At 37.8% G+C, this 142,262-nt stretch overlaps 13 protein-coding genes across 22 annotated transcripts in view; 8 read left to right on the forward strand and 5 right to left on the reverse strand.

The window, feature by feature from the left end:
- The first annotated feature begins 14,188 nt into the window (after window positions 1-14,188).
- Window positions 14,189-18,498, forward strand: LOC131785966 (methyltransferase-like protein 27). The gene is made up of 4 exons (XM_066173235.1): window positions 14,189-14,305; window positions 16,224-16,378; window positions 17,182-17,563; window positions 17,865-18,498. Exons 2-4 carry the CDS (start codon window positions 16,247-16,249, stop codon window positions 18,062-18,064), a joined length of 714 nt encoding a protein of 237 aa, XP_066029332.1. The 5' UTR covers window positions 14,189-14,305; window positions 16,224-16,246; the 3' UTR covers window positions 18,065-18,498.
- Window positions 18,493-27,991, reverse strand: LOC131785965 (tRNA-queuosine alpha-mannosyltransferase). 3 transcript variants are annotated; one of them, XM_066173233.1, is made up of 10 exons: window positions 27,965-27,987; window positions 27,529-27,886; window positions 26,374-26,541; window positions 25,067-25,254; window positions 23,762-23,840; window positions 22,469-22,578; window positions 21,602-21,746; window positions 20,577-20,647; window positions 19,912-20,003; window positions 18,493-18,824 (listed from the first exon to the last, which is right to left on the reverse strand). In XM_066173233.1, the coding sequence occupies exons 2-10, from the start codon at window positions 27,789-27,791 to the stop codon at window positions 18,735-18,737; spliced, it is 1,206 nt and encodes a 401-aa protein (XP_066029330.1). In that variant the 5' UTR covers window positions 27,792-27,886; window positions 27,965-27,987; the 3' UTR covers window positions 18,493-18,734. The 3 variants fall into 3 exon arrangements, 2 of the variants coding, with proteins under 2 accessions (XP_066029330.1, XP_066029331.1); XR_010718947.1 differs by having other exon boundaries at window positions 18,777-18,824; window positions 19,912-20,000; window positions 27,529-27,991; XM_066173234.1 differs by lacking the exon at window positions 23,762-23,840 and having other exon boundaries at window positions 21,676-21,746; window positions 27,529-27,991.
- Window positions 27,992-28,073: 82 nt separating this feature from the next.
- On the forward strand, window positions 28,074-30,195 carry LOC131785962 (ell-associated factor Eaf). The gene is made up of 5 exons (XM_066173706.1): window positions 28,074-28,200; window positions 28,623-28,717; window positions 29,240-29,320; window positions 29,731-29,783; window positions 30,063-30,195. The coding sequence occupies exons 1-5, from the start codon at window positions 28,074-28,076 to the stop codon at window positions 30,142-30,144; spliced, it is 438 nt and encodes a 145-aa protein (XP_066029803.1). The 3' UTR covers window positions 30,145-30,195.
- Window positions 30,196-30,218: 23 nt separating this feature from the next.
- Window positions 30,219-45,665, forward strand: LOC131785979 (XK-related protein 8). 8 transcript variants are annotated; one of them, XM_066173700.1, is made up of 9 exons: window positions 30,219-30,318; window positions 30,379-31,076; window positions 31,303-31,438; window positions 31,893-31,989; window positions 32,368-32,441; window positions 32,747-32,842; window positions 41,238-41,516; window positions 42,134-42,772; window positions 43,211-45,665. In XM_066173700.1, the coding sequence occupies exon 9, from the start codon at window positions 43,324-43,326 to the stop codon at window positions 44,443-44,445; it is 1,122 nt and encodes a 373-aa protein (XP_066029797.1). In that variant the 5' UTR covers window positions 30,219-30,318; window positions 30,379-31,076; window positions 31,303-31,438; window positions 31,893-31,989; window positions 32,368-32,441; window positions 32,747-32,842; window positions 41,238-41,516; window positions 42,134-42,772; window positions 43,211-43,323; the 3' UTR covers window positions 44,446-45,665. The 8 variants fall into 8 exon arrangements, with proteins under 8 accessions (XP_066029797.1, XP_066029798.1, XP_066029794.1 ...); XM_066173701.1 differs by having other exon boundaries at window positions 42,134-42,302; XM_066173697.1 differs by having other exon boundaries at window positions 42,134-45,665.
- Window positions 45,666-47,033: 1,368 nt separating this feature from the next.
- On the forward strand, window positions 47,034-51,954 carry LOC131774829 (XK-related protein 6-like). Its single transcript, XM_066173705.1, has 2 exons — window positions 47,034-49,987; window positions 51,187-51,954. The coding sequence occupies exon 1, from the start codon at window positions 47,526-47,528 to the stop codon at window positions 48,642-48,644; it is 1,119 nt and encodes a 372-aa protein (XP_066029802.1). The 5' UTR covers window positions 47,034-47,525; the 3' UTR covers window positions 48,645-49,987; window positions 51,187-51,954.
- Window positions 50,928-62,207, reverse strand: LOC131785978 (GTP-binding protein 4-like). Its single transcript, XM_059102946.2, has 18 exons — window positions 62,097-62,207; window positions 61,845-61,948; window positions 61,466-61,549; window positions 60,908-60,960; window positions 59,920-59,983; window positions 59,645-59,681; window positions 58,598-58,690; window positions 57,804-57,866; window positions 57,009-57,231; window positions 55,881-56,077; window positions 55,086-55,298; window positions 54,523-54,588; window positions 54,249-54,295; window positions 53,518-53,611; window positions 52,836-52,910; window positions 52,438-52,566; window positions 51,556-51,622; window positions 50,928-51,103 (listed from the first exon to the last, which is right to left on the reverse strand). Exons 2-18 carry the CDS (start codon window positions 61,919-61,921, stop codon window positions 51,018-51,020), a joined length of 1,668 nt encoding a protein of 555 aa, XP_058958929.2. The 5' UTR covers window positions 61,922-61,948; window positions 62,097-62,207; the 3' UTR covers window positions 50,928-51,017.
- Window positions 62,208-64,316: 2,109 nt separating this feature from the next.
- LOC131785975 (uncharacterized) lies at window positions 64,317-68,904 on the reverse strand. Its single transcript, XM_059102938.2, has 6 exons — window positions 68,831-68,904; window positions 68,546-68,737; window positions 67,267-67,620; window positions 66,429-66,623; window positions 65,509-65,763; window positions 64,317-65,060 (listed from the first exon to the last, which is right to left on the reverse strand). The coding sequence occupies exons 1-6, from the start codon at window positions 68,871-68,873 to the stop codon at window positions 65,032-65,034; spliced, it is 1,068 nt and encodes a 355-aa protein (XP_058958921.2). The 5' UTR covers window positions 68,874-68,904; the 3' UTR covers window positions 64,317-65,031.
- Window positions 68,905-75,624: 6,720 nt separating this feature from the next.
- On the forward strand, window positions 75,625-77,651 carry LOC136283777 (uncharacterized). The gene is made up of 3 exons (XM_066172972.1): window positions 75,625-75,937; window positions 76,120-76,275; window positions 77,169-77,651. The coding sequence occupies exons 1-3, from the start codon at window positions 75,625-75,627 to the stop codon at window positions 77,522-77,524; spliced, it is 825 nt and encodes a 274-aa protein (XP_066029069.1). The 3' UTR covers window positions 77,525-77,651.
- Window positions 77,652-89,466: 11,815 nt separating this feature from the next.
- Window positions 89,467-96,920, forward strand: LOC131785974 (lactadherin). Its single transcript, XM_059102937.2, has 8 exons — window positions 89,467-89,625; window positions 90,355-90,384; window positions 91,643-92,269; window positions 92,922-93,247; window positions 93,835-93,973; window positions 95,141-95,460; window positions 96,438-96,576; window positions 96,791-96,920. Exons 1-7 carry the CDS (start codon window positions 89,571-89,573, stop codon window positions 96,573-96,575), a joined length of 1,635 nt encoding a protein of 544 aa, XP_058958920.2. The 5' UTR covers window positions 89,467-89,570; the 3' UTR covers window position 96,576; window positions 96,791-96,920.
- Window positions 96,921-100,725: 3,805 nt separating this feature from the next.
- Window positions 100,726-115,890, reverse strand: LOC131785973 (ELL-associated factor 1-like). Its single transcript, XM_059102936.2, has 8 exons — window positions 115,758-115,890; window positions 115,241-115,335; window positions 114,629-114,709; window positions 114,147-114,199; window positions 113,276-113,453; window positions 112,312-112,470; window positions 111,859-111,907; window positions 100,726-102,396 (listed from the first exon to the last, which is right to left on the reverse strand). Exons 1-8 carry the CDS (start codon window positions 115,882-115,884, stop codon window positions 102,353-102,355), a joined length of 786 nt encoding a protein of 261 aa, XP_058958919.1. The 5' UTR covers window positions 115,885-115,890; the 3' UTR covers window positions 100,726-102,352.
- LOC131785972 (uncharacterized) lies at window positions 105,902-111,825 on the forward strand. The gene is made up of 2 exons (XM_066173468.1): window positions 105,902-107,679; window positions 109,945-111,825. Exons 1-2 carry the CDS (start codon window positions 106,624-106,626, stop codon window positions 110,803-110,805), a joined length of 1,917 nt encoding a protein of 638 aa, XP_066029565.1. The 5' UTR covers window positions 105,902-106,623; the 3' UTR covers window positions 110,806-111,825.
- A 72-nt stretch (window positions 115,891-115,962) lies between the features above and the next one.
- On the forward strand, window positions 115,963-134,704 carry LOC131785976 (tRNA-queuosine alpha-mannosyltransferase). The gene is given in 10 exon segments (XM_066173726.1): window positions 115,963-116,429; window positions 117,760-117,863; window positions 117,866-117,926; window positions 127,958-128,145; window positions 129,363-129,441; window positions 130,584-130,693; window positions 131,427-131,571; window positions 132,520-132,590; window positions 132,782-132,873; window positions 133,982-134,704. Coding segments are annotated over 10 exon segments (1,203 nt in total). The 5' UTR covers window positions 115,963-116,166; the 3' UTR covers window positions 134,072-134,704.
- The window catches only part of LOC136284018 (methyltransferase-like protein 27), a 13,862-nt gene continuing 5,909 nt past the window's right edge, over window positions 134,310-142,262 (reverse strand). Inside the window, exons 2-4 of the mRNA XM_066173727.1 lie at window positions 136,996-137,150; window positions 135,797-136,178; window positions 134,310-134,927 (exon numbers count right to left, since the gene is read on the reverse strand). Of these exons, the coding sequence (XP_066029824.1) occupies window positions 134,746-134,927; window positions 135,797-136,178; window positions 136,996-137,127 (696 nt within the window). The 5' untranslated portion in view covers window positions 137,128-137,150 and the 3' untranslated portion in view covers window positions 134,310-134,745. The remainder of the gene's footprint in view (window positions 134,928-135,796; window positions 136,179-136,995; window positions 137,151-142,262) is intronic.

The raw sequence follows: 142,262 nt of genomic DNA on the forward strand, positions 1-142,262 counted from the left end.
CAGTCATGCATAACAATTCCCACAGCGCGGTAGCGCTGCTAAACGGACAGACACCACAGTGGGAGTGATTTAATACTTCCTATATATTACATTACACTGGGCTGAAGTTCTCGTTTTGATAACATTCAGCACTCGCTCAGTCTTTTTTCATTCCACTTCTTTTTCACCGTCCATATTTCCTTTTCGATGTTTTAAAAACTTTCAGTTATGCACAAATAGAATATTGTCAGGGTCAGAGTATCCTCGGGATCCGGGATTTGACCAAAATACGGTGCGGGATTCGAGAAAATGCAAAATATCTTGACAGGACTCGGGATTTGATTACTCCCCGGGAAGCGCGACTCGCCAAAATTTGGTTACGGGATGCAGGGATTTTTTGCCTGTATGTCGGGAATTCGGGAAAGCGCCATGACCCAAATAAACGTTCCAGCGGCGAAAGCGAATCAACCAGGCGAGTAGCCTACGTGTAGCCGCACCCTCCCCCGTTTCGCCTTTGGGGGCGAGTGTGCGGCTACACGTAGGCTACCAGGCGAGCGCTGAGTGTGTATGTGGTGTCTCCTTTCAAATCAAACAATAGTGTGTGCCTGGTCAATAGTTATCTAATTGAAATTGTCAAGAAAATTCCTGGACCCTGGACCCTGAGACAACAAAGGGTGTTTTGTTTTAACCGGATACCAGGAAAGCGCACGTGGTGTAAAAACATATCAGTTATATTGACTCAATGCTCTCAAGCTCTTCACATGACTTCACATCTGTTATCTTGAGCCGCTGAGGGGATTATTTTTAACAATTTGACCGCGAGATATGGCAAATACTGATACCAGTCTTACTTCCTTGAGCAACACTCAACTCAACGCGGTCAGAGTTATGTTGTTATTTTTTGCGGCCACAGAAAAGTGGGACAAGTCTTCTAGCGCTATAAATACCATGGCGATCCACAAAGAAAAGTTTATATTCCGTTAAGTGAAGAACATAGAGAACTGCACAGACTTGAGAACCATTTAAAAACCTTTACTGACCTGGAGAATATCGCACGGAGTAAAGGTCTCGGAGAAAACCCCGATTTCGCCATTGCTGGAGTGCAAAAGGAAGGCACTGGCCTACCTTGAGACTTTTTCTCTGAGGACGCAAGACGCGTGGGAGTACGAGTTTGACACTCTTATCCAGGGAAACGGGATGCTTCAAGGTAACTGTGTGATGTTGCAGGTTCTTGCGTATTTCTCATATTGAATGAATATTTTTATCTTGAAAGGCGCGGCATGCAACCTAAATTAATCAAATTCGTTTCACAGCCTGTTCGATCACTCTCCACAAGCTAGTACGTGACAACGTTCTTCGACGCGCTCGCCATCTATCCATGGAACGATTAACTGATGTACTAAATTTCAGATTCCTCATTTAGGTCCACCCTCCGACTTTCGAATTTGGATTTCGTAAAGCGTCGCTCAAGGAGACTTTTGCCGGATGGAAGCTCTACCAGAGAAAAAAGACGTCATGTGCCTGTCTTTTCACTCGGGCTTTCCGAAGGAAACACCCGAGGTATAAATTCGGCTTCGTTTTTTTTTTTTTTTTGCGTTCAGTCACAAAACGCAGCTCCACTATGCGTGAAGTGTAGGCGCATGCGTAGAATGAACCTTAGGGCGCATGGTTTAAAGCAATGGCTGCCTTCGTGGACAATTTCTTGCTTGATGTACGAGAAAGAAATTCGATGGCTATTACGCCCAATATACATACAAAGTCACACACCGTTTGCGATAGACCCACACTAAAACTTGTGGAGCGTTTTGGGAACGGGTCGGTCCGCGAACTTTACGAGAGATCAATTTACGAGCGATCCTTTACGAGTGAACCTTTTATTGAGAAATATCAAGCGAAACCTGCTATATCAAACGAGTTATCTCATATTATGTTTACGTGTAAACACAACCGTGTATTTAGACGTGATCGAGAACCTAGTAGAATACCAGAAGCTACTCTGAAACGTCTCAGAAGAAAGGGCAGAAAACTGAAGGAATTTGTTTATGAGCGTATTCTTCCAAGCATACCGAAGTCCTCTTGGCTACGTCGTTATTTGAAGGTTAGAAGAGTTACAAAGAATGATTATAAGCTTAATACGAAGAGGGTAAGATTAAATAAAGTTACAAAACGTGATAAGAAGTATTTGTTGAATTGTTCCGTAAGGGTATATCAAAGGATAATTAAATTGTATGGAGCAAGGAGGTACTTATCAATGTTTTCTTGTAATAGACCGATGTGTCTTTATAAGAGTCAGACACATGCATCAAACTATTGTAAATTTCAACTGATTTCAGTTATAGGGAAAAACCCTGGTCCTGCTCCAATGTACATTGACCCTAGCAAAACAATAATGGCACCATATAGCAAAGCTAATGAATTGGTATTTGGACAGAATTCAGGACAACAATGTGTTACAATGAGTTTATGCTCTTTGGTTTACAATAACAAACAAGGAATCAATTCTACTAACGATCTCGTTTCAATAATGAATATTGGAAATCAGTTGTATTCAAGTTTGTCTCGGTTAACCAAACAATCATTTTAATGCAGACAGAATTACCCACACTTTTTAATATGTTAGAGACTGACTATGAACTTCAATACAGTGAAAGCTACACTGGTACTATTCATCAAGAAGCTACAGTAGAAGGATATCAGTACTGTACCTCCTTAGATAGAGCCTTTCAATCACCTATATCTGAAAATTTCAACAATTTTGTATTGACAGTAGGATGTACTGCAGTCGCTATCTATTGTAAAGATAATGTGGGCATTAAAAAGTCCTTGAATTTCAACCTTTGACATCTGTAGGAGCCTACTCCTATATGGTAATATATTATTTTGATTGTTTTCTAGTACCATAATTAACATTCATTACACTCCAGCAGACAAAAATAAACACAAGTAGACTTATTCATGACCGGCAATGACGAAATTGCGTGACGACAGTAACAATGGCAATATGGCAGTCCCCTAGAGATAACTCCAGATGAGCGATATTGAAAGCCCGAGTTCACGTAGCTATGCATCTAGTTAAACTAGAAACGCAAACATCACCAATTCCCGTTTTCGATCCTCCACTGTTGACTTATGCGTAAGTATTTTAAGTCTACTTGCTCCAGTACTAAATATTGGTCCAAAAACTGCTTCAAAAAGGGGCCAAAATTGGTCAAAAAAATAGTCCAAAAAATAGTCCAAAAAATAGTCCAAAAATAGTCCAAGGGTCCAAGGGTCCAGTGGTCCAGTCCATTTCTTACCTATGCCAACATCGTGTTAATAAAGTAAAAAGAAAGGCTCTAAAATATATTAATTAAGGCCAAGATCAGTTTAATCATTTTCAAAGAGTTAAAATATCACGCGAAAGCCAACAGAAATTAAAAACTTTACAAAAATAAATCCTTTGTTTGACTAAATATTAAGGTTTTGTCAAGCAGCCATTAATTCTCTAACAGTCTCGTGACAGTCTCGTGACAGTCTCGTGACAGTCTCGTGACAGTCTCGTGACAGTCTCGTGACAGTCTCGTGACAGTCTCGTGACAGTCTTGTGACAGTCTCGTGACGTAGCTGCAAATGTTGTTATGGTAGCTTCTGTAATAGTAATTTCTGAAAATTTAGAGAATGCTGACAGGCGGTAACAATTTTCATATCTGCGGTGACCCCGGCTAACAATGAAGTAGTTTTTGCTCTTACTTGGTATAGAAGTCACAGTTGAGGTAAAACAATATAGAGAAAAAGAAAAAAGGACGAGAAAAGCGATAAATTAGTGACGTCTCCTGTGTCTTCTACGCTAAGAAGAAGCCGTAATTTTAACAGATATATATTCTTTCACGCCATGACGTTTTCCTAATAAGTTTATTTGATCGATCAACACCTTTTGTTTTCATCGGAACGTGGTCTGCGCATATTCAACTAAAAGGTGTCATTCATCTTGAACGACGCACCAAGGAAGCGAAATTGGAAGCTCCAGAATGAGTCTGAAATCGATACAGTAGTTCTATGGATAGATGGTGTGAGTGACGAAGAAAGCGCTCACGAATTGGTACGTGGAAGAGTGACACTAAACAGAACTGTGAAACTAAATTTAGGTCGCAAGTCGCGCCATGAAAATGAGGTGTCACGCTTTCAAGTCGCACGTTTTCAAAGGATTTAGTGGGTACTATTTCTACCGTCAGAATTTCAGTATGGAGCATTTTCCATTTTAAACCTTTATTGAAAGACTTCTCACAAGACCACACCTCATCTTTATAGGACTCTGACAACCCACATGCGAATTAACTTTTGTTTTCTAATTTTGTTCCGCGCGAGAACTTGTTTAGATTACAATCGAAAATCTGTAGCAAAAGGTCATCTCTATTGGACGTTCATGGTCACCCTTGACTGAGTCCTAAAGGCCTGTTTGTATAAAAGAATAAACAGGCGTCATGAAAGAAAATTCACGTCAACAAACAGAGCTAAACTCGTGAATGGAGTGAAAATTGACGCTCACAAATAAATTAATTAAGGTCTAGATATTTAATCCTTTTATTGATTAAAGGGAAGTAAAATAACACGCAAATGTTTATAAGAATTAAAAAAACCCTTACAGAAATAATCCCCCTGTTTGACTGAAATATCAGTTTTTGTCAAACAACCGTTGCAAGCTCGCTCTCTCGAGAAGTCTGGTAAGCATGCGGTTTTGAGCAAGTGTCATTATCTTTTTTTTACGTATTTTAACAAGCTCTAGGCAGCCTCGTGACGTAAATGCGAGGTGACGGCCAGTAGGGAAGGAGTTTTCCACAGCGTGTTAGTCTCACAAGTTCACTTGGAGCGTGCACTAAAGGGGACTTTCTGCGGAAAGATATTTGCGGAGATATTTTTGCAGAAGCCTTATTGTCCTTCAGACGGTGAGTAACCCTGGTTAAGCTTATTTTTTAAAGTTTCTTGAAGTCATCGTGAGTTGTGCGATCCTTTATCTAAAGCATGGGCGATATGGCTAATGACGTGGCAGCCGAACTATCTTCTTTTTGCTGACCCAGTTCCTTTTTATCTCAGATTCCAAGCACCAGCGTTTCTAACATTAGCTTTTCTTCTTATTTTGTATTGTTTTAAATTGTGAGTGACCACACACGGTACTAAAGTTTCATGTCAAACGACGAAATATATAACCCATATTGCAACTTCGCGATACATTGCGATTCGCTGGTTGATTGTTGCTAATGAGGAGGTATACCTATAGCCGTACGTGGTCTGTGTTCAATATGAAACATTGCTTTCCCCTCATGTACTTAATGGAACGAAGAAGAACATTTTTACATGTGTTTCACCAGTAGCATTTTTCGAGCTTACACTTCCGCTTTCATATTTGGACCGAGAGCAAGTTTGCAATTTTCAGTCGGTATCGGATTAACACGCCTGACCGCGCCAAGAGCTTTCTGATTTGTCAATAATTTCGCTAGGAAGTATAAGTGAATGTTCGTCGTTACTGAAGGAAAAAAATTACTGAATTTAAGCATTTCCATTGCAGCGAAAGTTCTTCGGATAACATGCTACTTCGAAGAACCCCGATCATATAGATAATTTTAAATTTTACTCAACATTATTGATGTTACATTTGAAAAAAAGCGTATATTGCAACTTAAACGATATCAGAAGCCCATGATTGTTGCAAAGAAGGAAGGTTGCCATGAAAACTCTCTCGTAGGACGCCATCAATTTGCAAATATTTGTCAGCTTGACTTGGGCATGTGGAAAGTTCACCTGTGAACAGTTCGGTTCTAACGCCTTTATGAATTTCCTTACTTTGCATTGGTACTGTAGAAGCAAAAACGACTCTTTGTTTTTAGTCTATGAATTTTTGTCTCCTTTTAATTTCTGAAAACAAGAGCCCAGCGAAAGTCTGGTGAACACGAAACCGACCCTTGAACTTGAATTTTTTTTTTTTATGTTGAGAATAACTGATCAATCATGCGTCACTTGCGTGGTGTTACAAAGACGGCTGAAGGAAAGTTGAGGAACACTTTGAAATTGCTTATTGGAACAAACAAATCCAAACTAGTTCAAAAAATCCAAACTTTAAATTTTTCTACGGATAATTTGCAAGTAGTATTTTTGTGCAGATAATATCTGTTGCTTCGTAGTAATTCATTTCAATCACACTCTACATCTTCGAATTTGATTAATTTTAATGAAAACCCTTTTTTATCTGTAACGGTTTAGGTAACGGAAGGTTATTGGAATTAACTAGAAAATCTAACAAACCATTTTAGGGCTGTTTTCAATACTTAGTTTACGTAGCTTTGTTCTACACGTGGTTATATACCAATGCTGTTAAACTAAAGCTAACTGAATTATAAAAGCCCAGTTATCATTTAATTACAGTTCCATCCATTTGTATAATATCTAAATGGAATGTTTGTTGCTTTTGTCAACACGCAGTTTTTCTCAATTTCGCACTGTTCCGAAAATTTCAGTCCTTAGTTAGAGCGATTACAAAAGCGAATGATGAAACATGCAGAAAATCATACTAAAATGTTCAACTAAAACTTAAAATCTCTATTAACCAGATAACAGAAATGGTAACGGAAGTTACTGACTGAGGGGTCGAATTCTATTTTAGTTAGCCTCTTTTTTTGGCACGATGTTGAGTAAAAAGTTCCTCGATCATGGCAACAGTGTCATCTTGCACCTTGAATTACCTTTTTGTTTTACTGGAAGGGACAGGGGGCTCTGTTATTGCCAGGATAGACTCCAGATCTATCCAAACCTCATCTTCTGGACTTGGCCACTTTAAGAGTCCAGCTTATTTCCTCAGTGACTCCATGAAGTTTATAAGTGCTCCAGAACTTTGCCCAAATACCACTTCCTCTCAACCCAGTCTCTGGCAACAGGTGTTACTGCTGTATCAGTACACTCCTTTAGGAGGTGCACTCTCCAACCACATGGAGACTCTTGGTTGTATTTCCCATCTGTGACACACTGCTCGCAGGGGCATGAGGTGCTTCTTGCGATGATCTTAATCGGGGAAGGCTGCCACTGCATGGACGGTCATTGTCCCTGTAAAAGTTGTGATTTCCCTAAAGCGATCAATTCACGATTGCGCCTTGAGGCAGGCTCCCTTTGACGCAAGGTAAAGGAGACCGAGCTTGCTGACTGATGGTGCTGCGTCCAGGAAAGGAAGTCAACTGTATCTTTAATTGTGAGCTTTTGCTACCTGACAGCTTCATCAGCCATGTGCTTTACGGAACCTCCAACCCCCTCACAAGAACCTTTTGCTATGGCCGCTTTAAAGTAATTCTAGGATACACTGACATCGAACAGATTTTTGTCGTGACTTAGCAGGTAGAAAATGGTTTTGTTCCTATAATGTGAAGTGGGGCTATCAGTGTAGAAGTTGACATGCTTGATGTTGGGCAGGATGGTTTTTAATTGTGGCATGAGCTCTTTCAGGAAAGCAAAGACCGTGGAAGAATTATGCCCCATTTTGTCAGACACAAATACCATAATCTTGTTGCTGATCTACTTGTCTTCTGACCGGTACTAAGCCACAGCCGGATAGAGGGTTACCATTGAGGCATTCCACTATGCTAACTGTACCTCCTATACGGATTGGCAGGTGTAATTTTTGGCGAAGTCCATTTGAACGATTACCTTATTCGCTGTCTGATTTTCCTTGAGTTACTTCAGCTGCTCGTACTGCGCATGCTCTCTCACCTCGCTAGCATGCCCTCTGAACTTACTTATTTCCTCTTGGAATGTACCTCGAAATTGATTTTTCTCCATATGGAAAGTCAAGATCTTCATCTTCTTCTTTCCATCTACCTATACCCTCTTCCATTGTCTGAACTGAACAGCAATGGGTAGTTGGTCGATCAATTCTTTGACTGCTGCCTCGTCTTTACAATCTTCGATGAACTTGTCCGGGTTCACGCTCACCTTGACCCCAAGTGATTTTATAGCTCGAAGCTTGAGGGACAAGTTCTGGTGGTGTTGACAGAGGCATATGCAGTGGGAGCTGAATGACGTTAAGATAATGTATTTTGGCCTCCCCTCACAAAATGCGGTTTTGCCGAATTTTGCCGATTTTAATGTCGGGGTATTCTGCTGAACTTTGCATGTAAACTATACACGTAGTCGTTCAGATACCTCCTCTGAACCTTTGTGCCATTGAACGTCACAAAGTCAGTCTTCTCTGGCATCATGCGAGAGTTGTCGCTTCTTTCCAAGAAGGCAGTGATTTTTCTGTGATCTCTTGTGACTTTTCAGGAGGTCGTTTCTTTTTCGGATGGGAAAACTTCGTATTAGCTCTTGCTAACAATTTCTCTGCCGATTCCCATCATTCTGTTAAGGGTTCGCAAGCACTGGTATCTTTTGATGATATTCCCAGATATTACGCTGTCTGTAAGACCGCGTCGGGTGTTGCTTCTCTGCAAATCCCCGTCTTGGACTGCTTGTCCCACTTCTGCTGATATCGCATGAAATAACACCAGTTGCTTTCGGATTTGACGTAGCACATTGCGCGGACTAAATCCAGCCTTCCTCAAATATGAGTTGCATTTGCTTCGAGGAGACTTCTCTGGTTCAGTAGCTATTTCCAATTGCTTCTGTTGTCCCTTCGATTTCCTGTACAACTTCTTCTGCAATGACCATATTTTTCGCTGTAATTTCATGTTTGTCTCCTGTAGTTTTCTGTCTCAAAAGACACCCCGATTAGCTTTGTGCATGGAGCACCTTACTTCCGCTTCAGGAGATTACAATAACATCCGTCACTTATACTCTTTATGAAACCTCCGTTACTAATTTCGTTACTTAGAAGATTCATGCGACTTTAATTCAAAACAAAGGCTCTATGTATATTTAAAGTTTCAAAAGTGCTCTTTCTCTCAAATCTTCGTTCCTGCGAAGGTAACTTAATCCGTGTAAAGTGGTTATTTCGCCTTTTTAAGTTCGCCTTATTAAGTTGAAAATCGTGAGCACACATGCTTCGTGTATCAGATATCACAGCAAGAGACATTTCGCAATGCTTAGAAGTATCAAATAACCTACGCATAGTTGCGTGACTAAGAAACTATACATCTCTGTATTCCCAGTTAGTTTTTAACTAAAAATTGCAGTACTTGGTAAACACATGGTAAAGGAAGTTACGGTAACACTCAGTAACGGAGGTTACTACCCGGATAATTTATGTTCAATATTTCCTCGTAAATGAGTTGAAATGTAATGATTTTTTCTGTTAGACCGTGTTTCGAGGACATCTTTAAAATATTAACACCTGATAGTGCTGCTGCATTTTTATTACTGAGAAATTGAGGTAACGGAGGTCAAGCTCTTATCCATAACCTACCACTTCCTCCATATCTAGAGTACGGCACAAATTTCCATAACCACCAATCCACGATTCATATGGGTTAATCGATTCCCTTAAGAAGTAAGATAAAATAGCTGTAGTAATAGACACCAGTGCCTTAGTTAAATTAGATTATTTAGACTAAGTCGGTTCCTCAGGTAACGGAGGTTACAAAAATTTTGAGGACATTCTTGTCAAAATCCCTAAATCGAGACGATTTTTCAGAAATTAAAGGACGAATCCTCATTGTGAAATTTGTTGAGTGTGCTATATTTTAAAAGGCTAAGGAGGAGAGGAACATTTGGTTCTTAGGAGATATGGTTTTGGTTTTATAGCTTTATAGAGTGTGGACAACACTATTTTTGACAATCAAGGCAACTTAAGGGTGTAAAAGTCAGAAATCAAGTAAGCTCTTATTAACTTTATATCGAGATTTTGAAGTAAGCATTGTATACTAAAAAAAACGATGCAAAAATAGTCCCAGTTTCATAGTTTTAAGTGTAACTAATACCTCAAAGACACGGTTAAATAGTTTTAGCTTGCTTTAAGGGGGATTGGGTGTATATCTATATTAAAGAACAAGGCTGTGCAGGAATATTGCAATAATATTTTGTTTGCTTGTTTTGAAAATGAAATTAGGTTTTATGGTGAGAATTTTCAAAGTGTTCTTGGTACATAATTCGCAGAAGGCCGTTTCACCGGCCAAAATGATCTTTTTAGCTCTCGATTGTTTCGTTTTGTTTCAGTTGGTGATATCATTATCATTTGATAAGTTTGCTGCGCTATGTAAGAGCAGGGGTGAAAAAGGGTCTATACATGAGACGTGATTGAGGCCAAAAATTTATATGGGACGACTGAATTTTCTAGCGTGATGAGTAAATTTCTGAGCCTGAGTGAAGAGTAATTTACCTCCTGAAATATGCGTGACCCGAAAGAAAAAAGGCTTTTTTCTTTCATTTCATGAAAGCCTCAAAATTTTGCGATTTGAATGTTCCCATCCTAAATTAGTGGTGCCTTAAATGCTGCTGCGCGTGAATTTTTCGAAAATGAAACGGAATCAGGACCCCGCTTCTCTGCTACACTCATATAAACGATATATGAGTGTTGTCGTTCTTACGTCCGTATGAGTTACTCAAGTTAGGAAACTTCACCTCGATCAATAATTCATGTTGCATAAAGAGATGTTTGCCCAAAAACCAAAAATCCACATTACCAGCCTTGCTGAGTCGTGTTTGATAACCTGGGGTGAAAAGAAAAGAATTAGCCAATAAGACTTTGACTTTTTCCTAATGAAGAACTCTTTTTGTATGCACAAGTTAACAGTATTGACACAGCTTTGACGTCTGTCGGTTAAGTACCAAAAATTTGCCAAACTTGAATGAAAATCGTTTGCTCAGTTCGGTAAATAAATTCCTTTTTGCTAGTTCGTGAATTCAATTCTCAATGTTGTTAAAACAGAATTTTCGGTGGGAAGATCGATGAAATTCTTTGTTACCTTTCCAGACTCCCATTTCCTTCGCCCCGACAAAGTATTTCTTGCTGGCTAAGAGTGAAGAGGTATTCTTTCCTCCTGACTACGAGAAAAGAAGTATCGAAATGCAATCTTAGGTCTGTGGGTAATTGTCATAAATTATAAATTTTCGCCTGCTTTATTTGTTCGCCATATATGGCTACTAAAGTCTACTAAACAAAAAGACATGACTTGCATAATTCATAACTATTCTTATGAAAGGCTTACCCAACAGCTTTGCTCAATCTTATATTCACTGATCCTCAGGAGGTGCGGACCAGAAAATCCTTGAGTGTATATTGAGGTAAAAGTCAAATTTAATAGAAATTTTTATCTGACCTATATTAAGTTGTTCTAATTGCTCTAATCTATAGCCAGTAAATTGCATTTGGATAAAGATATATTTTTTAGTTCCTAGGTGATAAAAACAATTTTAAGGTAACTACCTCACTTTTCTTGATTTACCCATCTGGAAAAAAAATTTGCTTTGTCCCGGCAAATTCTTGTATGAAAAACCTTGCTAATGTTCGTTAACTTTTACCATGGTCGTTCCTATTTATTTAATCTTTAATCAGTTTTTAAAACTTTTCTCAAGAATTCAATTTATCAAATGATGGTTCTCTACTACAGTTGATGAGATGAGTCTACTACCACAGAATGGGCTCTTTGTGATCTCTCAATCCGATTGCATCGCCATGTACAGGGCCTTAACATTTTGTTTGCAGGACGCGTTGTCCTTTGCTTGCATTACGCGAGGGGGGGGGGGGGGTACTGATCCTATTTACTGATCCCGTTACGTTTATGAAAGGGAAAACTTCAAATCTCAACGTTCCGGGGAAATATTGAAGTTTTCACATTAGGAAAGAAAAACTCACAGGTCGCATTTATTCCAGGAGGCAAAGGAAGTCTCACACCTGTTCATAATTTTACGGAATCTTGTTATCGCTAGGAAAACAAAAAAAGTGTTTAATTTTGCGACGTAAAAGGTTGTCAGGATAACATTGAACAGCTCCATTAGTTCCACGCTAATTTCATTTGTTCGAGGTTTTAGCTAATATCCTTCAAGGGTTCTCCAATGAAAACTGGTCTGGTTGCTCTAATGTTGTGTTAATTTATGTTGACAATGAAAACTCTAGTTAATTGTACTGAGCTGGTTGAAGAGGGGAACAAAGCAGAGATCCTTATCCTGTTTCACGCATAAATTTTCGAAAACTTCAAGCGTCACGAATATGAAAGGGAAATCATAAAATCTCTCTTCTTGTTTGAAAGGTTGAAAGGGAAATATTGAGGTTTTCCTAAAGTGAGAGAAAAATTATGGGTCAAATTTATTTCAAGAGGCAAATTACGCTTCACGCTGGTTCATCTACTCGATCATGGAATCACGCTCGCTTTTCTTTAAAATTCACACGTCACATATCAATTAATTCTGGCCTTCACACGTCTCGTAGATACCTTTTTCTACCCTTTTGTAAAGCTTCTGGATGAATTCTAAGGCCTTCTTTCTCAAATAATACTAATTAGTCTCTTTTCGGCTGTCAGAGGTGCCGAGAAAAATACCTGAGTTGACCTTTGCTCGCCTTGAACAACATAGTATTAATTTTCGACTCTAATAATTTTACAGCCCGTCTTTATCTTTCCTCTAAGTGTTGGCCCCAAAATTATGTTTTTACATAAAACTATAATTAAAAAATCCGTATTCAATTTTGCAATAGAAGAGGTTGCCGTGGCAATCTTTGTGATAGTTTTCTTAGTTTTCCCTCAGCCTGTTGTTTCCTTTCTCTCAATGTGTTGGCCTCTAATATAAATTATTGCTTTCTTCTATGCGTTGGCCCCTAATATTACTGAAATCATACTTTTCAATAAACTTATCGCTAAAAAACCCGCATTTAATTTGCAAAAGGAAAAAGGTTGAAAAAAGAAAAGATTGTCATGGTAAGCTCTATGATAATTTTCTTTGTTCTAGATTTATATTCTTCAAGAAAAATACAAAATAGCTTCTTCTTGGCCCGGGTTTTCTTGCTCTTCTAAGACTTTTTTGCTTATAGTTTGATTTCTGATAGTCTCCTCATGAAATTTTTTCTTTAATTAATAGTTGCAGTGATTTCTTTGGTTTTGGTTCTTTAACAGTAAATCAAAAAGCACCTTCATTTTGAGTTTTACGTTACATCCTTTGGCTGTGTATTTATATATCTTCATCCTGTACTGCATGAACACAATTCGTGTGAATCCTTTCAAAATAGTCTGTTAAGCCGTTCTGATCATAACTCTCCTCAGCATCGTTAAATAAAGTAAATGAAAAAGATTAATTTAAATTACATTTGTTACAGGCGTATCTAATTTTTAGGATATAAACTAAAACCTAGAACATAGAAAACTATCATATAGATTGTCATGGCAACCTTTTCTATTGCAAAATTAACTACGGCTTTTTTTATTAGCAATATAGAAAATCAATTAGATTATAGAACATGACTGATGGGTTCCAACTGAGTTCAATCAGTGCCTAGGCTCAAGTCACCAAATACGAGCGACGGTTTTATTGAAATTCTTTGTCGTCTTTGGTGGCTTTGAGCCTAAGCGCTTATTGAACTCAGTTGGAGCTTATCAGTCATTTTATGTAAACTGATTGATTCACGGTCTTACGTGGCTCTGGTTAATGTAGTCGCAAATTAGTACAGTATTATTGAGGTAAACACACATTGTCCAAACCATTTTACTGCGTTATATTCAAAATATAGTGTGAAAACAAGAGATTACAAACTAGTTTCTGAACTTTTGCTTACAACAAATCCTTCGGAGTTTGCTCGAAACAGGTTTTGAAAGGAAACGAATTCTTATCTCATGTTTATGTCAGACTGAATGCATGCCCAGAATAGTTCCTTGCGGAGTATAATTAAAATAAAGGGCAATTCATAGACTTTCAAGTATTAACTTCCCGTAGTCGCTGTTATTGATCTCAATGCAACACCAAGCCAAGATAACTGTGAAACGTATCCTAGGGAGTTCATTAAAACAACGTGTGATACAAAAGAATTTTGTGCGGGCGAAATTCCGAAAGAGCTCAGTCGCTACATTTCGTTTCTAAGAAAAGAAGAAAATTCAGTGCTCTGTGAGGGCAGGCCCCTGGCTCTGTCAAATAGGTTTTTTGCGAGTGCGGATCATAGCTCTAGACCCTAGGCCTTAGGCCCTTTTAGATCATCTGATCACCTGAACTAGCAAAGCCATGTCCGTCGCCAGCGTTATTGTCATTCTGTCATTTTCCTAGCCGGCGATTGGCTTGATCTTCGGTTTCAAAGAACTGAGTTGGGTTCCTTATGTATCTATATGAATCAAACATAACGATCACACACTTGCAGATTCCCGGCCCAGCTTCTCCAGATTCAGTATACTCCACTTTTTTCGGAGAAGTGCTATACTTTTTGAAGCTGTTGCTCGTGTCCACGGGAGTCTTGTGGGTAGGTAATTGCTTGGATTTGCGAATAATTGAGTTTGCAATGACTTCTTAACGTAAGTAGGTGCTCGCTGGCAAAATAACCAGGGTTTGGCGAGCGCCTCGAGAGAAAAGGTAGCTTATTTCAGTCGAATTGTGTTGATTTATGGTCACTGAAGTAGAATTCAAATATGTTAAGCGAATAAGCTTAGATTTATCCTTGGGAAAGAGCCGAAGTGTGGTAACTTTTCAATTTCAGTGCTTACTGAAAGAAACCCCGAGATCAATAAAGATTTAGGCTCCGGATACATATGAAACTTTTAATGAGATTCACATTATTTGAAAGAACTTCTATTTGCTGGAAGTTCGTGTTGTGAAATCGGTATATTCTGAAAATTGAGTCACTTTTTCTTTCAGCTTAATATAATTTTATAGATAGATTTTGAGCCACCTGGCGATAAGCAAAAACAACGGAAAAGTTTAGCTTTAGTTCCACCGGCTTTTTGTTTTTGCTGTTCTTATCTTCGACAAGTAAACGTAAAAACATCTCTAAAGCTCAAAAAGGCAATTATTTTCACTCTAAAGCTGTAGTTGAAAGCCTTTTGCAGAAGTTGAAATTCTTTCTGTGCTGTTCGCGCACACGTGGCGCCAAGAAATTTCTTACCACTCTATCTTGGCTCAACGGAATTCTTCAAAGAAAATTTTTCATGTTTTCTTTAAAACCCTAAAATTTCACCGGCGCAGCTGTCCTTATTCAACAAAGTTACAGTAATTCTTTTAAACTAGTCCGTTCAGTCTGTGCTTGTCGCGTATGATATTTACATTCAGCTGAAGTCACCTGTCAAACTCATGTCATTATATTTTCAATGCTTCGACGGGGTTATATTCCCTTTTACCAGAACAGCTTTGACATTTACCGTTTATGAAATTTGAGGAAACAGAAATTTTAGGAAACACAAAGTGGATTTTAAAGGAGGTATCAAAACAGCTCCAAGGCAGCAACTTGGGTAATCCTATGTTTTAATTGCGAGTTTTCCAAGCTTTCCGAGTTGCCAGGGTAACTAAAAGCCCTAAAGTTGCCGGAGCTGATTTTCGTGATTGTCTTATTTTGCCTATATTTATGGTATGGGGTTTAAACTTCAAGTGTTATATCACTGATAAAAGCCAGAAAAAGCGCACTGAGCGCTCTCTATTATCAACTTAGAATTCGTACAAAGGTGAGTCCAATTTTTCCAAGCATCGGAATTTGGGAAGAAAGATGAAACTATTCATAAAAATTGATAAAGATACTATAAATGAAGGCAGGTATCTGAACAATGCACTTCCTTATTATATCCATATCTTTATAAAAACAAAAGAGCGAGCATGGTGAAGCGGTCTGACCTGCGAGCCAGTAACACTCTTTCAGCGGTCATTTCTCCGAGGTTTTTTTCGCAGTGATGACTTTTATGGATACGGTTAAAATTTTGGCCATTTTATGAATAACAATTAATTTCTTTCCGTTACGGTTGCCTCAAAAAAATTTTTAAGCCTAACTTTTTAACGACTAACGAATAATGGTAAACCCCGTTGAGACCCTCAGGGAACAACATTTCGCCGGGGAGCGCTTTCCTTGTTTCCATTAGCTCTCTAGTTTGAAATGCTGTGGTGTGGGTGTGTTTGTAAGTGTGTAGAATATGGGCGGATAAAGGAAAAAATTGTTCAAAACATTCTTTGGGAAGGCTAGTTGAAGTGTGTGTCCCAGTTAAAACTATGACTCGGTACAATCTCCTTCTAAACAAACAAATTGCAGTCCACTTGCGAGGATAATTTCTCTGCTTAATTTTTATCTCATCGGAGTCCTCACCCTTGTCTATATTTTAAAGTAAAGTTAAATTCTTTACGTACGGTCTTCGTTTCTTTTTATGGCCCATGCTTACACCTAATTTACATGGTAATTGCAGATCACCTGTCCTTAGCTATAAACATGACAACTCCAGGAGAAGCAAGAGGGGGATACGAGAAGTACTTCACTGGCGGACTACACACTTTACATGCATCATCAACGAAGGAAGAAATTGAAGAATGTTATGATAAGTGGGCTGACGCTTATGACAGGGTAGGTATCTAGATGCGGTCGCAAGAGATTGCTGTGAGCGGTAGATTCTTTTACTTCATCAGCGTGGAAGCGGGCTCTCAGTAGCAAACAACGCCACGAACAGGTCTATGAGAAGTCTCATTATCTTTTCAGAAACCTCGCGCACTCACATTGCTCGTAGGGTCGCAGGCTCCAAACGCATGGCTTTTGCCGCTAGTGTCGTGGCGCCAGTGAAAGCCTAAGCTGCTTTGGCACAAGCGCTTTTTCAACCGTGGGAAATAATGAAGCCTTGAGCACACGAGCCAGCGAGAGAGTAAGGTCTGCTAGGGGTCTATAGGGCCGGTATTATTAGTACCAGACCGCCCCGGAAACCTCTCCTGGACTCGTCTCAACTCTTCCCGCGAGGGAAAAACGCGCGACCTGCTGCGTTGATAATGAGGACCTCCTCTCGGGCTCAGTTCGTAGGAAAGAAATTCTACCCCTTCCGCACCTCTACCGCGGAATATAAATTGCCTCTGGCAAGAGAGGACGCCGTGGGGGAAAACGTCGGTTTTTTTCTATTTTCTTATTGGTTTGTTTATTTGTTCGTTTGTTTGTTTCTTTTTTTGAAGATCTTACATTTAATAACGTACGAGTAACGCACTTACAGTTTATAGGTGATAAAATAGTAGATTGAAGTATTAATTCCAAAAGGAAAATAAAACTAAAGCTAAAACAACAACAGCCTTATGCGCCGCACTCCGAAGTTGCTTGCGGCTCTTCGAGGGTTCTGATTCTTCTCTAGTGCCACCAAGACTTTATACTTGTTATGTTTTCCATTTCAGGATCTTATGTCCGCGGGTTGCGTCAAACATGAACCAATGGTTAGAGTTTTCGACGAAGCAATTAAGATAGCCATGCCAAGCAAACCAAAATGCCAAGTCAGAATAATGGACATGGGATCCGGGACTGGACTTCTGGGAGTGGAGCTGAACAAAAGGGGCTACACAAACGTAGACGCCCTAGATGTCACTCAGAAAATGTTGGATGTATCTAGGGAGAAGGGCGTCTACACGAAATTTATATGTGCCCATCTAACGGAGGCGCGGACCCCTGGCATTGAGGATGGTGATTACAATGCCATAATTTCATCTGGAGTGGTTACAGCGGCTTACGGACATATTAGACCACCGGCCTTTTATGAGATGATGAGAGTAATTAGCGATGGTAAGTGTGGTGCTTTCCTTTCCTTTTAGTTCCTTTCTAAGCCATGCTGACTGTGCAAATCAAGTTTTTCTACCAAGAGAGTCTCAATGGAGGTCAACCGAGAACTGTCAGGACCTCCAGCCCTTAGGATTGGCTGTTTTTTTCGATACCTCTTAATAAACCGAGTTTGAGTTTTGCACTGTAACTTGCGGACCGAGTTATTCCTGCTTGGATTTATACAACAAAAACAACAACAACAAAAAAACGATGTTTACTGCCTGTGTCTTTATTTTTCCAATTAAATTTTATTTGTTTTATAAAGGAGGCGTTATCTATTTCAACGTTCGCACCAAGGAAATTCCTGACTTCCGACCGAGCATGAAAGGGCTAGAAGATAAGGGCCTGTGGACGCTTATCAAGGAAGAACAAGTACCACATTATAATATTGAAGATCCTGCTCTACCAAAAAGTACCACTGTATTTGCGTTTCAAGTTCACCACAAGGAGCGCCACGCTATTTAATGTTGTTGCAATTGGATACTAGATTTTTCGCAAGGAGGTAGTATACTCGGTACAATAAGACTGTATCGAATAATGAAAACGCGAATGTAAGGGATTTAAGGTCATCGGTTTAAAGTCTGTCAGTGAGTATACAGAGAAATTCTCAATTCACTGTCGAAACATTGCTTTGGTTTTGCTTTACTAAGTTTGTGAGATTTAATTGGCTCTTTGAGGTGTTTTCCTTTCTTCTGATAGGACGTACTTTTGGTTTAGCATAATCGATCGAAAAGCGCTTAAGATCAAGCATGAACTGTCATTCTTGGTTTTCTCGCCGTTAGATCGTATTTAAAACTCATAGATGCACTGTAATAAATCGATCCTTGCTATTTATTTTATTCATTTATTTCATCATAGAAAGTAGAAGCTAAGACAAAATAAAGTATGCTTGCTTCAGAGTTGTATTAGATCTGTCCTGGTTCGATTGTGCTTCAAAATCTAATTCGGTTCCCAGAAATCAGTTTGCGTTTATGAGAGCATTCATTCGGTAAAGCTATTGCCTTCAACAAGACTTCAGCCACCGGTCGCTATGACGACACAATATAAGTGTATTGACATGCCACCATCTCATTGGACAAGAAGGATCGCCAAATGTTTGGGCTCAACGATTTAAGACTGTATCCCAAGATTAGCATCAGTTTTCATTTACATGTTGATCCACTGGTGACAAGAGATCGCAAAAAGAATCCTTTAATTTTCCCCACGTAAATCGTTCACAATCAACCTGCAACATAAATTCCGAGTTAGATATTTCGTTTTTTTACTCCTCTATCACTGTAGGAACACTCGACAATTTTAAGCAAAGTATGATCCGGATAATTCACAGGAAGCAGATAAATCGTGTTTGACAGCATCCCCTACGAAAATCCCCAAACAATTGCATTCGCTCCTGTTGAAATCCAATGCAATACTCCATTCATATGCCACCACAGTGGTCGATAAGTGAACTTTTCCACCTGCTGAGGCGCGGTGGAAAGTAAAGTTCCACCAACGTTAAGCCCACAATAACTACTCAATGCGGTTTCGTCTTGTGGAAAGGATCCTACCTAGCCTGCGAACTGGCCCTCATTAATGGCGCTGTAAGACGCGCGTATCTCGGTCCGCGTGAAGACTTAAGACGAGTCACCGAGAGGTTTTTCCGGGATCTGGTACTCATTACCAGTGCAGTACCCCTTGCAGACCTTCCGCTGGCTAACGTTGCTCAAGGGCTTATATTTTACCGCGGGCGCAGAGTCGCTCGTGCCGAAGTACCAAATAAGTGCCTACTCCCTAGCTAGGTTTCAACCAACGCATGACGTGATCGTTTGCATAAACGGTCAGTCTTCCAAGATCAAGTTGCGCAATAGTAAACCAGGGTAATTTACTGTTATCAACTAAGTTGATAACGTAAATTGGCCACCGTAAAGAGTTAAAAACTGACGTTTCGAGCGTTAGCCCTTCGTCAGATTCCTCTTAACACTTAAACCCCTTACGGTGATCAATTTACATCATCAACTCAGTTGATAATATAAAGTTACCCTATTATACTCTCCCACCGAGGCACCACCACAGTTTACTTAGCAACATAGCCTCTATTTTGCGCAATAGTAGTCGAATTTCGTATTTTCGGAAATTCTGGGCGAATTCTAGTAGAATTACAGTGGCGGCTCATGGTCAGTGGAGACGAGCGAAAAAGTGGACAAATTCAAAACGACACGTTTTCCTGAAAACCCCAACCACCGCGTTCACTTGACTTGTCATTTTTCTCGCATTTAACCTCGTCTACACTTTCAGCTTGGCATAGGCTGAGATGCCGTGTCTTAATGACTTACTGCGACTTTGTGAGATCTCACGTGTCTTGGATTTCTACAGAAGTATCGTAGCTTCTTGGATAACTGTTGAGGTGTTGAGTACAAATACTCTGCTGGCAAGGAAAAGAAGACAAATGATAAAAGTCACATAAAATTCGTATTTTGTCCCTCGGCTTTTCACGTAAAACTGGCCACCGTAAAGAGTTAAAAACTGACGTTTCGAGCGTTAGCCCTTCGTCAGATTCCTCTTAACACTTAAACCCCTTACGGTGATCAATTTACATCATCAACTCAGTTGATAATATAAAGTTACCCTATTATACTCTCCCACCGAGGCACCACCACAGTTTACTTAGCAACATAGCCTCTATTTTGCGCAGTAGTAGTCGAATTTCGTATTTTCGGAAATTCTGGGCGAATTCTAGTAGAATTACAGTGGCGGCTCATGGTCAGTGGAGACGAGCGAAAAAGTGGGCGCGTGAGAAATAGCAGGATTGCGATGACAAATTCAAAACGACACGTTTTCCTGAAAACCCCAACCACCGCGTTCACTTGACTTGTCATTTTTGATGATGATGAATAATAGCTTTAAAATTCTAACATATAATATTATTCTAGTTAAATGTGGATATACTTTCCAACAACGAGGTGCACGGAATAGATTAATAAACGGCGTATCTACTAACATGGAAATATTTCAGGATAAACCAACTTGTTTGGACAAAGTGGATAACAACCATATTGCACAGCCTCTAACCTAAAAAGAAAAATTATGATTTTAAAATAATCACCACTACATTTAACTTTGGTTAAAAAAAATATCTGTATGTAACAGTATTCATCTATCCTGTTCACGAATTACACTCAAAAACTTTTATTTCCCGTCCAGTTCAACAAAGGTTACCATTGTCTCGAACGGTAAGAAGGTCAACTAATGCCACGAAACCCAATTTCATACAGATTCTATCCGTTATAAATTTGCCCGCCTCTACTCCACCCATCTCTGACCATTCGGTATGGAAAACTTGAAACCTTGGAACGCAGATAGAGAGGAGTTTGGAAACAATAGTGTTCAGTATCAGCACGAACCATAACACTGAATGGTGGGCACAATGAAACCTAGAAAAAGCGGAGTCCAGATTACGTGGATACTGGCTCTAATCCCGAATTTTTCCTCGCATTTTTACGGTAAAATGGAACTGTATTCAGCGAACACAAATGCTAAAACGACACGGCAGCCACAATTGACTGCTTTAGTCGCATGAAACCCTATTTAAATTTTTTTCCCTAAGAGTGATGGGCATCTTATTTCTCCCAACAATATCACCCCTGAATCAAACGTTAAGGCCATGAGAATAAAGGTAATCATCGTGAACTCAAGAGGCTCTTGATTGTTGGACAACTTCTCCTCGTAAGTATCATAGGAAATCTGTAGAGATCAGTAAGGAGAACTTGCACACTGATAATAGGGAGTAAAGAGTTGTTTTACCTCTATAAAGGGGAGGGGAGGGACATAGAGCAAGCAAAGTAACACAGCAACTTGGAAAAAAGCACATGGTACTCCCTTTTCAAACTTCCCTGGAGCTTCTCCACATCACGTCAGTGAAAGCCCTGAATTGATTTGGGTTTAACCTTGCTTAAATTACGGTTAGTCTCAAGAAAACAACTACAACTACAACAACAACAACATATTCAATTCATAGAAACTTACATTGATACACCGAAAAATTCATGCTCTGCAGTGGACACTGCTACATCAGCAGCCTTCAGTATGGAGATATATACCTTGCGAGATTCCTGATAACCCCAGTGAAGGATATGATCATGGATTCGTCTACAAGCTTCCTCAAAAATACCTAGTGTGTTATGATAGGGATGGCATATAAATTACAAGTTCCAACAAAATGTTTATCCCTTTCTCAAGACAATTCTGAGTGTTTTACGAGTACCCATATAAGCTTTTAAATTTTTCAGATTTTGATCTCCTGTTCTGAGCCAGCATATTCATCAATAGCTCAAGCTAGGTGGGGCCTAGAATAAATAAAATCTCAAAGACAAGCTGTAGCACACAGCCTCAAGCCTGAAGTTTCTCAGTCTATGGAAAACACTGTTCAACCAATGACACACAGATGAATGGTTCCTCTTACCTTACCTTCTCACCCTCAAATTGTAGAGGTAATCAACTCACTAACAAGTCATGTCCACTTACAGGGTTTTCATTAGAAAATGTAATAGATGCATGATCTGAACTGATTAGTTGGCTGACTTGAATTACTCTAACGTAGCAACAGGCCCTTTCTGGTCCTGGAGGCCCAAGGACAAATTCAAACTTTGAGTTGTGATTTCTAGCATTCCGGGACACAGAGCATTCTGGGGGACCAGCATTCTGGGTAACTTTTTTTTGCAAAACATTGTTGTTAGAAAATGTTGAAAAATACTTATTTTCTGCTTTGAGTAGGTCTGGTCTGATAATGGGAAGGTTTTTGCCATCTACCACCTTCTCACAACGACTGAGTCATACATGTATGTTCACCCACTGATATGGATTGGGTGCAGTGTACTATAGTGACACAAATACCTGGAGCTTCAGAGAATGTTTCTCCCAATACAGAAACCTTGAAATCCAATCCTTGCTCAGCCAACTGATACAGGGCGTGAAAGAACAACTCAGGACCTTTGTCATGTTCCCTAATAACACCAATAAAAACAATAACAAAAACAAAGTAAATAAATCCAACTTGTACACTGGCCTTTATAGCTAGTGTTAAGTAGTGTGCTTAGTATAGCATTTTTTCAGTACAAGAAGGCAAAATAAATGTACAGTTATACTGGATTACAAGATTTGCTTTTTGACCTCTAGGCTCCTCTGTATATTATGATTTTGCTATGGCTACCCATTTCTTTGACAAAGCAGCCAAAAATAACACTGGCTAAAACTTTTTGGAACACCAAAAAAGAATCTGGTATGAACTGGTTTGTACAAATTTAACCAATCAGCTACCTTTTAACTAGTTAATATAGTTATCTAATTCAGATGTAAACTAAGATCCATAGAGACTCTAATACTTTAAGTAGTTTTGTTAATTAAATCTAGCTACCCAAAGTTTGGTATAGTAATACATGTAGGAACACCTAGAAAAAAACATCAATGCATACAGCCTATTTGTAGTTTCACTTGCAATGAGAACAAACCCATGACTTGGCAATTTTGGATCAGTGGTTTAGAATATAGCCACCACAGATATGTAGAGGACACAGTACCTCATGTTTGACTTTTTTTTCATGTTTTACTACGTACACATTGGTACTTCAAAAGTATTTCTGAGTACTGAACCACTGATTCAACATATTATCTGTCTATATCCCCACAAAATTTTGTAATTTGAAAATTCAGAGTACATGCAGATGAACACTCAATATTTCAGTAATTTTCTTCTATAAGCAATTACATGTACCAATGGCGCAATAGGTCACTGTGATGTAAGGCAAAACCCAAACATGAGAGCCTAAACAGAGGCAGTGAGAGGTCCTATAGGCAGCACTAAACTGCTACTAATGGGCTCTTGTTTAACCCTTCAAACCCAAAAGAGTGACTAAAATCTAATTTCTCCTACAATATCACCCCTGAATTACACATTAAGGTCATGAGAATGAAGGAAATAGTACCCAAAAAAAGAAGCTTTTGATCAGTAAACAAATTCTCCTTGTCAGCACCTTAGGAAATGTGTAAAGAACAGTATGGAGAATATGCATTATGATTTTAGGGTCTAAAAGGTTAAAACCTGAGTTTTAACATGCAGTAAAATTAATGTTATGACATTCTCTACCTTTAAGGAAAGACCAGGTAAAAATCAATTGACACAAACCATACCATCTATGAGCCCAAACAACATGCAAAGGTCTTGACACTGTTGAGTCCACTGGCTGATCAAGTTCTTCATCTTCTGCATCTAAAGTTTGTTCCAAAGGAATGCTGGTATGTCATCAAGTATCCATTTGTAGATTCAAGTAAGAGATACAGAGTATTTACATGGTGTGAATTAAATCTTTCATGCCAAGGCACAACTAAGAAGTAATTTGTCCCTATAATATCCAACACTGTCCAACAAAAGGTGATGATGTTGAAGACAAAATATCTCCTTGCTTAAAAGTACCTTGTCTAAATAGGGATTGGTAAAGAGAGCTGAAATGACAAGTAAGGTATTGTAGATATCAAGGACAATTAACCTTAACATAATGGAAGTAAAGGGGTTTAGAGTTAGTCATGTATATTGTAGTGGGAAAATATGACCTACATGTAATCCTTATGTTATTCACTACAACACAAATTTTCAGTTTTATGGGACAGTACATAGGAGGAGTTATTTCAAAGCTAAATGTACACTGAAGAATACACCATGATGTGTAGAATGCAAAAAAACTAAGAACTGTAAACAGCCACTTACAAGGTACCTCATTATCTATCCAAATCTCATGTTATTTCTCCAAGCAATATTTTTTATTTAACCCTTTACACCCTAACATCAGTATGCATATTCTCCATACTGTTCTCTACACATTTCCTAAGGTGCTGACAAGGAGAATTTGTTTAACAATCAAGAGCTACCTTAAGACCTTGATGTTTGATGTAAGGGTGATACTGTTGGGAGACATCGGATGTTTAAATCACTTATAGGGGTAAATAGCGGTAATAGGACTGAGTGGGGTCCAATATGGTCAGTAATCATACAAGTAATAAACAAAATCTAACTTCTGTGAAGCCTGAGTCTGATTCATCTGAATTGGACAAACCAAAGTCCTATTGGCAATAAATCATGACCCTCACAATTTCCAAAACAACAAAATACATTAAGGACAAACATCTCCAGTAGAGAGAGAATGTCTAGAGTAAAAAGTTCCACAGTTTTTTTAAGATAAGTGGCTGCTGCTGTGATTATTGTGATCAATTCTGTGATTGGTACATTGGACTGAAAGAACTTGATGTATGTAGTATGATTGGCTGCTTCAGCTGTCCTATTACAAGTGTCTGATTACAGCCAAATGTCTAATTACATTGTCCAATTACAACCTTACAGAATGATTAGTGAAAAAAAATTAAGTAGCTGATGCACCAATCACATTTTAGGAAATTGCAATGGTTAAGATTAATAGGTTAAAAGCTTCTCATATTGCTCACCTTTGTATTCTGCTGTACCCATTTCAGGTTCCATCAAAGGAAAGTGCACAACCCTGCATTTTGGTCTGATAATTTGGTCTAATTCCTTGGGTCGATTATCTGGCATTAGTTTCAGAAAGCTTTTGATAGATGATAAAAATGATTCCATGTTGAACTGTGAGTTAAATACCACTACATCAGCAACAAGACTGTCGGAGAAAAATCAAGAAATTAATTTAAACCTTAACATCCTACAACAGCATGCATGTTCTCCATACTATTATCCACTCAGTGGATAAGCAGACGTAAATTGGCCGCCACCAAGAGTTTTAAAGCTGACATTTTGAATGTTATAGCCTTTCATCCTTCACTCCGATGAAGGGTGAATCCTCAAAACGTCAGCTTTCATACTCTTTACAGTGGCCAATTTATGCTATCAACTTAGTTGATAATACTAAATTGTCCTGTTATAGTCTCTCACCAACACAGCACCACAGTTTCTTTAGAAACTTATCCTCTTTATACTCCATACTGTTCTCCATATATTTCTTAAAAGGTGAGATGAGAAGAATTTGTGTTACAATCAAGATCATGTTTATTTGGTGATAATTTCCTTTACTCTTATGACATTATTGTTTGATTCAGGAGTGATTTGTATTGGAAAATTAGATAGTAGTCACTCTTAGGAGTCAAACAGTCAACAGAATAAGTAAAAAACAAACAAACACAATTATGCAAACAGAAATAAAGATACATGTACAAGTAACAAAAAAAGTTAAAAAATTGATGACTTGCTAGAGAGAGCAAGTTAAAATAAGTAATAGCAATAATTATTATAATAGTAAAGCTAAAAATAATGACAACAACAACAAGAAGATGGAAAAAAACAAACACACAATGAATGTACACGTCTTGATGATAATAGACACCTTCATGCATTTCTACATATTGATTACCTCATTTGAAACAGTCCCAAAGGGGATGAAACAAACACTAATACAAACATTGAAAATTTACTACATTAAAATAATTATGGTTGCTTATGTACAGCAGTATCAAGATTACAACTTTCAGACAACATAACATTCTATTTTTCACATTACACACACATACTATACTCAATCCCCTTAAGTCCAGCCACAGTAAAACTGCCTTGATGTACATGCCCTAGAGTCTATTGGGAGTTCTTATCTTAGGCCAGAATCTAGAAGATGTACATCGCAGCACATAGGCTTCTACTGCTCATGTCTTCTGCTGTTACTGCATAAATAATATGAAATTTTAAATTCATTTAAGTTTCTATTAGTAATTGTTTTCATTGTTCTCACCATGACAAAATCTGATTATATCCATACTGAAAGTCTCTTTCCTGTTGCTTCCTGACTGGGTAAATCAGCTGATTCTCATGGAAGTAAAGAACTTTCTTTAACTGAGTAAGATCTGGTCTCAGTGCCATTAATTCTGCTAAATTCAAGACAGAGCTGGCAAACAACACCCTCAAGAAAAAACAAAATACAACAAAAATAAGAATAAAAAAGAAACAACTCAAAACTCTTTGGGCAATTTAAGGACAACGTACAGTATGCATTGTCAACTGTGGGAGTAATCCGGGGGGTTTTGGTAATTTTTTCCATAAGCAGCTGTGGATGGTATAATGGGCATCTGTGCTTGAGCATACTTGTCCATTACATCCAATCTGAATTGATTCATCTACAGTAGTTGACAAATCAACTCACTGGAAGTGCAATCATTGGTTTACATGCCGGAAGTCAAGGGGCATGAGCAATATGAGAAAATGAGTAGCATGAGAAAATGATAACATGAACCTTCCTCATTCTTAAACTGTGATAGAGCTGGAAGTCCATTGGCTGAAGGTTACAGACAAGACAGATGAATCTTCCTTGTTCTTAAGGCGTTAGAAGGGGGCAAGATATTTTGAGGAATGGACATTATTCACACAAGTGGATTTGAATTGCCTGCATTTAGGTCCATCCGTCTCACTGGATGTTGATTTGCAGAGGAACACATTTCACTCTAATGCATTAAATGAGGGTATTAAATTTTGACCAATCAATGCAATTTGCATGGGTTGACCCAACTCATCATTAGCTATGTTGATTCACAGAAGAACACAATAAACACTCATTCGTTAAATAGGGGTATGCAATGTTAACAAATCAACATGATACATACATAAATATATATATAGATATATATGTAGCAGCATGTCCCCATACATCAGTTAGTGACAGATTGGTTGTCTGTGCATGCAAGTTCAATTTTATGTGCTGAACAGTTGTAGAAGGCCTTATAGACGGTTTGTCCTGCATACGTTATTCAGCTCTGTCTCTACGCAAGTATAATTTTCGACATTCTTGACCAGCTGACGCTTCTTAAAAAAACACTAATATGGATCCCTGGAATTGTGTGGGTTTGTGCAGAAATCTCTCCAAATTCTTTAGTAAGACTTAAAACTTACTCACTTGTACGTGCTGTTGCAAGCAGCCGGTATATTCTGGTAAAAATAAAGTGCACTAGTTCTCATTCTCCAATGCCATTTCTTCGCAGGTAAAGAGTACAACTTGCAGCCTGGTACTTCTTTAATGAGCAAATCAACTAATTGTTTGTGTGATCCACCATAGAACGGCTCGATAAGGAGGACTATTCCCTGGTGGACATCACAGTTTTCTGTGTTATCATTGCCAGACAAATCCGACGGTTTACCATCGTATGACAACAGCTCCATCAGGCAAGCTATATGGAAGGTTCTAATTGTCAGGGGAGATCCACAGCTTAGGGAGCCATCAGGACGTTGCGGACGGAAAAGGCCATCACACTTCCCTTGTTTTTAACAATGACATGATTCAATGTCTGTTCTCTTTTCCTTTTCCAACTTCTCTACCAGCTAATGCTACTCACCCTCATCTTCATCGCCTCGTCCGCCATCTTGATTGTTTAGCATGTAAAACGCATGTCCAACTAGGGAGAAAATTTTAAAATTGCAGGCTCATGTTATTCTAGTTTCAAGATGGCGGCCCAGTCGAGCGAAAACGAATTAGAATTTCCATTCAATACCAGTCGAGAATTCGAACTGAGACTTGGAAGTAGTTTTCATTCTAAAGGAGGACCGAAAAAGGCCTTTCATACAATCAGATGTGAGCTCACTTATTTGTCACTTTCCATTCTTTTTCGTGAAACAAAACCTTTTTTTCTCATGCGCATTGGCGATTGATTACATTTTCAAGTTGTGAACGAACAGCTGAATTCAATGATTTTTTCCGTTAAAATATTCATTTACACTTTCCTATTTCGAAGTAATTTTTTTGTCTTTATTCCCTAAATATTCTGTGGAGTAATAGTGCGTCGAAAAATTCTTTAAAACCCTCGGTACAGCTGTAGTTCAACAGTAAGCTCAATAAACCGAAAATATTGTATTAAATAGTGAATGATCATGTCTTCCTTGCTGAAACTCATGAATTTTGGCCTTTTTATCCATTTCAAACTTTTTATCAATAAGTTATGTATAACCTAATTTATTCATTTGTGGTTCAGTTATGCATTTGACATTTTACCACAGATGACTTCAAACCAGCCTCAGTAGACACCTCGAGACCGGCAGAGCTTGTTGTAGGTGACAAAAATGAGGTCAAAGTCACTGTTCCTAATGTACAGGTACTATATGAATTCATCTAAATGCTTAAAACTTATTGGCTGCTGTCAAATCCCTTTAGTAGCCATCTTTCAAAAGTAATATCCCTGGAAAAGTTGTATTTTTCACTAAGAAAATAGGAGTAACAGGGTAACCAAACAACCTCTTTGATTTCGTAAGTACCAACTCTGAAGGAAAAAGTTGAATAACACAGCTAGCTCTAACTGTGAAATATTTTTTATTCTTATTAAAAATAGTGCATTTTTTTTTGTTTGATTTTCTTGATTTTAAATGGCCCATGTATGTTTTAAGTTAAAAAAAGATATAGCTATGCTTCAAAAGTGAAAAAAAAAACATTTAAATCGGACAAGAGTCTGAAGACCTTTGGAAGTTTATGGTCAATATTATACCTGTAGATTTTTGTTATACTAAGTTCAATTTTTTAAAACTGTTGAAACATTATTGACAAGTGTATTTGAATTACTTATTTGTGTCATCTTACTCAAGGTCTTTTTTTATATTGATATTCTTACATTATTTTATAGGATTCTGGTAACACTGTTTATCGTGGTTCCAAAAGAAGTTGTACGAAGGAATTTTTTTTGGTGGTAGATAAAGAAAAAAAGGTATAAACCTACGGTAATTACATTGTCGTAATAGTAATGATGTCTATGTAGCAGTTCGTCAATGTTTTGTTGGTGGTGTTGGTGGACTCTGAGTCGAGGTTCTTGTTGGAGACCTGGCAAGGTCAATGTGTTGTGTTTTATGGGCTGAAGACACTTTACTCTCCTCATGCCTCTCTTCAATAGAGTAGAAAATGATGCTAGCGAACGGTCAGGGAAAGATGACCAAATGCCTGGGGAGTAGTAAATACTTGCTGGATCATCAGGATCACTTGGCTTGAGAACAGACTTTACCTTATGCCTGCCTACCTTGTTTTCAATAGTCAATGTTTTAATGAGCAAAATTTTTGATGCAATCTCTATTAAGTGGTAGTTCTATAGAATGATGTAGCTCCTGTATCAATTTCTTTCAGACATTTACACTGGAGAGAATTGAGTCTACTGTTCCTCAGCTCAAGAAAGTTAGGTGAGCTTAAAGCTTTAAACGGTCAATAGTTGATAGCGAGGGGGAGGGAGGGGTCATTTTTACTAGTTACCAGTCTTGGCAGGAAGATGACATGGTGGCCGCCTTGAACATACGATGTACTCTTTTGACTTTAGTCAACAAAGGATGTAAGTGTATCTCGTCTCTTGAATCGTAAAACGTCAGTCGCTTCTACAAGGAAATAATCTGCACTGAAGAGAAGTATGGTTAACTATGGCAACTTTTTCACACTATGGTGATATTCGTGTTTTGTTCCACAAGTAGGTATCCCCACAAGCTTGGAGTTTTTTGGAAAAGAAGAAAGGTGAAATACAGTACAAGGGAGGAACAAGCAAGGAAATAATCTGCACTGAACAGAAGTATGGTTAACTATGGCAACTTTTTCACATTATGCTGATATTCGTGTTTTGTTCCACAAGTAGGTATCCCTACAAGCTTGGAGTTTTTTGGAAAAGAAGAAAGGTGAAATACAGTACAAGGGAGGAACAAGCAAGGAAATAATCTGCACTGAACAGAAGTATGGTTAACTATGGCAACTTTTTCACATTATGCTGATATTCGTGTTTTGTTCCACAAGTAGGTATCCCTACAAGCTTGGAGTTTTTTGGAAAAGAAGAAAGGTGAAATACAGTACAAGGGAGGAACAAGCAAGAAGAAAAGCTGAGGGAAAGGCAGCAAATTATTAAAAGCTTTAAAATAAAAGGAAACATGGCTGCTCAAATAATACAGACATTGCTGCTGAGAAAGACAGAAAACAAGATAAAAACAACAAAGTTGGCAGCTCAAATGGTACAGGCATTGCCCCTGAGGAAGACAGAAAGAAATCTAAAAACAGTGAAGTTGGCTGCTCAAGTGGTACAGAAATTACTGCTGAGGAAGACAAAAAAACTTATGAGCAATAAGGTGGCTTCTTCCCAAATGATGAACCTCAGGTGGATTCCTCATCTGGCAGCAATACCAAAGTGGGGTCAGGAAAGGTTAGGAGGCAGGCTTCACCTCATCATGCTCATCTTAGTCCTGTTCCACCCCAAACACACCCACCTGCTAGCCAGGGTCTGCCACCAAAGAGTGAAGAGAGAAAAGGGGTGCAGAGTAAAAGGAACCTTCATAAAAGTGTCAGGTTTCAAATTGATGAACATCCTGTAGTAGATGATGAAGAAGCCATGGAATCCTTGTCTGTGTTGTCCCCAACTGTTTACAGGGAAACAGTTTTCATTGAGAAAGATGAAGTTGCAACAAAAGAGAAGTGCATTCCCAAGAGAGATGAAAATTCATGTAAGTTCTGTTTTGTTTTCCAGCCTCCCATGCCAAAGGGTCAGGGGCTTAAATTTGGTTATTTTTTTTTCCTGTTTGATCTGACTTATTTTCAAGCAAACAGTTTTATTGTAAGACTCTTGGAACCCTGAGTTATAGGCACTGAATAAAATCCATAACTTTACATAATGTTTTATTCTGAATTATAACTATTTTGTTGATGAGTGATGTTAACTTTTTTGTTCAGCCTCATTAGTGGAAGCCAGCTTCTCTCAGAGTTGGCCAGTTATGTTGAAATGAAGCTTGGTCAAGATGAATTATTGTCTTCGGAAAAAGCCTGCTCTAAAGTAAAACTTGAAATACAGAGAGCTAATTGTCATCAGGTGTGTGATCCATTTCCAATATGATAAAGTGAAATGCCTGGGAATTTCAAATCATACTATTAATATGTTGCATTCACATGTTGAGTCAAATTTCAGAGCAGTCATTCCTTCATTGAAAAACTTATGTTAAGTTCTTTTCCCCATTAATGAGTTATTATTTTACTCCAGGATCTTTATAGTAATTCTCATTACTGCCTGCAGCACAATTCTTATGATGTTAGATCAGAGAATTTGGTATTGGATGGACTAATAACCTGCTTTATATTGTTTTGATATTGCAAGGAGAAATTCTGTCTTGGTCACTCCTAGAAGTGAAATTGCTAAAACAATTGTTAAAAAACAGCTATTCACTTAAGTAGAGAATATACCGCAGGTTTTTACTCTTATTTCAGGTGTTATAAGCCATGCTTAACTTACACAGCCCAACAATGTATTTGTTTACTTTTGTCTGTAGACCACATAGAAGAGTTTGAAAGCTTAAACCAAGGCTGGCTTATATTGGATAGCTTCCATTCCAAAGTGATGAAAAGAAAAGAAGACCTTCTTGCCCTGTAAGTAATAATGACTTATTTTAGAAATGAAATAAATATTACTTTTATGACATAAAATGTGGTCTTACATTGTAATCCATGATTCAAAAACTCTGCACAGGTACTTATATATGTTAACCTGCTCCCTTTAATATGGGATAACTGATCTATCTATCATATATCCTTAATTAGTTTCGCTGGATTCATTTTCATTATTGTTAGTAATGAAAAATGTGAGCAATGGAATGAATAATTGATTTACTGATCAAGAATTTCCACTGTTTGTCATTGTTATTTATTTGGGTTTTTCACAGACTGTAGTGGTTCTGCTTAACTAAAGGTTGTATTTAGCTTGAGGCAAGATTTACTTGATTTTCTGTTTTCCTTTCACCAATATAGTGACAAAGGAAAAAACATTGAAAATTGTCTTAACTTGCTGTGTTCAGATTTGAGACGCCTTTCAGAAGTGGAAGGTAAGTATTCAGTTTTTTCTTCTCCTTTTTCTCAGTTTAGTGTTATTGGGACTGGTTTAGTGAACCTTGATTCTTAACCCTTTACACCCTAACATCATTCTGTGTATATAATACCAAACTGTTCTCTTTATATTTCCTATGGTGCTGACAGGTGAATTTGTGTAACAACCTTGATTTTTTTTTAGATAGTGATCATTTCCTTTATCATTATGATATTCTAAATAGAAATTAGATGCTATTCACTCTTCAAGGTCAAATGATATATATGTGGATGAACAAAACAAGGTTGTGTGTTTTGATTTTAGGCTGGTGGAAAATAGATGAGAACAAAGCTCATGAAAAAAGAGTTGCTGGACTCATTGCTGCAATTAGCCAGCAGAGCCTTCATGCCTTAAATAATGGTAAGAAACAGTAATCTTAACTAATTTGAAATGCAAGTTATTAATTGTGGCTCTAACACTTCCTATGATAACAATCAATATTATATCTAAATAATGGTATGAAACAGTAATCTTTAGTAAGATGAATTGCAAGGCTCTAACACTTCCTATGATAACAATCAATATTCTATCTAAATAATGGTAAGAAACAGTAATCTTTAGTAAGATGAGTTGCAAGGCTCTAACACTTCCTATGATAAATATATGTTATTTGCCGGCTGGGAGGTCCGTATGGTGAAAAACTGTGACCGAGGTCTTGAAAATACTGCCCGAGGCCGTAGGCCGAGGGCAGCATTTTCAAGACCGAGGTCACAGTTTTTCACCATACGGACCGACCCTTAGCCGGTAAATAACATATTTATTGTTTTTAAACTTGACGAAATTCTTTCCGAAAGAACCCGAATGATTTATGGCCGTAAATACGGCAAGATCTTCATAAACTGAACAATTTTTGAGTGAGTAAATGGTAGTTAAAATAGAAGTGATGCAAATTTAAGAGAGATGCCTCAGCGAAACATTTTCATTTCCGTAACGATGAAGGTGATTTAAAAGGCTTCCAAACAAAGTTGGAAACATTATTTTTAAAACTATCTGTCACAATCTGACACCTGTCAATTAGAGAGCGCGTAAGAAAAAAAAAGCGCAAGAAGATTTGAAAAACAACGGAACTAGTTTGGCAAGGACTGTCACGACAATGTTTTCTTCAAAAACAATCAATGATATAACGGAAAGTATTATTCACTCTCATCGACGATTCATTCATGTACGCAGATTTACCTTTGTTCATTAAGTAAACGGCGAGGAAAGTAATTAAAGTAAATGGTTTGAACCCAGGAGTATCAGTAGTTTGTGTAGTGTGATCGTCCGGGTGTGTGTAGTTCTGAAAAGAACTGTTGTTGGTGACTGACGTTTCGACTATCTGTATCGTTAACGTTAAAGACAAAGACGAACCCAACAACAGACAGGGAGCGATTTATAAGATCGAATGCTCCGACTGCCGGGCCTCCTACATTGGTGAGACTGGTAGAAACCTTAACACGCGACTAACTGAACACAAACGAGCAACTAGAAATGGCGATGCAAACAATCACATTTCTGAACATCACCGACAAACTAATCACAGAATCGACTGGGACTCTGCTAAATGCTTAACCTACAGTACAAACTATTTTCAACGACTGACTCTGGAAAGCTGGTTCACTAACTTAGAACAGACGCCTCTCAACAGATGTCAACAATTACCAGCACCTTACAAACGACTCATTAACGACGTGAACAAACCGACAAACAGACCGACAAACAACAGACGGATCGAAACCGACCAATGACTGTTAACAACTCTACACGAGTCTTCCAGCCAATCACATCACGGCTAAACAGACCAATCACGTTCAACAGACCAGACCTTATAACATCATCGACTGACAACTACTCCTCACTTGACTCTGAAGATGACTATCGCACAGATAGTCGAAACGTCAGTCACCAACAACAGTTCTTTTCAGAACTACACACACCCGGACGATCACACTACACAAACTAGGAAAGTAATTGTGAGTAAATTCAAATTTTTTTATTTTGAAGTTGTGAGAGTTTGCTCGTTTGTTTGCTGCAACGGCGTGTGTAAATCTGGTCTTTCTTCCACAAAAACTGAATTCGAACGGCACACTCCAACGAGACACAAGGGGATTTAATGCGGCCTTTTCTCAATAAATTCCTTCAGTTTCTGTTGTGCAATTTATGGTCCAAATGTCCAAATTGAACGGACTTTGAAAGACTCACCGAGAGCGTATATTTATTGTCGAACTGAAATTAAAACTTCGCTCGCTCTTTTACTACGAACAAATTGTTTGAGAAAATTCAGACATTAAATGAATGAAAGTTCCATTGTTCAGTTTACCTGTAACCAAATACCTCGCGTTTTAACTTTCTAAGTACTTTTTGTGAATGATTAAAATCAATTGCAGACGGTTTTTAGGCCGCTTGTCAACCGACGTAATGACACCATTGCCTATACAAATTCATTCTGAAACCAATATTTTTTTGTCAACTAAATTGATTTGAGAGAGAGAAAGAGAGGATTCATAAGTCGGCTTGAGGTAGTGACCGATGTGTTTGCTTAAAAATACTGCCCAGCGGGCAAAACGAGGTATATTTATGAAAAATGGCAACGAAAGTTGAGATGTACACGGCGACTCACGAAAGCGTTACCGTGGCCCGTGGGCAGAGATAGGAAAATACTGACCGGGTAAAGAACCAATCAGATTGCAGGATTCGTTACCGTGCCCTCTAAAAAAACAATAACAATCAATATTCTATCTAAATAATGGTAAGAAACAATAATCTTTAGAAAGATGAATTGCAAGGCTCTAACACTTCCTATGATAACAATCAATATTCTATCTAAATAATGGTAAGAAACAATAATCTTTAGAAAGATGAATTGCAAGGCTCTAACACTTCCTATGATAACAATGAATATTCTATCTAAATAATGGTAAGAAACAGTAATCTTCAGTAAGATGAATTGCAAGGCTCTAACACTTCCTATGATAACAATCAATATTCTATCTAAATAATGGTAAGAAACAGTAATCCTTAATAAGATGAATTGCAAGGCTCTAACACTTCCTATGATAACAATGAATATTCTATCTAAATAATGGTAAGAAACAGTAATCTTCAGTAAGATGAATTGCAAGGCTCTAACACTTCCTATGATAACAGTCAATATTCTATCTAAATAATGGTAAGAAACAGTAATCTTCAGTAAGATGAATTGCAAGGCTCTAACACTTCCTATGATAACAATCAATATTCTATCTAAATAATGGTAAGAAACAGTAATCCTTAATAAGATGAATTGCAAGGCTCTAACACTTCCTATGATAACAATCAATATTCTATCTAAATAATGGTAGGAAACGGTAATCTTTAATAAGATGAATTGCAAGGCTCTAACACTTCCTATGATAACAATCAATATTCTATCTTAATTAGTTGAAATGCAAGGCATATAGCTAATTTAATTTTTAGTGTTTTTTGTTTAATACAATTTAGCAATAAAACATACTGTCTATAATTCTGTCATATGAAGTGATGCAGATGTTCTTATGTTGGTTTATTTTCTTTTTTACATTTCAGTCTGAATGAAAATACATCTACTATTTTTGAATATTGGTCATTTGCATTTTGGATTCTTGTGAAAAAATTTTCGCTAAAGAACATGCTGCTGCTCTTTTTTAAACAAAGTGTTCAGATATAAAGACACTGCACGTGACTTACGATGTTTTTCTCGTATGCTAATTTCTAACGTTCACAAAAGCATAATTGTTATGAACTCTCTTGACACACGCTTTTCCAAGAATGTTTTTGAAGCCGTTCAAAAAACTCGCAGCACGTGTTTTATCGGGTCAAAAACCCGATAAAACACTCCTGCTCGTTTTTTAAACATTACATAACTAGTTGATCGGATTTGAATCGGATCAAGAATCAGAGCGGCTAAAGAGCATCGAAGCGTGTGAAGTCATTTTGTTGTAACTAGGATTGTATTACAGAGAGAGATCAAGAAGACCGTAAAGGGCAAGTCGAGAGTCCTTGATGCCTTTTCCTAGGCGAAGTCCGCTCTGCACCTAGCTTTTCTCCAAAACACGCGACAACTTAACAATGATATTTGCTATTGGTAGTTAAAATTTTTGAGAAGCAGAAATTTGAATTTTGTTATTGTACACTACAGATCTCCAGGATGCGTCACAAAGAAAACGGGAAACCAATCAGTTCCCAACAATTTCCACTAAAATTAATACAGACGTGCAGCACACCTCATTTTGTGACTAACCGAAGGAAACTTTGCAGTTTTTCAGTCGAAGCTGAGCGCAACAGTAATTAAGCCTATATCAAAGAAAGCCGACTTACTGACCGAACTAACGAAAGGTCCGTCGATATGAAAGTGGAAGATCTTAAATGGTACAGTCCTTTTGTGTTCTTTGTTGGAGCTATTTTAAGTTTCGCTGATCCCATCACCGACATACTCACACTGGTGGAATTCTACCGCGCGGATCACAAGGCATGGTTTGGTGTGGGACTTACTTTTGTTTTATTGCCATGTTTGGCGTTTCTAGTACTGTTCTATACCCTACGTCATGCTTCACTTTCAAAAACTGCTCTTTGTGCATTGCATCCATTTTCAGCAGCCTTCGCGAGACTAGAAGCTTTTCTTTTCGGTCTCAAGAAATGCTGGTCTAGACATGAAATCGACCCGGTCAGCTCTGAACGAGCTGGAGGTGTACTCTATCACATGGACTTTGCTGTGCTCTTTGAGGCAGTCTTTGAATCCGCTCCACAATTTATAATTCAGTTGTACGCCATCAGTGTTCAGGAGGAGCCAGCTGCAATTATCCATATCATTTCTCTACCTATCTCTTTCCTCACGCTGGCATGGGCCTTCACAGCCACTGATGAGAGGTCTCTTGACGAGCGCAAAGTAATACCAAGTAGCGGTGGCCTGAATGTTAAACACAAACTGGCATTGTATGTAACTCACCTACTTCTCCTGAGTAGTCGACTGTTTGCCATCTGTTATTTCACCGTCAGCTACAAGTGGTGGGTTATTGTTGTGTTAATGTTTCATTCTTGTGTGGTGGTAATAGCGACTGTTATTCAGAAGAGAGGCGCAGTTAACTGTGATGTCTTCTACGTTTTCTTAACTATATTGTTTATGGGCATTCACTGTCTAAGAGATGACTTTGTAGAATTATCGATGGATTTAGAAATAACTGGTCTGACCATGAGTGTGTATTTATCACATATTTTGTTTGCATTAGAAAACTTCTTTATGATCCTAATGTTTTATTTCACTTATCACCCCAACGCTTGGTACTCTTTACCTGTCACTGTTTGTGTTTGTGGGTTCACTGTTCTTGGCTCCACGATGAGAATTTGCCTACTTCGTCGGCTAAGGAAGAAAACTGCCAGAGTTTCACCAGCCGAGTAGCAGTGTTGTGAATACTTGTTGAATATTATGTTAGTTCAGTATAATCTAGTTATTCCCTAATATTTTGTCTGTTGCTACTATTTGAATTTGATGTCCGATAGTAGGTTTAGGCTATCGAGATGAGTTTCGAAGTTGTGGCTATCTTGTTTAACTTCCATCACTGGACGTGCGTAGTTGGAGAACTGGCCTTGGCCATGACCCGCACGAAAGTTGAGTCTTGTTTTGGCTTATGCAGTCAAAGAGGAGGGCCCAAATTAGACTTTTCCAATGCTGTGTCCCGCTGCTATTTTCCATCTCATTTCGCCATCCAGCTGCAATGAGGAGTTTCATTCCGAATTCGCCTGGTTAAACCAAATTTGCTTTAGTACACCGCCTTATGCAACTACTGATGGATAAATCAAAGCCCTTGGCAATATTGACAATGTCTCCAGTCTGTTATTCGGAATAGAAGAGCAGTTCACTGCGGTGATTGCTACGTTTTCTTAACTATATTGTTTCTGGACATTCACTGTCTAAGAGATGACTATGTAGAATTATCGATGGGTGTAGAGGTAATTGGTTTAACCATGAGCGCGTAATTCTCACATATTTTGTTTGTATTAGAAACCTTATTTATGATCCTATTGTTATGAATGAATGAATGAATGAATGAATGAAGGACTTTATTAAAGTTTCAATAGTATTTAGCTTGAAGAAAACTAATTGGAAACACTGTTTATGCATGACAATATATATAATCTACATAAAGTTAAAATTATTTACACTTTAATTCATAGTTTATAGAATAGATAGATAAATTAAAAAGTAAATGAAACATAAGAACTTAGCAAAATAAGCTTAGATGATATCAAATATATATAAAATGTAAAGTTCAAAGCGGCCTAGCAGCATATATCACCGTTTTTGCAGTTATTTATTAAGAGTGATAGGTCTTTGCTCGAAGTCTGATGTTAGGTTTAAGCTGTCGAGACCAAACTGCAGAGACGAAGTTGACTGTGATGTCTTCTACGTTTTCTTAACTATATTGTTTATGGGCATTCACTGTCCAAGAGATGACTTTTTAGAATTATCGATAGCTGTAAAAGTAATCGGTCCAACCATGAGTGCGTTTTTCTCACATATTTTGTTTGTATAAGAAACTTCTTTATAATCCTAATGTTTTATTTCATTTATCACCCCAACACTTGGTACTCTTTACCTGTCACTGTGTGTTTGTGTGTTCAGTGTTCCTGGCTCCACAAAGAGAATTTGCTTACTTCGTTTGCTGAGCAAGAAGACTGCCGACGGTTCACCAGCCGCGAGTAGCAGTGATGTGAATACATGCTAAATGTTAGTTCAGTATAATCTAGTCATTCGTTTTCATTTAGTCTGTAGCTGGTATTTGAATTTGAAGTCCGAAGTTACGTTTAGGCTATCGAGATGAGTTTCGAAGTTGTGACTCTCTTGTTTAACTTCCATCACTGGACGTGGGTAGTTGGACTACTGTCCTTGGCCATGAACCTCACGAAAGTTTTAGTCTTGTTTTGGCTTACGCAGTTAAAGATGAGCGTCCAATCCTGTATCCCGCCGCTATTTTTCATTCCTTCCGCCATCCCGCTGCAATGAAAATTTTCATCCCGATCTCGCCTAGTTAAACCCAAGTTGCTTTAGTTCACCGCCTTATTGAACCAGTGATGGATAAATTAGAGCCTTTGCAATATGAATAATTTCCTTTTATTACGGAGAAAGACAAAGAGTTAATTGCTTAAGGCATATTTAGCCAGCTTAAAAGACGGTTGCTCCTCGGTGTGTTTATAGTCTCTATAAGAGGGACGTAAAATCTCCATCTACAGGAGGACCAACAGAAAAGCTATTCTGTTACATAGATGATATTTTTTTCAGCCAATCGCACGCCTCAGAGACGCAACAGAATTCATCAATGTTATAGAAAAAAAAGCTCATGTTTTGGCTTACACTCTCAAAGATTGATTCTGTTGATGGGAAGCATTCAGTGCGTTGTTTTTCATTTTGTGAGATTCTAATATAAAAGAGTTTGGATTACTGAGATTTCTGACAACAAATGTTTAATCGATCTTCCAAGGTCAGTTGGCCAGCATGCCCGCTCATTTCCACCAATAACAAATATATAAGCATGTACTTTAGAGTTTACTCAGCCAAAGTCATTGAGCCAGTAGTCAGTGGTCAGCGGTCAGTAGTCAGAGAGAAGTAGAAGAGTGAGAATAAAACTGTGAGTAACAAAGACAGATTAATCAGAGTCAGAGCCAGACGACCAGGACGGCCAGAGTTGAACAGAGTGAGGCAAAATTGAAGATTGATAACACTCAGAGCTAGGAGTTTCTACTCGTTTTCATTTATTAGTTCAAATTGCTAGATGTGATAGATACTTTTAAATTTGAAACTCAAAATGTAGAGGGAATTAAATAAACGCAACAAACTGCGAATAATGGATGGATATTATAGAGTAGATTGCTGATACTTTTTAAAATACTCGGTTTTAGCTTGGAGTAAGTGGTTTAGAGGTTTTGATACTTTCAACGAGTTTAGAATTATGAATTGAGAACTTTGACTTATGTTGATATAGAATTTGACTCTCATGCTAAATAATATGTTGATTTGCATTTAGCGCAGCACTTTAAGGTGTCTAGTTTCTCGCAGTATTTAATTATAAATAAAGCTATGTACAATTGATAGTTTGTAAAAAAAGAATTAGAATAAAAGTTATTCACTTTTAACAAGAAAACAAATCCACTCTTTGAGTACTGAGAATGTCTCAAGATCATGGCGTTTCAAAATCTGTAAATGGAAATAACTGAAGGTTACTGATCCGAATCGTTAAACATACAGTGTAAGACTGTATGTGGCTACTGATATAGCTCAATTTTTATAGCATCGAAGAGGACTAGAAGTTGTCTAATGACGCCAGATGGTAATGCTTAAGAATATTTATTCCACATTCGAAGCAGAAAAGCTGCCGCATCCCACATATACACATATTTATGAGTGGCCTATTGCACAAGAGAAATATGATCTAAGAATATAGTGACCACTTGACATGCAACCAATGATTAAATGATAACAAATAATCATATTAACAATAACAATAATAATGATAACCATAGTAATATTAATAATAATGTAAAGGGGCGAGTTATAAAACGTCAATGTTACTCTACTCTCAAAGCCCCAAAAATGATTAAACTAAGATTCTTTAATTTTGCCTGTTCATGATAAATTATTTTCTGATTTTATAACAATACCATTTTTGTAACACTTTTGTTTCATGCAACAAGACATTCCGTGTTTAAGGATATTCTGCCATTTCGCCATCTCACCATTCCACCGTTCCATCATTTTTTCAAATAGGAAAAAGATGAAAATTCTGGGAAGGAAGCTTTTTGCAAACAAGGTCTAGTAATTGAACTGGGTGATAGCTAACTGCGTACTGGAAACCGATGCCTTGAAGACCAATTTTCGCCTGGTTGTCAGCAGTAAATTTCCAAATCGGACATGGTTTATCCATTTCGGTTGTCACGGGGTAATACCCTTTTCTTAGAATGCATGTTATATGCTTTTTTTTTCGCAATTTGGTATGCGGCGAAGCAGAAGGTCATGATCACCTTAAACTATAACGTGAAGCATTGGGTGAGTACTTAAATTAAAATTGATCATTTTATATTCTTACTGACAGACTTTGACGGTAAGAGCAGTTTACAGGATTGAATTTGAAATTCGTTTCAATTCATTTTGCAATGTGTTTTTATTGGAAAAACAGTTGAATGTTCCTCTCAGCTTAATTAAACATTCAGCAGGCGATTGTTTAAAAGCTAATTCCAATTACTTGCCGTAAAAAAACTATGACATTTCCCTGAATATAGTAATGAGGAATTTTTGAGACTCAAAAGTTTTGATTCTATCATGGACATCCTGGCTCTCCCAGATTGTGTCCGAGAAACAATCTGAGAACTTATCAGTTTTTAGGATCTCGTGTATTACACTAAAATTGATACAGACGACAACCCCCATTCCATGGTATCTGGTGTGAAATCAGGCAATCAGTCTCAGCCTACGCGAGACTTGAAGTTTTTCTTTTCTGTCTTAAGAAATGGTGGTACAAAGATGAAATCGACTGGGACCGCTCTGGCGAGGCAGTCCTTGAATCCGCTCCACAATTTATAATTCAGTTATACGCCATCAGTGTTCAGGAGGAACCAGCTGCAATTATTCAAATCATTACTCTACCTATTTCTTTCCTCACTCAGGCCTGGGCCTTCACAGTCATTGATAGGAGCTCTCTGAACGAGCTCGAAATATTATCAAGTAGCAGTGACCTGAATGTTAAACACCAGCTTGCATTGTATGTAACTCACTACTTCTCTTGAGCAGTCGACTGTTCATCACCATCTGTTATTTCACCGTCAGCTACAAGTGGTGGGTTATTGATGTTTTAATGTTTCATTCTTGTGCAGTAGCAATAGCGACTGTTATTCAAAATAGAGAAGAAGTTGACAGCGATGCTTCCCACGTTTTCTTAATATTCATGTTTATGGGCATTCACTGTCTATGAGAAGACTTTTTAGAATTATCGATAAATGTAAACGCAATCAGTCTAACATAAGTGTGTATTTCTCACATGTTTTGTTTGTATTAGAAAACTCCTCTATGATTCTTATACTTAATATCACTTATCATCCCAACGCTTGGTACTCTTCACCTGTCACTGTCACATTTGAACTTAAATGTTGTCGAATAGTTACAATTTATCGAGTGATATTGACATTAAACATGTTAGTAAGGTAAATTGCTCAAATGTAAGGAATATGGTGCTTTGCCTCAACGTATGCGGCGAAGAAGAGGTCATGATCACCTTGAACAACCCTGGTGACAACGTGAGGCATTGCGTGAGTACCGCACTAAAATTTTTTTATGTTCTGACTGACAGAATTTGAGCTGTAAGGTCAGTTTACTGGATTGAATTTGTCATTCGTTTGTACCTAATTTTCCATATGTGTCAGTTTTACTTGGAAAAACAGTTGAATATCCCGCACAGCTTAATTAAGCATGTACCAGGCGGTTGTTTGAAAGCTAATTGCAATTACTTACCGTAAAATTACTATGGTATTCAGCTGAATATACTTATGAGGACTTTTTAGACTCGGAAGTTTTTATTTTATCAGGGACATTCTAGCTCTCCCAGATTGTGTTAGAAAAATAATCTGAGAACCAATCAGTTTTCAATATCTCGTGCATTAAACTGAAATTGATACAGACGGCAAACCTCATTCCTTGACTGTTAATGCGAAACCATACTAAACCAAGGAATCTTTGCATTTTTTTAGTCGAAAGCTGAGCGCAAGAGCCTCTGACCAACAGAGCAGCAATCTATTTCAGTAACTGAGCCTGTGTCGATAAGAGCCGTTCTGCTGGGCGAACAAACGAGTACTACGTCGATATGGAAGTGAAAGATCTTAAGTGGTACAGTCCTTTCGTGTACTTTGTTGGAGCTATTTTAAGTTTTGCTGATCCCATCACCGACATACTCACACTGGTGGAATTCTACCGCTCGGATCACAAAACATGGTTTGGTGTGGGGCTAATTTTTGTTTTATTGCCATGTTTGGCGTTTCCAGTATTGTTCGTCCGGCTGCGTGCCCAATTGACTGCTTCACCTTCTAATTGGGCAAAAACTGCTCTGTGTGCATTGCATCCATTTTCAGCAGCCTTTGCGAGAGTAGAGGCTTTTATTTTCTGTCTCAAGAAATGGTGGTATAAAGATGGAATCGACCCGAAATCCCTTAACGAAGCTGAGGGTTTACTCACTCACAATGACTTAGCCTTGCTCTTTGAGGCAGTCCTTGAGTCCGCTCCACAATTTATAATTCAGTTGTACGCCATCAGTGTTCAGCAAGAATCAGCTGCAATCATTCAAATCATTTCTCTACCTATCTCTTTCCTCGCTCTGGCATGGGCCTTCACAGCCACTGATAAGACGTCTCTTGCCGTGAATAATATAATACCAAGTAGCGGTGACCTGAATGTTAAACACCAACTGGCATTGTTTGTAACTCACTTACTTCTCCTGAGCAGTCGACTGTTCGCCATCTGTTATTTCACCGTCAGCTACAAGTGGTGGGTGACTGCCATGTTAATGTTTCATTTTTGTGCCGTGGTAACAGAGACTTTCATTCAGAATAGAGACAAAGTTGACCGTATTGCCCCTTATCTTCTCTTAATTATGTTTTTTACGGGCGTTCACTTTCTAAGAGATGACTTTGTAGAATTTTCGATAGGTGTAAAAGTAACTGGTTTAACCATGAGTGTGTTCTTCTCACATATTTTGTTTGTATTAGAAAACTTCTTTATGATCCTAATGTTTTATTTCACTTATCACTGCAACGCTTGGTACTCTCTACCTGTCACTGTGTGTGTTTGTGTGTTCAGTGTTCTTGGCTCCACAATAAGAATTTGCTTACTTCATTGGCTACGCAACAAACCTACTGGCGGTTTACCAGCCGCGAACAGCTCTTGTCAGAGTACGAGTGAGGTAGAGCACTTTTTTTACGATAAGGTATGAACGAGAGGACGTTGGGTGTGTTCACGACTGTGAAGAGCCCTGGTGTGACAACGTGTGAGGCAAAGTATTATAAAAGTTCAATTTAATCTAGTCATTCGTTTATGTTAGTCTGTAGCTACTATTTGAATTCGAAGTCCGTAGTTAGGTTTAAGTGATTGAGACGAGTTTCGAAGTTGTGACTATCTTGTTTAAGTCCATCACTAGACGTGCGAAGTTGGACTATGACCCTAACGAAAGTTTAGCCTCGTTCAGGCTTACGCAGTCTAAGAGGAAGGTCCAAATTAGACTTTTCCAATCCTGTATTCCGCCGCTATTTTTCATTCCATTCCGCCATTCCGCTGCAGTGAAAATTTTTGTCCCGATGCCACCTGGTTAAACCCTGTTTTTTCTGTTGATCAGAAGCATTCAGTGCGTTGTTTTTCATTTTGTGAGACTCCTATAAAAGTGTTTAGGTTATTGTTCTGACAACGAATGTTTAATCTTAGCTATTCTTTCAAGGTCAGTTGGCCAGCATGCCCGCTCGATATAGAATAAATAAGTATATACTTTAGAGTCAACTTAGCCAAACTCATTGAGTTAGTAGTCAGTGGTCGGTGAGAAGTAGAAGAGTAAGAATCAAGTGTGAGAAGTGTGAATATCAAAGAGAGATTAATCTGAATAAGAGCCAGACAACCAGAGTTGCTCAGAGGGAAGCAAATTTAAAGGAAAGAAGACGTTTTAGTCAGAGAGTCGAGAGATAAAAGAGAGTCGAGAGTCCTTGGTGCCTTTTGTAAAAACGTGTCGCGGTCTGCAGCTATTTTTCTCATCATTGTAACCCGACATACTTGCATGGCAGAGGACTTGGTACAAATTGCTAGATGCAATAGATACTTTTAAATTTGGAACTCAGAATGTAGAGGGAATTGATAAAACACGACAAGCTGTGAATAATGGAGGATATTATCGAGTAGATTGAAGATACTTATTAAAATACTCGATTTTAGTTAGGGGTTAGTGGTTTAGAGGTTTGATACTTTCAACGAGTTTAGGATTATGAATTTAGGACTTTGACCTATGTTGCTCTAGAATCAGACACTCATCCTAAAAAAGTTGTTGATTTGCATTTAGCGCAGCACTTTAAGATGTCTAGTTTCTCGCAGTATTTAATTCTCATATAAAGCTGTGTAGAAATAGATAGTTTGTAAAACAAGAACTAGAATAAATGTTATCTACATTTAACATGAAAACAAATCCATTCTTTGAGTACTGAGAATGTCTCAAGATCATGGCGTTTCAAAATCTGTAAATGGGAAAACTGAAGGTTACTGATCCGAATCGTTAAACATACAGTCTAAGATTACATGTGGCTACTGATATAGCTCAATTTTTATAACATCGAAAAGAACTAGAAGTTTTCTGATGTCGCTAGATGGTAGTGTTGAAGAATATTTATGTCACATTCAAAGCAGAAAACCTTCCGCATCCCCACATATACACATATTGATGAGTGGCCTGTCACACAAGAGAAAGATGATCCAAGAATATAGTGACTAATTGACATGCAACTAATGATTCAATGATAACAAACAATCATATTAACAATAACAATAAAAATGATAACCATAGTAATAGTAATAATAATTTAGAGGGGCTATTTTAAGAACCTCACTATTCCTCCATCCTCAAAGCCCCAATAATGATTAAGCTACGATTCTTTAATTTTGCCTGTCAACTATAAATTATTTCTGATTTCATAACAACTCCATTTTTGTAAAACTTTTGTTTCTCACAACAAGACATTCCGTGTTTAAGGATATTCTGCAATTTCGCCATCTCGCCATTCCACCGTTCTATCATCTTGTTAACTAGAAAAAAAAGAGGAGAAGTCTTGTAACGAAGCTTTTTGCCGCCGCGTTTAGCATTTAAGTTGTGCGATAAATTATTCGTACGGGAAACTGATGGCTGGAAGATCAATTTCACCTGGCTGTCGGTAGTTAATTTCCAAATCGGACATGGTCTATCTATCTTGGTTGTCACGGGGTAATTACCTTTTCTTAAAGTGCATACTATGTGCGTTTTTTTTTTCTCAATCTCTTTTACAAGAAGACGGACTAAGTACTGGAAAGCAACAGACTCAAAAAGGTTGGACGATACACGGCTGTGCCTCGTATAAGGAATAGGGAAGTTTAAATCCATCCTCAGTCCCTTAATTCGACATTCAGTGTGCTCAATTTTCCTGTAGCAGCCTGATCGAGGGAAGAGAATAACAAGCAAGAATTTTGGTTAAGTTTATTAAAAATAAAAAAAAAATAGGGAAAATTTGTTATTTACATTGATATTTAACAGGTAACTAAACAATTATGGTTGTCTTATATTTAAATGTTGTCCAATAGTCATAATTTATTGGGTGGTGTTAATATTTAACGTGTCAGTGAGGTAAATTGCTCAAATTTAAGGAATATGGTGCTTTACCTCAAATTATGCGGCGAAGAATAGAGTCATTATCACCATGGACGACCCTGATGACAACGTGAGGCGTTGCGTGAGTACCGCACTAAAAAATGTTTTATGTTCTGACTGACAGAATTTGTACGGTAAGGTCAGTTCACTGGATTGATTTTGTCAATCGTTCAAACTCATTTTTCCATATGTGTCACTTTTACGTGAAAAAACAGTTGAATATTTCGCACATCCTAAATGAGCATTTAGCAGGCGATCGTTTAGAAGCTAATTGCAATTACTTACCGTAAAATAACTATGATGTTCACCTGAATATACTTATGAGGACTGTTTGAGACTCGGAAGTTTTGATTTTAAAATGAGCATTCCAGCTCTCCCAGACTGTGTAGGAAAAACAATCTGAGAACCGATCAGTTTCCAGGATCTCGTATGTTACACTAAAATTGATACAGACGACAAACTACTTTCCATGATCTCAAGAGTGAAAACAGACTAAACTAAAGGAAACTTTGCAGTTTTTCAGTCGAAAGCCTGGCGCAAAAGCCTCTGATTATCACTGCAGCAATCTATTTTAGTACTGTAACTGAACCTATGTCAATACAGGTCGATCTGCAAGGCGAACAAACGAAAAGTCCGTCGACATGGAAGTGAAAGATCTTACGTGGTACAGTCCTTTCGTGTTCTCAGCTGGAGCTATTTTAAGTTTTGTTGATCCCATCACCGACATACTTACATTGGTAGAATTCTACCGCGCGGATCACAAAATATGGATTGGTGTGGGGCTTACTTTTGTTTTATTGCCATGTTTGGCGTTTCCAGCGTTGTTTATCCTGTTTCGTGCCCAATTAACTGCTTCACCCTCTGTCTGGGCAAAAACTGCTCTTTGTGCATTTCATCCATTTTCAGCAGCCTTCGCGAGGGTAGAAGCTTTTCTTTTCTGTCTCAAGAAATGGTGGTCTGGAGGTGAAATCAACCCGGTCCGCTCCGTAAAAGCTGACAATGTACTCTATTACATTGACTTTGTTGTGCTCTTTGAGGCAGTCCTTGAGTCCGCTCCACATTTTATAATTCAGTTGTACGCCATCAGTGTTCAGGAGGAACCAGCTGCAATTATCCAAATCATTTCTCTACCGATCTCTTTCCTCACTCTGGCATGGGCCTTCACAGCCACCGATAGGAGGTCTCTAGCCATGCGCAAAATAATATCCAGGAGCGGTGACCTGAATGTTAAACACCAACTGGCATTGTATGTAACTCACCTACTTCTCCTGAGCAGTCGACTGTTCGCCATCTGTTATTTCACCGTCAGCTACAAGTGGTGGGTTATTGCTGTGTTAATGTTTCATTCTTGTGTGGTATTAATGGCGAAGTTTATTCAGAATAGAGACAAACTTGAATGTTATGCCTGCTGCGTTTTCTCAACTATATTTTTCATGTGCATTCACTGTCTAAGAGACGACTTTGTAGAATTTTCGTCAAAAGTAGCAATAATTGGTCCAACCTTGATTGTGTTTTTGTCACATATTTTGTTTGTATCAGAAAACCTTTTTATGATCCTGATGTTTTTTCTCTCTCATCATTCCAACGCTTGGTACTCTTTACCAGTTACTGTTTGTGTTAGTGTGTTCAGTGTTCTTGGCTCCACAATGAGAATTTGCTTACTTCGTTGGCTAAGCAAGAAACCTGCCGGCGGTTCACCAGCTGCGAGCAGCGGTGATGTGAATGGATGTGTTGCGAAGTATTATGTTAGTTCAGTATAATCAAGTCATTCGCTTATATTTAGTCTGTAGCTACTATTTGAATTCGAAGTCCGAAGTTAGGTTTAAGCTATCAAGATGAGTTTCGAAGTTGTGACTATCTTGTTTAGCTTCCATCACTAAACGTGCGTAGTTGGACTACTGGCCTTGGGAGGCTATTTTTCATTCCATTCCACCATCCCGCTACAATGAAAATTTTCATCGCGATCTTGCCTGGTTAAACCTAAGTTGTATTAGCACACCGCCTTATTGAACTAGTGATTGATAAATTAATTATAAAGCTTTTACAATACTGACCATGTCCTCTCATTATGGACAAAGGCAAATACTTGCTTAAGGCATATTTAGCCGGCGTACAAGACGGTTGTTCCTCGGTGTGTTTATCGTATTTATAAGTGAAACACTAAATCTGCATCTACAGACGGACCAACCAAAAAGAGCACATGTTGTGGTTTACAAGGTCAAAGATCGATTCTGTTTATCGAAAGTATTAAGTGTGTTTTTTTTTTCATTTTATGAGATTCTTATAAACGAGTTTGGGTCAGCGTTCTGACGACGAATGTTTAATCTTCCAAGGCCAGTTGGCCAGCATGCGCGCTCATGCCCACCGATAGCAAATATATAAGCATGTACTTTAGAATTTACTTCGCCAAGGTCATTGAGTCAGTAGTTAGTGATCAGTGAGAAGTCGAAGAGTGAGAATCAAATTGTAAGTCTGTGTATTGACACAGGTTTAGTTACTGAAATAGATTGCTGCACTGTTAGTCAGAGGCTTTTGTGCTCAGCTTTCAGTAGCAGTGACCTAAATGCTAAACCGTCACCAAGTAGCACTGTATGTAACTCATTTACTTGTCCTGAGCAGTCGACTGTTCGCCATCTGTTATTTCACTGACAGCTACAAGTGATGGGTTATTGCGGTGTTAATGTTTCATTCTTGTGTGGTAGTAATAGCGACTGTTATTCAGAATAGAGACAAAGTTGACTGTGATGCCTCTAATGTTTCCTTAGCTATATTGTTTATGGGCATTCACTGTCTAAGAGAATACGACTTAGTAGAATTATCGATAAGTGTAGAAGAAATTGGTCACCATGAGACCACCATGAGAGTGTTTTCCTCACATATTTTGTTTGTATTAGAAAACTTTTTATGATCGTAATGCTTTATTTCACTTATCACCCCAATACAGTTGGTACTCTTTACCTGTGTGTGTGTGCGTTTGTGTGTTCAGTGTTCTTGGCTCTACAATGAGGATTTGTTTACTCTTTCGGCGAAGAGGGAAAACTATCGCCGTTTCGCCAGTGGCGAACAGCAGTGATATGACTATAGAAGCAGATTTAAAACAATAGTAAGTCACCTCATTTTGTCGTAAATTAAACAAGCGCTAAAACGGCGACGATGTAAGTTGATACACAGTAGATGTTTATTCATGAGTAATTGTAATGGCAAAAGGAGTAAAATAAACACGTAACAAGTAGCGAATAGTGGATGGATAAAATAGAGTGCTACGTACTAAATACAATATTCAGTTTTAGTTTGGAGTGAATGGTTTAAAAGTCTGACACTTTTTACGAACTTTCCATAATGACTTAAAGATTTTTGCTGATGTTGATCTAGATTTGTTCCCTTCCTCATACTTAGCCAGATATTAACTTGTGTTTGGCTTCGGTGTCCCTTTAAATTGTGTTACTTCCTGCAGGATTCATTTGGGTTTAAAGCTCTGTAGGAGGCTTCATTTTGTAAAATGAAGAGTTGGAATAAAAGTTAGCGAGGAGAAAAGATTACTTGGGAAAATTTGTTTGCAATGATATGTTAAAGATAACTGTTTAAATCATGATTGTTGAGAGCAAATGTGGCCAAAAATGAAACATTTTCAAAATATGGTCACCCCCCCTCACTCAGAAGTGATTGAGAACGAAAAGCGCACATGTCCTCACAGAATGCTCGTGAATATGTTCAAAGAAACAAAACTGACTCAAAGATTGCTTATCCTCTCAAAGGGGTTCGTGGAAAATATATTTTGGGTTTCTTGGATAAGACTGTGTGCTACACTCTAAAATTGTTCCGACGAGTTTTCGTCATAAACCTAAGATAAATTTTCAGTTATTTTATAATACTTGCTGTTGCATTTGAAAGTTTAAGCTCCAAAGTAAGGACAAGAGATCGTTTAAAGCACTCAAGAATTCCCCGAGTTTTTTCCCTTTTAATTCCGGTGAAAAGTTGGCCGACCTTTACATAAAATGTTCGACGCAAAGTTGAGAGAGCGAAACGAAAACAACGATGACAAGTTTTTCTGCGCAAGGAATTTATTTCCAAATAAATTGGATCCCAAGAATATGGTGTTAATACAAATATATTGAGATACGACCAATCCAAGGCTATCTTCTCTGGACTTTGTTCATCTTACGTTTGCCGGCAAACATATGTTTAGGCATTTTGGTAGCGATCTTTCTGTCAGCTTCACCTGTGGAACGAAAACGCATGATAATCTGTAACAGTGTCAAATATTGAACAAGGTTTAACTTCGTTTTAATTTTTCTGCGATAGAATCTATGAAACATTTGATTGAAAGAGACTCTGGATATGGACATTATCATAACGAACCGCTAGAGTAAGAGAAGGAGATGGGGAATGCGAAAAAGGGACGGAAGAGGAAGAGCGGCCTGGAGGGAAGAAAGAAAAAATGAAGACGACGACGAGCAAAAGGATACAGAGAAGGAGGGCGAAACAGTGGACGTAGAACGAAGAAGGACGGGAAGAGTGGGAAAGAGTTGAAGAAAAAGGGGGCAAATGGCTGCTCACAGTAACCTCTCTAAATGAATCATTTACACTTTCCTGGTGACCACAGGGTTTCCCTAAATAAAACCGACAGTTATCATGAAGAAAAGGCATTTCTTTCGTCCACCAAAATCCTACCTGCTTTGCCCATACGGTTAATGCCTCTTTGAACAACCTTTGACAGTTTCTTTGCTTTCTTCTTTTTCTATTTTAAAACAAAACAAAGTCAGGAATTAACACGAGAAAACTCTTACATAGTTTACTTCAAAGAGCCACAACCTACTTCCGTTGGAGACGAGATTAAGTGTTCAATTATTATAAGGCGTCCTTTCACGTTTACCCTACACTCATCAGCTCGTTTCGTTTGACCAGCGTGCCGCCACTGCAGGTTTTTCGGCGAGCGTAAGGTCAAAAATGCCTCCGGTTTAAGGGTTGTCGGGCAGGCTTTCGTCCAGTTTTGTCCTCTTCACAAATTTCACTCCTACATTCTTACCCTGTCTTCCTACAAATTACATCTACGATACAGTTCTTTAAATCGAGACGCAACTAAACTTTTGAAATACGCTACTTTTTGCGCAAAAAAGTAGCCCTCTTCTTTACTCACCTTTGGTTCCAAAAAAATTTTAATGCTGAATGTTTCTGCTCTATGTTTTTTGATGAAATTAATTTCACTTGATTCATCTTAGTTGTCAAAATATTTTTCAGAAGATTTAAACCGTAATTTACATGGTGAGTACTTATAAATTTCATGTTGTTGGTTCAATCGATATTAGATAACGGCTGTCATCGTCATCATTACCGTCATCATCAGTAAAAATTTATCAATCGAAATTTTAGTTCACTGATGCGAGGGAAAGCTAACTGAGAGGGACAATGAAAAGCCTAAAGAGTTTAATAATCTCGTTATTTTCATCACATGAATATTTCCTTCAACCAAGAAGTACAGAAACTGGAGCGCAAGTGCAACAAGAGAAAGATTTTTAAAACAGTTTCAGCCTCCCCTTTCACATAGCTTCTCACCTCGGGAGAACTGATGCCTGATTGGTCACGTGGTGGACGTGATAAGCTGCGTGCGCCGTTGCTGGCTGCTCTCTTTCTTTTACGGCTCATCGGGGTCTGAGAACGAGATCTTTTTTCGGCCACGTCTCCCTGGAAACAACCAACGAATCAATCAAACTACTGTACTGTATCAATCAACTATTCTATCAGTTAAGAGATGCGACCAAAAATAACAATAAACAAACGAAATACTTAAAAGTGAACTGACAGTATCTGGCATGAAAGACGTCGACAAAGCATTCTACCTGTTCTCACTGATACTGCAGAGCAAAACACACATATAAAGGCAAAACAAAACAAAAACAAGGAATCAAGCAATAAACATCAACAACAACAACAACAACAACTCTGTAGCCCACCTCCTCAATGCCTTCCATCTCTACATCTCCACCAACCTCTTCTGTGATGTTTTTTCTGCTGCGAGCGGCTTGAGCCTTAACGTAGAAGAAACAAAACAGATATCAGACAGTAGGACACATGTATCTATATGATAAAACTACAAAGAAAATCTAACATAACGCTACGAAGGCAATCTAAGTGAAAGTAAGAGAGGACCAGCTTGACAGGAAGTTCCCTTTGTTGGTTGGTAATCAATCAGGTTGCAAGACAACTAAAACTGTCTAACTACCTAGTGCCGTCTAAAATCTTGTGACGGTCCTCGGCAACGACAAAATCGTCGGAGAATTTTAAGTGATTCAAGTGTGTCATTCAAAATTTTGTAGTTATAATCAAAGTACTTGAAATTAAAGGAGGATTTTTCCACTATCAGATAGGCCGGAAAAAATTTCCCACCGACCTTTGTTAGCAAAAATATATTAAGAGCTTTATCACATATATTAACAACAGTCCATAAGGTTTACTCTGAAAGTTAAAAATGATGAGGAAAATGAGCGCAAACAACAAAATTAGAATGCACTAGTCGTTAGCAAAAATCCTGCCGTGTTAAGGTTTTCTTCAGAGAGAACGCATCAAATAGAAGAGATAATCCACAAATTAAAGTGCAATAAAAGGCCTGAAAAACTGACCGTGAAAAAAACCGACCTTCAAAAATGTAGAACGTGGCAACTTCGCCCTGTTGTTTCTCGGTTTCATCTCACGATGTGCTTGGACGATCAGCTTCTTTTTCTCTCGAATTCTACGAAAAAATATATTAAGAAAATAATCAGCAAAAAAGTATTTTTAAAACTAGACAGGGTTGAATTCGAATCCACAGAAACTCGAGTCACATGCTAACTCAAACTGACATTATTTCCAAGTATAAGATTACATTTACCCCATACATTTCTTGAGAATTTTACCCTCATAATTAAATTACTTCAAATAACGCGAGGTAATATTTTGTCATCTGATAACTTCCTCCACAGTTTTTCCTTTCAGATAAATAGCCTCGCTAAAGTTTAGTAATTAAGTTTCTTTTTTGTATTCTTTTCACTCCTTAAGGTTCGTTTTCTTGGAAAAACATCTTTCAGTTCTAAGCTTTTTCATAGTTCAACTCTATTCAAATCCATTGCTTGAAACTACATGTATAAATTAAAATCTGTGATCAATACCAATTGTAGTTGTTCCGCCTCACACAACGTATTTAAATCGATCTGAATCTGTCACCTAATCTCGCTCAGTGTATTACATGTACTTCTAGATATACGAGATAGCAAAACTTTTACATCCACTCATAAAAACGGAGTTACGAATTCGCGTCGATACAAGGCTTATTTGAAGTAAAACAATTCCGAAAACATATAAAATGCATGAAGAACAATCTAAGAACTCACTGCTGTGCTGTTTTCCTGATTTCCTCTTGTTCAGGGGTTAGTTCTTCCTGAAAAAATAAAAATTAAAAATTATGATAATACATAAAAAATAGAAAAAGAGGGAAAAAGGCAACAGCACAATACCTCTGTAGAGATTTGTCTTCGGTTGTTATGGTTTCTTTGATTAGAGAATTCTTATTTAGGAGTTAAAGACTGACCGCTATCACAGTAGAGAAGTGTTTCACTAAATACCCACTGAGTGAATATCTATAATTATAATCTGTCCGTCACTCACAGACTCTGAGTCGTAAAGTCCTGCAGCTTCGCGCAGCTCTTCCTCTTTCTCCAACTCTTCTAGTTTCTGTAACAAACGACACAAATTAGCACGTACGTGAGGTAAAAAGTAAAAAAAAAAAAAAAACATTTTTGGAGTGCATGCTCAAATGAAGGAGTATCACTCTAATAACTGACCGCAACCTTTGCCTTTTTTTTAGGTCAATACTTTATCCGGGTATCTCGGTATGGAGAAATTTAGGTTTACCACTGCTTCCACCAACATTCATTCTGAAGTTTCGAGAGCAGTCCTTAATCAAGGCGTTAACCGTTTGCTCATTATTTATTTCAGACTTAAAGCCTTCAACATCGAGTCGACACTTAATATAGAGTATTGGGAATCGAGGGTGTCAAAATGCGACACTCGTTTGTCGCGAGTCCAGCGTGTCGACATCCTCCTCACGCGATACTTGTGCCACTTGAAAAAGACAACTCTAACAAATAAACTTGTACCTGCACTTTTGTTAAGAATTAAACCTGGTTTCCTCACTAACATATCATCCAAAAATACCACTTAAAATTCACCTTCATAATGTCTGGGTCGATAAAGTCAGCTACATTCTTTCCTAGGTAGATCTCGGGTATAATGTCATGTTTTTCCTCATCGTTCTTCAAGTCCCAGTGTTGCCGCAAGTCCATATAATAATATTCTCCCAGTTCGTTCTCAAGATCCTTTGCAAGTTTCCTCTTAGGTTCCGCTCCTTCCACTGACATGGCTTGTCTCTTTTCAAGAACAGCCTAAGGGTACAGTTAACCAAACAGTTACAAAAAGTTGGGTTACACCTCGTTGTAATATACAACGTTTATTCAGCGAATATGGCTAGTCGCACGAGAGGAGTTACTTCAGGTGCGGATCAAGAAATTACCAGTGAATATTGCTGATATTCTGCCGGCGATGAAGTCGACTTACAGTTATCTTGCTTCGCCTCATGCAGCGTTATGCTCTACTGCAATTGCTGAGTTATTTTAGCAGCTGTAATTGGCGCATTTATGTTTCCTGAGATAATCGAAATGCGCCAATCACAACTAAATGTAGGTTTTCGATTGGGAAGATGGGATATACGGTCAATTAAAATATTCATACTGCATAAGAAAACCACTAGCTTCAGTCTTAGAGACAAAAATTGCAAAAGTACGACTCTTGTTTAATTTCATTCAAACTCCTTCGGAATAACAGACCCCTTAACTGGTCAATCGCAAAACAAATCCCGAATCACTAAGCTCTTTGTTTTTTAATATGCATTTACAATTTTGCATCATGACTATACACAATACAAACATGTAAATGAACTGCTGGAGCACAATTTACAAATAATTTACCTGTGGTATGCATGGAGGTCTTTCTTTCTGATCTCGCTGGGTTGGCATGGCAACATGAAGTCTGTTCATGACATCCTTAGCTTTTTTACTTTTCATTTTAACCTCAACCCTCTGAGCCAAGAGCTGATCACATGCCTCAGTTTTGACTGTCATTATGCCTTCCTCACTAACGGTGCTCATGGAAAGAAGTGTCACTCCTGATAAAACAAATACATAACATATAAAACAATAATAAAATAAAACAAATAGTAAAACCCACAATAAACTCAACTCAAATGTTGTGCCACTGAGTCCAGGAATCAAACCCAGGCTACAGCAGAAGGAGATGATCATTCTTGCCACTGTACACTTCTCTTTTTCACACTAGATATCACATTGATCAAACTGAAGCTTCAACATCTACCCCCCTCCCCCCCCCCCCCACTCCAATGCAACCCCATGGCATTTAAACTTTTGAAGATTGGTTTCCCAGGACAAAAATTGCATTCAAATGACCCACTCCAGTACAATTTTTTCATTGAATAATTCTTTGTGTGATCAACTAATGTTGTAGAATTTGGCAGCACTATGTATTAGTTTATTGGTGCATATGTATAGTTGTTTCCTTGTACACTCAAGTGGACTCTTTATTTATAAACTTCTCCATAGTTAAAATTAGAACACATGTACCAGTTCAGATTCCTTACCCTACTCAGGCAAGGTTTTAATTTCCCACCCCCAGGGCACAACAAACAGTCATGCTGAGAAAATCATGAGAAAATCCAACTTCTGTGTGAGAGATTATTCAGCATTAATTGATTTCCAGTTGATTTTTTGCAATAAGTGACAGATGATTGAACAATAGGATCATATCATATATTTAAAAATGAGAGAGACCAGTGCATGAGATGAAAATGGTGAAAGAGAGAGGGAGACCAAGATGACTTTATAAATAAAACATGAAGTTTTGGCAGATTCTTGGCAGATTCTTAAGTCCCATTTCCGACACAGATGTGCAATGGAATTCAAAGTATTATAAGTAACAGACAAGTTTTCATTGGGAGAGACAACCTTGACAAACCTTAATAATGAAGGGTGATCACATGCATGAAGCTGTACATGTGTGTCTACATGGCCACATAAACTTACCGTCCTGATTGAAAACGTTGAGCAGTTCTCTCTTCTCTTCAGTCAGTTCCTCTGGTCTGATTACATCCACCTTGTTCAGCACCACTATCAGTGGTTTGTTAGCAAAGAGAGGTTTAATACCATTAAACAGTTCAATCTGTTCCTCAAGCGTGTGCCCACACTGCTCGGAAACATCCATAATGTAAAGAATGGCAGCACGCAGATGAGCAAGGGCTGTGATGGCCTGGTGAAAGACAAAAAAGTTAATTGAATAAAAAGAATAAAAAAGTTTTGAATTCATGTCCAGTAAAAGTAATTTTGACCCATTTACTTTCTTTTCATTCATCTGTTCACATCTAACAAGTGGTGAAATGGAAGACCTACATACTGTGGCTGAGTACTATCTTCAGCGATCTTAATCTTAACCCTTTAACTCCCAAGATCTCATTAGTAATTCTCCTTACTGTCTGCCATACAGTTCTTGTGATGTTAGTTTGCAGAATTTGGTATTGGATCAACTTATAATCTCCCAACTGATATTTTTCTTTATTCTCATCACTTATCTGCTTGATATTGTATTGATATTGTAAGGAGAAATTCTGTTTTGGTCACTCATGGTAGTTATGCAAAAATGCTGAAAGAGTGTTTGAAAGAGAGTGTTCAGATATTCATTTAAAAAGTTTTTAAATGCTAAATTTTTCTTTTCTTATCTATTATTATTTTCCTTGTTTCATTTTTGGGCTTCTTACCCTGCGCTGCTTACATGTATCTTCAATGTTGTGATTATCAAAAAGCAGAGAAAAAGATGCCTCTCACCTGCATCTCTATTGTGTTACGCTCCTCTAAGGAGTGGTCAAGGATTCCTGGTGTATCAACAACCTAATTTCAAAATAAATTTTTATTTGCTGAAACATTAAGAAATTGCCTGCACAAATTTCAATTATCAATATAGCTGTCGTATTGTATATCATCACAATCATTTTTGACATAAAATACAGCTAGAGTATCTGATTTATAATGTAAATATGATTGCATTAAAAAAAAGGGACACAACATTCCATGTATTTCCACTATAAATAAGACAATGATATCCTTTCAGCAAATTAACTTCAGAGAAGAAAGGAATAAAAAAACAAACAAAGATAAACAGGGATGACTAAGGTCGGGGAAGGTTAATTAAGACAGGTTGCAATTAACAAATGTAACTCTTTAACTCTCAAGATCAGATTGTTCATTCTCCCCTCTAGATGCTCCACATTTCCTTGCAAATTAGTAGGGAGAATTTGGAATTTGGTTTTGAATCTATATGTAGATGTTCCTGGTAAGTTTGAGTACTCTCATTATGTGTTTGCTGGATAATGTATGAATAACACAGGGAGATATTGAATGTTGATCACTTCTGGGAGTTTAAGGGTTAAACAATTTAGTTGAATTTTTTCACAATTCACACAGAGCTTCATAGCTCCTTCAAATGAAAGGCTAATAGTTTGTTCATAAGAAGGAACTCAGAATTGAGTAACTTCATAGCTATAAAATGATAACATTATTCATTCCACTGATACAGTGTTAAAGTCACTTGACAGTAATGTATATGTATAAGTAGTCCTCACCTGCCACCTGAGGTACTTGTAATCCATGTGACCAACAAACAAAGACTTGGTTGTAAAAGCATAAGGTTGGACTTCCACATCTGCACGAGTCACCTACAGTACCATTCAAAAGTAAGTTGGAGGACTTAATGGAAACTTGATTCGCAATACTCCAAACTATCGAGAATCAAGGCTCGAGTATCGAGTATCAAGTACTAAGGATTGATATGCTTAAAGACCTTTTTGAAGATCTTGATTCACAGTTTTGAGAAAATGATCTAAATATTGCACACAAAACAATAGTGAAGGACAAAGAGCTCAACACACAACTTGTCTTAAAACACAAACAAATACACATGCAAATATGTTCATATCATACAAAACTCCAGTTTTAGCCAAGCCCTGACTTAGTGTTGTTAATATCAAATACAGTAAAGCATGTGCCACATTTACATTTACATCTACAAAACTTAATTTTAAAACACATGAACTTTAGGTGTACAAGTATTGGCAATCTTCTTCGATCAATAAAAATGTAAACAAAAATATTTCCACTGAAGCTATTATTTAAACATTTGATGATAATTCGTTCCTTTTCCCTGTAGACAATGCTTTTTAATAATGGAGGATAATATTTTGGTGAAATTTGCAATGGTGTAGATAAATTGCAATTTTATTGAATGAAGTGGGTCAATAATTATTGATATGTACATGCATATTCATTCAAATGTGTTCACATTTACAGATACATTTCATGTATCTAGTAAATGTGGCTGATTTGAGATTTATTTCAAAATGCACAAAACATGGCTCAGTACATGTAGCTCTTCTCGTAAATTATCATATAAAATAAATGTTCTCCTAAGGCTTAGAAAATATTTCTTAAAATCCCCTTAACTTCCCCATGAAATAATGGATCTCCCAAATTTTGCTACATATAGATTTCCATATCTTGTAAAGTTTACTTTAAATAAACTAACAGTAACTACAAAGTACATCCATGTAATTACATGAATATGATTGTATGAATATGAATTTGTGTTTCATTTACACAATCATATATCTTACCTTATTCATGAAGCTTGATTTACCCACATTTGGAAAGCTGAAAAGTATGACACACCTCTTAAAATTTCACAAATATCTTGTTTGAATTTTTTTTAGTTTCCTTATTAGTACATGTATCTATCGCATAAGAAGAGATTTGGAGAAACATTTGCCTGTGAAGTTCAATGCTAAAGCTTATGTATTTAGAGGTTTCTTTGTACACTGTACTTGTATTCTAATAAAGTTCTAGCATTGAAATTTAAACACAGGTACATATCAGTAGAGTTATGACTTACCCACAGACCAGTAGAGTTCTTGTGTTTGGGTCTATTGATGGAAGTCTTGCCACATGCTGTCGAACTGCACGTAAGCAGAAATAAAATGATAATAAATTGTAATAAAAGGATAGTTAATAAACAGTCATTTAAGTGTGATCATTGTAAACAATGTACGACACTTAAGTCACCTTTTTTACCTCTGTTTACAAGTATTATTTATATAAGTTGCAATTTTTCAGTACGGTAGAGTACAATGCATGTAATAATTAAGTTATATCATTACTATCAAGATTTAGTTATCATTAATAATGGTAACTGAACTGAGTGGAGTGCAATTTGGGCTGAAATAATACGCATGATTTCAAAATTGAATGAGCACACTGTGCAAGTTTGATTTGAAATCACAAGTATGATTTCAGACCAAAATTGCACAACACAAAGTTCAATTACCACTTTATTACATCCATTTTGAAATTGCCCAAATACAGGATTTGGTCAGTTCAAATATGTTATTAATGTAGTATTGAGCTGGTTTGAAATTAAATCTTCCATTTTTTGGGGATAAAAAATAAGAGTTTTGGAAACAAAAGTTGCAAAATTTGTCACATGATACTCTTTGTCTTTCATTTGCCTGAAATCTGATTGATTACTTAAAACAAGCCTTGAAATCTAATTGCTTGTTTGTTTTTAGTGTAGCCTCCTCATTGGCTGAGAAAAAGATGTTATTAAACACAAAAAATGGTGCAATTCATGAATAAATCACACCAATTAGAGCCAATCAGATCACAGGAACCACCAGTGATTTCAAAATGGGTGTAATAAAACATGTAACATATGCCATTGATGCAGAAACATCACAGATGTATACAAGCCTGCAGAATCGACTCTGATCAGTAAATGTCTTTCACCTAAGTTAAACAAATCAATAAAAATATTTTGCTATCCTCCAAGAATATTTTGAAATCCAGCAAACTAGCTGTTGATAGGTCAGTAAAAACAATCTAACCTTGTTCCAGGTATTGCAAGCTCTGATTCTGCCTCTTCATAATTGTACACATCCTTAGAAGAAAATCAACATGAAAATTATTAACTGCCAACATTGTTGAGGTTAAACAGCACTTCTTACATGTACTTTTAAATGGTACACTTCAAGGCTGTAAAGCATATTTATGACAATTAAAACCTTCGGTATACTTAATATTACAAAGAGATACATGTATGTGTATTAGTGTGATAGGGTCAATGTCAGTATCTCAACAGAGCACACCTACCCCTCCCCTAATCCACGCTTAACCCTAACTTGGTATCAGTAGAGTGTTTTTGGGATAGAGGAGGGATACCTGAATGGTTGCTCAGAGACCAACATTGATGTGTGCAATAAATGATTGCTGCGAAATAATGTATTGATCTCTGCTGTTTTATTGTTTAACATGCACACTGTACATGCATCATACCATTTTATGATAAGGTTAGTCTGACAGAACAGTAGAGTGCAGATCTGATACAAAATACAGACTAATTATTAAAGAAAATATCACATTTAAGTCTTGCACAGGGTACCCACCTTCCCAAAGCTGCTCGTTTTAACTGTTTACATCTGTACAGTGAATCCCCGTACTTCATAAGCCTCACATAATCCTTAGCAACACTGTAAAGTAAAATTGACAGAAAAGAAACATGAACAAAATTAGATTGATCAGTATGAAGATTGAAGTTTTACATTGGAATTCAATCTCTTAGATCATTGGCAACTGATTACTACCAGTCCAAATTTTGGAAATGTTCTTAAGTGACGATACTATGCTCATGTTTGTGCTCATCTTATTATTTTATCATCTTATAAGACCAAAAGTTGTGTTCACAGAATGGAGAATTGGCCATCAAGAGAAGAGTCCCAAAACAAAGGTTCCCACCATACTTACTGTTTATTCAAATATGCTTACTTGTCAATCAAGTGCCTGGCGGTGTTGATTTGTCCTAAAGCCAGCTTGTAATGATCTTTGTCGTAGAGTACATTCATCAAATCAGCATAGAAAGGATGGATATCCTGAAAAACACAACTTTCATTTAATTTATTGTTCGTATAGGTGTAAGTCAGACAGAGTTATAATTGGTTAAAATTGAAGTCACTGATTGCCTCAGGATCACCTGAGTAACTGACTACAGTTAAAATTAATTATCCAATGCACAATTACCTCTAGTCTTGGAAATCTGTGATGATTTGTGTCAATTTGTCATGATAATTCTGTTGGGTGTACTTGATTTTTCTCATGTAAAAACCACGAATCCGGCTGATTTTGTAGTGTCTAACAGAAAAACAAGAAGTTGATTCTAATCAAATATACAGTGAATGATAAAAACAAGAAAATATCAGTAATGAGCGTGATTGTCCAATTGCAATGGAATGAGCAATGTGAAGGTCAACTCTGGTTGATTTAAACTCGTTTTGTTGAAAAAATCAGCTACATGTGAGCTTTAACTGCCTCAGAGAACAGTTCTTTTTCACAGCTATGGTATACATCAAGAAAACTATATTAAATTGTCAACTTGGAATTCTTCACCACTGGAACCTATGAAAAAAGTGATTCCAGTACTTGTACGGACAAAAATAAAAATTTTCTCTTAATTGCAGATTCAATACGTCTTTTCTGCGAGGTAACAGAGACACTAGGAAATGCAATGCAGCTAAAACTTAATAGCAATTTACAAGTATCATTAAAGACTGTATGTCTGATTGATGATACAAATTGAACTGGAAGTTACCTCTAGTTCAAGAAAAAATGCTACTGATCAGCCGCTTCAAGAAATAAAAGAACATTTTGGAGAAAGAGTAAGACTGATTGAGTAGGAAAAATTTTATTCTACAATAAGCTTACGCTAGCTCGAACTCAAGTCGACGAATGAAAGGCACACAGGTTTAAATAAGCTAATCAAACAAGTCAGAAAACAAAAATAATTTAATAGGCTTGTGTACCAAGATTTCAGCAATTACCCAGGCCAAAATCGCGCTGAATTCGATGCGTTTTATCCCAACCAAAAATAACAGCTGACGCTATAGATAAACAACTTACCGATGAATTACGGTCGGTGTTTTCCGCTGGGTTCTGGAGAGAACGATATCGACAAAATCCTTGAATAGAAAACGGGTTTTTTAGATACTTATCAACTCGAAAAAGAACTATAATTGTCGTTCGATCCCTACCTTTGCCGAAGGTACAACTGTGATCTTCTTGAAGTTGTAGTGCGCCATGATGGAAAGCACACGTGAAAGGAACAAATTTCGTAATGCATCCGCTGAAGAGACTGAAGGCGCCGAAAGGAAACGATAGGGACGCAATGCGTACATAGTCATAGACGAATACTGAAAGAACCTAATCAAACTGGTACTGAAATCAAATTATAAACTATTTCGGGAAAATTTCCCTCACATGAAAAAAAATTATGTGGTCTTCTGATAAAAAAGATAGTTAAACATTCGAATATGACAAAGCCGAACTATCTAGGACTAGCATCATCCTCAGAGACCCGGAAGTATTTAGAAAAGGCTAAAGGAAGATAGAACAGCTGTTTCGATGGACAAAGGACGTTTTTATTTCCCTCCCACCCGATCATTAAACCCTGGGTTACGAGGACGGGCTTGCACACTAGAGAAAAACGAAGAAAGAAGATTGAATTTCTTTGAGGTGAGCGGAGACACAAAGTGCCTTTTTTCCCTCAAAAATAATATATTTTGTGATGATTTAGGAAAGTGGCATATTCCACGAATAACACCGTCAGCAACCGGCCGTTGCCCATTAAGAAGTTGACAGATGTCTACCGCCCAAGTTTCTAGAATTAGATGATTTACATCTTGTTTTAGGCTCGAGTCAGAGCCAGAAAATCCCAAAAGACTCAAACGATCAGAATAAAAGCTTCTAATTTTATGATTGAATTAGAATACATTATATGTTTATTAATAAGCCTTAATCGTAAATGCCCTCAAGAAAACTAGGCCTCAGGCCTTACTGATCCATTGGAAATGTTTACTAGCTATATGGGATAATGCCAAGGAACGATGGGTTCAAAAACACGACTTTTAAGCACAAAGATATTGTGACTAAACCCAGATAAAATTCACGGCAGGTCACCACAAAGAATCCATCGGGTGAAATTTTGTGACGAGGGAAAACAAAGCAACGTCAAATAGTAAAAATAAAAACAGTAACAACAACGATAGCCTGTGAACCCGCCAAGAGCGAGATGGCAAACAAAGCAGAACCGGTTTTGCCGCAGCACTAATGAGAGCTTGCTGAAACAACAACAGCAACAACTTCAGATAACAACAACAACAACAAAAACTACTACAACGAACAACCACGAAAGAGTGAAGTGGGACCAGGGTGAAGCAGGGCAAAATGAAATCATAACTATTTAGTTGATTGCGTCGATTTTATTGAATAAATTCATGACAATAACTTAGCTTCTGTCTACACCAGTCGTACTCGATTACCAGAATGTTAACTATTTCAAAATCTTTCCATTCATTTTCTCTCTTCATTAACATCTCCTGTGCGGTATAATCTATTGAGTGTTTTTTTTTTTACCTTCCAATCTGCCGTTTTAGATCGTGATTTTCTGAAGCATTAACACGAGAGTCGCGGACAAAACTGTTGAGACAACTACGCCAAGTGTAAATGGGGTAACGGTTTCTAAAGAAACTGTGGTGTTGCATCAGTGGAGGGTAGTACAAGATATTTGGTTTTATCAATTGCCGAGGCGATAATCTGAATTGGCTACCATAAAGAGTAGACCTACAGTAAACTTTTTTTCAATCCTGGTTCATATATGGCACTTTTCTTGGCCTTTGTGCCTCATTCAATGTTGTTTGCGTTATTTGTCCTCGCCGAGGAAACATACATTTGACATATTGGGTCAAGGAGGGTGCAGTGAGGAGGGGTGTGATTTTTGTTCTTTTCCAGTGAGATTTGAGAAGCGAGACTATCATAAATGAACATCCTGTCCAAATATGTTTCGTCCGCGATTGTAGTATACCTATTGTTTATTTCTCTTTGAAGTCTAACAAAAAAATTCGATTCCGGTGTTCCACCGACGAGCCTTCAGTACCAGATTAAATCTCTTGTATTTCTTTTATCACAAAATGACACAACAACTTTGTCCACCTGAAAGGCAACAAAAAGATACATATATAACACAAATCGTAGAAAAAATAGTAAATTCTTTCACACCAAATTTTCGTTGAGGCTCTAAACGACCAACACTAAAAGTACGTTACGTCGTTACGTGCAGCTGAAGAAGTGATGGCACGATACGGTGGAACCTCCACCTCAAAAAAAGCGATCACCTGTAACGTGAAGCCTGCATATGCACTTGAGATGAGTCAGGCCACAGGGAGTAAAAAAATTACCAAATTTTAAGAGACAGGGGCTTATTATCCATTGTTAAAGGTGCGAAAAGACAGCGCCGGGTTAGATCAAATCCTCGGAGCCACTGAGTAAGAAATTCAGAGTGTCGAAGGAAAGCCTGAGCGTTTTAATTGCTGCTGAAAAATATCAGTTTTCAAGTATTTTACAAAGACCCAAATCACAAAAATTGGACTTTATTACTCACCTCCCCCTCCGGTCCCTGCCGGTTTGACATTTTCGGGGAACTGCCCCCGGACATTCCCTGGGGGCTGATATCGCGCCACGACAAATTGTGCTCCGCTTGAACTGACAGCTTTTCCGGCTCCCATTTCTTTAGAACTTTCCCAGACTATCTGGGTAAAATGGCCGGTAGTAGAAGAAAACCCTGGGTTTCTGAAGCTGTATTTGTCGTGTTCCTCGTACCACATATCAGTTACCTTTCTCCCTGTCAGTTGCCCTCCTACGACACACACACAAAAAAAATCAGTTAATAAATAAGGCGGATTCATTGAGTAAATTATCGAACATACCAAGTAGTAAACAAATGAGGAAAATCATAGGTCGAGATAGAGGAAAGTTCTAAATTCGCTTCACTTAGATCACTGAATGTGTCTTTCAAACTTCTCAACGTATCTTTTTCATGTGAAAAACGGCGCGTGCCAAATTCCATTATATTTTAAACTACTTACAAGGTAATAATGAAATCGAATATAGAAATTCTATAAAATTTGGTCAGTAGTAAGCTAGATTGTTTTCATTTCATTCGGTGTTCCATCGATGTTTTCAGTTAATTTTTTTACAAGTACCAACTTTGCTCGCGTTTTGCAGAGTTTTGGCAGTCTTACAGGTTTATCTTTGCAGTAAGTGATTTTTTGTCTCAAAATATTTGAGGAATTCGAGTTTTACCACAGTGACGACATGATTTACCATGGTATCTAAGTTAAAAGGAACCGAGACCGCCTAATGACCAGCTAAAACGTCCGGGATGCCGCGCACGAGAAAAGACACGCGAGTGGTCCACGACTTGCGTGCGTTTTCCCTCTCATTCTCTTTTCTTGCGCGCAACTGGTAATTCAGTTGTTCCTGGATGTAATAAACTGCAGAAAATCTAAATATCTATCTTACCGGACATATAAGCAATATTCTCTCCGTAGTCATTTGAGCTGCTGGGCTGTATACAGTTCCTACTTGCCAAATCTTCTGCCCAAGATTGTGCCTCCGCAGCCAGTTTCGAATTCCATTTCAGAGAAGGTGCACCATGTTGGGTGCGGATTTCGTTGTGTGACTTGAGAAGTTCATTCTTGAATTCCCTGGTGCTTTCTAGTTCAGAAAATGAACGATATTAATGAGTTACGTAGAAAAGAAGGAGTTCAAAAGAACAATTATAAGGGGATATCAGGTAGCTGAGACAAGGTCTTTGCGACAAACCATTGATCTGGACTTCATCCAAAACAGATTCGTGCGATCAATTGCTCTGACTATCGCATTCAAACAAAAAAGTCTGGGTTTGCGCCATTTGCTTTAGGGTTAAGATTCTGCAGCAAGGTTGAGATTTTCACAAAAATTCTCTGGCGGAACACTAAGTGAATGATTGGTTGTTTACGAATTATCAGCATGATAACAAGCAAAATGAAAACAACCATAATCCAACAAAAAACCCATGAATGCGATTTGTAACCTCTCGTAACCTGTAACCTGTCCCGGGATAAACTAAAACTAGCGAAAAAAAACCCGTAATCGCGAGAAAATTTTATTCCCACAGGCAGCGTTTGGTACCATCGTTTGCCTCGCAAAAGATTGGAGCATTTTCCTTGCATTCCACATCTTCCCCTCTCGGTGCACATTGCGTATTTAAGTACAAAGGAAAACCTTCAGACCAAGATCGAAATCCTGAGTAGAGTTTTAGATAACCAGTCATTAGAAACAAATGAACATTAGTTCGGAAAAACGTCGTCAAACTCACGTGGTTTGGTCAGTAGCGCCGTTGGTATTGACGGTGACTTGCACTTTCCCACCCACTGGCCTGCTACCTCGAGGCTGTTCCGTCTTCTTACCAGCATTTTTGGAAATCTTAGACCCTTGGGCTGGACATTTTCCGGAAAGCGCCCCAGAACGTTCCCAGCAGGGTAGTACCGTGCAACTACAAATTGTGTGCCATTAGCGTTGCTTGCTTTGGCGACCCCCACTTCCTGCGAGCCTACCCATATAACTTGGGTAAAGTGGCCTGTTCCTGAAGAAAATCCAGGGTTGCCAAAGTTGTAGTCTTTGATCTCTTCGTACCACATATCTACGGCTCTCTGACCTGTAAGTTCATAGCCTTGGAGAGAAGTATCAAAATCATCAAAGTTTGACGCAGTAAAATAAATTCAACATGTTTGGATGCGAGTAAACTATAGAGACGTCATACTGTGAAACGACAACCTCTACTTGTTTAGCCACAAAAACTTTTATGGTAGGACCTTACTTAATGATATGAAAGGCCATATGGATCAAGTCAAACCACGAAAGAGAAAATTCTGCTGTCTCAATTTAATTAATTTCTGTGGGTGGAAAGTTTAACACCAAACCTCGACTTGATTACCTCGAGCAAGTTCTCCTCGATCGAATCTAAATACATGCCAGGTGGGGCTTACTATATCGATTCACTTCCAATCAGTCTTTTTTCCTGTCTTTCCCATGTTTTTACGCATTTGCGTCACCAATACGTAGGGTTTGCCTTTGCAAGCTATTATTTTCCAATCAGACATAGTGAGCTTTCATGATTTTCTCTTGGTGCTAGGCAACGCACCAAAAATCAGCATATGGTAAAGGAGTCACTAAACTAGCGGAAACGAACGTGACAACTTTGTTGTTCCAATCGTGAAAAGAACACAATCAAAACAAACGATAAATTTCAGCTCACAGAGGTTTCAATTCCTCGTGTCATGTAATAACCTGCGGTAGAAATGTAGCGGCGGAATGAAAAGAACGAGGAAAGTATGGGTCGGGTCGCGATCTCCCTCGTTTTTTCACTCCACTGCTTCTATCGCGCTGTTTATTATCTCACTTCGTCTTACCAACTGAACCTTAGGAACAGGCTAGTCTCGTACCCAGACCTACCACGACCAAGCGGTTTTAAGATCCTACATTTCAGTTTGTGGGACCCGAGTAGGAGATTAGGTCAAGTCTATGTGTGCATGTGAGGGATGTGAGGCGAAGGAAACAAACAAACATACAAAAACAAAAAATCCTGATAGGTTTACCTGAAGCATACGCAAGATTTTCGCCATCATCTCCAGTGTGATGTTGAAGGCGATTTAACTTCACCAGTTGTTTAGCCCATTTCTCCGCATCGGACGCAAGTTTTGAGGACCATTTCAATGGTGGGGCACCATGTTGAGCGCGGTATTGATTGTGCGCGTCTAAGCTCTCCTTCTGAAACTGGTTAGGCATGGCTGAAAAAAAAAATTAACTAGATGAATAAACGTAAACAAACAATTAAATGACAATGAAACACTGTAAAATCAAGTTTAGAAGAACTTTCAAACCACAGGGGCGAGCAAACAAACAAGGATTGATCTGCAAACGCATTTCAAGCCGATGACGACGTGTCAAGCCACGAATTTCTATTTCGAACCGTGTTGGTCGTTGTCGAAGTTGGGCTATTGGCCAATATCGACCAATGGGTCTGTACGTGTCGCTAGGGTTGGTTACCTCAATATTGTGTTGACAATTAAAGACGACAAATAAAGGAAAAATATAAAAAAAGCAGCGGAAGTTCGTACTGTATTTTGCGACATGAAAGTTTTTTACGGAAATGACCATGTTTTTTCAAAAGCCTCTACAAGTCCGTCGGCGGTATGATGCTGAACTCTGCCAAAAATAATCAACTTCGGATATTGGTAAAATCTCGTGAGTCCCACATGATTGATGATATTTTACAGGGAAATGAACATGTTAATTAACCTAAGGAAGATTAAAGGATCATGTTCGTCCAAAATAATCCACTTATACCGTCTACTTTAAAGGGGATTCAAATATTTTCCCGTTAAAATTACGAAACGGACTTATAGAAATTCCGTCAGTAAATTAAAGGCTACTGCATACAAGCTAAATTTAGACAGTGAACAAATAACTCGGAGAAACATAGATTAAGAAGAATGGACTTTTAAACATCGCGCATTTAGTTTGAAGACACGTTGTTTAAACTTCAGAGTGATGTATAATTGTTACCAAATACCATCTCTGAAACCACTAAGCAATATTCACAAATTCATCAAACGCTGGCAATCCTAGACAGAATCAAAACTGAAACTAGCTTTCACCTGGCAATATCACTTGATGAACAAATATTTTAGAATTGTGATTGAATCGATGAGTTTCGAAACCGTATCTTTCACAATATTAAGTAATTTTCGAGTTTCACTCTGATTATAAAGGAGTGAAGTTTGCCTTGCCTCACCTTCTCTTAATGACTCGAAACAAATGCTACTCCTCTGGCGCAATGTGGACTCAAACTGTTCAGAATTGATATCCAGCCCTTTGCTCTATATATAATTAAAACTGTCTGATAACTCAATGAATTTTAGCCCGTTTAAAGGCATGCCGGAAATGGGACTTCTCAGCTCTGACGTCATAAGGTGTCACGCAATCACACAAGAGTAGTTTTGCGCAATCAGGCGTTTCTTCGTCATCAATTAAGTATTTTTTCCATAAAAAACATTACAGTATTAAACCACTCATTCTTTGAGGGCTTATGATTTTGCTTAAATTGCCAAGTTCCACATTTCGATGCAAAGCGTGAGAAGATCTCAACACAGGAAGTGCGTAAAACCAAAAGTAAGGAAGGTCATGTGCTCTCAGGTGCTGTGCACTTTCTGTTTTGTTGCGTGACAGAATGCGAATTTAAATCATAATAGAAAGTGATAGAGCTGTATAAAACATGGCGTACCAAACAAATAGATAAATACCAAAATTTCTTGCTTTAGTGATTTCATGACTGATCAACAGCCTGAAAAAATTCCTTGACGCATTTAAAGCCTTCTTTGCAAACACCACATAAATAGTGCAATGCTCAGTAAATGTTTTGATATTATCAGAAACAACACAGAGCAAATACCTGTGGCTAACTGATAATTTAAAAGTTATTGTGAGGGTCGTGCGCAGATCTCTTGTAACAAGAAGACGCAAGAATAACACGCTTGGGATTTATTTCCCAGATTCAAAGCGACATTTTTCAGTCATTTCACTCAACTACTGTATAATAATACTTGAAAGGACGATGATACAATATTCAAACAGCATTTAAGATTGTACCCTAATTATGATCGATGCAATGCGCCAATTATTGACTAAATTTGGTGCTCGCCGTCAAAATGTCAGCAGCAACTCAAAGTTCCGAGTCAAGTTGTTTACCTTAATATTGCTCCGTTCATTCGGACATGTTTTTAAAAGTTGTAATTAGCACGCGTTCATCCGTTCCTAAAGGTCTTCTAATTTTAGTATAGCAAGTTATTTTCTTTCATGGTTCTTTGCAAGTTATTTACTTCTCCTTTGTTTGCGGTTATAACAGCACTCATTTAACGCCTCGGTGAGCATTAAAGCTAGTTTATATTCTAAAATACGAACACTGCGTGTGGCAACTTGTTTTTTGTTCCGCAGTAAATTGATTTGTTTCATTCACAGCTGTGGACCTCCGTGTATAATAACTATTTTTTTCTTGATTAACGAACATACTCCATGCTACGGTAATTTAATGAAGCGAGTCATGCCCTATTAAAATGATAATTGTTTGCAGTTTGGACATTTCGAAGTTACAACTTTGATTCTCGCTTTGTACACTTCTCTTAGAGTAGAATTTGAGACACTGATTCTCCTCAAATCGGTGAGGTAATAAATTGGTCATTTGTGACTTATAAAATTCGCTTAGAGCTCAGCTGCTGAAACTTACGGGTGATAATTGAGTAACTTTAGCTTCAGCTTATAGTCATAAACAGTGAAGACAACTCACCTTAGACAACTAAATTCGCGTCCAACAACTATTATCGATTTTGAACCAGCTTAAACGCTTCTGTAGCTGAATACAGGATCTCGATTTGCGGTAAATAATTTACGAAAAATTTCCAATTCCGCAATAAGCTAGGTCACGCGGTCGCACAGGGAATAAAATTTGACAGCTAATAACCTTTAGTTGACATACTTTACTTTGAATTGTAAATGGACATCGGATTTGATTGGCCAATTGGACTCGAGAGAGCCAATCATTCTGCTTTGATGCACACACATTATTAACACGGTCGACATCTGAAACAATACAAAACTTGGAAGAACAACACGTTATCGCGAAAGGAACACAAATGACAAAGAGAGTAATGGTGGGGGGAGGGGGAGGGGGGAGGGAAGAGGAGAACGGAGCAAGTGTGCTGTGTTTCTTCTGACATTTCTTGATTTTATTTGTGCACCAATCGAATTTATTTGATTACTCAATCAATCGAAAAAGTGATGCTTGTCAACGGAACGGTATTTTGAAATACTTGACTGTTGTATTCCTTTCTATTCGTCAGTGTCATCCGGTTGCGATCTCAACTTGCCCTGGGGATATTTTACAGCGGCCTATGGAAACGCTTTAACAAGATTGCAAACTCAAATTGAAAATAAAACAACTGAAAGCTGACGACAACAGACGGAGCCCGCTGTTCGACTGAGGGGTCAGATGAAGGAGAGGAAGTAACGGTTTGTTCAAGCTTCGCTCAGCCGCAAAAATTATATTTACTTCCGTTTTGTACCCCCTTCTAAAACTGATAGACAGAGAAACAACTTTTGCTTGACAAAAAAAAACCAGTCCATGTTCATAAGTCCAGTCCATGTTCTTGCTCTTCCAGAATTCATAAGAGTGTTTTTGCCCGTTAATAAGTCTTTTTTTTTTTGTTTTTTGTTTTTTGCAAGAGATTATAAACTGTTTACAATCACCTATTTTTGGTTGATGAAACTGATAATTATAATAAAAATGTGGTTTCAACTACAAAACAAAACAAGTATTGCTAAGCTAATGGAAAGTGGATGATAAACCCCTTGAGGTCCAGCGAGAATAATTTTGAGGGGATCGGCATCGACAGCTTTACCAGTTGGAGGCAACAGGTACCTGCTCAAGCTGAGCCCACAGGCATCTGTCAGTGGAGGCTACTGTCAATATTAGCAAATAAAATAGGCTGTTATCTTCGCTAACATGATTAGCACCGCTGACAATTTCGCGGTCTGATGCTCTACAACTTGGCCTAACATAAAACTTTACTTTGCGTATAAGCATAATCATAGTGTTTCACTTTTCCTAACCCATTAAGACCGGTACCGATGTTTGTCGTAATATCAAAACCATTGTGTTTACAACAGCCAAATCAGAACAAATGAAAGGGCGGCCAACTAGAACCGTAAGTAAAAAAAAAAAAGGAAAACTGCCTGAAGCGCGGGAAAAATGGGAATGAACAAGTCGTGGTTTGTCTTAGTTTTGAATCTAATTGGTTGACAAAGTAGCGCAAGTTTTCGGAACCAATTACGGAGCGAATTAAAACAAACCAAAGAAATCCCAGCTTACTTTCATGATTCAATTCAAAATTTCCTCAAACTTGACCATATCAGAGCGTGACAATTGTTTACACCGCGGTTATTACCTGATAATATTGTACAGAAGCTCTCTAGCGAAGTATTGGATTGGTAATTGCATTTCTATATTCGTACATATTTCACGGCAACAAAACATGCTGAGAGGTGTAAGTTATGCAACACGGGTTTCGAAAATAATTTTTGTTAAGAGAATATAAACTGTTCTCGTGTTTTTCTGAGTGCACTTTGAAACCTATGCACCATGCAACCAAGAATAATCAAATTATCGAGGAAAAAGAGTATTTACCACTAGAAAAGGAATAATTTTCCATGTTACTTTAGCGACAGTGAAGTGCTTTTATTTTCAGTTTTTTAGTTACTGACAGCAGTTTGACTTATTTATCACCTAATGGTAGAAAAGGTTAGTAATGTTTCATTTGAGAAGTAGATAGCTCATCGAAAGAGAACACTCTGTGTATAGAAGAACGCTTTTCAAACAAGTGTAATAAAGATATTTTAAGAGCAAGTCATCTTGTGTCCGCACGTCCATTACGTATATGATTCTAGATCACTTTCGTACGTTTAAAATTATTTGAATTTGACTTTTTGTAAAGTATTAAGTGTTTTACACTTACTCTCTTATCGGATAGGTTGTCAAAAAAATCTTTCAGCAATCAAAAATAATACAGTAAAGGCAACGATTTTATGTTTAAGTTGAGAGAGGATAAAAATTCAACTAAAGGTGAGATCGCAAATTTTGAAGGATGTGAAAACATGTGTCAAATGATGAAAGATGTGTTTTCGATGTGAATCAATGATGCTCCAGAAATGCCTCTCACAGCGGTCAACATTCACTCAGCCACACTCCTTTTCACTATTACTACGATTTTTGCAAATCCAGAGTCAATCCTTCCAGACGAAGATTATCAGGAGATCGTCTCCTTCCTAATTCTCCAAATAGCCATGGAGGTAACAGTAAATACACTTAAATTGTCTCGAGGTCTCAGCCATTAGTCCAACGGTTTTAGTACGGGGAACCGATAAGAAAATTCTATTAAGGCGATGAAGGAGGAAAAGTCCAAAGATACAAAAAGAAACAAAAACAAAATGAAAATTGATGATTGTAAAAAACAATTGCGTGAAAAGCATTCATCCCCAGAAATAAGCTCAGAATGAAAACAATTAGGTGAAAGAAAATGAAAAGAACTTGTCAAAAATCGAACCAACGAAAGGCACTTTCAGTAGTCTTGTATAGGTAATAACATGATTTCGAATGCAATTTGGTGTTAATAAACAAAGCTAACAAAATTGTTCGAGCCCGTAGCGCGAGTGCAGTTTGTAGTCTTTGAAAAATTTATAGGTGCTTATTAACACCAAATTGCACTCGAAATCATGTTGTTACTTTTTAATAATTTACGTGAGAAACGCATCCTAGAAAGTCAAGACGGACAAAATTTTGGCAACCCATGCTATTTGCAGTTTGCAGTCTTGTTACAACTCAGCACTCGTGTTCCACGAAAAATGCACTCGGTTTCAGCCAATCAGATGCGCATAATTTTTTCATGTATTACAACTTGAAATCGGACGCAGAGAACAATTTGCATGCAAGGGCTGGGGCTTGAAGTAATGGCGTTATTGTTTCTTTCTTGTTTTGTATTCTTTTATTCCCTTTATTTAAAATTGAAACGATAGTAATTGCCTGAGAAGCTTTTAGGACAAACAAATTGTTTCCCACCTCGCCGCTATAGCTATAGGCCTCATTACATCTGTATTTTCAATTTATTTTCACACGAAAAGAAAGAAAAAATCGCATTTTTCAAGGTATAGTGGATAACTTAGCTTCGAAATAGAATCAGGAATGGTCGTGACGACAAGAAACCAAAAGACTCGGTAAGGTCATGTAAGCGGTTTGCTGTACAACTTTCTTTTACTTTTTGCGAAATATTTTTCCAGCTATGAACGTAATCTTTTTCTTAATTGAGCCAAATTTCGAGAGAACGGGGTTAAACGTATTTGAAAATTGCAGGTACCACAAACTCTACGGTGATGGGTATGGAAAACTAGCGAAAAATTAAGAATGAGGAAAAATTAAACAAGATCTCGATTACTGTATATGAAAAAAAGGGGCGAATAAAGTGAGCTGACTACAAGTCAGATAAGATAAGATAAGCTGTTGTTTGAAAAAGGATACCTTTCTTTTTCTGGTTCAGAGATTTGGATTGAAGATTTCATGAACGGCTAATGGAGCACACACCTCCCAAAAAAGGTTTTTGTCCTTACTGAACTGGCTGATTTATTTCATCTTATAAATTATCGCCTCGTTTATCGAAAGGACGTCTGTATCATTACAATTTAATAAAACAAGTTTTAAGTCTAAGGGTAACATGAAGTGGAAATGTTATGGAAACGACGAGGTGAAGGAATGACATGAACATATAGTTTGGTTTTTTTTTTCTTTTGGCAAATGAGAATCAATTGCAGTAAAAGATGTCCAAACTTTCTATGTACATCACAGTAAAATTTCTGGAAAATCATTTACTAAGGTTTAAATATTTCACATTCATTCAAGGGTGTTTCGTATATCTTAAGATGGATAACTGCTAGCAACTTGAGCTGGGAACCAAACCGACTAGCAATCTAAGAGGAAAGGTTTTTTAGACGGAAGCCGAAAGTTTGATCTTTGTGATATCGTAAGTAATATCTCTCTCCCAGATAAGAATTCAAAATACAAAAGTTGAGCAACATGACCGGTCTTCAATTTTCCGTCATCCGAGTTATCTTCATACTGATGCAGCTTTCCAAAGTGACCACGACGAATTGTGGGAGAGAATCGTCTATCCATGGCATGATGCTTCGCGGTCACACATTCAAGACTCTTGAGGCTAAAAGCCTCTCAGAATGCGTGCAGGAATGCAACGAAGACGACAAATGCCAAAGCTTAAACCTTGTCCCATTAAAGGACATTTGTGAGTTGAATAAACGAACAAAGGAGGCTAGGCCAGAGGACTTTGTCACAAATAAAGAATGCCTTTACGTGAGGCGATGGAAAAAGAGAGGTAACTAATAACAGATTTCGCAAATCTGGAACATACGTGTTTATTGTGCGAAGTGATTTCGGATTCGGAGATAAATTTGAGTCACGAAATTCTATTGCAACAGATAGTTCGACAACAGTTTTTATTTTTTCTCGTCCCTGTTTTTTTCCTTTTTTCATCTTATTTTTTTATTTTTCCCCTAGTTCCTCTGGGTTCTATCCCTGAGTTACCCGCAGAATCTTGTGCAGAAATAAAACGAAGTGAAGGAGCAGCTATGAGAAGCGGTGGATTCTGGATACAATCGTCTGTTAATTCAGGAAAAGCGAGTTTGTTAAATTGTGATGTCGGCGAATCAAATGGTGAGTACTTGTCTAAGCTGCCGCTGTAATCTGCACACACTTTCTCTCCCACTCTGTGGCAGAAACTTGTAATCACCGGAAGCGTCCATTTTGTAACTGCCAAAATTTTTTTCCACATGCAAATTCTCCTTACAAGTTGAATATACTTTCTGGAAAGCGGATGATAATCATCACTTGTTCTACATCACATATTGTCGTTAGTAAAGTCGCTGATGAAAGAGATATGATATTTTCGACAGTCAATTTTACCTGGTTTACTTCAAAATTGATATGGATGAAAATTTTTTTTCATTGACCTTCAATAATGACTTTCTTGATCTCTCAGGGTAGTATCCGATTCAGCGTTAGGGTCATTTTACGACACACTCCATTACTGTTCTATTTTTTAAGCACCACCTACAATTTTGCCGTTTTGTCATCTCAGATATCGATGAATGCAAAAGTAGATCTTTACACGGTTGTCATAGTGATGCTGTGTGTCAAAATACGGTGGGCTCATACAAATGTATCTGCAAAGAGGGATTCTTTGGGAATGGAAAAACAAGTTGCTCACCAATAGGCAAGTATATGATTTGAAAAAGCCATAAAATAAAAGAAAAAGGGCATGCATTTTTCGGAATGAAATTACGAATTTGGGCCGCTAAGTTAGAGTAAACAAGTTAGAGACCCGTCGTTATTTGTCACCTAGGGGGGAGGAGGGGGCGTGGGTGTATCACATATCATCATGGGGAATGGAGCGGGGATCAATCTTAATGGCTTCTTTATATGTTTTGAAAGTCTCTGAGAGAAAACGTCCTGCATCAATTTTAGCCAGGAAAAGTCACCGAGCAATCTTAAAACACCTTGAAAGGGCTTTTACATCTTTTCTTTTAATATCGTTGGCCTAAATTTAGGCTGTGTTGGGTACAAGTGGTTCACAGAGGCGGACAGACGCCGTTCTTTTCCTGCGAATGAAATCAAGTGTGACCGTCTAAAAGAGAGATCGTGGTACCGATTCAGCGAGGAGTCTGGAACTAAGATGGCGACAACGTGTGTTCCTCCTTACAGATGCAATACACATGCGCCAAGCTGGCTGAACGGATTACATCCCGAGGAGCATGAAGGGATTGTGACCAGACAAGTGTGTTTCCACTGGTCAAATCATTGCTGTCATTTTACAACTATCATCAGGGTCAGGAATTGTGGTTCATTTTACACTTATGAGCTTGGTCCTATAAATTTATGTCATATTCGCTATTGCGGTGAATGACAGATACAATTGGCTCTCTGACGAATATATCAATTTTTGGGTGTGGCCTCAACCATCAGCTGGACGAATGATCACAGCGGATAAAAGTCTGCGCCGGTGTGAGCGCACATTGCAACAATGAAATGTCTTAAAGCACGACCTGACAGAGTTCTTTCGGGCCATAAACCTCATAAACTGGTGATTCATGGCGTTCTAAAGGCGCTTAGCTTTTCAGTAAAGCTCCAAACAAAATGGTCAATCAAAAGAGTACATATATATCATTAGATAACCTTTATGTACGAGAATCTCAACGTTTCCTTTCCATTAGTTTGGCTCCCTATCTCAGATTTCCATAAACGGCAGTTAATGAGGTCTTCTATCAGATGTTACGATTGATTCTCAGACACCCACCTTTTCGAAAACTTGATTTCTTTCACACCTGCAATTTATATAAGCACAAATCAGGAGCCCATTACTTGGGCTCCTGCACAAATACAATTTTATGAATTAAAAGGTGTTGTTCAAAACCCCTCGATAAAAACTTCATTTATCGTCCAATGCTGATTGCTATAACGACCGAGTTCGGAGAGCGCATGCTCAAAACTGGGGCTCAGACATTTTTGATTGTTATGCGGACTACCTCATAGCAATTCTCCGATTACCTGTTCCCAGTTCCCCGTTCCCACTTCCCCCTCCCTCATTTTAGTTTCATCTGTAAATTTTCCTCTTAAATGTTACGCGGAAAATTAGCGCGTAGATGGGCAAAATTTACCTATTTGCACTGCCTTATATTTCGATCGTTGTGTTGACTGAATAGAGCAGAAGTTAGGGAATATTTTGGAGTGGTTTGATTGAGAGTACGGTCACTCCGCCTTTATTTTAGCGGTAATCAATCCTTTCGAGCACGGAAAAACAAATGTTTAGAAGATTTTTACCTGAATATTGATGTGTTGACCTCACCCTGCGTTAGTTTTGGTTTTATTTTCGGATGTCCGTTAGAAGAATGACCGATGACGATAAACAACTTAATTTTTGCATTTATTTGATTTTCTAGAGTTTGCTCATTATTCAACGGTGCAATCTTTTTATCGACTCCACAAAATGAACACAAATTTTTCAAAACATATTTACACATGTTGTTTTCGACATTTGTACGCAAAATCTCAGGAATGTGACCCTGAAATTTATGCTTTTGACTCTCAGAGAATCACTTAGAAAGGCGTGGTTGATATCCATAATTAGCCCTGACCGCAAATATCCAATTTCGAAAAAAAGCATTGTTGTTAATGTTCTTCGGCATTCTTTATTCATTTATTTATGTTTTAAATTTAAATTGATCGCATGACGATGACATCGAAAATTTGATGGCGTCAAATTCAGCTTAAACACATTCGTTCACTAAGCTTGATGAAGCACTGGACGAGAAGAGATAAGGACAGACAATAATGGACATGACCTAATGCTTTTACACAGAGATTGTTCGTAAGCCTGTTGTCTTTCTTTCGGTGCTGGTCTTCTGGGCCCAGTTGTTTAAAGAGCGGATAAAACGCCATCCTGAGCGGATAAGTATTCAGTAACAAAACGTATTGCACTATCTACCGGAAAGATATTTATCCAGTAGATAGAGCTATTCACTCTTCGAACAATCGGAGCCAGATCTGTTGAAGGCTTAGTCGACAAAGGCAGACCGCAATAAAGAAAAGAAAAAGGAACTGGTCAGGAAATACATGAATTCACGGCTACACTATAACCAAATCATTTCGTTGGTACTAAACGTGTTGTATTCCTGACAAATTCTTGGCGGCCACTCACAATAAGATCATTGGAAAGCTAGCGTGCTGTTTGAAAATAAGAATAGAACCGGAAACAGACAAGGGCAAGGGTGTTACTTTTTTGAAGATATGCCAAGAACAGGGAGAGGGTCTTGCTCAAAGAAGTGTAGATATTTCCTAAGAAAGCTCAAATCTAATTAGGCTAATGTGCGGTGATTTACTTATGGAATAATTCGTTCAAGTTGATAAGCTGTTGTTATTTGGCTGATAGTGCGAAAGTCAAGCTTAATGGCTTCCAATCGCACGGACATTATTCTTTAATTTGTACAGAAAAACGTCCTGTTCTCTTTCAGTAAATTTGAACAAACGAAACCGCATAACCATAGGGCTGGGACAATTAAATTCAAATGACCACTCTCGGCCGTCAATCTGTACGAGCCTCTATCGATTTAGTTAACTTCTACCGAGAATTTTTCAGTAAGAAAGCTGCTTCTAAATGGCCCGACAATAATCGTCTGACTACGTCGAACAAAGATGTTATCGATTAAAATCCATTAGTTTTATTTACCTCAGATCTCTTAGCTTCGAAAACAAAGTTTACCGAACCATTCGATGCTATAAAAGATAATTGAAGGAGCAATCTTACCTCGATAGAATGGTTTCCAATTTCCTTACTGAGAACTCTGGATATTCCAGCTTAGAAACTTGAGGGTAGCTAAGGCTATTTACGAAATTATGATGAAATAGATCTTCCCTGAAGGCATATCTTAGGATCATCAGAGGACACAGTTCACAAGATTTCCGGGATATCGCTCACCCGATGGTGCGAAAACAAATCGAATTGATTTTCACGGCGTATTTTCACAAAGAGATTTTAAATCGGCCAACGTCATGGTTGAGCAAATTATATCTAGGACATGCAGCTAATTGCCATGATTTGGTCAAAGAAGATTGCAAAAAAAAGCTAAGGGAAAGAATGAGAAGCGCAATAGAAATCGGTTTATTGTGCACATTAATTCTCTCTTAAGATTTTGACAGTTCTTAAAAACACGCTTTAAATTGTGAGTTAACTTTATTAGAACTAATTTATACAGGTCTCCTTTCATATTTCAAAGGCAATTTTTAATACATGCACAGTTTTCTTGGATGAACAGTGCATTGCCTGACACCTTCCAATTTGCGTGTTTTAATTTTCCCATTTTTGTTTTTGGCACTTTACCCCGACAGCATTATAGCGATTAGACGAAAAGAAAGAAAAATCCAGATTGGACCAAGATAGATATCTGGATTGAATTACGGTCTTAGGTATTGGAATTTAAGCAAATGTTTTTCTTTTTTTACGCAGGAAACAAAAGCAGACATAACACAGAATTCGTGATGTAATTATCTGACTTTAATAATCAGTTTGTATTTTCAGGATTTGAAATATCTAAATTTCCAGTACAGTTGCTGCTAACCAAAACTGAACAGTCTCATTCACGAAAAAAAAGCATTAAAAATAATCATATAATAACTGAAAGATTTACGAGAGTTGTACTTGTCAAAACATTATTTTCCTGCGGTTGCTTTTTTATAACTTACCGATTGCCGATTGCGAGCAAAACGCAGACCACAGAACCAAAATCAGACATTCACATGCGCAAGCTTCTGATATGGATTACCAAATATATCCAAGACGTTCATTACAATAAAGGTGTCGAGGATGCTTTTTTTTAAATTCGCATGAAAGACAAAACAAAACATAAAAACAATCGTCATCTTTTACCGGCAAATTATTTGAGTGCGAGACAATCCTCTGTTTTAGAGTTAAGTTTTTAGCATAGGCTCCGCTGTATGGTCTCTTCTGTGGTTTTATCCCCACACACCGTGACTGGTGAATGGAAGACAAATCAGTTATCGCATAGCCGCAAGGGTGTGTTTTACAATGTGCGCTTGCCATAAGTCAAACAATGTGCATTAGCTTCTATGTGTCTTTTCGTTTTTGTTTTGTCGTTTTTAGTAGAAATGTTATGTTTAAAGCAGGTAATCAGCTCTATCTTGTAACTCCCATAAAAGGTGAAAAATCATTCAGCTTTTTCTCGCAAAGTCAATTCATTATTTATCGAGCAAGTTCTGAGAATTCACCGAAATAATCCGTAAGAAGTGTTGTCTTAACAAAACACCAAATTCTTTGACATAATTTTCAGGGAATGATATAGCAAACTCGTTATTAGTAAAGGACATATCTATGAGGTTAAGAAGTTTAAAAAAAATTTGCAACTTTTGATCCATCGTATCTGAAGGATAACAGAGGGATCGCAAAGTGCCGTCTAGTTATCAAGTGAATTTATCTCGCAGGCAAGTTTCTTCCTGATAATCTTTAACGCGCATGAGTGAAATCAAACATCTGCCGATCAAAATCGCTCAGACAATGAAAATTCGAAGACGCCTAGTTTGCATCGTACAAAATAGTTTTGGAAAAAGTGCGGCATTTAAAATGAATCTAGTGGAATCGCTCGACCAGTTGTCATCAGCTAGTGCTAAAAAAGCGAAAAAGGCAAAGAAACAACATTTTAACGATGGAATGATCGATGCTGGTGACAGAGAAGCAAAGAAACCTTTCCACTCGTCAACTGGCCTTGCAGTGGCGGTGATGTACAATGTGCTCATCTTCGCGTACGCGTGGTATACGAAAAATTATTTGGTAATGATGCTAGTAATTGCAATATGGATGGTCTGAAATCTGTGAATACAAACTTCAAATGAAGCAAGCAGAATCTCTGGTGGAGATTTTAATGACACAAACTACGGGTTAATTAACAATAATTTTATAAGATTCTTTATCGAAAGTTAAACTTGAAAGCCTCGACAAGTATGACACCTGATGTTTTCGTGAACATGACGATAATGGCGAATGCTACAGAGGATTTTATGAAAATTATGACTCTGCTGTGCTGATACCGCTGACAGAAAAGTAACGAGCACGAGAACAGTTATTAATTGAAAGGACTTAAATAAATTTAAAATTGTAAACTTGAGGAATGAAGCCAGGTTATTAATAGTTATCAAATTTTAAATCACGACTTACCACAGTGATCGGTGCAGGAATGCTACAAGAAAAATTTCGTTGGTACGTATTTGAAAATGTTTTCATAGTTTTTTTTGACAAGCTACAGTGTCTTAAGCCGGCAAACAGAATTTTGTGGATGAAAGTATAACATTGTTGTATTTGGTGCAGTTTGTGCACTGGCCTTGGTCCCCAAGTAAGGATGAGGCATATCAATTTTGTCGTGAAGCCCTCGCGAGTTTTTCCATGACATAGACCCCAATCGCGCCATCCTATCCGTCTAGGTATTAGCTCATTTCCGCTAAGAGCTCACAATTTTCTTGAGGCGGGAAGAAAATTCGAAATAGTGTCTTGTTTTGTTTGATTGGATTGTGTAAGTTGTTATCGATGCGCATAGACTAAAAGCCCTAGAAGTCTTAGATGAATGAAGTCATTCCGAGCACTCTCGCTGTTAATTTTCCCAGCAACCTAAACTTTTTTTATAAGACTGTGTGAGGAAAAAAGTCAAGTACTCAGTAGGAAAAAAATGCTAAGAATCGTGCGTATCTTTTCTTGCATGATTCTTTGAATTGAAAATCTACTAAGAAATTTCATTCACTGCCGTGCATGCCTCACCCAAATTAGGCTTTTGAATTTCACGCAATCTTTGTCCGTAAGCTCAAGCGAAATAAAAATATTGGACATACAGGTAGATTTCCATTTCAAGATTGTCCATTTAGTGTTTGTAGTCATTCTAGAGTTTGGAGGTGTTGCTGCCAGCGAAATAGAATGTCTTCGTCCTCGGATCACTTTTGGATGGGCCAAAACCATGAAAAGTTAGAGTTATTAAATTTTTACGGGAGCATTCTTCGGAATAATTGAATCTTAACATCAACACCTAGGTAACTAAGCATATTTCTCTGTAACCAGCGCGCGTGTAGGAGAGAGCTGTTTAAGTAGCCTCTTTTTAAACCGTTGTAACTTAGTATTATCAACTGAGTTGATAACGTAAATTGGCCACCAAAAAGAGTTTCAAAGCTGACATTCCGAGCGTTAGCCCTTCGCCTTTTTCTCTGACAAAGGGCTAAACGTCAGCTTTGAAACTCTTTACGGCGGCCAATTTACGTTATCAACTCTGTTGATAATGCTAAATTACCTTGTTATATTCTCCCTCCGACGCAGCACCATAGTTTCTTTAGAAACTTACCCCCATTATTCATTTGTCTTTTAAGATCAATTTCGATCTTTGGCTTCTTTAAAGGTAGACTCGTACCCAGTCGTTATTTACGTGTTTTGTGGAGAGAAAAGATTGGATACGAGGATGGATTGAGGCGAGCAGGGTCTCATGGGAAGAGGCGAAGGAAAAATAGCTTAGCTAAAGGGAAAAAAGGCTTGCAAATGGACGCCGCGCATTCGCGACCTTCTCCATTTCGAACAAGACAGAAAACGCAACTACAAAGAGTGTCTCCTAACTGAGGACGCTAATCGACGAGATCATACCGCATCTCCTCGCCCGATTTCATATTCATTTGAAGTTTTTCAGCAAAAGTTGCTTCTAATATCATGCATGACTTTTTGACTATAAAAACTGAGCGAGTGATTAAATTCGAAGTTTGCAAGGCGTTTCAAAGTAACTAATCAGCCTCTGAGTCATATTGAGATAAGGTTTTACATCCAACTCGTGCGTAATGTATTGCGTTACATAGGTCACATGGCGACACTACTGTAGGGAACTTCTACTCTCCTATGTGAAAGTAAAATAACTGATTACGAGTATTGTACGCTAAATATATTATCTTGATTACTGAATAAAATACAGTTGAATTAGAGGAATGAGGGTGATCACCTGGCCTATGACTACTCTAAGTCGTGTACGTTCTTAAGCATTTCAATGATTTACTTGCATTTGGATCCAGTCCTATAGAGCTGAATAATCCTCGCAGCAAATTGGTAGCGTTTTCTTAAGCTAAGAGGGTATTACTCCTAGCCTGTGTTTCATTTTCCAGCATAAGTATGATTTCTTTCAATACAATATCAATACAATATCAATACAATATCAATACAATATCAATACAATATCAATACAATATCAATACAATATCAATACAATATCAATACAATATCAATACAATATCAATACAATATCAATACAATATCAATACAATATCAATACAATATCAATACAATATCAATACAATATCAATACAATATCAATACAATATCAATACAATATCAATACAATATCAATACAATATCAATACAATATCAATACAATATCAATACAATATCAATACAATATCAATACAATATCAATACAATATCGGTACAATATCAAGAAGGCAAGTGGTGAGAATAGTTAAAAATATAAATCAGGTGAATATTAGTTGATCCGACATCAAATTCTCCCAACTAATATGATAAGAATTTTTTCCTAAGTTGAAAGTGAAAAAAGAAATGAACGATCACAGTCACAGATAGACAATTTATAAACCGTTGATTAACCAGTGTCTCTCAGCAAAAATTTTACCGGCGACAATAAGTAGACTACTTTTCTTTGATTTCTGAATAGTATCAACTTCCAAGGTTCGAAAACTCTAACAAATGAGGATATAAGCACGCTGCTTTTTAATTTTTATCGGGAAATGAGGAGAGTAAGGGGATATTCTGAAGACGTTGTAACAGCAAGGCAGTGGTACATTTAAGAGGAAGCTTTGTTGATCCAAGATTCTCCGAATCTTCCGCACGGCGGGGTTGCTGCGGTTATTTTCCCCTAGCACCCCAGCACAAAATCTCTTGGTAACTGGGTCACAACTAAGACATTTTGGAATGTCTTGCCGATTAGATTTTTTTTTCTCAAACTTCATTATTACAACTGTTACTCTTTCACCAACCGTGTACATAAAGACACCAATTCTATTTATCTTTTTTTGAATTAATTATATATGAAACTTAAATTGATGAAACTTAAAACACGCAATCCCTATTGTCCTTCTTTACCTCGTACAGGTTAAAATCGGTGGAAATAGGATTCACTTTTCAACGTAAATTGTTGAAACTTTGTTATTTTTGGAGCAGAATAATTCGAAAAGTTTGCCTTCGTTTCTGCTCGTGCTCTAATTTGAATGTATTTGTTTGAACACATGTTTCAGGTGGCTCAAATAGCAAAGTTGTTTTAAGTGACAGTTTGTAAAACTGTGTAAATACATCCTTTTTGCGTAAGGAAAAAATTAAGCATTACTCACTGATGATACTCAGGTCTGTTTGTCAGCTCACACTATCTAGTATCTCAGAGTCGATTAAAAACCAAGCAAGGATCCCACTTATTGAGTGAGTTTGTTTTCAAAACAACATGTTGCTGTTCCTTATCATGCTCCTTCTTCACGCTGCTAATTTGAATGCTCAAGGTAATTACTTTGTTTCCACGATTCCGTTTAAAGGATAACTGATCAGAAAAAAACAGCCTCCCGAAGTCATCTTTACAACATTATATCAAGCTTCATTAAGCTTATCAATTTTGTATAGAAATGTTGAAACGTCAAAACTACGCCCCATTCAAATGCTTTTTTTTATCTTTTAATACTTTTAGACTGTGGGACAGTTTTTATGATTTCGTGTTCTTTTCCACTGTGAAGAAATTTAATTTAAAAGAAGTTACTTTAGGGAGATTCACGCCCGACAGCTTTGAAATATTGATATGCTAGTTTAGTTTCATTCCATTTAAATTGAACATTGTTGTACTCTTATAATTAAGAGATTGTATAGTTTAATATATATTTGTAGGGTCGTAAGGAAGACTGCAGTCTTTGGCTGTAATCATGTACCCTATCCATATAAAGTTTGTCTATTTACTATCCTACACCAGAAAAAATGCTCCTATAGAAATATTCATCAACCTTATATGAGAAATAAATGGCGAATACTACAGAGGATTTTATGAAAATTATGACTCTGTTGTGCTGATACCGCTGGCAGAAAAGTAACGAGCACGAGAACAGTTATTAATTGAAAGGACTTAGATAAATTTAAAATTGTAAACTTGAGGAATGAAGCCAGGTTATTAATAGTTATCAAATTTTAAATCACGACTTACCACAGTGATCGGTGCAGGAATGCTACAAGAAAAATTTCGTTGGTACGTAATTGAAAATGTTTTCATAGTTCTTTTGACAAGCTACAGTGTCTTAAGCCGGCAAACAGAATTTTGTGGATGAAAGTATAACATTGTTGTATTTGGTGCAGTTTGTGCACTGGCCTTGGTCCCCAAGTAAGGATGAGGCATATCAATTTTGTCGTGAAGCCCTCGCGAGTTTTTCCATGACATCGACCCCAACTGCGCCATCCTATCCGTCTAGGAATTACCTCATTTTTGCTAAGAGCTAACAATTTTCTTGAGGCGGGAAGTAAATTCGAAATAGTGTCTTGTTTTGTTTGATTGGATTGTGTAAGTTGTTATCAATGCGCATAGACTAAAAGCCCTAGAAATCCTAGAAGAATGAAGTCATTCCGAGCACTCTCGCTGTTACTTTTCCCAGCAACTTAAACTTTTTTTTATAAGACTGAGTGAGGAAAAAAGTCAAGCACTCGATAGAAAAAAAAAATGCTAAGAATCGTGCGTATCTTTTCTTGCATGATTCTTTGAATTGAAAATCTACTAAGAAATTTCATTCACTGCCGTGCATGCCCCACCCAAATAAGGCTTTTGAATTTCAAGCAATCTCTGTCCGTAAGCTCAAGCGCAATAAAAATATTGGACATACAGGTAGATTTCCATTCCAAGATTGTCCATTTAGTGTTTGTAGTCATTCTAGAGTTTGGAGGAGTTGCTGCCAGTGAAATAGAATGTCTTCGTCCTGGGATCACTTTTGGATGGACCAAAACCATGACAAGTTAGAGTTGTTAATTTTTTTACGGGAGCATTCTTCGGAATAATTGCACCTAGGTAACTAAGCATATTTCTCTGTAACCAGCGCGCGTGGAGGAGAGAGCTGTTTAAGTAGTCTCTTTTTAAATCATTGTAATTTAGTATTATCAACTGTATTGATAACATAAATTGGCCACCGCAAAGAGTTTCAAAGCTGACGTTCCGTGCGTTAGCCCTTCGCCTTTTTCTCTGACAAAGGGCTAAACGTCAGCTTTGAAACTCTTTACGGCGGCCAATTTACTTTATCAACTCAGTTGATAATACTAAATTACCTTGTTATATTCTCCCATCGACGCAGCACCATAGTTTCTTTAGAAACTTACCCCCATTATTCATTTGTCTTTTTGAATCAATTTCGATCTTTCGATTCATTAAAGGTAGACTCGTACCCAGTCGTTATTTACGTGTTTTGTGGGGAGAAAAGATTGGATACGAGGATGGATTGAGGCGAGCGGGGTCTCATGGGAAGAGGCGAAGGAAAAATAGCTTAGCTAAAGGGAAAAAAGGCTTGCAAATGGATGCCGCGCATTTGCGACCTTCTCCATTCCGAACAAGACAGAAAACGCAACTACAAAGATTGTCTCCTAACTGAGGACGCTAATCGACGAGATCATACCTCATCTCCTCGCCCGATTTCATATTCATTTGAAGTTTTTCAGCAAAAGTTACTGCCAATATCATGCTTGACTTTTTGACTATCAAACTGAGCGAGTAAATGAATTCGAAGTTTGCAAGGCGTTTCAAAGTAACCAATCAGCCTCTGAGTCATATTGAGATGAGGTTTTACATCCAACTCGTGTGTAGTGTATTGCGGTACATAAGGTCACATGGCGACACTTCTGTGGGGAACTTCTACTCTTCTATGTGAAAGTAAAATAACTGATTACGAGTATTGTACGCTAAATATATTATCTTGATTATTGAATAAAATACAGTTGAATTAGAGGAATGAGGGTGATCACCTGACCTATGACTACTCTAAATCGTTTACGTTCTTAAGCATTTCAATGACTTACTTGCATTTGGATCCAGTCCTATAGAGCTGAATAATCCTCGCAGCAAATTGGTAGCGTTTTCTTAAGCTAAGAGGGTATTACTCCTAGCCTGTGTTTCATTTTCCAGCATAAGTATGATTTCTTTCAATACAATATCAGTACAATATCAGTACAATATCAGTACAATATCAGTACAATATCAGTACAATATCAGTACAATATCAGTACAATATCAGTACAATATCAGTACAATATCAGTACAATATCAGTACAATATCAGTACAATATCAGTACAATATCAGTACAATATCAATACAATATCAATACAATATCAATACAATATCAATACAATATCAATACAATATCAATACAATATCAAGAAGGCAAGTGGTGAGAATAGTTAAAAATATAAATCAGGTGAATATTAATTGATCCGGCATCAAATTCTCCCAACTAATATGATAAGAATTTTTTCCTAAGTTGAAAGTGAAAAAAGAAATGAACAATCACAGTCACAGATAGACAATTTATAAACTGTTGATTAACCAGTGTCTTTCAGCAAAAATTTTACCGGCGACAATAAATAGACTACTTTTCTTTGATTTCTGAATAGTATCAACTTGCAAGGTTCGAAAACTCTAACAAATGAGGATATAAGCACGCAGCTTTTTAATTTTTATCGGGAAATGAGGAGAGTGAAGGGATATTCTGAAGACGTACATTTAAAAGGAAGCTTTGTTGATCCGCATGGCGGGGTTGCTGCAGTTATTTTCCCCTAACACCCCAACACAAAATCTCTTGGTAACTGGGTCACAACTAAGGCATTTTGGAATGTCTTGCCGATTAGATTTTTTTCCCTCAATCTTCATTATTACAACTGTTACTCTTTCACCAACCGTGTACATAAAGACACCGATTCTATTTATCTTTTTTTGAATTAATTATATATGAAACTTAAATTGATGAAACTTAAAACACGCAATCCTTATTGTCCTTCTTTACCTCGTACAGGTTAAAATCGGTGGTAATAGGATTCACTTTTTAACGTAAATTGTTGAAACTTTGTTATTTTTGGAGCAGAATAATTCGAAAAGTTTGCCTTCGTTTCTGCTCGTGCTCTAATTTGAATGTATTTGTTTGAACACATGTTTCAGGTGGCTCAAATATCAAAGTCGTTTTAAGTGACAGTTTGCAAAACTGTGTAAATACATCCTTTTTGCGTAAGGAAAAAATTAAGCATTACTCACTGATGATACTCAGGTCTGTTTGTCAGCTCACACTATCTAGTATCTCAGAGTCGATTAAAAACCAAGCAAGGATCCCACTTATTGAGTGAGTTTGTTTTCAAAACAACATGTTGCTGTTCCTTATCATGCTCCTTCTTCACGCTGCTAATTTGAATGCTCAAGGTAATTACTTTGTTTCCACGATTCCGTTTAAAGGATAACTGATCAGAAAAAAACAGCCTCCCGAAGTCATCTTTACAACATTATATCAAGCTTCATTAAGCTTATCAATTTTGTATAGAAATGTTGAAACGTCAAAACTACGCCCCATTCAAATGCTTTTTTTTTTTATCTTTTTAATACTTTTAGACTGTGGGACAGTTTTTATAATTTCGTATTCTTTTCCACTGTGAAGAAATTTAATTTAAAAGAAGTTACTCTAGGGAGATTCACGCCCGACAGCTTTGAAATATTGATATGCTAGTTTAGTTTATTCCATTTTAATTGAACATTGTTGTACTCTTATAATTAAGAGATTGTATCGTTTTATATATATTTGTAGGGTCGTAAGGAAGACTGCATTCTTTGGCTGTAATTATGTACCCTATCCATATAAAGTTTGTCTATTTACTATCCTACACCAGAAAAAAATGCTCCTATAGAAATATTCATCAACCTTATATGAGAAATAAACTTTTCCTTAGCGACTTCAATGGCAGCTTGTCAAAAATCGTTTATCCTAGCCAACCAAACTGATCTACTTATGAGCCATATCGTATGACAATAAATTCACTTCGTCATGAAAATGACCATCAATGAAATAAAAATTTCAAACTCAATCCTTCTGTAACCTTTTTTTTTTAAGTTGCGCGTTTTTGCTGATTCTGTTTTTTGTTTTATACCGTTATACAGATGAATGTGAAGCAGAGGTTGTCGTCCAAGGTCAGTAAAGAGATATCAATATGTTCAATGTATTTCTCTGTTAACTTACTTTTTTGACTTACTATCGTCACTATACTAAAGAGAATATTTGATTTGACTTTAGTGAATTCCAAATATGTCGGCATCACTATGTTTAAACAAGAAACAAGGATTTATTCTTATCGCAAACCTCACGAAATTTAATAAGACTCAGATCACTTTGTAAATTATCTATCAAAAACTGGCATGCTGGTGAAGCCTCAACTTGTTTTATAACAAGTGCACTAAGTCAAATTTCGAACGATAAATTATTGGCGGAATGTTAAAGGTTACTTGGCACGAGCAAAATCTTTTCCTTGTTTTGAAAACTTCAAGTTCCCGTATTTCTATGACGAAATAAAGTTAAATAAGAGGAATTTAGTCTTTAAGCGTTTACAATGAAGCTGTCCTGCTTATATGTGCGATCTTATCAAATTTAATGCAGACCTACACACACGAACTGGTCGTTATAGTAAATTGAATCTCGCCTACCTTCGTTTCAATCGCAAAGCAGAGGGAGGGAAGACTCTTAGCGTATCTACGTCAAGATTTTGAAACCAACTACCCATTAACCTGAAGAAAGAGTCGACAGTAGTTGTGTCTTTCAGAAAGGCCTTTCACAGACATTTTTTCAACGAGCTATAATGAAGTAGAACATTTTAGTCCGAATACGATTAAACCTGACCTAAGCGGCATGTTTAAGTTTATTTAGTTCTTAGCTTATATTCTTATAGACCTGTCGACCAGTTTTATAATCCTCGAATACATTTTAATTCTATTCATGGTACTTTTAAGATCGAAAACCTCTAGTTCATCAGTTGAATTACTGTTGTGTGCTACCCTCCTTAAATAAAGCTGTTTATTCCTTTTTTACTTAGTACTAATGGTTTAGCTAATACTACCATTCAATTACGTTGGGAAGATTGCCAAACCCTTTTTTTACATTGCCAGATCATTCACAAGCTCACAGTTTACTTACGTTTTGAATATGTATCATGTATTTGTATGAAAATGTTGACAGACCTACGACGATTTAAAAGCGGCTCTGTGAGTGGTCCACTTCGCTTTGTCCACTTTACTTCTATTCCTCTTGCCCGTATTGGCCAATCCTTAGACAGAGCCGCTTTGAATCGGCGCGGGGGCTACTCAAGAGACAGGAGTGCTTGTGCGCTTATCGATTGACTCTGAGTTCCATTCATCATACTTCCAAACAAAAGACTTCTTTTCCATCAAAATCTAGATCCAATCGCCCTGTATCCTCTCGATGCCGCTCATGGAACCAAGGAAATCCGAGACAGATTAGGGGCTGGAGTTGCCAGTAATGTTTATGCTGCTCCCGGACCGGATGGAAATATTGACAGCTCTTACGAATTCCTCGGAACTAGTATCAACTACATTGAGTTCCCGAATGGTGCAGGATTAGATGCCAAGAACTCCATGACGATGCTGTGTTGGTTGTTTCCGGGAGGCCAGGACGGTCCCCTCTTCAACTACAGGAATACCGGAAGTTGGGGAGTCCATCTCTGGGTTGTCGCCGGCAAACTTTTTGTACGCTTTACTAAAAGAGATTATTCATTTACAAACGCCTTGCTACACACTGAACTGAAACCAGAGGATGGATGGAAGTTCGTTGGTGCTTCGTATGACAGCTCATCTGGCGACGCAAGATTGTGGGTTGACGGGAACGAGGTCCAGAAATTGAATATTGGTACAAATCTTCTCCTAGCCACTCAGGATAGTGTCAGAATGGGAGTAAAAATAGGAGACGGAAGGTTCTTCAAGGGAAGGATTGCTCAGATGCAGGTCTATAATGTAGCCTTATCACAGGAGCAAATACAGGCCATACGATCCAAAACTCAGGTTGCAGGTAAACAAGTGATCTAGATCACGATTGAGGCATTCAGCAAAATTAGATCAAATTTTTCTAGCTCAACGTTTACAACCGCGATACTGTGTTGTGTTCTTGCATGGGCGGAGTACTTTACTTCCATGGTGCTTCTCCTCACCCAGGAGTGTGAATGGGTGCTGGCGAACTTTCAAGGAAGCCTGACGAAATCATGACTGTGGAGGAAGGGAATAACTTGTAATGGACTGGTGTCCCTTCCAGGGAAGGGGGGCTGGCAGTATCCCTGTTCCCTTGATGCTACGGAGGCTAGGGATAGGCCCCCGTCGGCTTGTGAGTCACTTTACTCAGACGCAACCTTGCCTTTATCATTTGCAACCAATTTATCCTTTTTTTTTTTTTTTTTTTTTTTCATGACCTTCTCCCCTTTCCAACATGGAACCATTACTTTTGGGGAAAATGAAATACAAACCCAATAGTCCGTGAATCTTAATAAATCCGAAATCAACCATCGATCAAATATACATTATTCATTTTGAATTATTATCATTACATTTATCATTAATAAAGTAATGACCGCTGCGTATCCGATTGCTTGTTGATTATGAGTATTGGACTTTGAACTTTGGCCATTAGTAGATTGAAGCTAATGCAATTCCTCTGACATCTCTTTCAGAATGTCAAAAACCACTGGGAATGGAAAGAGGTTTCATCACTAACGCCCAAATAACAGCTTCTTCTCAATGGGACGCGAACCATGCTGCAGTACAGGCGCGTTTGCACTTCAAGGCCGGCGGAGGAAAGCAGGGGGCTTGGTCAGCCCGTCCTAACAATCAAAATCAATGGCTCAAAGTGGATCTAGGCTCCAAAAGCGACATTAAAATTATAGGGACCCAAGGAAGGAACGCGTATAATCAGTGGGTGACTAGTTACAAGTTAGACTACAGCAATGATGACAGCTCCTTTCAGTATTACAGAGATCCAGGAAGTAACATAGACAAGGCATGCGGCAGTGAAATATTATGTGTCTCTAAACGCTTCGATAAGCTATGTAGGGGCTATTAATTTCTAGTTCGTACAGATGGAAGCCTGTAGGCTCTATGAAACGAAAACTGATTCAAGCTTTCAATTGTGTGATTATCTTGAATTTCGAAAGCCATTAAGTTCAAACGAAAAATAGCACTACGAGTTGGTATAAACATTTGCAGCGCATTATCATAGCGTCTTATTTTTTGTGTGTAGGGCCATAAACCAGCGCTGATTCATGCTCCACTCCTAAAAAAATAACTTTTTAAGTCTAAGCCTAAGGTTATTAAGGAAGAATGTGATGTTGAGGATTTTCCTTACAGGCCCTGGCGATTTGAGAATTAGATCCCATCCAAACCAATGTATTTTCGTCTTTCGTTCACTTGGAACGCCGATATAGTAAACAATAATTAACTTTCAGCATATTTGAAGAAAATCTTTGCAAGTTAGGTAAATCTTTCGAAGCTCAAAACGCAGTCCCTTTAATTTCAGAATATAATATTTTTATACTTTTGAATGGTAGACGTAAATTTTGTGGTTTCATAAGCATCCTCTCTTTTAAGGTTTTTACAGCAAACAAAGACAGAGACACAGTTGTATATCACAAGCTAACCCTTCCCATGAAGGTGCGTTACATCCGGGTCATTCCATGGACTTGGCATAGCCACATTTCAATGAGGATGGAGCTGTACGGATGTTTAGGTAACTTAGGATAAAAATAGAGACTTATTTAGGTACCAATAAGGACAAAGGAAAATAATGAGCCACTGAGAAGTGTGAGTTAAAACAGCCAAATTCACCCACGCGCGGGAAAATGTGAGGAACCCCCGCACTGAAAATCCTCAAAGTAATAGCAAAAATATAAATTTCTTTCGAAAATTAACTCCTAATTAATCACCAACCGCGTGGATTCCCTTACTGGATGGATTTTCTCATTTGCAATCCCTCTTTTTTTTTATCAATTTTGAGTTTTTAAGTAGAAAGTTACGGGTAATACACCTCTCATTTTGCCAGCCAAATTTGCTCCAACTGGAGGGCAAATAGTGAAACCGTACACTTTCGGAACTCAGCTGAAAGACGTCGGCGAAGGCAAGCAACCAGCAGTCAGAAACCAGATTCTTACATGTGTTCTAGCGCTCTGCCTAAAGACCGTGGGACACATCACAAGTCTGAGTCGGCTATTGTTATTATTTTATCAACCCTTTAACCAGCAATCCTACATATTTGTACGAAGACTGAGCACTGTGGGTCAGGGCTGTCTTATTTTCATGAAAATGTTTCCCAAGGGCCAAAATATGAAAGTTTACCCAGAGGCCCTTTCTGTCACTTTTGTGAAGACCGGGAAAAGTGTCAAGTGGTGAATATTATCGTCAACGTGATGAGTGTTAGGAAACACGTTTACTACTTCATGTTAATTCGTGGCAATTTTTTCTGTTAGATAACCAAACGCAAATTAGATTATCGCCAGACAGATACATGGAAAGGCTCATCTTAACAGATGTCAAAAACTACTGGGACCAAACGATCGCCTTATGTGCGACATAGATAAAACGCAAAAACCAAACAGTGCGTTGTAACTACCGAAAGATAGAAACTGTCCAATCACGAATGACTTAAGACACTTGCGCTTTCCAGCCAATAAGATCGTAACAAAACCGACCAATCAGTATTCACGAATCAGACTTCTAACACTCGACTGACTCCGATCCGATGGTGACTCGTGCTAAGGTCGTCGAAACGGCAGTCACTTCTACTTTTAACAGTCCTGTTAAGGCCCACCCTCATCAGGTCGAACAGAGCATACGATTGACATGCATTTCATGGACTCGTTGAACTATTACTTGCTTGACTCCTCTTCTCCTCCCCCAGGGTGCCACTCACCTCTCGGAATGGAAAGTCGCGCCATATCCGATGCTCAAATATCTGCTTCATCTCAGTGGGATGCCAACCACGCAGCCATTCAAGGACGACTGAATTTTCAAGCAGGAGGAGGAAAGCAAGGAGGGTGGTCTGCTAAAACAAACAATCAGAACCAATGGCTTCAAGCAGATCTTGGGAAGGTCAGAAAAGTGACACATCTTGCAACGCAAGGAAGAAATGGGAACTCCCAGTGGGTGAAAAGTTACAAGGTAGAATTCAGCAACGATGGCTCAACCTTTCAGTTTTACAAAGAGCAAGGCGCCGACAAAGTATGTTGGATTTTGATCTGTAAATTTTTTATGCGTTACATCGGTGAGTTATGGTTTTACAATGTTCCGCAAAAGTTAAGGCGAGCAGAACGAAACTATACCGGGTTAGAAACGAATTGTGACATCGATAAAGGGCCTTGTAATTGAGTGCCAAACCTCCTACAACTGAACGATCAAGTGGAAAAACAGATCTTTATGACAAATAATCGTTTCCGCTGATACTGTGATGAATTTTAAACCCATTATGCCATTTAGATTTGTTTGAACGCTGACTCTAAAACTTGGCTCAATGCCTTGGAACAGACTATTTTGTAACAAATGTTAACAACTACTAACACCCAATAAATGACTTATGTTTAAGACAATGAAATCACCAACGAAATGGGTGTGAGGCCTAATACGAAGGTCTCATTGCGTTGATGTCTCTTACGGCTAACAGTGAAAAATTTTGGTTATTTTACGTCTAACGTTTAACTTCTTTCCGTTGTGATTAAGAGAAAACATTTTTTGGCGGTTAGCTTTTTTTTACGACTAACGATTGAAGTTCGTCAATTTTAACGCCCAATGGCTAATTTTTTCTCCGTTTTACGGTTAAAGGTTAACCACGATGAGATCCTCTAATACGCCCTCAACTGCAGACCGGTACCGTATCTAATAACCGTACACAACGCAAACATGCTACTTGAGTATTTCAGCCAATAACATTACGATAAACTTGTATGAGTTTTGTGGCCAATCACAGAGCGAAGTAAAGCAAACGTCAAATAATCCCCGACCACTTCCAGCAGTCAATTTAAAATTTCTTTTATAAATGGACAAATTAGTAAATAAATTTTGCAAGCAAGAACAACAACATGAATAACTACGTCGATTTTGAAAGATGGACGTGCGAGGGTTAATTATCAATCAGTAATGTACATTAGCTTTCCCTAAAAAATTGTTCAAGTATAACAGGTTACTTGGATGTTGTCTTTCAGATTTTTTCCGCAAACAACGACCGAGATACCATCGTGTACAACTTTCTGAGCTCGCCTATAACGGCTCGCTTTGTCAGAATTCATCCTTGGACCTATCAGAGCCATATCTCGATGAGGATGGAGATCTATGGATGTTGAGGTAATTCAAATTCAAAATTGATTTTAACAACATCTTATCTAAGAAAAGTTGAAAGGAAACAATTTGCCGTAGGTACGTTAACATGTGATTTCACGGATCTTGAAGGTACCGCCTAACTTAGGGTGTTAAGTTGAGTTATTAATGATATTCTATTGTTTAATTAGAGTCAATCAATGATCATGAATCTTTTTGTCTGTTTTGAATTTTCATGTAGAGCAATAGCATGGGGCCAGTGTGCAATCAGTGGTTCCAAAAAGGAGATGAACAGTCTGTTAGGATGAGCATGTCTCGTTTGTCAGGTAGAAGGAAAACGAAAAGAAAATTAATAAAATATGATTAAAAAAGAAGATTGCTGTTATCATTTTTAGAGGTCTTTATGGCTGCATATGGCTTCTTGTCTCCGATATGGACATGAATTGTGAACATGCATCCTTCCGGAACTATTTAGTGGAAAGTTGCGCCCTGTGTAAGTATTTCTATGCAAATCTATGATCAGTACGATTGCTATTAGTGTTTAGCTAGAGAAAGACTATGTTAGGATAATGCCTTCCCCACAAACGCAACTCGCGTTTGTCGCTGGCCCGCCCCTCAGTTTGACACCACTGACTGACAGAATGGAACAGGCTATACCGGAAAATAGATTGACTTCCGGCAAATAATGACTGTTTACGTATCTCACGGCACAGTTCATATCGAAGCTTTGCTTCGGACGACTGATTCACAAACAGCCACTCAGTTCAAAAAGCAGTTCATGAAAAAAATACAGCCGGCATCGTAGTACTCCTTAAAGACGTAATTCTGATGCAATAAAACGCACGGGTATATATTATATATTCCAGTTGCATTTCGCCTTGGAGATGGACCATTAACTTAAAACTTAAAGGAGGAGAAACATCTTTTAATCAGTCCTTATACCAGGTCAATCTTTTTAGAATAATTCGCTGAAGAAGACATAAGAATAAACACGAAAACCGATCAAGGAATTATTTTGCCAATACTTTTCCCGGTTCGGATGCGGCAATTAACCTTAGACCCTTATTATGCCATTTTGTAAATTAAGAGTGCAGCTGTAAGTCTTCTGTCCTTTAAGCGATCTTCAGTCGGCCTCGTGAATATTTTGTTTGACAGACAAATAACTTTACGGTCTAATTAAGCACAATATTACCAAGTAGATCAATATTTCATTGAAATGAAGTCAGCGGAGTACTAAAAAACAAGGATTCAAAATCGACTCGAGTCTTCCCAGTTTGGAAAATAGACTTTTAATAGTTTCAGCCGAAAAAAAAGAGCAGACAAAAAAATATTCAAATGCACAAATTCATAAATTTACGCTCCCTTAACAGTGAATATCCTCTCCTTCGTGCATGCTAAAATGGCATTTTAATGCCTACATGAAAAATTATTTGCATATGACAAATTTTCCACAAACATTCATTAAATGCAGGTGTAAGAAATAACTAATAAAAAAAAAACAAATGGTTTGAAAAATCCTTCACCATCTATCTACCGTTGGATGTTTTTATCTTAGTTATTTTCCCAAAGAAACACCCTGTGTTTTCACTAAAAATTAAAAAGGCTTTGTACCATTAAACGGTCTCAAAACAATAACATTTCCACCCTTCTTTTCAGACCCATTTGCACCTCACAATTAAACCAACCGTTTTGAGGGTTTGTATTCAGTTTCTCACTGTGCTAAGTGAACCAGCTAAATTTTAAAGAGCGTGCAGTATTACTGGTATTTGCGGGCAACAATAGCGATAAATTCCCCGCAAAGCGCTGCGGTGCAGTAAAAGTACTGATCATCCTTAATGAACAAACCTTAATTCTCCATCAATAGTTATTCTACATTGTAAAATTGCATCTAAGTTGAACCTTTCGCCTGCATTAGCTAACCCCGACTTTAAACTGATTTTTCTACATACATTTTCTTCAAATATTTCAGTCTATTTCGGGAATAGCATACAATCCAAAGAATGCACTGACGCTGGTTCACTAAAACTGTCGTATGAATCTCCTAAAAATCATCCAAGTTTATTGCAACAATATTTACACGGGTGTCTCTATATGATCCAGGTATTCAACGGAATAAATTTCATCATGCTGGGATGAACCTCTTCTTGAAGCGACATTACGACTGTTTTGTTTGGTTTTTGTTTTTTTCAAATCTGCAAATCTATCGTTTTATAATTAAGAGGCAACTTCTCGCTCGCTATCTTCCATTCGTCGAGATCAAAAGCTTCCAGAGTCATTATTCTCACAGAAAACTCGTGGTCTTTGTTCATTCTTCACTCAAGTCAATCGTGATAATTTATTCTTAATTGTCGACAATGTTCTGCTCGAGGCACACGAAAGTTTTTCCGCTTTTGGTCGAAGCAACGCTGCTTTCCAACCTCAACAAAGATATGATGACGGGGTCGTTTTCATGTTGCAACCCAAACAGCGATCACTATCAAAGCAATAAGGTAATTTCCAATATACAAAGAGTAGAAAAATATAATCAGGGTTATAGCGATCGCCACTCCTGCTCCAAAGATCTGTTGCCTTGATTTCTCTCGCAGTAAGTTTTCAAATGCGTCTATGACATTCCTTGCCTCTCGAGTCGCTTTCTGGGCCCAAAATCCCTTGTTCACCGAAGTTTTCCGTACTCTCGCGCTCTTTTTCTGTGGCGATATTTTATCCATTAGAGTACTCCTTTAAAATCGAACAAAAGGTGATTAAGCTGGCGCCTTTAAGGAGAATACATGTTTACAATCTCCAATCTCGCACACAAGATATTGCTAGTGTTTATTAAATTTCACTCGAGAACTTTATGTTAATTCAGACCTTGGGGTAACGCGAGAGTACACTTTCGATTATAAACAAAGACAGACTTGATCGTAATTCATAAATATTTGATTCATCAACAGTGAACCTCGTAAATGCAAGTGCTCCTGTTGACCAATAAACAAACGCTTTCACCATCTGTCTATAAAACCTTTTAATGGTTTCAAAGCAATGTTTACTTGAAAGCAATTCACCAAAAGTACTTCTGTTTGTTCAGGTACTTGATGATGATCAGTCTAGCATGGAATAGATGTGAATATTCAAACAGCGTGTGGTCGAAGTTCCAACTGTTGCTGCTACATTAGAAATTTGCATTTTTTTAAAAACCGTTTTGTTTGCATCAATCAATTCATTGATCAATATTCGGGGCCATCTAAACGGGCCGAGAAAACTTACTGCTCACAAACGAGTGCGACGAGTTTGTTTTAAAATATCTTTACAGAAATTTGGCAGAATTAGTATCTGCGATTCATATTGTGCGTTAAAAGTAGCACCGCATCTTCAGTGGCATTATAAGGGTTTCAATAAAAGTCGGTTACAGGCGGTTTACCGCCGCCTTTATGACCCCTCACCGCCGTCTGTTTCGCAGACTCTCGTGTTTCACCTTCGGGTTCTTTTCCGAGATCAGCCGCTTATTACATAACCGGCCGGCAACCGTTTAGGAAAAAAAGGTTATTGAAACCCTTGTAATGCAAATTTTTGCTGAATTTTTTGTTATTGAACAAAGTAAAACTAATCCAGCAAAAACAGGTGCAAACGGAAAATGGTACTTAGAAGTCAAGCGACTCCAAAATATCTTACCTCTCTGGATTGACTTTCACTCCCATCCTTGTAACGAAACGAGCACAAATTCTCCCAAGAGAGTAACTTTCTTGAATACTTAAACGTGTTTGTCATATTTTTTTACCCATGAGTCCGACCAGAAAACAATATTGGTGTTGTTTTTTAATGAAAATAAACACTTCGAAACAACAACAACAAAAGCAATAAAAACAAACGGCGCTCGTTAGTGAAAGAAAGCTTCCGCAAGAGAGAATTAACACGTAATGAGCTGGTCTTAACTGAAGTGAGATAACATAAAATTTCTGTTATGATATTATTTATAAGTGAATATGTGATATGGTGTCAGCCTAACTACAATATCAACCTAATAAACAAACCGGCTAACCGACAAAAGCACAAAAATTTAATTTTAACAAAAATCAGAAAAAAAAGAAACCAATAAATGTGATTGACAGGCCGTCATAAGAAGGGCTTCCTTCGTCCACCGGAAGATTTTAGTTAATAGACCTTCGATTGGAAAATTTTCCAGAAACACGACGCACGTTCTCGAACATCTTTAATATTTTTCATCGCTTATAGTTAAATTTACATGTCTACTCTTGTTTTCTTACGTATTTGTTTTCAAATATTTACAAGCTGTCCTGTACTTACATGGGCTCGATTTTCAGCTGTGTGAGCTAAACTAGCCTGTGAGCAGGCCGTCATTACTATTGAATAAAGGGGCTAAGTTTATGAAGAAACTGTGGCGCTGCGTCGGTGGGAGAGTATAACAGGGCAATTTGGTATTATCAACTGAGTTGATAACGTAAAATGGCCACCCTAAAGAGTTTAAAGGCCGACGTTTCGAGCGTTAGCCCTTCAACCGCTCTGACGAAGGGCTAACGATCGAAACGTCAGCCTTTAAACTCTTTAGGGTGGCCGATTTACGTTTCAACTTTGTAGATAATATCAAATTACCCCATCATTACTAATAGCGCCGCAGGACGAACGCTTCTCCGACCGCAACAAGATTCGAGACGAGTCGGGGAGAGGTTTGCCGGGAGTCTGACTTTAGTAATCAGAACAGACCCCTTACGGACCTCTCGCAGGCTCTCTTCGCTCAAGGCCTGCTACTTTCACGTGGACGAAGAAACGGTTCGTGCCGAAGCATTAACAATAAGGGGCCTGTTCGCAGGTTAGGGCTAAACAGTCTGAAAACGAAGCCCAGTCCGCGTCGTTCACTAAAGTGAGGTCCGTGTAGTGCTCCTTAATGCTTAAATACATTTTTTACAGCTGTATTCTAAAAAAAAATGTTGACTGAAGAGTATGTGTGCGCTGCAAAAGCAAAGCGGGTCAAAGTACAAGAGTCTTTGAACCCCTTGACTCTCATTTAATTAATAAACATGCAACTTCTCTTTATATTATGAGAATATTTAAACTTATCAGGTTGAAGTTCTTGATCTACCATTAAATTCTCATAACGAATTCACGAGGAAATGTGTAGCAGTTAGAAGGGAGAATTATCAATCAGATCTTGGGAGTTAATGGACCAACTTGCGAAGGGGCATGCAAGGTTGTGGCGCGGTAGTGAGGGCCAGCACATTAAAGGGTATAGAATATGGAAGTAGGGTGATTATTGTCCTATTTTGCAATATTGTTGTTTGAGGGATAAACCTGTTTCAGAATAGTAACAAGTACGACACATTACGTCTGTGTTTGTGGCGTAATTGATTGATTGATTGAGGAATAGAGAAGAAACGGTGCAGAATTTTTGGAATAAAGATGGCACCCTCTATGAATTATGAGCAAGAATTTTTTCGATCGCTCATTGGTTATCAATATTCAGTTAGTTGTCTGTTAAGATATTCATGACTGAATAAATAATTTTACGCCCTAAATTCAAATCGCCGTTGTAAAGAAACGGGTATTTTTTTCGTTTTTAAATCGTTCTGTGTCAAGACCCTGTAGAGAACTTTGAAACGGAAGAACCATTAGAAACGAGAACTATCGCTGAATATTACGGATAAAACTACCTGATAATTGTTTCCAAAAACCATCCCCTCGATATTTTTACAGAGTCAATAGGTGAAAATCCGCCACTGATTGACGTCCACAAGGCGGACACGTTCTTGTCAAAATTATATTAAATATCCTTTGAGTCCTATTAGATAGACACCGCTGAATCGCCTTGTCAATCACTATCACTCCCAGACTCACTCAGCTGAAGATCTTCGCCTGTTAAAAAAACAAACAAACAATAGATCTTTTCAAACAGGCGAACCAGTTTTCGCTATCTACGGAGTCGGAGTCGGAATCGTATTCGTAAGAGCGCGAAAGAATTATCAGCTGGAACGCCTGTGCGGAAGAAACAACGAATAACAGGGCCAAGTCTCAAGATCTCCAGGTCCTTGTGACTTCTGGCCAACAATCAGGTTTTTACTGGATCACAAGAGACGAGAGCCATTCTATTTCCAATTCCATTGGTGTTACTTTTTTGTTTTGCTCTTCTGATTACGATTCCAAGTCCGACTTAGTTGTTGTTGTTGGTGGTGGTGGAAACCAGCCTGTAAATACAGCTTCACCAGGATGTAAGACCTTAAGTTAGTCTACCATTAATTTCCTATAGAAGTCATTATACGAAGAGTCAAACCAGCACTAAATTGTTTTGGGATAATGAAATAAGACCTGAAACTTTGCAATTTCCCTTTTTCCTTTTCCCAATTATGTTTCCTTTTATTCAATTGATTTTACGATTCCAATACAACGCTTTGGTCAACTCTCTATCACAGCTACAAGTTTGTTCAAAAAAAACAAAAACAAAAACAAAAAAAAAAAACCACACACACACAGTGGTCGTGCAAGTACAAACAACGAGACCATACACTGACTTAAAACTAGTGTCGCATTCCTTTTAGCTATATAGAGAATAATACATGGACGCGCTTAGATATGGAATTTCTCTTCGAGTTTTAAATTCGTAGCTCACGAGAGGGCGCAGCGAACGAGTGAGATGTCGAGTTGAACAAGAGAAATTCCATAACTAAAAACCACCATGTAATATTTTGTTTATCTTATAAACACAATAGCCCTTTAGGAAGGGGGCATTGAGATTTTCGGTTTTGCGGTTTTGGCAATTCTTTAGTTCAATTTTTCGGTTTTTGCGCCAAAAAAACTTCGGTTTTTCGGTTTTGGTGTTCATTGCAGTTTGCGGATTTTCCGTTTTTTAGCATTTGATTTTCGGTTTTCGCGAAAAATACTAACGGATTTTCGGATTTGATACACGATGCGGTTTTTGGTTTTTCCTGTTTGACCTATTTGGGTTCCGGTTTCTCTTCAATCTACGCGGCAATTACGGGCCTCCACTGATCTTTAATAGCCGCTAAACGCAAATGTTATCGAGAGGAATGCGTGTCAAACGAATTGACATATCGCAGGAGTCCCTAGGTAGCCTACGTGTAGCCGTACCCTCCCCCAATGTGGAGGGGAGGGTACGGCTACACGTAAGGCTCAAGACTGAAAAATGCGTCGAATCATGATTACAAAAACAACAATGGGCGTAATTTTCAATTTACAAATTCTCGTTTATTGAATTTCTCCATGCCGAAAGAAGAAGTCTTTCAGGTACACGGCCAAAATCGGCCTATGGCAAAGCTTCCAGTTGTCGACTTCGTTCTCAGCCGCGAGAAATACCATTACCAAAGCCACTGAATACGAAACTTTCGGTTTTTCTTTTCGTATATGGGTTTTCTTCCCCTTCTAGAAAAGTTTGATTCCAATTTTTAAGTGTTTTAGCCGCCATAATCTGAGAAAGTTCCAACAAAGTACCTTGTGCTGAGAATCGTGAAGGCTTTGCCGTTCAATCATCAACCTGACCGAGAGGCGCGGTTACTGATAAGAGTAATAAAAACTATGATGACTGGGATACCAGTAACAAAAACAAACCAATTTCCCAAATATAACTTTAGCGATTTAACTCCCACGAATGACCAGGTTCTCCTTACATTATCACAACTATATCAAGCAGACAAGAGAAGAGAACAAGAAAAAAATAAATTAGGGGATTATCACTCCTCCCCTCACTTCCTGTTAACTTCTTACTGAATCCGCTGATCAGTGCAAAAGGATTTCGCAGTCGCTTGCGTACCAAAGTCGATTCTTCAAACGGTCGGAAGTATGTATGTGTGTGAATGGTCGTTTTTGTAACTTTAAGCTCTCAGTGGTCAACTAGTTCAAATTTCTTCGTCAGCACAAGATCAAATTATTCTCATCTTAATCTCTACTGTGTTACGTTTCACCTTACAGTCACTCAATAATATGTGCGTTGTAACGCGACGGTCGTTTGCATCTGATAACAAACCTTGAATAGTTTTTTACCTCGAAACAAAAAACTTCAGAATGCATTTTAGGAACGCAAGTGTTTTTGACTGATAGAAATTAAAGATATGAAGCAATGAATTAACGAGCTTTATTTTATCTCAGAAAAGTACACGACCATTTTCGTTCATACTAGACCCTGTGAGCAGGGTAACTGGGATACCTGGATGGTACTGGATCCTTGGAATCAAGTGTAGTGATACCACGGGTGTCGGACTAGTATACTGAAATAGTGCGCTCAAGTCTGGCCAAGGGCATACACCTATTTCAAAACATAGGCATGCTATGCATGCAAGAGTTACTTTTTTGTAGGGTGGGTGGATTTCTTGAAACATTAAGAGTGATGTCTACATTCTTACGAAAGGAGAGAAGAATATTAATGTGGGAAAGAACGAAAATGTCGAATTACCTCACTCACAGGTATTTTGTGGTAGATTATGTGTGGTTTGCGAATAAATGCAACCAAAAATAAACTGTATTGGTGCCACGGATACCTGTTAGTACAAAATGCAGACAGCAGACTGCAGACCGGATACAAAATATAGACTGCAGACTGCAGAGTGGGTACAAAATGCAGACTAAGAATCTGAAGAGTTTTCACGTCTGGTATATAATAACATGTCATCTTACAGCTTACCGAGCGTCACGCAATCGCTTTTCCGCGATCAGCCTTCGCGATTAGTTGCACTATTGAGGAAAATTCCTGGCCCATTTCTTGATAAAAATCGATCGTAATATAATTTCAAGCCTTCAATATAGTCTTCTTACTTTGCGCGCGAGTTGGTTGGTGTGATGTCTGTACAGATTTTACCAACGTAATAAAAGTAGATGACGTGAATAACAGTGATGGTAAAGCAAGCTTAAAACGGCAGAAATCACCTGAAACTACAACGGATACACAGGGTATGAGTAAGTTTTATTGATTTTACGAGAAAAATGTTCATATTTCGAAATATTTATCGTTGTAAATCGACCATATTTCGTTCCCTATACTATTGTTCAAATTTTCAACGGTTCCTCTCGTAACTTAATACCGAGTCACACAACGCGTGACGCGTTCATGAATTAATGGTTGGCTTTTTCTCGAGGCGTGAGCTTGGGCCGCCTGTGACAAGACAATTGCGTAAACAATACTTGACATAATAACATTATACACAAATAACACAGGATTTTGGATCGTGTATTTATTAAAAGAGAATATCCATACAACTACAACGAAAACAAACATAAGATTCACCTTTCTGATCGTGAAGTTAATACCATGCGCACTGTTATCGTAGCAGTATTGTTTACCAAAGATAATTGAATTTAATCAGTCAGCCAATGAACTTTAACTGTTCCCACGCTTCTTGTTTTTACATTAGATCGTAGACAGTCGACGCGGTTTGTACCCGAACATAATAATGTTTGGGTCACTCGAAAGGTGAACTGTAGAAATCAGCTCTAAGCATGAAAAATCGCGTGTTTAACCCTTTAACTCCCAGAAGTGATTAAAATGTAACGTCTCCCTAAAATATCCATACACTATCCGGCAAACAAGTGATACGCATACTCAAACTTGTCAAGCATAAGCTGTCAACTTGATCTAATATTAAATTCTTGTAACTTGTTTAGAAGAAAATATTGAGCAGCTAGAGGAGAGAATTAACGATCAAGTCTTGGGGGGTAAAGGGTCAAAGCAATTATCTTATCAATAATATTTGGAATACTTCACTAAAAAAAAAAGAAAAGAAACAACTGGAAAAAACAAAAATTAACACCTTCTTCAGACTTTTCAGATAAGTGCTCCCTTTCGATTCAGATAATAAGCAAAACACCAGTGTCTGTGACAGATATTTATGAAAATCGCCTGATGTACGTCACGTGGACTGTCACGAGGCAGAAAGAAAAAGAATATTGAAACGGGTTCGAAAGACGTGTCAAGTTTCACAGACTAGCTTCCTAGAATACCGTTCCACTGTACGAATATTGCTCTCGTTAAAGCAACATTTCGAATAGATTCTGCGCCTGGAGAAGACTTATCCTCACCTTATCCGGCAAAAAACTGCATCTGAGATCAGAGTCCATCGCTGTATCCGCTTGTCAGCAATGTCTTCATCAAATTTTTTGAGGCGAGCGAGGAAACGGCCAGCTCCGGAGAACTTCGATACCCACCAAGAGGAAATCAAAAGGATCGCTCCATCAACACGGACAAACAAACCAACTTATTCGCACAGATGTAAGCCCAGTACCACATCTCGAGTTTTAACGCCAGAAAGTCAATCGGAATTTCCGCGCAGAGATACAAGTGCATATTACATGGAATTTTCAAGATCAATGCAGGCACACGATGGAGATAGATACCAAATACAAGGAAAAAGTCCTTCGTATGACTACACAAACAGGGAATCGTCACATACTGGAAGAAACCAGCCACACCAAGCGCGTGCACAGCCGCCCGCACACCGATATCTCACACCGAAGCGCGCAGGTTACAAAGCTGCCGCAAAAAGAACACATCCTTCTGATCCATCCAACAAGCAGTTCTCTCGCATGACAAAAGAAACAACAAAACATAAGCTTACACAACCTGCCGTAGCTGAAGGAGTCGAGATTATTTACACAAAAAACGTATTCAAAGCTGAGACCTGGTTGAGAACACACATCACAGATTGTTCAGCTTCAGCCGTTGGCTTCGACATCGAGTGGAAGCCTCAGTTCGTAAGCAAGAAGCGTGGAGGCACCGAGAACAAGACTGCAGTTCTGCAACTGGGAGTCGACACATCCTGCCTAGTCCTACACATTCATCACATGAGTAAATTGCCAAATCTGCTTGTCTCAATTCTAAAAGACGCCACAGTCTTGAAAGTCGGTAGTGGTATAAAGCAAGATATGTCTAAGCTCAGAAGAGATCGAGGCTTGGTGTGCCATGGAATCGTCGATACACAAGACGTGGCAAAGTCTCTCGATCCCTCATCTACGCAAAAAGTAGGATTAAAGGCATTGGCGGAACGTTTCCTTGGTATCACACTCACGAAGAGCAAGCAGGTGTCAACAAGCAACTGGGAAAACTTCCCGCTGACCTTGAAGCAGATCGAATACGCTGCTCTGGATGCTTGGATCGGATTAAAAGTCTTCAACGCAATTGAGCAAAGTAAGGGCTCATAAGTTCTGACATTATTGATGAAGCAAAAAGTCTACCATGCACACGAGCAGAAAAAGACAACATAAACCACTCAAAAAAGACTTGTGACCCATAGAGCACGGTGACTGTTTCGACATGTCGTTCATTTTGTGTTTCTTATCTTCAGATGCTGAAGTGATGCTTTGCAAAGTTAGCTTTCTTTAACATCCCGTTCTTCCCATAACAATAACTGTTTCAGTGTGATTAAGTTACATCAGTATCGTACAGTGTATCCTCAAATTAAGAGTTAAGGGTCGTATGCTTATTTCACTGCGTATCCTGTTGTAAGAATTATAAGAACATTAATATTTTGAACAATCGAATTGAAATAGTCGAAATCGAAAGGCAATAATCGAAATTGAATCGAATCGCAAGGAATATGGATTATTACACCACAAGTTTCATGTCTTATTCAAGTTTTTCATTTTGTTGGTCATGCTGTTCTAATGTAATAAATCCATGGTTTCCTAGAGTTACGGCGCTCAATAAAATTTGCATTTGTAACGCGCCGATCATATGTGAACTTGCATATGATAATAAACCAAGATCGGTATTTTACCTCGGAACAAAATACTTTAGAACACATTTTGAGAGAGAAGTGTTTTTGACTGATAGAAAATAAAGATGTGAGGCAGAGAATTAAACGAGCTTTATTTTATCTCAGAAAAGCACATGCTCATTTTCGTCAGTTCAAGTGTTACTGATCGATCGAGCTGCCACTGTTTACATAAGATAGTTGAATTTAATCAGTCTGTCAATAAACTTTAACCGCTCCTACGTTTCTTGTTTTGCATCACATCGTAGACAATCGAAGCGGTTTGTGCCTGAACTTGATAATGTTTTAGTCACTCCAAAGGTGAACTGTAAAAATCAGTTCTTTGTATGAAAAATCGCGTGTTTAAGGTGAAAACTACATTTTCTGAGTTGAGTGACTCGGAGCCCCTTTCACAAATTGACCACATGCTCTCGACCAATCAAAAGAAATCAGCGTCCTCTTCAACTAAGTATTCCCCTTCGACTCAGATAATAAGCATACACCAGTGTCTTAGTCGAATATTTATGAAAATCGCCTGTTGTACATCACGTCCGAATTTCGAAGGAGGAGTCAAGTCTCACAAACTAGCTTCCGAGAGTACCGTTCTGTTGTATGAATATTGCTCGCTGAAGCAACATTTTGAATAGATTCCGCGCCTAGAGAAGAGTTATCCTCACCTTATCCGGCAAAAAACTGCATCTGAGATCTGAGTCGATCACTGAATCTGCATATCAGCAATGTCTTCTTCGTATTTTTTAAGGCGAGCGAGGAAGCGGCCAACTCCGGACAACTTCGATACCCATCAAGAGCGAATCAAACGGATCGCTCTGTCAAAACGGAGAACCGAAACAACTTATTTGCACAGATCTAAGCTTCGTACCACATTTCGCGTTTTAACGCCAGTTCCCTCAACTTCATGGAGTTGGGACGCAAAACGTTGATGGGAATTTCTGCAAAGATACAAGTGGTGCAGCTGACGTCATACATATATGCAAATTAAGGGCCGCCATGTTGGTGCCCATCTCAGCCGTGAAATTTCATGCAAATAAATATGTGAATATGAAAGCGATCTTCCCAGTAATGAACACTCCTTGCGCAGTAGTGAAAATAAGGCCTGAAAAAGATTCAGGCCTGTCCGGGATTTGAAATCCCGTTTAAGCTGCAAGGCAGGCCTTACTGAATCCCGTTCAGACGTAGCGGGTGTACTATTCTTTATCGAAGCAGGGACAAGAATCCAAGAGAAACTCGCATGTACTCAAATCAACTGCACGTGGATTCTCCCAACTTATGTTACAGAAGTGCCGCACTCGAAGGTGAAGGATATCGACTTTTCGTCCGCGAAAAAGCTTAAAAAGACGCTGGACCATAGAATCGACTCAATACACCCAAATTCGGGGAACAGCAGAAAAGCTCAGCGGAAAAGGCGATCAAACTTCGCCCATCGCGTCTCCATCAGAAGAAGAAATGCAGGCTGTGTACGCGAAGCTAAATACCTAGAAAATTAAAGCTGCTGCTCTTAGCTTTATCGATCTCTATGCTGACCAGTTTATCGATGAAAGCCACTCACTGCCGATTGTTACCGACCTATTTTATGCGGGAAATGTTGATCTTGATTATCCAAAACTACTATGAAAATGTATTGAAGTGACATGGGATAATTCTGATGAAAACATAAACAAAGTAATACTCAACATAAGGGATCAAACTACAGGAAGACACCAGCCACACCAAGTGTGTTGGCAGCTTCCCGCACACCGTTATCTCACGGCGAAGCCTACAGGTTACCGAGCAGCCGCGAAAAAAAATACATCTTCGTGATCCATCCACCAAGCAGTTCTCTCGTGTGGAAACAACAAAACATGAGCTAACACAACCTGCCGAAGCTGCAGGAGTCGAGGTCGTTTACACAAAAAACATACACGAAGCTGAGACCTGGTTGAGAACACACATCACAGATTGTTCAGCTTCAGCCGTTGGCTTCGACATGGAGTGGAAGCCTCAGTTCGTAAGCAAGAAGCGTGGAGGCATCGAGAACAAGACTGCCGTTCTTCAACTGGGAGTCGACACATCCTGCTTAGTACTGCACCTTCATCACATGAATAAATTGCCAAATCTGCTTGTCTCAATTCTAAAAGACGCCACAGTCTTGAAAGTCGGTAGTGCTATAAAGCAAGATGTGTCTAAGCTCAGAAGAGATCGAGGCTTGGTGTGCTATGGAATCGTCGATACACAAGACGTGGCAAAGTCTCATTCCTCATCTACGCAAAAAGTAGGATTAAAGGCATTGGCGGAACGTTTTCTTGGTATCACACTTGCAAAGAGTAAGCGGGTGACAAGAAGCAACTGGGAAAACTTTCCGCTGACCTTGGAGCAGATTGAATACGCTGCTCTGGATGCTTGGATCGGATTAAAGGTTTACAAAGCAATGGAACAAAGAGGACTCATAAGTTCTGACATCATCAATGAAGCAAAACGGCTACGATTAACACGATTGATTAATTTCTATTTAATTTGGTTTGTTGTTTTATATTGTTTGTTTGTTTTTTTTGGAGCAAACAAATCAAACCAATAAAAATGGATGAAGGAGGCACCGAAGCACTTAAAAGGAGGGTCTACTCACAGGCTAGCAGAACTTATTTTACATTTTGCAACGTCTTGATAATAACTCAAGAAAATATACACCAAATAATAAGATAGTAGACGAAGTCAGAAAAAATTAATTTTTTGTGTAATTTGTTAGTTTAATTCCAAGCAGGCTTTTCTATATCTTTCCGACTTTGTTACACCTGCTGCATATCGTGTAACATAACACTGAACAAATGAAATGCCTGCTCCTAGTGTCGTCGATTGTGATTATTAAAACCAGATAAAAAACTAGAATGATAGTGATGATAATTATGTATTTACCAGCAGATGGCACACTCTCAATATCGATAAGCTCTAATGCACTTTACAACACTTTACAGGGGACCTAAGCCAGACCGCATTGAGCAGTTTACTTTTCTTTCCACAAGAAATTTGGGAGATGCACCCAATTTGTGAACTTTGGAAAAATGATCAGACCACAAAACCAGGAGCTACATTCACTTCCCTTTACAAGAAGTGCATGGGCTATTTAACATCCCCTGCTTACCATTAAAATAATTGTTTCAGTGTGATTAGGTTACCTCAAGTTTGTACGATGTATCTTCATATTAAAGGTATACGGTTGTATGTTGTTAACATTGTGTATCATGTTATAAGAATTAAATTAAAATTAGGATTTTGCATAATCGAATTGTAATAATTGAAATCAAAAGGCAATAATCAAAATTGAATTGAATTGTAAGGAATGTGAATCATTACACCACAAGTTTCATGTCTCATTCATGTTGTTTCATTGTGTTGGTCATGCTGTTGTAATGTAATAAATCCATTGTTTTGTGCTTCCCCTTTCCAACCCTTTCTACCAAAAATATCCCAAAAAATAACAAAATAAATAAATAACCAATAGAGAAAAATACATCAAATCAAATAAAAATAGCAAATAAGTAAAATGCATGCCAGTACCTGTACCTCAGTCCCTATGCAAGCTTAAAAAAAGGATCACTTGATTATGCAATAAAAATAATTTGAAAATACTTACAGAGTGTGTTAAAACCTTCCTTCTTTGTTGCAAACTCTTTTTCATCCATCTAGTTGAGGAAGATTGCAAGAGAAAATGGAAGCTTCATGACTCATGACTTATTTTAGATGGCTAATTAATAATTGTTTAATTCATGATAAATTCAAAACTACACTTTAACTAATCATAATCTGAGCTATTATCAAACAAAAGAGCAAACCAAAAAAGTCTACGCCGGATCAAATGATGCAAAAACAAATGAACAAACAAGCATGAAAATTGCACGACTCATTAAATGAATACAGACATGTAAAGTACCGAAAAAAAAAAAAAATTAAGGAAACCATGCCCCCAGGATAAGAGGTAAGAAAGATAAAACCTGAAATACAATATTCTTCCAAGAATATAACAATCATTTACTTCAATATTATATTTCAACAATGAATATTTGATGAACAAGAGTATCAAACTTACACTGGTGACAAGACTGTTCAGTTTTTCAACATCTTTGTCATCAAACTCATCATCATCCTCATTTCCATCTTTTTCCACATCTGAACTATCACTGGAAGACGAAGAACCAGATTCTGTTTCAGCTGGTACTGGTACTTCTTCTGGTATGGTATTCACCTCCTTAGCAAAATGACCAGAAAAAAACAAAACAAAAACTAATTAAAAATTAAATAAATAGCATTGCAAGAAAAGATAAATATAAAAGAAACAATTAAAGAAAAAAAGAACATTGACCCTTTACATCCAAACATCAGTATGCATATTCTCCATACTATTCTCGACACATTCCCTAAGGTGCTGACAAGGAGAATTTGCTTAACAATCAGGAGCTTCTTGTTGGTGATCGTTTCCATCCATCTTGTGACATTAATGTGTGATTCAGGGGTGATATTATTAAATAAAGAGCAATTATATACTAGTCACACTTAAAGTTTAAGGGTAAATGACCCCTCAAATGCAATCAAACAATTTAATATCCAACAATTACATAACAGACACAAGTGTTCATTGGATGTATTAAACAAGTCTACATTAATATAAAATAATTCAAATTAACAAAAACCTTGAACACCATGCAGCAACCAACTACATTAACTGGCAATAAAATCAAACCAACATTACACTATTCACAATAGTTGAGTCACAAGCAGTTGATTTTTCCCATTTTAGTCTGACAACCAAGTGAAAAATAATCACCAAAAATCAAGCAAAAAAATTAAGTAAAAATAACTTTATGCTGTGAATTCGACACAGAAATATTCTTGAAGCACAAATTAATTTCTTTTATTTTTCCCTGAAATCTGGCAACTAGAGTGACAAACTGAGCTTGAAAATTTTGACAGAATACTCATAGTCTGACTGTTTAAACCAGAATATAATTTCACCAAATAATAATGTGCCTCAGGCCACAAGCAAAACCTGTTACCTGTGAGCTAGAGGGGGCAGGTATGCTGGTATTCTTGGCAGGAGACACAGACTGTTTAGTTGTTTTTTGTTCCACTGGTTTCTTTTTATTCTTGGTCTTGTTTTTCTGTGTTTTTGTGAGAGTTGCAGTTGACGGAGTAACAGGAAGCTTCACAGGTTTATTTGACTGATTTGATGACCTAACAATAATGAAGCACCCACATGTTAAAAAAAATAATTTATTTCAATGGAACTATACATGTACTCAGAGACCCAGGGGATAAAAATCTGTCAAGATAAAGATAAAACAGGTGTTTGGCTGGATATGAAAGTTGGCCTGTACTTCAGAAACTTTTGTATCCAGCTGAAAACAGAGTTTCATCTTCATCTTGTCAGATTATTTGCCCTTGGATCTGAGGAATAAACCATCCAGAAGAATTCTAACTACAGCTGTCTTGAGGATTGATCTGTAACCAACAATTGATGATGGCAGGATTTGACTTTTAACCCTTGAAAAGTTTGTAATTACCTACTTTTATTAATAAGCTATTATAGTATTTTTATATCATAATATGCATTTAACCCTTCAACTCCCAGAAGTGATTAAGATATTATTTCTCCCTATAATATCCAGCAAAAGGGTAACACAAACAAGGAAATGTGTAGCAGCTAGAGGGGAGAATTCATATGTAGATCTTAGGAGTTAAAGGTTAAGGAGCTTTCTGAGTGTGATGGATGATAACAAATATAAAACAAAACCTAAAAGAAGAATAAAATGGAACTACCATGATTATAATAACATGAAAACTGAGCAGTGTGTGTTCATCATAGTTAAATTTAAATTAAAAAACATCAAAGACATGTATCAAAATATATTAAAGCTTTAAGCTTACCTAACTTTCTTGAGCTGAGGAACAGTAGACTCAATTCTCTCCAGTGTAAATGTCTGAAGGAAATTGATACAGGAGCTACATCATTCTATAGAACTACCACTTAGTAGAGATTGCATCAAAAATTTTGCTCATTATCACATTGCCTATTGAAAACAAGGTAGGCAGGCATAAGGTAAAGTCTGTTCTCAAGCCAAGTGATCCTGATGATCCGGCAAGTATTTACCACCCCCAGACATTTGGTCAGCTTTCCTGACCGTTCGCTAGCATGATTTTCTACTCTATTGAAGAGAAGCATGATGAGAGTAAAGTGTCTTCAGCCCATAAAACACAACACATTGACTTTGCCAGGTCTCCAACAAGAACTTCTTGACTCAGAGTCCAGCACATCAACTGTTTAGTCAAGGCCTCCACAATAAAAACAAAACAAACTTCTACATAGACATCATTACTATTAAAACAATGTAATTACTGTAGGTTTATACCTTTTTTTCTTTATCTACCACCAAAATAAATTCCTTCGTACAACTTCTTTTTGAGCCACGATAAACAGTGTTACCAGAATCCTATAAAATTATGCAAGAATATCAATATAAAAAAAGACCTTCAGTAAGATGACACAAATAAGTAATTCAAATACACTTGTCAATGATGTTTCAACAGTTTTAAAAAATTGAGCTTAGTATAATAATAAAAATCTACAGTTATTATTACCCATAAACTTCTAAAGGTCTTCAGACTCTTGTCCCATTTGAATGTAGTTTTTTTTTTTTTTTTCATTTTTGAACCATGGCTACATCTTTTTTTTTTTTTTTTAACTTAAAACATACATGGGCCATTTAAAATCAAGAAAATCAAACAAAAAAAATAATGCACTATTTTTAATAAGAAAAAAAATATTTCACAGTTAGAGCTGGCTGTGTTATTCAACTTTTTCCTTCAGTGTTTGTACAAAGAGGTTGTTTGGTTACCCTGTTACTCCTATTTTCTTGGTGAAAAATACAACTTTTGAGGGATATTACTTTTGAAAGATGGCTACTAAAGGGATTTAACTGCAGCCATTAAGTTTTAAGTATTTAGATGAATTCATATAATACCTGTACATTAGGAACAGTGACTTTGACCTCATTTTTGTCACCTACAACAAGCTCTGCCGGTCTCGAGGTGTCTACTGAGGCTGGTTTGAAGTCATCTGTGGTAAAATGTCAAATGCATAACTGAACCACAAATGAATAAATTAGGTTATACACAACTTATTGATAAAAAGTTTGAAATGGATAAAAAGGCCAAAATTCATGATTTTCAGCAAGGAAGACATGATCATTCACTATTTAATACAATATTTTCGGTTTATTGAGCTTATTGTTGAATTACAGTTGTACCTAGGGTTTTAAAGAATTTTTCGACGCACTATTACTCCACAGAATATTTAAGGAATAAAGACAAAAAAAATTACTTCGAAACAGGAAAGTGTAAATGAATATGTTAACGAAAAAAATCATTGAATTCAGCTGTTCGTTCACAACTTGAAAATGTAGTCAATTGTCAATGCGCATGAGAAAAAAGGTTTTGTTTCACGAAAAAGAATGGAAAGTGACAAATAAGTGAGCTCACATCTGATTGTATGAAAGGCCGTTTTCGGTCCTCCTTTAGAATGAAAACTACTTCCAAGTCTCAGTTCGAATTCTCGACTGGTATTGAATGGAAATTCTAATTCGTTTTCGCTCGATTGGGCCGCCATCTTGAAACTAGAATAACATGAGCCTGCAATTTTAAAATTTTCTCCCTAGTTGGACATGCGTTTTACATGCTAAATAATCAAGATGGCGGACGAGGCGATGAAGATGAGGGTGAGTAGCATTAGCTGGTAGAGAAGTTGGAAAAGGAAAAGAAAACAGACATTGAATCATGTCATTGTTAAAAACAAGGGAAGTGTGATGGCCTTTTCCGTCCGCAACGTCCTGATGGCTCCCTAAGCCGTTGATCTCCCCTGACAATTAGAACCTTCCATATAGCTTGCCTGATGGAGCTGTCGTCGTACGATGGTAAACCGTCGGATTCGTCTGGCAATGATAACACAGAAAACTGTGATGTCCACCAGGGAATAGTCCTCCTTATCGAGCCGTTCTATGGTGGATCGCACAAACAATTAGTTGATTTGCTCATTAAAGAAGTACCAGGCTGCAAGTTGTACTCTTTACCTGCGAAGAAATGGCATTGGAGAATGAGAACTAGTGCACTTTATTTTTACCAGAATATACCGGCTGCTTGCAACAGCACGTACAAGTGAGTAAGTTTTAAGTCTTACTAAAAAATTTTGAAGAGATTTCTGCACAAACCCACACAATTCCAGGGATCCATATTAGTGTTTTTTAAGACGCGTCAGCTGGTCAAGAATGTCGAAAATTATACTTGCGCAGAGACAGAGCTGAATAACGTATGCAGGAAAAACCGTCTATAAGGCCTTCTGCAACTGTTCAGCACATAAAATTGAACTTTCATGCACAGACAACCAATCTGTCACTAACTGATGTATGGGGACATGCTGCATATATATAATATGTGTATATATATATATATATATACACATACATATACATATACATATATATATATATATGTATATATATATATATATATATATATATATATACATATATATAAATAAATTGTGGGAGGAAAAAGACAAATAAACTACCAGTTCATCCCTACAGACCTGTTTCGTGGTTGCCCACTCATCAAGGGATTTAATTAGATCCCTTGATGAGCGGGCAACCATGAAACAGGTCTGTAGGGATGAACTGGTAGTTCATTTGTCTTTTTCCTCCCACAATATATACATCGCTCTACTCCTATGTATTGAGCACTGTCTTACGTAAGTCAAATTACTCTTTATATATATATATATATATTTATGTATGTATCATGTTGATTTGTTAACATTGCATATGAGTGTTTATTGTGTTCTTCTGTGAATCAACCTAGCTAATGATGAGTTGGGTCAACCCATGTAAATTGCATTGATTTGTCAAAATTTAATACCCTCATTTAATGCATTAGAGTGAAATGTGTTCCTCTGCAAATCAACATCCAGTGAGACAGATGGACCTAAATGTAGGCAATTCAAATCCACTTGTGTGAATAATGTCCATTCCTCAAAATATCTTACCCCCTTCTAACGCCTTAAGAACAAGGAAGATTCATCTGTCTTGTCTGTAACCTTCAGCCAATGGACTTCCAGCTCTATCACAGTTTAAGAACAAGGAAGGTTCGTGTTTTCATTTTCTCATGCTACTCATTTTCTCATGCTACTCATTTTCTCATATTGATCATGCCCCTTGACTTCCAGCATGTAAACCAATGATTGCACTTCCAGTGAGCTGATTTGTCAACTACTGTAGATGAATCAGTTCAGATTGGATGTAATGGACAAGTATGCTCAAGCACAGATGCCCTTTATACCATCCACAGCTGCTTATGGAAAAAATTACCAAAACTCCCTAGATTACTCCCACAGTTGATAATGCATACTGTACATTGTCCTTAAATTGCCCAAAGAGTTTTGAGTTGGTTTTTTTTTTATTCTTATTTTTGTTGTATTTTGTTTCTTTTTGAGGGTGTTGTTTGCCAGCTCTGTCTTGAATTTAGCAGAACTAATGGCACTGAGACCAGATCTTACTCAGTTAAAGAAAGTTCTTTACTTCCATGAGAATCAGCTTATTTACCAGTCAGGAAGCAACAGGAAAGGGACTTTCAGTATGGATATAATCAGATTTTGTCATGGTGAGAACAATGAAAACAATTACCAATAGAAACTTAAATGAATTAAATGAATTTAAAAATTTCATATTATTTATGCAGTGACAGCAGAAGACATGAGCAGTAGAAGCCTATGTGCTGTGATATACACCTTCTAGATTCTGGCCTAAGATAAGAACTCCCAATTGACTCTAGGACATGTACATCAAGGCAGTTTTACTGTGGCTGGACTTAAGGGGATTGAGTGTAGTTAGGCCTCACGGAACAGCGTATGCACGTGAGCTAAGGAAAATTTCAGACATGCACAGAACAGGCCCTCTCCTGTGTTTACTTCTCTCCTTAACGCTCTTAAAACTTTACCGTCGAATATCTTGTCAAAACACGAAGTCTCAGGTAGTTTAACACATTAACTGGGAAGACTGCGACGAATTTGAAGATTCTACCCTTTTATTTTTTTTCTTTTCATCGACTAAGTGGTAGAAATTCGAATTTTTTGTACTGTTTTGTCGTTCATTGCGCGTGGTGTTTATTATTTCAAATTTCGAAACGGACAAGTGTAGGAGTGGGCATCATGTTTTCAAGGCAAACTGAGTTTTGGAGTCCATCGTTGTTCGTTTGAAAGTTATTCACTTTTTTTTGACGCGCGCTCAAGATACCATGGAGGAGTGAAATATATCGACTGATGTAATGTACTCAGAGCAGCTTGAAAGTACAGCAAGCGCACAATGCACGAGGTAAGAATATAAATTAAGTTATCTTGACCCCTATCTTGGGGTGTGTTGGTGACAAAGGGTCAATTAGCCTACTTTCAATATCGCCCACTCCAGATCGAGAGTGAACTCCGGTTTAATCGTCAACGGGAACCAAGAACAATTTATCAATCACTTCTCGGGTACTCGTTGGTACTTACTTATGGAGATGATGTTTGACTGGTATCGATTGTCAAATTAATGCTCATTTCTTTTGGGCACTTTGAATGTAGAGGATTGATCAATACACTGATTCTTTTTCGACCACACTGCATATTCAATAATTAGTATAGGTCCAGGTAAAGTTTGGTTGTTGAACTGGTCATTACAAGTTGCCTGACAGGCAACTTGTAATGACCAGTTCAGGTATATGTGAGAAAAATTCCATTGATGTAGATATGTTTAATAGTAGAAGAAAAACGTTTAAAGGGGAGAGAGGATTAATTAAGGGTCAGAATGGTATTACTTATCTTTTACACAGAATAAGGAAAGACAGGATAATAAACTTGGCACATTTTTAACAGATCCAGTGTTCCACTCTAATTTATTACTGTTAATTATTGTACACTAACTATGTGCAACATAACATTGGCTGCATCACTTTGATTTGCACTTCCTGTGCAAAATATTATGCTTATTGAACAAGAACACTTATACATAAGTCATGTTCTTATCACATTAAAAGTTACATACTGTTAGTGATATGTTAAATTATACATGTGCAACAGTATAATGATATAATCTACATGTAGTTAAATATTACATTTATTATGTTCTTAAACTGCTGAAATTTAGTGACAGCAATTCAGTGTTTGTTCAATATTCTACAAAGCTTAGTAACAGTCATACATAACAATTTAAAATCAGATACATTACAGCTTCGTATACCTACTGTTCATTTTGAATGTAATATTCAATTCATTTAATTCAAGATCCAATACAACATGATTGTACATGCATGTCTCAACGTTGGCACCATGCACTTCACTTTTACCCTGTAAAACCAGTTGCAATATTGTAAACCAAAAAGCTAACATGCTACATGTACATATACTAAGATATTAAGCTATGTTCACTTTACTAACATGGCATATACAATGTGCTTTTACCAGGTTAATTCTAACATGTTGTGTTGAAACATTAATCAATTATTAGATGCGTCTCTGTGTGTAAAAATGCATACATGCTGAGATATATTTATTTCATGCAGTGTGGTCGGTGAAATCAATTCTTATATGTACAAATCTAAAACATTTAAAAATTACTGAGCCACCCCTCATGACTACTCTATTCTTCATGTGCAGGCAACAGTGTAACATGTTCAGACATGTGGGATGTGGAAAGATGAGTAGTTGGAGGCTGGAAGACATTTGGAAGATTTTGTAGACACAACTGGCATTCTCTTGGTAGATCATGAATTGGTAGCTCCTCCCCATAGTTCCACACCTTTAGTGCCACTAGCTGCATGAGTCTTGGAACCTGTCCATCAGGTGTACAGGTAACTCCCTCAATTACTGTTGGGTTGAATGACCTCTGTCCCTCCAGTGCAGATGTTCCCTTGGCAGAAGCCTTCCATTGAAGTTTTAGTTTGCGACCATCTGCTTTTAGTGACTGAATTGTTTCTGGTAAGTTATTGTTTTCTTTCTTTTCTACCCAAGCTTTAGGGTAAACATCCTTTGCAGTAAGTGGCCCATATGTGCAGTTTTCTCTAATCTTGTTTAGGTTATTTCTTGCCTCTTGCAAAACGTCTGTGGTGAGCATTTGGGTATATTCTTTCATTCTTTCTTCGTGAACTTCACGTGCTGCTTCTGTGGTCCTGGTGTTGGTTTTTCCACTATGCAGAATATTTTCAACATATGTGATTGAGGCCTGTTTTGATAACTCTGACATGTTATCATTAAGATACAGTTGAGAAAGGTTGAACTGTCTTTCAGCAAGAACATTGTTAACTGGAAGACTGAAAATGTGCTCGGCATAGAACTCAAACAGGTTTTTTTTTTTTTTAAACAATTTTATTTACAAGACGATCACTTACACTACTTACAGCATTAATTACACTTACATTGTACTTGCTACTAACACTACTGATACTTATACTTACACAAATTATGCATACACTACATTACGATACATGTATTACAATACTATTAACATTAATTTAATTTACGGTTGGCGTGTTTACAAAGTTCTTTTCAATTAAAAGACAATCACAAGTAAACATACAGGTCTCAAAAGTGAAGTTAAGTATAAGTCTAACCTAAAAACAACAGTAGTATGAAAAATTAAAGTAAAACTATAAAATTTCGGAAGTTCTTTTTTTGCGGTCGCGATCTCTTTTAGGATTTCAAGTTTTCCCGCGATGAACAGTAGGAAGATTTGAAAATCTAAGATGTCTCCGCAAAGGCTTGTGCAGAAAATGTGATATTTGGCTAACAATAGGCAAAAATTTAGGACTTGCTAATGCTTTGTCCTATGATGCCGGCCATAGAGTATATGACTTGTGGTTAACGCTATTGTTTCATTTGTTTTTTGGTTCCACCAGTCTTGAAACAGAATCCAGAAGTCGAGTATTAGTGTGCAGTTTATTAATAGGTGATGCAACGTTTGTTTTTCTGTATTGCATAGGTTGCATAAGGGGCTCTCTGAAATGCCGTCTCGGTAAAGAGTGGCGCGAGTTGGAAGCACGTTATGAATCACTTTATACTGAAACATTATTATTTTAACTTCGTTTGTTACTTTAAATGGCATAAGATAAACGTTCTTGATGGTAGTTTTTGTAAATCCGTGGCGTAGAATTTTGGTTTCGGCAGTGGGAGGAACAAAGACGGTGTTTAAAAGAGAAGAGTAAATAGAACTGGTTCTTAGGCTGTTTACAGTAGTGTTCGCGTGTGTGACGTTTGGAATAGGGATTGCGTTGACCAAGCCATAGTATGTGGTAAAAGGCACATTTAAATTAAATTTTGTGACAAATTCATGCCACTTCAAAAATTTCTGATTTTGGTTTAAAATGTCGCTTATCTTAGTAATACCGGCGTCATACCAAGTTTGGTAAAAGACAGGTTTTTTTCCTATAAGAATTTTTCTGTTATTCCACATTATTTCGTTTTTAGGATTTATTTTGGAATCGATGCCCGTTGAGATTTTAAACTCGCACCAATAATCTAACACTTTTTTGTAAAATGCATGAAGCTTATCATCGAGGTCTAGTGTGCTTGGTGTAAAGTTGCATTTTGTTAGAAAAGCAAGACCACCATGTTTGTGTAAGAGCTGGTTAGGAATAATTTTCCAGGAGGCTTGTGAGTCATCTTGAATTCTGTTGACCCACGCTATTTTGAATGCTTTTTCCATGATGTGGAAATCGCACATTTTCAAACCGCCATCTTTCTTTTCTCCAATTATGGTGTTTCTTTTTATTTTAGGGGGTTTTCCTGCCCAAATAAAGTTGAAAGTTAGCTTATTTATTTCTTGGATATAGTGATCTGGAACAGGGAGCACGGAGGCTGAGTAAATTAACTTAGATATCCCAAGTGTTTTAACTATGTTTATCTTTCCATAAAGAGTTAGATTTCTTCTCTCAAACAGGTTTGGAGTGGCTTCTTTACTTATGAGTGAGCTGTGTGGTGATGAAGCAATTTCTTTGATCTCACTGAGCAATTGTGGTTCCATCAATTTCCAAAGAGTGGCCCATTTAATCAATCCAACTCTATCCTTAGACACCAATGTTAGAATGTTCTGTCCATGTACATGAAAGAGATTGTTCACTGACTTTTCTTGTTGATTTTCAGATCTGACTGAAATTTCAAGAAGCTTTAAAACTGAATGCCAGAAAGGACTTTGGTATCTCTGATCAGCTCCCATTCTAAACAACTTGGGAAAAGTTAACCACTCTGCTCCATGATCTTTGATTACTTTAATTGCTTCTTGTAACATTGGCCTCTGCACTTGTTTGTGAAAATGGTTGATAGCTGCTGGGTCCATCAATGACATCTTCACCTGTTGTGATGTTAAAGGAAAATATTCTGCAGGAGACATCAACATTTTGCTTAAAGTTTCATGGTGCTTCAGAACAGTTGCTTGCCATAACCTTGCTAGGTAACCACTGGAGAATCCAAGTTCTGCATCACTAGCTTGGGATGTATTCAGAGATGGGATTATAAACTTATCAAGGAATTCAAACAAAAACTTGATTTCAACTTGAATCATAGGACTGGAACTCAGCTTAATGACATCTTGCCAAATAGTCTGGTGGCTATCTGATTTTGGCAATCTTTCAAGGAGACACTCAGCGAGCTGTAAACAAGCTTTTCCATACTTAAGATACCACTGGAGAGTTTCATAATAATATGTCCACCTTGTGTCTATGAGTGTCTGTTGAAGGGGTGGCTCTTTACTTAGAATACCAAGAGAAACATACATAACTTTATATTGGCTTGGACGCTCATGATGGAGCCAAGATATTTTATAGAGTAATTGTAAAACATGGGGGTTGCTCATGTCACCCTTGGCCCCAAACCCAGCCTGGCTCATTCTTCTCAGCATAATGTTTAGTACATGTGGGTAGCATCCTACAAAAAACATCTCTTTTCCAAAAATTCTGGCATTGTTAGCTAAAAGACCGTTTACTTTTCCCTTTTGGGTAGAGGCATTGTCCCCAACCAACCCTGAAACATTGGTAATATCATATTCATTTTTTACAACGTGGTAATCTACATCATACTGGTGTTTTCCAGACCCGCTTGCTGTTAGGCTGTTTGCAAGGACATAAGCTCGTGACTTGCTCCCTAGGGGACACCAGGTGTGAACACCCACTACGTGCCTCTCCTCTCCTCCTCCTCTCCTCCTTTGTGGGAGTCATCACTCCAGAGATGAAAATCATACTTGGAATTTGAAAAGCGCTTGCGTAAAATTAGTTTGTCGGCTTCACCTAAGAGAACATTCCAGTCAGAAAGTGTAGTTGGGGAGACAATGAAGTTTGTTGGGGGGCTACAATTAAACAAAATATTGAAAATCAGATGTAATGCTACAGGTGTCTTTTGATATGATAACAAAGATGCATGTTGCATGTGTCTGACACAAGCCATAAACATCAAGGTCCTTTGGTTGTGTCCATTGTGACCATGAGCAAATGTCTCCACAAGGGAATACCCCTTTTTGGCCATTTCACTGTTGCCCTGTAATTTCTGTTTTAGTTTTGAGGAAGCAGATCTTGTCCCCCTTAGCTTGTGTCTGACTTGTTTTTCCTTTTTTTCAGTAGACGTCAGATTTTTTTGACACTTTTTAAGTTGAGTTTGAAGCCTCAACACGTCCTTTTTCAATTGGATGTTCCTTCCTTTTACAAATACTGAAATTATGAAAAGGTGACACAATTAAAATTAGTTAAATGTAACTGATTTCACATGATAGAGTATTGAAACAGAATACAAAATAAAAATGTCCTGCCAGAAATCTTATCGACCAGGTATATTTAGAATGTGTAGTTTGAATTTGGTAAAAACATTGTTATCACAATTGCAAGGTTGAATAATTGAAACTATTGTGTTTCCACAGTGGTCCGTACGCAGATAATTTTGTTCATGTTGATAAAAACTTCTAACACAAGCCTCAAAACTTCACTCGTAAAACTCTCGATACTGTGTGACACTCAAAGATACGCGTCCTTATGATCTGCTGACCGAAAAAATTAACTTGCCTGTACATTTCTTTTCTTAGGTACGAACCTTTAGAGGGAATCCAGTCCGCAGTTTAATTTTTTCGCTTTTGAGTGCGCGTACTACCTCCCTTACGTTAATCGCCGCTCCAAATAGTTAAGTAAGAAAAAGCCTGAAAATACTGACCATGCAGCCATATCTACTACTTTGTCTTTAATTTCGAGTTTTTTTTTTGGCTTCTGTTCGGTGGGAGTATTATCGGTTTATGATTAAAATCCTCCTAAAGTAGTGTCATTAGCCATCATCGCCATGATTAGCTAGCCGCGATAGACTTTAAGTCGCTCTGACACCGTCATGATTAGTATGAATTTTAACAGTTATGCCAGGTTATATTTTTCATAATTCCTGTTTTTTCTATTTTAAATCGAAACTTAATATACTATATAAGTGTTAGCTGTGTTTGATTTTTATTACCGTACGTAAACTCGCAATCTAACTGAGCGTGAAAACCGTTAAAAAAAACTCGGACTGTCTATCTTGTTTTATCTTTGAGGATTTTTGTCTCTGCTCACGTTACAGTAACGTAAATTACTGCGTCTGGCATTTTTGCAAACCTTTGCTCGCTTGTTCCGAAATTTCACTTTTATTAACGAAAGAAAAGCTAGAAAGAAGTCCCGGAAAAGGTCGGACATAGTACGATTTGGCGTGACAGCTTTAGCTCAGTTCTATGCTCTATACTCTCATAGAGCACGCTCTTTCAACCAATGACAGTACGTGTTATATTCGAGCTTTATTATAAACTCTATTGTAAACTCTCATAAAGCACGCTACAATAAACCAATCATAATCCCTGTTAGAATAGTTCAAATAATCTGATTGGCTGTACAAGACTAAAGCTGTCAAAAGTGTCAAACCATCAAAGTTAAAAAACCATCAAAGTTCACCTTCTGCGATAGTTAACAAACTAAAATAGTTCGGCAGGTCGAATTTAACACTTTTGCCTGAAGTTTTTAAGTCTCTAATACAGAATCTTGAAGTGAAATGTTCAGTGAACTTCAGCCGAATTATGGCTCATAAAAACACGCGAGTTTTTTCACATGACAAGGTAGAAAACAAACTGTTCAAGGCGAGTGTTTTTTGAATGAACGACAGCCGAATTCACCGAAACATGAAGATCGCTCGGGATGACAGCGCGGCAAAACTCGGCTGCAGTGACAGATGTGACTTTCCACTCAACGCATCGGAAAGGATATCAGAACAAGCTCTTATTTTTTCACTCGAAGGGCGGCCGATGTAGTTTCTGAGGCTTGCTTTACTGTGATGACCGGAGATCGCCATGATGAGCGAGCCGCGATGGACTTCAGCATGATCATATTCGCTTAGACACTGTCATGATTAGAATGAATTTTCACAGTTATGCCAGTTTGGTTATATTTTTCATCATTTTTGTTTTGTTCTGTTCTGTTTTGTTTTTGAACACTGAACTTTATATACTATATGAATGTTAGCTGTGTTTGATTTTTATTTCCGTACGTAAGCTTGCAATCTAACTGAGCGTGAATCAATCTTTAAAACTCGGAATGTCTATTTTGTTTTTCCTTTGAGGATTTTCGTATCTGGTCACGTCTTAATAACGTAAATTACGGCGCCTGGTATGTTTACAAACCTTTATTTGACTTTTCTACTACTTGCCGGCTCGCTTGTTCCGAAATTTCACTTTCAATTATCGGAATAAAGCTAAAAAGAAGTCCCGGAAAAGGTTGAACATGGTACAATTTGGCAGATGGCGTGACAGCTTTAGCTCAGCTCTCATGGAGCACGCTCTTTCAACCAATGATAGCGTGCGTTATATCCGAACTTTATTATAATTCTCAATAAGGAAATCTGAAACAGTCCTTATTGATTAAGTAGACTTTGGAATGATTTGGAAGTAAAGGAAGCCGTCAAAATGACAAACGCGTCGCGCTTGTTTTTGCTATAAATTCGATCGCGTATGTTCCTGAGGATCAAAATTGTAGACCTAATGTTTCTGATGAACTTAAATGCTAATATTTTCGTCGGCTTTTAACGGATTCGATCGAGTTTGGTACCAAAATTTAGCTTGTCATTTGAGCATTTTATTTATGTCAAAGTTGACATGCTCAAGAAATTCATTTACTGGTACTATCGCGCGGCAGATCACATCGCTCGCCAACTGTTTCGGACGCAGAACAAAATTCATATCTCGACAAAGTTTCAACAAAAACACCAAAAAACGAAAAGAAATTGAAAACCAACTAATGAGCATTGCATTTTGAGGTTAAATTGTTCTGTAACTCAGGAATTATGACCTGCAAAATGAATTTAAAATTATCTGTCTCTCCTAGGCTTTAAAGCGTGACGCATCAAGTGGTGAACACTTTCGTTGATTTTAAGAAAGATTTAGCTCAATTTTTCAGGATTTTGGTTGCCACTTTGCTTAAAAAGAAATTATTTTCATTATCTCTTAAGTCTTACGGTTATAAACGAGGCTTCAGTGGGCAAAAACAGGAAAACAGTGAATAGTGAAGCCGACGCATGTTACGCGTGACGCCATGTTTTTGTCGCTAACTTTACTATTCGGCTCCGATTCAATATTTTCAGAGATCCTTTATTCTACCTCTGTTTAGTCCATAACCATCTTTAACACATGTGTAACAATTGTGAAAAGTCTCAAGCAGATCTGATCATTGTGCGCCGAGAAATTCTTAAAAGTTCAAGCAAATCCGTGATTTTTCAATTTGTACGTGACAAGCGTGCTACTGATCCATGTTGTCTGAAAGTTGTAATCTTGATACTGCTGTACATAAGCAACCATATTTTATTGTAGTAAATTTTCAATGTTTGTATTAGTGTTTGTTTCATCCTCTTTGGGACTGTTTCAAATGAGGTAATCAATATGTAGAAATGCACGAAGGTGTCTATTATCATCAAGACATGTTTACATTCATTGTGTGTTTGTTTTTTCCATCTTCTTCTTGTTGTTGTCATTATTTTTACCTTTACTATTATAATAATTATTGCTATTACTTATTTTAACTTGCTCTCTCTAGCAAGTCATCAATATTTTAACTTTTTTTGTTACTTGTACATGAATTTTTATTTCTGTTTGCATGATTGTTTTTGTTTGTTTTTTACTTATTCTGTTGACTGTTTGACCCCTAAGAGTGACTACTATCTAATTTTCCAATACAAATCACTCCTGAATCAAACAATAATGTCATAATAATAAAGGAAATTATCACCAAATAAACATGCTCTTGATTGTAACACAAATTCTTCTCATCTCACCTTTTAAGAAATATATGGAGAACAGTATGGAGTATAAAGAGGATAAGTTTCTAAAGAAACTGTCTGGTGCTGTGTTGGTGAGAGACTATAACAGGACAATTAAGTATTATCAACTAAGTTGATAGCATAAATTGGCCACTGTAAAGAGTATGAAAGCTGACATTTTGAGGATTCACCCTTCATCGGAGTGAAGGATGAAAGGCTATAACATTCAAAATGTCAGCTTTAAAACTCTTGGTGGCGGCCAATTTACGTCTGCTTATCCACTGAGTGGATAATAGTATAGAGAACATGCATGCTGTTGTAGGATGTTAAGGTTTAAATTAATTTCTTGATTTTTCTCCAACAGTCTTGTTGCTGATGTAGTGGTATTTAACTCACAGTTCAACATGGAATCGTTTTTATCATCTATCAAAAGCTTTCTGAAACTAATGCCAGATAATCGACCCAAGGAATTAGACCAAATAATCAGACCAAAATGCAGGGTGGTGCACTTTCCTTTGATGGAACCTGAAATGGGTACAGCAGAATACAAAGGTGAGCAATATGAGAAGCTTTTAACCTATTAATCTTAACCATTGCAATTTCCTAAAATGTGATTGGTGAATCAGCTGTGTAATTTTTTTCACTAATCATTCTGTATAGTTGTAATTGGACAATGTAATAAGACGTTTGGCTGTAATCAGACACCTGTAATAGGACTGCTGAAGCAGCCAATCATACTAAGTTATTTCAGTCAAATGTACCAATCACAGAATTGATCACAATAATCACAGCAGCAGCCACTTATCTTAAAAAAACTGTGGAATTTTTTACTCCAGACATTCTCTTTCTACTGGAGATATTTGTCCTTAATGTATTTTGTTGTTTTTGGAAATTGTGAGGGTCATGATTTATTGCCAATAGGACTTTGGTTCATCCAATTCAAATGAATCAACTAAGGCTTCACAGAAGTTAGATTTTGTTTATCACTTGTATGATTACTGACCATATTGGACTCCGCTCAGTCCTATTACCATTATTTACCCCTATAAGCGATTTAAACATCCGATGTCTCCCAACAGTATCACCCCTACATCAAACATCAAGGTCTTAAGGTAGCTCTTGATTGTTAAACAAATTATCCTTGTCAGCACCTTAGGAAATGTGTAGAGAACAGTATGGAGAATATGCATACTGATGTTAGGGTGTAAAGGATTAAATAAAAAATTTTGCTTGGAGAAATAACATGAGATTTGGATAGATAATGAGGTACCTTGTAAGTGGCTGTTTACAGTTCTTAGTTTTTTTGCATTCTACACATCAAGTTGTATTCTTCAGTGTACATTTAGCTTTGAAATAACTCCTCCTATGTACTATCCCATAAAACTGAAAATTTGTGTTGTAGTGAATGTCATAAGGATTACATGTAGGTCATATTTTCCCACTACAATATACATGACTGACTCTAAACCCCTTTAATTCTATTATGTTAAGGTCATTTGTCCTTGATATCTACAATACCTTACTTGTCATTTCAGCTCTCTTTACCAATCCCTATTTAGACAAGGTACTTTTAAGCAAGGAGATATTTTGTCTTCAACATCATCACCTTTTGTTGGACAGTGTATGGATATTATAGGGACAAATTACTTCTTAGTTGTGTCTTGGCATGAAAGATTTAATTCACACCATGTAAATACTCTGTATCTCTTACTTGAATCTACAAATGGATACTTGATGACATACCAGCATTCTTTTGGACAAAACTTTAGATGCTAAAGATGAAGAACTTGATCAGCCAGTGGACTCAACAGTGTCAAGACCTTTGCATATTGTTTGGGCTCACAGATGGTAGGTTTATGTCAATAGATTTTTACCAGGTCTTTCCTTAAAGGTAGAGAATGTCATAACATTAATTTTACTGCTCATTAAAACTCAGGTTTTTAACCCTTTAGACCCTAAAATCATAATGCATATTCTCCATACTGTTCTTTACACATTTCCTAAGGTGCTGACAAGGAGAGTTTGTTTACTGATCAAAAGCTTCTTTTTTGGGTACTATTTCCTTCATTCTCATGACCTTAATGTTTAATTCAGGGGTGATATTGTAGGAGAAATTAAATTTTAGTCACTCTTTGGGTTTGAAGGGTTAAACAAGAGCCCATTAGTAGCAGTTTAGTGCTGCCTATAGGACCTCTCACTGCCTCTGTTTAAGCTCTCATGTTTGGGTTTTGCCTTACATCACAGTGACCTATTGCGCCATTGGTACATGTAATTGCCTATAGAAGAAAATTACTGAAATATTGAGTGTTCATCTGCATGTACTCTGAATTTTCAAATTACAAAATTTTGTGGGGATATAGACAGATAATATGTTGAATCAGTGGTTCAGTACTCAGAAATACTTTTGAAGTACCAATGTGTACATAGTAAAACATAGAAAAAAAAGTCAAACATGAGGTACTGTGTCCTCTACATATCTGTGGTGGCTATATTCTAACCCACTGATCCAAAATTGCCAAGGCATGGGTTTGTTCTCATTGCAAGTGAAACTGCAAATAGGCTGTATGCATTGATGTTTTTTCTAGGTGTTCCTACATGTATCACTGTACCAAACTTTGGGTAGCTAGATTTAATTAACAAAACTACTTAAAGTATTAGAGTCTCTATGGATCTTAGTTTACATCTGAATTAGATAACCCTATTAACTAGTTAAAAGGTAGCTGATTGGTTAAATTTGTACAAACCAGTTCATACAAGATTCTTTTTTGGTGTTCCAAAGACATGGGTAGGAATAACAAAATCATAATATACAGAGGACCTAGGGGTCAAAAAGCAAATATTGTAATCCAGTATAACTGTACATTTATTTTGACTTCTTGTACTGAAAAAATGTTATACCAAGCACACTACTTAACACTAGCTATAAAGGCCAGTGTACAAGTTGGATTTATTTAGTTTGTTTTAGTTATTGTTTTTATTGGTGTTATTAGGGAACATGACAAAGGTCCTGAGTTGTTCTTTCGCACCCTGTATCAGTTGGCTGAGCAAGGATTGGATTTCAAGGTTTCTGTATTAGGAGAAACATTCTCTGAAGCTCCAGGTATTTGTGTCACAATAGTACACTGCACCCAATCCATATCAGTGGGTGAACATACATGTATGACTCAGTCGTTGTGAGAAGGTGGTAGATGGCAAAAACCTTCCCATTATCAGACCAGACCTACTCAAAGCAGAAAATAAGTATTTTTCAACATTTTCTAACATCAATGTTTTGCCAAAAAATGTTACCCAGAATGCTGGTCCCCCAGAATGCTTAGTGTCCCAGAATGCTCCGTGTCCCGGAATGCTAGAAATCACAACTCAAAGTTTGAATTTGTCCTTGGGCCTCCAGGACCAGAAAGGGCCTGTTGCTACGTTAGAGTAATTCAAGTCAGCCAACTAATCAGTTCAGATCATGCATCTATTACATATTCTAATGAAAACCCTGTAAGTGGACATGACTCGTTAGTGAGTTGATTACCTCTACAATTTGAGGGTGAGAAGGTAAGGTAAGAGGAACCCTTCATCTGTCTGTCTTTGGTTGAACATTGTTTTCCATAGACTGAGAGACTTCAGGCTTGAGGCTGTGTGCTATAGATTGTCTTTGAGATTTTATCCATTCTAGGCCCCACCTAGCTTAAGCTATTGATCAATCAAATCAGAAGATCAAAATCTGAAAAATCTAAAAGCTATGGGTACTCGTAAAACACTCAGAATTGTCTTGAGAAAGGGATAAACATTTTGTTGGAACTTGTTATTATAATTTATATGCCATCCCTATTATAACACACTAGGTATTTTTGAGGAAGCTTGTAGACGAATCCATGATCATATTCTTCACTGGGGTTATCAGGAATCTCGCAGGGTATATATCTCCATACTGAAGGCTGCTGATGTAGCAGTGTCCACTGCAGAGCATGAATTTTTCGGTGTATCGATGTAAGTTTCTATGAATTGAATAGTTGTTGTAGTTGTAGTTGTTGTTTTTTCTTGAGGACTAACTGTAATTTAAGCAAGGTTAAACCCAAATCGATTCAGGGCTTTCACTGACGTGATATGGAGAAGCTCCAGGGAGGTTTGAAAAGGGATTGTCATGTGCTTTTTTTCAAGTTGCTGAGCTACTTTGCTTGCTCTATGTCCCCCCCTTTGTAGAAGTAAAAACAACTCTTTACTCCCTATCATCAGTGTGCAAGTTCTCCTTACTGATCTCTACAGATTTCCTACAGTACTTACGAGGAGAAGTTGTCCAACAATCAAGAGCTTCTTGAGTTCACGATCATTACCTTTATTCTCATGGCCTTAACGTTTGATTCAGGGGTGATATTGTTGGGAGAAATAAGATGCCCATCACTCTTTGGGAAAAAAATTTAAATAGGGTTTCATGCGAGTAATATAGTCAATTGTGGCTGCCGTGTCGTCCTAACATTTGTGTTCGCTGAATACAGTTCCATTTTACCGTAAAAATGCGGGGAAAAATTCGGGATTAGAGCCAGTATCCACGTAATCTGGACTCCGCTTTTTCTAGGTTTCATTGTGCCCACCATTCAGTGTTATGGTTCGTCCTGATACTGAACACTATTGTTTCCAAACTCCTCTCTATCTGCGTTCCAAGGTTTCAAGTTTTCCATACCGAATGGTCAGAGATGGGTGGAGTAGAGGCGGGCAAATTTATAACGGATAGAATCTGTATGAAATTGGGATTCGTGGCATTAGTTGACCCTCTTACCGTTCGAGACAATGGTAACCTTTGCTGAACTGGACGGGAAATAAAAGTTTTTGAGTGTAATTCGTGTACAGGATAGATGAGTACTGTTACATACCGAGATTTTTTTTTAACAAAGTTAAATGTAGTGGTGATTATTTTAAAATCATAATTTTTCTTTTTAGGTTAGAGGCTGTGCAATATGGTTGTTATCCACTTTGTCCAAACAAGTTGGTTTATCCTGAAATATTTCCTTGTGAGTAGATACGCCGTTTATTAATCTATTCCGTGCACCTCATTGTTGGAAAGTATATCCACATTTGACTAGTACAATATTGTATGTTAGACTTTTAAAGCTATGATTCAGCATCAGTTTTACGTGAAAAGCTGAGGGACAAAATACGAATTTTATGTGACTTTGATCATTTGTCTTCTTTTCCTTTCCAGCAGAGTATTTATACTCAACACCTCAACAGTTATCCAAGAAGCTGCGATACTTCTGTAGAAATCCAAGACACGTGAGATCTCACAAAGTCACAGTAAGTCATTAAGACACGGCATCTCAGCCTATGCCGAGCTGTAAGTGTAGACGAAGTTAAATGCAAGGAAACTGGCAAGTCAAGTGGACGCGGTGGTTTTGGTTTTCAGGAAAACGTGTTGTTTTGAATTTGTAATCCCAATCCTGCTATTTCTCACGCGCCCACGTTTTCGCTCGTCTCCATTGACTATGAGCCACCACTGTAATTCCACTAGAATTCGCCCAGAATTTCCGAGAATACGAAAGTCGGCTACTACTGCGCAAAATAGAGGCTAGGTTGCCAAGTAAACTGTGGTGCTGCCTCGGTGGGAGAGTATAATAGGGTAATTTTGTATTAGCAACTGAGCTGATGATGTAAATTGGCCACCGTAAGAAGTTTAAGTGTTGAGAGGAATCTGACGAAGGGCTAACGCTCGAAACGTCAGTTTTTAACTCTTTACGGTGGCCAATTTACGTTATCAACTTATAACAGTAAATTACCCTGGTATACCATTGCGCAACTTGATCTTGAAGACTGACCGTTTATGCAAACGATCACCTCATGCTTTGGTTGAAACCTAGACAGGGAGTAGGCCCTTATTTGGTGCTTCGGCACGAGCGACTCTGCGCCCGCGATAAATTATAAGCCTTTGAGCAACGTTAGCCAGCGGAAGGTCTGCAAGGGGTACTGCACTGGTAATGAGTACCAGATCCCGGAAAAACCTCTCGGTGACTCGTCTTAAGTCTTCACGCGGACCGAGATACGCGCGTCCTACAGCGCCATTAATAAGGGCCAGTTCGCAAGCTAGTTAGCATCCTTTCCGCAAGACGAAACCGCATTGAGTAGTTATTGTGGGCTTAACGTTGGTGGAGCTTTACTTTCCACCGCCCTCAGCAGGTGGAAAAGTTCGCCTATCGACCACTGTGGTGGCAGATGAATAAAGTATCGCATTGGACTTTAACAGGAGCGAATGCAATTGTTTGGGGATTGTCGTAGGAGATGCTGTCAAACACGATTTATCTGCTTCCTGTGAATTATCCGGATCATACTTTGTTTAAAATTGTCGAGTGTTCCTACAGTGATAGAGGAGTAAAAAAACGAAATATCTAACACGGAATTTATGTTGCAGGTTGATTGTGAACGATTTACGTGGGGAAAATTAAAGGATTCTTTTTGCGATCTCTTGTCACCAGTGGATCAACATGTAAATGAAAACTGATGCTAATCTTGGGATACAGTCTTGAATCGTTGAATCACCAAACACTTGGCGATCCTTCTTGTCCAATGAGATGGTGGCATGTCACTATACTTATATCGTGTCGTCATAGCGACCGGTTGCTGAAGTCTTGTCGAAGGCAATAGCTTTACCGAATGAATGCTCTCATAAACGCAAACTGATTTCTGGGAACCGAATTAGATTTTGAAGCACAATCGAACCAGGACAGATCTACTACAACTCTGAAGCAAGCATGCTTTATTTTGTCTTAGCTTCTACTTTCTATGATGAAATAAACTAATGAAATAAATAGCAAGGATCGATTTATTACAGTGCATCTATGAGTTTTAAATACGATCTAACGGCGAGAAAAACAAGAATGACAGTTCATGCTTGATCTTAAGCGCTTCTCGATCGATTATCCTAAACCAAAGTACGTCCTATCAGAAGAAAGGAAAACACCTTAAAGAGCCAATTAAATCTCACAAACTTAGTAAAGCAAAACCAAAGCAATGTTTCGACAGTGAATTAAGAATTTCTCTGTATACTCACTGACAGACTTTAAACCGATGACCTTAAATCCCTTACATTTACGTTTTCATTATTCGATACAGTCTTATTGTACCGAGTATACTACCTCCTTGCGAAAAATCTAGTATTAAAAAAGCGTGGCACTCCTAGTGGTGAACTTGAAACGCAAATACAGTGGTACTTTTTGGTAGAGCAGGATCTCCAATATTATAATGTGGTACTTGTTCTTCCTTGATAAGCGTCCACAGGCCCTTATCTTCCAGCTCTTTCATGCTCGGCCTGAAGTCAGGAATTTCCTTGGTGCGAACGTTGAAATAGATAACGCCTCCTTTATAAAACAAATAAAATAAAATTGGAAAAATAAAGACACACAGGTAGTAAACATCGGTTTTCGTTGTTGTTGTTGTTGTAATTGTTGTTGTTTGCTTCTTCTCGGACTGTTAAAAAAGCAAGGGATCTATAGATATTCCGTGGCTTTGATCTCTAGCTTGGTCAATAGCGCCTTTTAGTATATACTACAACAATGCATGGCGTTGAAGGCGCGCTTTGATTGGCTGCTCGAACTTTGAATATCCTTTGCCGTTCACCTTCGAGCAACTCGCGCCTGAAAATATGGTAACCGTTGCAAGAATAAATGAGTTATTATTATCCTTAGGTGCTATATAATCTTACTGTTCAAGTATATACGGTGGATATTTCCCTCGTAACGGCTCGGTAATTATCCACCACATACCACCACTTCGGTGAAAAGTTGTTGATTATTACATCTCGGTGCGTACGCTATGATTGGTCAATTTTTGTGAGTGTATTTAACTGTACGGCCCGCTAAATTTAAAAGTTTGTTTGAATCGAAATCTTCCCCCTCTATTTGAACTCAAAGATATGAAAAATACCTTTCTAACCACTTTATTTTTGTCTGTACAGTCAGTAAAGAAACCTCGTCCGACTTATCAGTGGCCCGCATGTTACAAGCTTGGGCTATAAATCCAAGCAGGAATAACTCGGTCCGCAAATTACAGTGCAAAACTCAAACTCGGTTTAGTAAGAGGTATAGAAAAAAATAGCCAATCCTAAGGGCGGGAGGTCCTGACAGTTCTCGGTTGACCTCCATTGAGACTCTCTTAGTAGAAAAACTTGATTTGCACAGTCAGCATGGCTTAGAGAGGAACTAAAAGGAAAGGAAAGCACCACACTTACCATCGCTAATTACTCTCATCATCTCATAAAAGGCCGGTGGTTTAATATGTCCGTAAGCCGCTGTAACCACTCCAGATGAAATTATGGCATTGTAATCACCATCCTCAATGCCAGGGGTCCGCGCCTCCGTTAGATGGGCACATATAAATTTCGTGTAGACGCCCTTCTCCCTAGATACATCCAACATTTTCTGAGTGACATCTAGGGCGTCTACGTTTGTGTAGCCCCTTTTGTTCAGCTCCACTCCCAGAAGTCCAGTCCCGGATCCCATGTCCATTATTCTGACTTGGCATTTCGGTTTGTTTGGCATGGCTATCTTAATTGCTTCGTCGAAAACTCTAACCATTGGTTCATGTTTGACGCAACCCGCGGACACAAGATCCTGAAATGGGAAATATAACAATTATAAAGTCTTGGAAGCACTAGAGAAAGATCAGAACCCTCGAAGAGCCGCAAGCAAGTTCGGAGTGCGGCGCATAAGGCTGTTGTTGTTTTAGCTTTATTTTCTTTTTGGAAAATACAATTTTATCACCTATAAACTGCCAGTGCGTTCCTCGTACGTTGTTAAATGTAAGATCTTCAAAAAAAGAAACAAACAAACAAACAAATAGACAAACCAATAAGAAAATAGAAAAAAAAACCGACGTTTTCCCCCACGGCGTCCTCTCTTCAGTGCCAGAGGCAATTTCTATTCCGCGGTAGAGGTGCGGAGAGAGTAGAATTTCTTTCCTACGAACTGAGCCCGAGAGGAGGTCCCCATTATCAGCGCAGCAGGTCGCGCGTTTTTCCCTCGCAGGAAGAGTTGAGGAAGAGTTGAGACGAGTACAGGAGAGGTTTCCAGGGCGGTCTGGTACTAATAATACCGGTGCTATAGACCCCTAGCAGACCTTACTATCTCGCTGGCTTATGTGCGCAAGGCTTCATTATTTCCCACGGTTGAAAAAACGCTTGTGCCGAAGCAGCTTAGGCTTTCACTGGCGCCACGACACTAGAGGCAAAAGCCATGCGTTTGGAGCCTGCGAACCTACGAGCAATGTGAGTGCGCGAGGGTTCTGAAAAGATAACGAGACTTCTTATAGACCTGTTGTGGGCTTCGCTACTCGTGCCGCTGTTTGCTACTGAGAGCCCGCTTCCACGCTGATGAAGTAAAAGAATCTACCGCTCACAGCAATCTCTTGCGACCGCATCTAGATACCTACCTTGTCATAAGCGTCAGCCCACTTATCATAACATTCTTCAATTTCTTCCCTCGTTGATGATGCATGTAAAGTGTGTAGTCCGCCAGTGAAATACTTCTCGTATCCTCCTCTTGCTTCTCCTGGAGTTGTCATGATTATAGCTAAGGACAGGTGATCTGCAATTACCATATAAATTAGGTGTAAGCATGGGCCATAAATAGAAACGAAGACCGTACGTAAAGAATTTAACTTTACTTTAAAATATAGACAAGGATGAGGACTCCGATGAGATAAAAATTAAGCAGAGATATTATCTTCGCAAGTGGACTGCAATTTTGTTGAGAGGAGATTGTACCGAGTCATAGTTTTAACTGGGACACACACTTTAACTAGCCTTCCCAAAGAATGTTTTGAACAATTTTTCCTTTATTCGCCCATATTCTACACACTTACAAACACACCCACACCACAGCATTTCAAACTAGAGAGCTGATGGAAACAAGGAAAGCGCTCCCCGGCGAAATGTTGTTCCTTGTTCCATAAAAGCCATCACTGCGAAAAAAACCTCAGAGAAATGACCGCTGAAAGAGTGTTACTGGCTCGCAGGTCAGGCCGCTTCACCATGCTCGCTCTTTTGTTTTTATATAGATATGGATGTAATAAGGAGGTGCATTGTTCAGATACCTGCCTTCATTTATAGTATCTTTATCAATTTTTATGAATAGTTTGATCTTTCTTCCCAAATTCCGATGCTTGGAAAAGTTGGACTCACCTTTGTACGAATTCTAAGTTGATAATAGAGAGCGCTCAGTGCGTTTTTTCTGACTTTTATCAGTGATATAACACTTGAAGTTTAAACCCCATACCATAAATATAGGCAAAATAAGATAATCACGAAAATCAGCTCCGGCAACTTTAGGGCTTTTAGTTACCCTGGCAACTCGAAAAGCTTGGAAAACTCGCAATTAAAACATAGGATTACCCAAGTTGCTGCCTTGGAGCTGTTTTGATACCTCCTTTATAATCCACTTTGTGTTTCCTAAAATTTCTGTTTCCTCAAATTCCACAAACGGTAAATATCAAAGCTGTTCTGGTTAAAAGGAATATCACCCCGTCGAAGCATTGAAAATATAATGACACGAGTTTGACAGGTGACTTCAGCTGAATGTAAATATCATACACGACAAGCACAGACTGAACGGACTAGTTTAAAAGAATTACTGTAAACTTTGTTGAATAAGGACAGCTGCGCCGGTGAAATTTTAGGGTTTTAAAGAAAACATGAAAAATTTTCTTTGAAGAATTCCGTTGAGCCAAGATAGAATGGTAAGAAATTTCTTGGCGCCACGTGTGCGCGAACAGCACAGAAAGAATTTCAACTTCTGCAAAAGGCTTTCAACTACAGCTTTAGAGTGAAAATAATTGCCTTTTTGTGCTTTAGAGATGGTTTTACGTTTACTTGTCAAGGATAAGAACAGCAAAAACAAAAAGCCGGTGGAACTAAAGCTAAACTTTTCCGTTGTTTTTGCTTATCGCCAGGTGGTTCAAAATCTATCTATAAAATTATATTGAGCTGAAAGAAAAAGTGACTCGATTTCCAGAATATACCGATTTCACAACACGAACTTCCAGCAATTAGAAGTTCTTTCAAATAATGTGAATTTCATTAAAAGTTTCATATGTATCCGGAGCCAGAAACTTCAAGCCTAGATCTTTATTGATCTCGGGGTTTCTTTCAGTAAGCACTGAAATTGAAAAGTTACCACACTTCGGCTCTTTCCCAAGGATAAATCTAAGCTTATTCGCTTAACATATTTGAAATCTACTTCAGTGACCATAAATCAACACAATTCGACTGAAATAAGCTAACTTTTCTCTCGAGGCGCTCGCCAAACCCTGGTTATTTTGCCAGCGAGCACCTACTTACGTTAAGAAGTCATTGCAAACTCAATTATTCGCAAATCCAAGCAATTACCTACCCACAAGACTCCCGTGGACACGAGCAACAGCTTCAAAAAGTATAGCACTTCTCCGAAAAAAGTGGAGTATAATGAATCTGGAGAAGCTGGGCCGGGAATCTGCAAGTGTGTGACCGTTATGTTTGATTCGTATAGATACACAAGGAACCCAACTCAGTTCTTTGAAACCGAAGATCAAGCCAATCGCCGGCTAGGAAAATGACAGAATGACAATAACGCTGGCGACGGACATGGCTTTGCTAGTTCAGGTGATCAGATGATCTAAAAGGGCCTAAGGCCTAGGGCCTAGAGCTATGATCCGCACTCGCAAAAAACCTATTTGACACGAATCAAGATGATGTGACTACATTAACCAGAGCCACGTAAGACCGTGAATCAATCAGTTTACATAAAATGACTGATAAGCTCCAACTGAGTTCAATAAGCGCTTAGGCTCAAAGCCACCAAAGACGACAAAGAATTTCAATAAAACCGTCGCTCGTATTTGGTGACTTGAGCCTAGGCACTGATTGAACTCAATTGGAACCCATCAGTCATGTTCTATAAACTAATTGATTTTCTATATTGCTAATAAAAAAAAGCCGTAGTTAATTTTGCAATAGAAAAGGTTGCCATGACAATCTATATGATAGTTTTCCATATTCTAGGTTTTAGTTTATATCCTAAAAATTAGATACGCCTGTAACAAATGTAATTTAAATTAATCTTTTTCATTTACTTTATTTAACGATGCTGAGGAGAGTTATGATCAGAACGGCTTAACAGACTATTTAGAAAGGATTCACACGAATTGTGTTCATGTAGTACAGGATGAAGATATATAAATACACAGCCAAAGGACGTAACGTAAAACTCAAAATAAAGGTGCTTTTTGATTTACTGTTAAAAAACCAAAACCAAAGAAATCACTGCAACTATTAATTAAAGAAAAAATTTCACGAGGAGACTCAGAAATCAAACTTTAAGCAAAAATAGTCTCAGAAGAGCAAGAAAACCCGGGTCAAGAAGAGGCTATTTTGTATTTTTCTTGAAGAATATAAATCTAGAACAAAGAAAATTATCATAGAGCTTACCATGACAACCTTTTCTTTTTTCAACCTTTTTCCTTTTACAAATTAAATACGGGTTTTTTAGCAGTAATTTTATTGAAAAGTACGATTTCAGTAATATTAGGGGCCAACGCATAGAAGAAAGTAATAATTTATATTAGAGGCCAACACATTGAGAGAAAGGAAACAACAGGCTGAAGGAAAACTGAGAAAACTATCACATAGATTGCCACGGTAACCTTTTCCATTGCAAAATTGAATACGGCTTTTTTAATTATGGTTTTATGTAAAAACATAATTTTGGGGCCAACACAAAGAGGAAAGATAAAGACGGGCTGTAAAATTATTAGAGTCGAAAATTAATACTATGTTGTTCGAAGCTAGCAAAGGTCAACTCAGGTATTTTTCTCGGCACCTCTGACAGCCGAAAAGAGACTAATTAGTATTATTTTTTGAGAAAGAAGGCCTTAGAATTCATCCAGAAGCTTTACAAAAGGGTAGGAAAAGGTATCTACGAGACGTGTGAAGGCCAGAATGAATTGATATGTGACGTGTGAAATTTAAAGAAAAGCGAGCGTGATTCCATGATCGAGTAGATGAACCAGCGTGAAGCGTAATTTGCCTCTTGAAATAAATTTGACCTATTAATTTTTCTCTCATTTTGGGAAAACCTCGATATTTCCCTTTCAGCCTTTCAAACAAGAAGAGAGATTTTACGATTTCCCTTTTATATTCGTGACGCTTGAAGTTTTCGAAAATTTATGCGTGAAACAGGATAAGGATCCCTGCTTTGTTCCCCTCTTCAACCAGCTCAGTACAATTAACTAGAGTTTTCATTGTCAACATAAATTAACACAACATTAGAGCAACCAGACCAGTTTTCATTGGAGAACCCTTCAAGGATATTAGCTAAAATCTCGAACAAATAAGATTAGCGTGGAACTAATGGAGCTGTTCAGTGTTATCCTGATAACCTTTTATGTCGCAAAATTAAACACTTTTTTTGTTTTCCTAGCGATAACAGAATTCCGTAAAATTATGAACAGGTATGAGACTTCCTTTGCCTGCTGGAATAAATGCGACCTGTGATTTTTTCTTTCCTAATGTGAAAACTTCAATATTTCCCCGGAACGTTGAGATTTGAAGTTTTCCCTTTCACAAACGTAACGGGATCAGTAAATAGGATCAGTACCCAGTAACCCCCCCCCCCCCCTCGCGTAACGCAAGCAAAGGACAAAGCGTCCTGCGAACAAAATGTTAAGGCCCTGTACATGGCGATGCAATCGGATTGAGAGATCAAAAAGAGCCCATTCCTAAGCATGCTTGACTTCAAGAGGCCATGATTTAAGAGACTGTTCAGAAGTGGTGAACTTATTAAGAGTCTGCCACGTCATCGATCTGTGGTAGTAGACTCATCTCATCAACTGTAGTAGAGAACCATCGTTTGATAAATTGAATTCTTGAGAAAAGTTTTAAAACTGATTAAAGATTAAATAAATAGGAACAACCATGATAAAAGATAGCGAACATTAGCAAGGTTTTTCAGACAAGAATTTGCAGGGACAAAGCAAATTTTTTTCCAGATGGGTAAATCAAGAAAAAAAAGTGAGGTAGTTACCTTAAAACCTTGGAACTAAAAACTATATCTTTATCCAAATACAATTTACTGGCTATCGATTAGAGAAATTAGAACAACTTAATAAAGGTCAGATAAAAATTTCTATTAAATTTGACTTTTACCTCAATATACACTCAAGGATTTTCTGGTCCGCACCTCCTGAGGATCAGCGAATATAAGATTGAGCAAAGCTGTTGGGTAAGCCTTTCATAAGAATAGTTATGAATTATGCAAGTCATGTCTTTTTGTTTAGTAGACTTTAGTAGCCATACATGGCGGACAAATAAAGCAGGCGAAAATTTATAATTTATGACAATTACCCACAGACCTAAGATTGCATTTCGATACTTCTTTTCTCGTAGTCAGGAGGAAAGAATACCTCTTCACTCTTAGCCAGCAAGAAATACTTTGTCGGGGCGAAGGAAATGGGAGTCTGGAAAGGTAGCAAAGAATTTCATCGATCTTCCCACCGAAAATTCTGTTTTAACAACAAAGAGAATTGAATTCACGAACTAGCAAAAAGGAATTTATTTACCGAACTGAGCAAACGATTTTCATTCAAGTTTGGCACATTTTTGGTACTCAACCGACAGACGTCAAAGCTGTGTCAATACTGTTAACTTGTGCATACAAAAAGAGTTC

Source organism: Pocillopora verrucosa, chromosome 10 (assembly GCF_036669915.1).
Source record: "Pocillopora verrucosa isolate sample1 chromosome 10, ASM3666991v2, whole genome shotgun sequence".
In the NCBI taxonomy this organism is placed as follows: Eukaryota; Metazoa; Cnidaria; class Anthozoa; order Scleractinia; family Pocilloporidae; genus Pocillopora; species Pocillopora verrucosa.

Bases quoted from the DNA above. Each gene is read 5' to 3' on its own strand.
- LOC131785973 (XM_059102936.2), bottom strand. From the start codon at position 115,884: ATGGCGGCCCAATCGAGCGAAAACGAATTAGAATTTCCATTCAATACC. The intron at 114,200-114,628 runs GTATAAACCTAC...AATTTCCTTCAG, and splicing joins TGGTAGATAAAGAAAAAAAG to ACATTTACACTGGAGAGAAT. The intron at 102,397-111,858 runs GTAAGTATTTTC...TTTTTTTAACAG, and splicing joins GGAAGGTTTTAACACACTCT to GCGAAGATCTTCAGCTGAGT.
- LOC131774829 (XM_066173705.1), top strand. From the start codon at position 47,526: ATGGAAGTGAAAGATCTTACGTGGTACAGTCCTTTCGTGTTCTCAGCT.
- LOC131785972 (XM_066173468.1), top strand. From the start codon at position 106,624: ATGTCTTCATCAAATTTTTTGAGGCGAGCGAGGAAACGGCCAGCTCCG. The intron at 107,680-109,944 runs TAAGTTCTGACA...ATCAAACTACAG, and splicing joins TTGAGCAAAGTAAGGGCTCA to GAAGACACCAGCCACACCAA.
- LOC131785965 (XM_066173233.1), bottom strand. From the start codon at position 27,791: ATGGAGCTGTTGTCATACGATGGTAAACCGTCGGATTTGTCTGGCAAT. The intron at 25,255-26,373 runs GTGAGAACAATG...TTTCTCCGACAG, and splicing joins TATAATCAGATTTTGTCATG to TCTTGTTGCTGATGTAGTGG. The intron at 20,648-21,601 runs GTAAGTTTCTAT...TTTTCTTTTTAG, and splicing joins GAATTTTTCGGTGTATCAAT to GTTAGAGGCTGTGCAATATG.
- LOC131785975 (XM_059102938.2), bottom strand. From the start codon at position 68,873: ATGCGTTTGCAGATCAATCCTTGTTTGTTTGCTCGCCCCTGTG. The intron at 67,621-68,545 runs GTAAACCTATCA...CTTCTCTCCAAG, and splicing joins AAATCTTGCGTATGCTTCAG to GCTATGAACTTACAGGTCAG. The intron at 65,061-65,508 runs GTGAGTAATAAA...GTTGCCTTTCAG, and splicing joins GGCAGGGACCGGAGGGGGAG to GTGGACAAAGTTGTTGTGTC.
- LOC131785962 (XM_066173706.1), top strand. From the start codon at position 28,074: ATGGCGGCCCAGTCGAGCGAAAACGAATTAGAATTTCCATTCAATACC. The intron at 29,321-29,730 runs GTATAAACCTAC...AATTTCTTTCAG, and splicing joins TGGTAGATAAAGAAAAAAAG to ACATTTACACTGGAGAGAAT. The intron at 29,784-30,062 runs GTGAGCTTAAAG...TTGTTCCACAAG, and splicing joins CCTCAGCTCAAGAAAGTTAG to TAGGTATCCCCACAAGCTTG.
- LOC131785979 (XM_066173697.1), top strand. From the start codon at position 43,324: ATGGAAGTGAAAGATCTTAAGTGGTACAGTCCTTTCGTGTACTTTGTT.
- LOC131785978 (XM_059102946.2), bottom strand. From the start codon at position 61,921: ATGAATGTACTCTACGACAAAGATCATTACAAGCTGGCTTTAGGACAA. The intron at 57,867-58,597 runs GTGAGGACTACT...TTTTGAAATTAG, and splicing joins ACAAGTACCTCAGGTGGCAG to GTTGTTGATACACCAGGAAT. The intron at 51,104-51,555 runs GTAGGATTTTGG...TTCGTTCCACAG, and splicing joins TAACCGTATGGGCAAAGCAG to GTGAAGCTGACAGAAAGATC.
- LOC131785966 (XM_066173235.1), top strand. From the start codon at position 16,247: ATGACAACTCCAGGAGAAGCAAGAGGGGGATACGAGAAGTACTTCACT. The intron at 16,379-17,181 runs GTAGGTATCTAG...TTTCCATTTCAG, and splicing joins GGGCTGACGCTTATGACAGG to GATCTTATGTCCGCGGGTTG. The intron at 17,564-17,864 runs GTAAGTGTGGTG...TGTTTTATAAAG, and splicing joins GATGAGAGTAATTAGCGATG to GAGGCGTTATCTATTTCAAC.
- LOC136283777 (XM_066172972.1), top strand. From the start codon at position 75,625: ATGACCGGTCTTCAATTTTCCGTCATCCGAGTTATCTTCATACTGATG. The intron at 75,938-76,119 runs GTAACTAATAAC...TTTTTCCCCTAG, and splicing joins GAGGCGATGGAAAAAGAGAG to TTCCTCTGGGTTCTATCCCT. The intron at 76,276-77,168 runs GTGAGTACTTGT...GCCTAAATTTAG, and splicing joins TGATGTCGGCGAATCAAATG to GCTGTGTTGGGTACAAGTGG.
- LOC131785974 (XM_059102937.2), top strand. From the start codon at position 89,571: ATGTTGCTGTTCCTTATCATGCTCCTTCTTCACGCTGCTAATTTGAAT. The intron at 90,385-91,642 runs GTCAGTAAAGAG...ATCAAAATCTAG, and splicing joins AGCAGAGGTTGTCGTCCAAG to ATCCAATCGCCCTGTATCCT. The intron at 92,270-92,921 runs GTAAACAAGTGA...CATCTCTTTCAG, and splicing joins ATCCAAAACTCAGGTTGCAG to AATGTCAAAAACCACTGGGA.